Source organism: Notechis scutatus, chromosome 2 (genome assembly GCF_049901735.1).
Source record: "Notechis scutatus isolate UNSWTSFEM ecotype Mainland chromosome 2, rNotScu1.2, whole genome shotgun sequence".
In the NCBI taxonomy this organism is placed as follows: Eukaryota; Metazoa; Chordata; class Lepidosauria; order Squamata; family Elapidae; genus Notechis; species Notechis scutatus.
In genome coordinates, this window is record NC_142010.1 from 44399297 (window position 1) to 44524836 (window position 125540).

General features: G+C 37.4%; 1 protein-coding gene across 2 annotated transcripts; it reads left to right on the forward strand.

Moving 5' to 3' along the window:
- The first annotated feature begins 48029 nt into the window (after positions 1–48029).
- Positions 48030–121134, forward strand: LMCD1 (LIM and cysteine rich domains 1). Of its 2 annotated transcripts, XR_015747491.1 has the most exons (7): positions 48031–48192; positions 80926–81014; positions 91285–91540; positions 106682–107017; positions 114705–114920; positions 117272–117627; positions 117675–121134. XR_015747491.1 is itself a non-coding variant. In XM_026678812.2 (6 exons), the coding sequence occupies exons 1-6, from the start codon at positions 48166–48168 to the stop codon at positions 117428–117430; spliced, it is 1083 nt and encodes a 360-aa protein (XP_026534597.1). In that variant the 5' UTR covers positions 48030–48165; the 3' UTR covers positions 117431–121134. The 2 variants fall into 2 exon arrangements, 1 of the variants encoding a protein (XP_026534597.1); XM_026678812.2 differs by having other exon boundaries at positions 48030–48192; positions 117272–121134.
- The last annotated feature ends 4406 nt before the right edge of the window (positions 121135–125540 follow it).

Genomic DNA, 125540 nt, shown 5'->3' on the forward strand with positions numbered 1-125540 from the left:
TCTATTCTATTCTATTCTATTCTATTCTATTCTATTCTATTCTATTCCATTCCATTCCATTTTGAATGTTAATTGCAGAATTTCAGCAAAGAAACATTCTGCATCCTCTCTTGAGAGATGGTCATTTTTGAGCATGAGAGAGAATTGGAGATGGAGTGTAGAAGAAATGGGCTTTAATGCTTCTGATCTGCCTGCAAGACTTGAGATCCTAAATCCTATTACAAAATGCTCAGTTCACAGCAATATGTTAAAGCCAATTATTAGTCAATAATTGTATTTAAATGTTGGCCAATGAAATAAAAGCCACCTGAGATGCATTTTGTGGTATCCTGAGTATGGTTGGCTCAGGAGTTCTGGGAATTGAAATGCCAGTCATAAAGGGGTCATAGTTGCTCACCTCTGGTCTAAAGCAAAATTTGAACTGATCTGAGCTCTCTTACTGGTATTAAGTCAGTTAAATTTAAATTAAGTAAGAACTTTATTCCAACTTACACCAATTTTTGCATTGAGGATTTTCCAGCTAAAAAATACTAACTTTAAGTGATCACTAATTGTGACTGCATTTAAAAATTGCTTCTTGTGGTTCATGAAGCAATATTGACTGGAAATGGAACAGACATGTGAACATATCACCCAAAAAAGACGTCTTAAGAAATTGGCAGAGAAATGTATGTTTTCTACCCTTTTTATGAAGGAAAATCTGCTTTAAAAATCCTTTCAAATAAGAGGATTTCTGAGGAAATCTCAAGGATGGGAATGAGAGGTTTTTATATTTCTTTAGTTGCAGTTTTCGGTCTCCTTCACATTTCATCATTCCATTCAATCTCAGCAGAAGAGCACTCTTTTGGTGTGGCGTTTTCAATAGAGGTGTCACCATGACCAGCAAGGGGTGGAAATGGGATGATGTCTCCTTTCTCTGGAGTAATATAAAGTTTTGTTCTTCTCACATATTTTGAAATATCATTTGCACCATTTTTTTGAACATGTGGTTTCTTTCAAAAGATCACAAGGCATTGTGGGTCTCCAACCCACCCACCCACTTTTTTTTTTTGCAATCTATAGGACCAGCTCAGACTCCACTGCTAAATTTTAGGGGTGCGAGAACCGAAATCAACAGTGTTGTTGCCTTTCAGAGGGAGAAGAATTTTAAAAAGTCAATTCTCATTCTTCTTTGCTTTGTCTTGCTTCTTCTGTCTGAAGGCATGCTGGTCTCCCCTCTGGTGATTTGAAGAGAGGATAACAAGACATGCACATTTTCTGCCTCACATCCTTACAGTTGGTGAGAATAAAAGGAATATCCCATAATAAAGGAGAGGGCAGGATTTTTGGTCTAGATAGCCCCCACCAGCAACATCAGGGAAAGGGAAAGGGAAAAAAATTCATCACAGTTTCTCTGTTGCCAAATCTTCTGTTGCTGCGAATCTTCAAGCAAGCTAATGTGTGTTTGGGTGTGTAACTTTTTGTGTTTCTATACATATACTGTAAAAGTTCAAGTTTCTATGTGTGACTGTTACTTGAGTGCTGAACTGGTAGAATTAGCTGTATTAACTCAGATGATAGAGAAAAATCTCTATAAAATCAAAAGTTAGCACTATCAGGAGAAATGTTTAGGTAAAGGAAGAAGAGAAAAGATAAATTTTCCCTCCAGTTGGGTTAAATTAAAAAGTTGACTTTAATCAAAAGGGGTAACCTTCAAGTGATCCCCTCAGAGATTAGAATGGCCCCATCCTTTCCAAAGGCTTTTAAAACCTGGTTGTGTTCCCAAGGCCTAAATGTGTTAAGGGTCCCATTTTCTAACTTTGTTAACTGGTCAAGTATTTTGGCTGTTGTATGTATTTATTTTGGATGTTTGAATTAAGTAAATAAATAGCAGCCCTCTACTTGTAGCATTTTTCACTACTGGAGTAAATTCATAGCCAACTTTTCCTCTAGAAATTGAAAATCCTGGACATGGTATTCTTTCCTAATGTTTTGTTTTGTTTTCCCCACACTAATTTTGTGAGGTCATTTATGCTGAGAAAGGGTGACTGACCTAAAGTCACTCAGTCAGGTCTCATGCCTTAGGGCAGATTTGAATCTGGAGCTCTCTTAACTTAGTTGAACATCTTAACCACTACACCATTATTTTAAATGCTGATTGGTCTTTACAGGGAGGAAACCAGACCTTGTAAGATGACAATTACAAAATTGAGAATGCATAAAAAATTGTCATGAATTCCTTTTTAAATAAAATGCTCTTATGATCCATCTGTATGAACTCAGCCATAACACAGAAAAATGGAGTCCCCTAGTGTCTGTCTTTTTTCCCTATAAAGTTGTTAAGAAAAACTTCTGTGCATTCTTGTAAAGTACAAAACAACCTATGTTTTAGAAAACTGCACATAGTGGCATGCGTTCTTATGAGACACGGGGAAAACCAAACAGAATTATTTCCACAGACATGTAATTAGAGACTCTTTATTGGCTAATTGGAATAAAATAAAGAAAAAACACTATCTAAAGATCCCAATTTGGATCTTAACAATGGAGGCGATGATACATCTGAACAATCTGGATCTTAACAAGATGATAAAATACAAAGACCTACTGGATGCACAAGGAACTTTAAAATCATGGCAAGATCTCCAAGAACAAGAGCTACGAATTGACTGGTGGGCTTACCTCCAAATACAAAATAGATATAGAAAGGATAAGAAAGCTTTTGGAATCTACAGTAAGCCACAACAATTAAATAAAATCTTACTAGGTTCAGACAAAAAAAATATAACCAAATTTTACAACTACCTATTAGAGGTAGAGCTAGAGGAGGAAGTAGTTAAAGGCAATATGATAGCTTGGAGTAGAAATATAGGACGTAGCATCACCTTAATAGAATGGGAAAAGGTCTGGATCAGGAATAATAAAATCATAAAATTGGCAACATATAAAGAAAATGCCTATAAAATGTTTTACAGATGGCATCTCTCTCCTTCGAGATTAGTGAAGATGTCTCCTAACATGAATCCGAATTGCTGGAAATGTAAAAAGAAACACAGAACATTCTACCATATATGGTGGTCCTGTACAGAAGCCCAAAGATACTGGCGGAGAATCAAAAAATGGTTGGAGGAAATAACGGCTGAGCAGATTGAATTAAACCCAGAATTCTTCCTATTAGGGATATTCAATAGACAACTCCCCCAAAAAGCCAAATATATAATATTACACATACTTACTGCAGTTAGATTAGCTTTTGCACAATGTTGGAAACAAGCCTATATTCCAACAGAGGAAATGACTATTCAGAAAATAGTAAGCTGTGAAGAAATGGATAAATTGACCCTAGCACTTAAGGATAAAGATTCATCAGAATATTACAAGAGTTGGGAATGTTGGTATGAATGGATAGAACAAAGATAGATAATATAATAATAAACATTATTAAACTATAAAAAAGGTAGTAACTATATACTATATAAGATTTAATTGTAAATATGACACCAATAATGAACCACAAACTGTCTATAATGGAATTGCCTTTTATTCGTTTTTTCCCCTCTGTTTTTCTATGTTGTGTATGTGTTTGTTCGTTTATTTTAATTGTATATTCAATAAAGTTTGCTTTAAAAAAGAAAAAAAGAAAACTGCACATAAAATCAGCAATTCCTTGTAAAATGTGTATAAAAACTAAAGTTGGGGATACTTGTGCAAATAGAGCATGCATTGAGGGAAATATACCGGGGAAAAAAGATTCAGAATGGGGAGCACCATTTTTTTTTTTTAAAAGAAACTAAATGTATATATAAATGTATATACAATCTTTTGAACAACTGCAGATTTAGGGACTTCTTTTAAAAAATAAGCTACATTGAAAACTGAATAACATTGCAGTATGTGCAGCACTTAAAAAAATCTAAATGTACTTTCCTATGGATTCTTGCTTCAAGATGTAGTAAATCCAGTTACACTTGGAGACACTCTATTTTGATGAACAGATCAGAGGTGGTATTCAGCCAGTTCTGACACATTCTGGAGAACCGTAGTGGAAATTTTGAGTAGTTCGGAGAACTGGCAAATACCACCTCTGGTTGACCCCACCCCCATCTATTTGCTGCCTCTCAAGTACCAGTCTTCTTTTGTTGCCCTGCACAGGAGAATGGAACTGGAAAGCAGGTTAGTAGGGTAGGGAGAAAATGGGGATTTTACAGTATATCCTTCCCCTGCCACGCACACCAAGCCACACCACATCCACCAAGCCATGTCCACAGTGTTAGGAATATGAGTCACCTAACAGGTATTTGGGTTAGAAATATATAAACCAGGATAGACATTTTAATACTGTCTCTTTAAGACTTCAACAAACAAAGAAAGATTTAGAATCCTGGAATAAGTTGCAGCTTTCCTTATTGGGCAGGATTGCCTCGATTAAAATGAATATATTACCAAAATTTCTTTATTTATTCCAGACAATCCCAATTAAGTTGCCCAAATTTTTTTTTGAAGAATTAAATAAGATCACACTTAAATTTATTTGGCAGGGAAAAAACCCAGGATCAATGTAAAGGCCTTACAAGATGCGAAAAGTAGAGGGGTCTAGCCCTTCCAAATTGGGAATTATATTATTCGGCAGCTATCTTATTATGGATAAAAGACTGGGTGAACTTACTTAACAAAAGAATTTTAGCATTAGAAGGGCATGACCTCCAGAGAGGGTGGCATGCCTTCTTATGGGAAGTGGGGAAACCCAAGCAGTCTTACTTTCATAGACACCTCATTAGGGACTCATTATTAATTAATTGGAAAAAAATATGCAAAAACACTATCTAAAAATTCCGATCTGGCTATCAACAATGGAGGCAATGGTACATCCCAATAATTTGGACATAACAAAAATGATTAAATATAAAGATTTATTAGATCCGCAAGGAAAATTAAAAACTCGACAAGAACTACAGGAACAGGGATTTAAAATTGATCAGTGGTTATATATACAAATCCATAGCAGATACAAACAAGATATAAAAGACTTTGGAATTTATAACAAACTGCAGTATTTAGATAAAATTTTACTAGGATCAAACAAAAAGAACATATCCAAATTCTATAAATACTTACTGGAAGTAGAATTAGAACAAGAGATAGTCAAAGGGAACATGATAGCCTGGAGCAGGAATGTCGGAAGAAGTATTACATTATCAGAATGGGAAAAGATTTGGAACAGAAAGAAATATTAAGATTACAAAATCGGCAGCATATAAAGAAAATACATACAAAATGTTTTATAGATGGCACTTGCCCCCTTCGAGGTTGGCGAAAATGAACCCAAACACGAGTCCAAAATGCTGGAAATGTAAAAGCATAGAAGGAACCTACTTTCATATGTGGTGGTCTTGCAAAGAAACCCAGAAATATTGGCAAAAAATCAGAAAATGGTTGGAGGAGATAACCAAAGAACAAATCGAATACAAACCAGAGTTCTTCCTACTAGGGATCTCTGATAAACATTTACCCAAAAAGATGAAATATGTAACAATTCATATCCTAACTGCAGCCAGATTAGCATTTGCCCAGTGTTGGAAATCACCCTATGCACCTACAGAACAAATGGTCATCCAGAAAATATGTGATTGTGCAGAAATGGATAAATTAACTATAGCACTTAAAAACAAAGAGGCTTCAACATTTTACGATAATTGGAACTCTTGGTATAATTGGTTAGTCCAGAGATAAACTGCTTAATGGACAATGGGTAATTTAAGCATAGATATCGATAAGATGTGTGTATTCAAATTAAGGTAGGAGAATTGGATCTTGCAGACTGTCAAAAAGGATATTGTCTGTTTTTAAATGCATCTCTTTTTTTCTTTTTTCTCTTTCTCTTCCTTTGTTTCTTTCTTTCTTTTACATCTCCTCTTCTCTTTTCTTTCCAGTTTGTAAGACCGAATGTTCTTTTTTTGTTTTTTTCCCTTTTGTGTATGTAATGTCGATATGTTTTTAATTGTAAATTTAATAAAATTTATTTAAAAAAAAAATACTGTCTCTTTAAGAGCATGCTAAAAACTGCAATTGGGTGTGGTTACTCAAATGGCTATAAGATGGAGCCAGAAACCTGGGTTGTTTTAGTCTTAGTCTCAGAAGAGTCTCAGTGAAGTGAGTGAGTCTCTGTTTTTCCTTCTGTTGGAGAGTATTGCAGTTTTTCCATTTTTCCTAATTGACTGCTATTTCTGGATTTGATGTAAGTCTGATACTGAACTGTTTTTGATACTGGACTTTGTTATTGGATTATCCCTGGACTAAAAACTGACTGATCTTACCTGTGAATGACTTTGGACTGATTGTTTTGAACTTTGCTTAAACCTTTCTGGAAGTAAAAACCTACATTTACAGTACAGTGTATCTGTGTGCTGTGTGTGTGTTATTCAAACACTTCTCTCAATATGTCTCCCTGAATGCGCTCATTCTCCTAACGGGGAATTACCTCAACACTGGTTATGGGCCCAGGCCATACCAGGCTCAGATAACTGATAGTGTGAATGCACAGTACTGTATACAGACAGCTGTTTATTGTTTAATTGTGGTTTACTATCCTGATAAAGATGGCACAAGACACTTCAACAAGTCTATCACTGATAACCCAGTTGGATAGAACAAACTATGTTTCCTGGTCTATGAAATGCAGTCTACTTCTACGTAGAGAAGGTTTATGGAATGTAGTTCAAGATCCACCAGATGTAAATGCTTGGGATCCAGAAAATGAGGATGATACCAAGAAGATTGCTGACTTTAAACAGAACAATGAACAAGCTCTTTGTATAATTGGACTAACACTGAGTGACCAGCAGCTAGCCCATATTCGTGGAGAAGAGTCTGCTGCTAAGTGTTTTGAGAATTTGAAGAGGATTTATGTTCGTGACAGTGTAGGTGCACACATACATCTTACATGTAAACTGTTTAGAGCACGTCTTCTGAAAGGTGGAGATATGTTAGCTCATCTAAACTTCATGAAAAGAACTTTTCAAGAGCTACATGAAAAAGAACTGATATTTTCAGAGCTGCATCAAGTTTACATCATTCTTTCCTCATTGGATGAAAGTTATGATAATTATATATCTTCATTGGAAGTCCTGCCCAGAGATAAACTGACATTGACTGAAATAACTGGAAGATTGTTAGAAGAAGCAAGAAGATGGCTGGATAGAAACCAACTGAGGAAGGAACAATCACAAGAAGAGGATTTATCTTCAACTGCCTATAAAGTTAGGAAACGTTTTTCTTGTGGGGCTAGGGGACATATAGCTAAGTTCTGTAAGAAAGGAAAACAACAGAATACTGGTAATCACCAGAAGGCTAAGAAGAATGCTAGTTTAGCTATGTCTACCAATTCAACTGTAAACCATGATTTGTGGGTTGTTGAAAGTGGAGCATCGCAATGCATTACTAAAGATAAAAACAGGTTTATAAAGATGTCTACAAGTAAACAACATGTATCATTGGCAAATGGATGGAAGATTAACGCATCAGGTGAAGGTACTGCATATTGTTCTTGTATAAACAAACATTTAACTATGTTATATGTACCTAAACTAAAATTTAATTTATTATCAGTAAAGGCTTTAGTTAATATTAGTTATATAGTAACCTTTAGGGGAGATAACTGTATAATAGAGAAAGAGGGTAAAAGTGTTATTGCTACATTAGAGAATGATTTATATGTAATACATGATGACCAGTTGAAGATGGCTAACTCAGTTTATAACAATGTTAAGCCACATGATGAATGTATACATTTACTACATAGACGTTTAGGGCACATTAATTTCAAAATGCTCAAACAAACTGTTGAATTGTCAGAGGGAATAAAATTGAAACCCTGTAGCAAGTATTTAAACAGTAATGCTTGTAGCCAAGATAAAAGTAAGGTTACTCCTGCAAACAGACGTTTAGGAGGTGCCTGTTATATTTTGAGTATTATGGACCATTACTCACGATATGGTTTCTGCTATCTTATGAAAAACAAAACAGAAACATTCCAACATTTCTTTAACTGGCTAAGGTTTGCTGAGAGAAAAATGAAAAGTAAAGTAATTACTTTAGTTACTGATAATGGGACTGAGTTTGTTAACAAAAGATTCCAAACAATGCTGAAATTGGCTGGTGTTGAGCATAAATGTTCTGCACCTTACAGACCACAACATAACTCATTTGTAGAACAAAGAGGGCAAACATGGCTTCCACTATGTTATCTGATTCAGGTTTACCTGAAACACTGTGGGGTGAAGCCATAATGTGTAGTAACCATGTTTTAAACAATGTAGTAAATACAACAACTGGAGAATTGCCATTCACTTGTTGGCATGGCAGAAAACCAAATTTAATTTACCTACACACATTTGGAGCCCCAGCATGGGTGCATATTCCCTCACAAGTAAGATTGAAAGGGCAACATAGAGCTAAGAAGTTATTTTTTGTGGGTTACAAGGCCAACCATAGATCATTTAGATTTTGGGATCAAGGCACAGCTCATGTTTATTGTAGTGCTAGTGCAAAATTTCTTGAGCATGTTGGGTGGGATAAACTGGAACAGGAATCCAGCAATCATATTATTATTGACACCCAAATAGTCCCTAAAAATAAAATCAGTAAACCCCAAATAGCCATTAAAGAGGAAGAACAGGAGGAAGTAGAAGAACAGGCACAGGAGGAGGTAGAAGAACAGGAGCAGGTGGCACAGGAAAGTCCACCAATAAGCCCTGTATTACCAAGACGTTCAACCCGAGTAACATGACCACTTGATAGATATCAGGCTAGTGTTGTATGCCAAGTGAATACAGTTCCAAGTAACTATAGTGAACTAAAACTGTATGGTGCTAAGGATCAGGCTGCTTGGCAGAAAGCAATGGATAAGGAACTAGAATCTTTAAAAAGACTGGAGGTATACAAAAATGTTAAGTTACTACCAGGTAAACATGCCATAGGATGCAAATGGATATATAAACTGAAGACAGGTGTAGATGGGACTGTTACCCCTAAAGCCAGGTTAGTAGCACAAGGGTTCAATCAGACAGCAAATGACTATGATGAGGTGTTTGCACCTAGTCTGAAGGCTACTACATTAAGGGCAGCATTAGTGTGGGCAGCTAAGGAGAAATACATTGTAAATCATTTGGATGTAGAGACAGCATATCTGCATGCACCGTTGCAACACACTATATATTTAAAGAAACCTTTACGTCTCAAAAATGATAATACTGATAAAACAACTGATTGCTGGAAATTGAAAAAGAGTCTTTATGGTTTGAAGCAATCAGGATATGAGTGGAACCAATGTATAGTTAAATAATTAACTAAGATAGGTTTTGTAGCTGGCATGGCTGAACCATGTTTGTTTAAAAGAGAAAGTAATGGTATGATTTCATTATTGTTATTATTTACTGATGACATAGCATTAATCACCAAAACTGAACAAGAAGCTATTGAGATAATTTCACTATTGGAAAAGAAAGATAAAGAAAGATAAAACAGTTAGGAGAAATCAAACAATATCTTGGTTTAAAGATAGATAAAACTAGGGGAGGATACAAGATCTCACAGGAAGATAAAATTAACCAATTACTAAAAAGTTATAAAATGGAACTTTGCAGGCCGGCTAAGACACCAATGAGCCAGGAGTTTAGCCATAGTGATGTACAAAGTCCTGGTTTTGATAAGAACATTTATCAGTCCTTGATTGGTAGTTTATCTTATCTCAGTAATTGGTCAAGGCCAGATATCACATACAGTGTTAATCAATTAGCGAGATTACACTGAGCCAACTGAAAGGCACTGGCAAGCTGCTAAACGTGTGTTAAGATATCTGAAACAGACAATGCATTATGCATTGTATTTGGAGCCTAAAGATGAACTATGTCTAACTGCATATGCTGATGCAAGTTTTGCTACAGACATAAATACATGAAAATCTACATCAGGTACTGTTAATTTATTGGGAAAAGCATTGATTGGATGGAGATCTATTAGACAGAAACATCTAAGTTTGTCAACAATGGAGGCTGAATTCTCATGTTTGTCTTTATTATGTACAGATTTAGTTTTGTATAAGCAATTATTAATTGATATGGGAATTAATATAACACATCCTATTGTTGTTTATGAAGATAACCAACCGGCAATACAGATGGCTTCAAATATTGCTGTTAAAACAAGAACTAAACATGGAGGCTTCCGGTTTGTCGGCTTCGCGAGTGGCAGGGATTTGCGAAGCTGCGCGATCCCTGCCGCGCTAGCCGTTTTTGGGGCTCCGACCCACATGGAGTGCGAGCTAGGCTGCCTGCAGGGGCAGCTGAAGGTAGGGGGATCCGGAGAAGGGACTGGGGTGTTGCAGACCCCCTCCCTGGCCGGCAGAACCCCTTTTCCCAGGACGGTGCAGCGGCGGTCCGTAATGGCCGCCACAAAGAAGCTGGCAGCCGGGTAAGAATGCGCAGGAGGAAGTGGAGAAAGTGATTGAGAGGAGAAAGTTTTTCTTGGCTCCTAGGACTCTAAGACATATTTAATAAAATTCCTGAAAAGTATGACTTTCTGAATAATACCTGCCAGAAGAGGAAAAAAAGCGGCTGTTTGAAGGTGCTGAAAGGATAGCTTTCCCTCTTTTCCTACGGAATAAATAACTGGATATTAAGAAACCTATTTTTTTAGGTGGAAATTGGTTTTAAGCGGTGAGTGGGAAGAGAGAGGATTAAAAAGAAAATATTTGTATGCTAAGATTTTGTTGGAGCAGATGCCTTAAGGATTTGAAGACTAGAATATATTGTAATAAGATTTTAAACAGATTTGGACTTTCTTTCTCTTTGATTGATATTACCCCAGAAGGAGAAAGTGAGAACTCTGCCTTGGTTTGGACTGATTGATAACTTTGGGACTGTTTTATCTTTTTTATTTTCTTTTGAATATTCTGGTTGTTGTAAGAAGAAAGAAGGAGAAAAGAAAAGAAAAGATTTATAATGGCTCTTTCTGTTGAGGAACTAAGAAAGAATATGAACAAGCAAAAAAAAATGGTAAAGATGGTGTGGAAGAAGCTTTCCTTTTCTTAGAAATGGCGCTTACTAATTATCAACAAACATTACAACAGATGAAGACAGCAGAGGAACAAGAAAGAAAGGAAGGAGCCATCTTTAATGAATCTCAGAATTTGATCCAGAAAGAAGGAAGAGAGAAAGAAAAGAAAAGAAGAGAAAAGAAGAAAACTAAAGGGTTTAAGGACTTAAGATCTAAAAAAACATTTAAGAAAGGGAAAAATAAAGTGCAAAACCAATATGATGATAGTAAACAAAGGGGAAAAGGAATACGACAGAGAAGGGAAGCCGGTAAGGCAGAGGCTAGAAGAAGGTGGGGTAGAAAGGTTTGTTGGGAGAAGAAAGAAAGGGAAAAGGTGGAGAAAAGCTACAATGTTTTGAAATTAAATGGAAAAAAAGGAATTTTTTATGGATAATGGATAAAGTATAATTTTTTAAAAAAAAAGATTTTGCAAGGTACATAAGATGAGATGGTAGTATTGCAATGGTTTAAGAGTTGATAAGAGATTAAAATGTTAAAATGTTTAAAAATGATTGGCTTTAAAACTTAATAATAGGAGAGGTTTAGAATATTGTTTTAATTAAAGAGTTTAATAAAATTATGGTATTGATGTTATTATAAAATTTTTATTATAGTATTTTTTTTTAATATTTGGATTTATTGTCTAATTATGCATTTAATTGTGTTGGATGTATTAGTTAGATAGAATGTACCAAGCAAAATCTGATTGGGTGTTAGATATTATTTTAAAGATTAATTTGATTAACTTAGGGGGGGAGATAGAAAGGCATCATACTCTGATTAATGATTTCAGGAGAAACTGATTTTCTTTTTTTTCATAAGGAATGAGACAAAGGGATGATAAAAAATGGACAAAAGATACAAATATAATGATTCAAACTAAGATGATTAATTAAGGTAGAATTAAGAAGTGTGAAATATGTGGAGAAGTTAATATAGAAGGCTTAGAATGGTAAATAAAATAAGTAATGATATGTAAGATGAGCATGAATATAATTGTAGTCCATGAAGAGAGAGACACCTGGGTCCAAGTTACTTTCCAAAAGATTTTTTTTATGTTTTGTGTGTTGTGTGTATATGTCTTTTTTGGGGGGAGAATTAGTAAAAACTTGTAGAAATATAGAATGAGAATAATGGTAACTAAGTAAGAAAGAAACAGATGAAATAATAATAATGATATTGAATAAGAGTAAAGAGAAGTAAAGAGAAATTGAATAAGAGGTTTTGGTATGTTATATGGAAATGGTTTAAAACAGAATCATAATTTATCTGACTTGTTAAATTTACAATGGAAAAAGGTTTAAACATGTAATGAATAATGATAATTTGTGTGTTTTAAAAATTAATAAAACTTGTTTAAAAAAAAAAAAACAAGAACTAAACACACAGATTTAAGATATTTAAATGTGAGACAATGTATGCAAAGTAAGATAATTAAGCTACAATACTGTATGTCAGAAAACAATATAGCAGATCATTTTACAAAGGCCCAAGGCTCTATAAAGCATAAGGCGTGCTGTGAAGTTTATGGACTTAGAATGTAAGGTTGTATATATTGTCTTACCCAAAAGGGGAGAATGTTAGGAATATGAGTCACCTAACAGGTATTTGGGTTAGAAATATATAAACCAGGATAGACATTTTAATACTGTCTCTTTAAGAGCATGCTAAAAACTGCAATTGGGTGTGGTTACTCAAACAGCCATAAGTTGGAGCCAGAAACCTGGGTTGTTTTAGTCTTAGTCTTAATCTCAGAAGAGAGTGTGTCTCAGTCTCTGTTTCCTTCTGTTGGAAAGTATTGCTGTTCCTCCATTTTTCCTAATTGACTGATATTTCTGGATTTAATGTAAGTCTGATACTGAATTGTTTTTGACACTGGACTTTGTTACTGAATTATCCCTGGATTGAAAAACTGACTGATTTACCTGTGAATGACTTTGGACTGCCTATTTTGGACTTTGCTTAAACCTTTCTGGAAGTAAAACCCTACATTTACTGTACAGTGTATCTGTATGCTGTGTGTATTATTCAAACACTATTCTCTATACGTCTCCCTGTATGCGCTCATTCTCCTAATGGGGAATTACCTCAACACATAGAACTGTTAGTAAAAAAAATTGAATACTACGACTAGAACAGATCACAGGATTTTGGTCCCAAGGTCCCATCCTGGTGACATAACTGAGTCTATGGTCTGCAGTCAGCATAAGTCAAGATCTTTATTTGCGTCAGAAACAAATTCCAATTGTAGACATATAACCTTCAATAATCCAGTCATATGGCTTGTGACACACAAGCCATATGACTTCCTATCTGTGTTTCCCTTTTGATTCACAAGGAACTTGAATTAAGAAGCTTTTTATTATCCAAAAAGAAGCAACATCACTTGAGGGGGAAAATGAATTCATATATTACAGGTAGTCCTTGACTTACAACCACAATTGAGCCCAAAATTTCAGTTGCTAAGTGAGACATTTGTTAAGTGAGTTTTTGCCCCAGTTTATGACCTTTCTTGCCATAGTTGTTGAGTGAATCAATGCACTTGTTAAATTAGTAACATGGTTGTTAAGTAAATCTGGATTCCCTCTTACCTTTGCTTGTCAGAAGGTTGCAAAAGGTGATCACATGAGCCCAGGACCTTGCCATCATAAATTTGAGTCAGTTACCAAGCATCTGAATTTTGATCACATAACCATGGAGATGTTGCAACAGTCGTGTGAAAAATGGTCATAAGTCACTTTTTTCAGTGATATTATAGCTTCAAACAGTCAACAAATGAACTGTTGTAAATCGACTACCTGTATATTTCTCTCTCCTTGTCTTATGCCTCCTTTTGCTAAGCACAGTTGTGTAGAAGTATAATTGGTATTGAGCCATCCACAGCCTATCCAGGATTGCCTTGTAGGAGATCTATCTGGTACAATCACAGCATATCAAAGACTTGATTATACTGCCATAGCATCTCCAGCTGCAACAGAAATTCCCCAAACCGGAAATACCATGGTCTGCCTGCAAAGCACATTTAATTAAAATTAATGAAATCTGACAGATTGGAATGACCTTAGTTGTAAAGAGATCCTTTACTTCATTTAGAAATGAAACATTTGGGATAGCATTAATAATGGGTGGTCTTAACAGCAGCAGCAAAATGAAATGGAAGGATAATTGGTGCAATTTGTAAAGCAGTGACAATTTAATTATTTGGAGTTCTAGTTAGGCTATGACAAGCAGAGAAAAGAGGACTGACTGAAGCTTAATACCAAATTGCATAAATCTCTCCAAACACCGAAAAAGTTTGACTTCCCTCTTGATTGTCAGGGAAGGCCTCTGTCTCTTGGAACTTTATTCCTTGAGATTGATTTATTCCCAAATGTAAATTCTGGCTCTGCATTTACAAAAATCCATTAGAATTAATTGGCATGAAGCTTGACAAGATGTTAAATGAGCTTAAAGCCTGTATTAATTAATATACTTGGGAGACTAGAAACAGACGGAGGAAAATGAATTACTTTCATACAATTTATTGTACTTGCTCTAATAATCTATTGCAAGTTTAATCTCTTTAAGCAAAGTAAAATCCATGATGTTACCCTGTTCGTGAGTTCAGAATAGCCCCCTAGTTATTAACTATACTAACATAGTCCATGATAACATAGCCAATTAAATTATACAGATTGTAAAGTTATGCAATTTATTACCAAGTTTCAATTATTTTATATTACTGCTGTGTATTCAATAATCTCCTTTATTTTGCGTACCACCTGGAGTCCAATTGCGGGACAGGTAGTCCTCAACTTATGACCATAATTGAGCCCAAAATGTCCATTGCTAAGCAACATAATTGTTAAGTGAGTTTTGCTCCACTTTATGACCTTTCTTGTGACAGTTGTTAAGTGAATCTGCAGTTGTTAAGTTACTAACATGGTTCTTAAGTGAATCTGGCTTCCCCATTGACTTTGCTTGTTAGAAGGTTGCAAAAGGTGATTACACTGCAACCGTCATCAACCATCATGAATACATGCCAGTTGATAAGCATCCAAATTTTGATCATGTGACCATGAGGATGCTGCAACAGTTGTAAATGTGAAAAACAGCCATAAGTCACTTTTTATAATTTTGAATCTTCACTAAACAAATGATTGTAAGTCAATACACTACCTGTATTTTAATTTTTTAAAAAAATTAAGTAAATATTAGGATCAGGATGTATTGTTATATGAGGTATGGAACAAAATGCAGCCCAGAGTTGTTGTATCAGTGAGATGGGTGGCATAGAAATTAAATCAATACATAAAAATGGCGGACTCTACCATTTCACATATGGAAGCTGACAAAATAAGCAACTGAATCTTACTATGTACTATAGCAAGCTGAACAATGTGCTCCATCACAGCGAGGACAATTGTCTAACAATTAGGGAGTGATGTGACAGAGAGCAGATCTTCTAATACATGTTGCAGTTTTCCTCATCCCACAGTATCTGCTCTCTGAGCAGATATTTTATTGTCTGTCCTCATTATGTTTTATAATTGAAACTATACTGTATTCTAATAGCTATCACCGAAAAGATGAAAGGAATCTAACAATCACTCCTTAGCCATCTTAACCATTCTAACTTTAAGCAGAAAGTTAAATTCTAGGCTAGAGTACTGGCCATTTTAATTATTTGAATAACTTTTGTTTGTTTATATATCATTTTAGACTGTTGTATATTTTAGTTTAGTTTGGTTTATTGTCATTGCACTTCATACAAAGAAATTAAATGTCATTTCAGTGTACATTATAACTATAAAAATAAAACACAAACACATCCTTCGTATTGTATACAATTAAATTGAAAACCTGTGATATTGCATTAATATTGCACAGTAGAATTAAATATAGTTACTGCTCTGGGATAAAAACTATTTTTCAGCTTATTTGTCCTTGTTTTTATTATCCTGTACCATCTGGCAGATGGTAATAGTTCAAAAAAAAAAAAAAAGTGCCCAGGATGAGATGGATCTCTAAGAATGTGTTGAACTTTCTTAAGGCAAAGGGTGCTGAAAAGCTCTTCCAAGGGCAACCAATGATCCTCTGGGAAATGATGTTAACCCTCTGGAGTGCTGTCCTATCTGCCACTGTGTAATTGGCAAACCATACAACTTACTGTACGTAAGTTAAGATACTCTCTATGGTGCAGCAGTAGAAGGTCACCAGCAGTTTTTCATTTAGTTGTTGTTTCCTGAGAAATCTCAGGTAGTATAATCTCTGCTGGGCCCTTTTGACCAGTGCTGCAATGTGAGCTCCCCGGGTCAAGTCCTCTTTTATGATAAAACTCAGAAACTTAAAACTGGCTGCTTGCTCCATTCAGTCTCCATTGATAAGCAAGGGCTGGATGTCTGATCTATTCTTTCTATTATCCACTATAGGCTCCTTGGTCTTATTGGTGTTAAGGACCAAGTTATTGTTCTACACCACAAAAGCAACCGGTCCACCTCGTCTCAATAGGCAGATTCAGACACACACACCTGGAGATGAGTCCCACCATTGTTGTATCATCTGCAAATTTAATCATAGTATTATTTTGAGTTTCTGATGGCTAGAAAGGATGGATATGAACTTTAATTAAACTAATTTTCTTCACTTAATCAGAGAAATTTCTGTAATTTCAGAAACAAGATAATTTGCTACATCTTTGTATTTTTTCATGGTTTTCTTTTGTATCAACTCTAGTTTTGTACATAAGACCAAAAAAAAACAAAAAACCATATACGTTGTTCTTTCTTATTCTTCTTTTTTATCCAGAAAATTAGGGTATACAGTGGATATAGAAAATCTACACACTCCTGGCATGTTAAAATGCCAGGTTTTTAAGATGCAAAAAATTAAGATTTCAGATTTTTTCCACCTTTATAATAATATATAAATTTTACAATTCCACCAAAAAACAAACTGAAACCTGAAAATAATAATTAAAAAATAGAATTATAATAGGTGTATTAAAGGTGATTGTTCACTCCAAGACCCTTTCTGAAAATGCTACTCTTAAGCCATGTACCACCATACTGTATAGGATGACTCCATAGTATGACTGGCTATATGGTGACCTTCGCCAATGGAATTTATTGATGTATCAAAAAGAGATGAGGGTACAACTTAATTACAAATTAAGAAATTATTAAAAATAGAATGGAATTTATTGTCGGAGCGAGTTCAAGGTGCTGATATTACTCTATTAAAAAACTACACTGTTTTTTATTTACTGTGACTTGCAATAGTTTACAAATGTCAGGCTGATTATTATCATTTTACTACAAATGTATATATCTGTAAGATATCAATCCTGTGCTTGGAATGATTATCACTGAGATATTGATGACATTTATTATTATTTCACTTATTATTTCAATCTATATTTTATGCAACTTTTAAAAATTAAAATTAAAGAAAATCTGTATGTTTTGTATACAACATTTTGTATACAATGTTCTCTACCAAAGTGATATATAACATTTTATTATGTCCTCTAATTTGAAACAAAATTGCCCTCTCCTTTTTAGTATGTAAGCTTTCATGTTGCATATTAGACTCTTTCAAATATATTCAGTGTTTACCTCTAGGGGACATGCGCTGAGGGAGGAGATCATGTCCCTTCATTAAACAGATCTGGACTGAATTTTTGTACATCTCTGCACTATGTTGGAAGGAATATTATCATCCATTTGGTTCTTTTCAAATAAGATTGCCACAAAGAAGAAGGAGTTATCCTATTCTCCAAAACACCTGAAGGCAGGACCAGAAGCAATGGATGGAAACAAAGCAAGGAGAAAAGCAACTGTGAGCTAAGGAGAAATTTTCTGCCAGTTAAACATTTAATCAGTGGAATGACTTGCCTTCAGAAATTGTGGGTGTTCCAACATTGGAGGTTTTTAAGAAGTGATTGGACAACCATTTGTCTGAAATGGCACTTGTCTGCCTGAGCAGAGGGTTGGACTAGAAAACCTCCAAGTTCCCTTCCAATTCTGTTATTCTACAGTATTCTGTTATGTTATTCTTACTAATAACATGTATCTATAAATTGAACATAAACACAGTAGTCTACAAAGTCATCTTGATAATAGCACTGGAAAATTTGTGTTCACTGCCTAGCATGCCTCTGGAGACATGGGTGGCCATAATGAATGGATGGATGGATGGATGGATGGACCTCACACTAATCTTTTTGCACACCTTAGCAAGATGACTTTTGTCCACTTATTCCTACTCTCCATTTCCTGTTGCCAGACCAATTAACCAATTGCCAGACTGCCTGGAACAGGACTTGATGTCCATCACTCCACCAGTCCATCAATTTTATTAGATTTATTAGGCATGGATTGGCCTTGTCTGAAATCAATCAGGCACACAACATTGTTTAACTAGATAAGTATCTTTATTGTAAATCAGAATGAAGCATCATTGAATTATTAATTGCTGTCTGTCAGCATTATGGTGACATTCTCTTCTTAGATCCATAACAGTTTAAAATCATTGCTGCTGCTTCCCACTTTGCTCATGTTTCAACAGACTATTTGCTTTGTGCTTAATGGCCTTGATACTGAATTGTTGTTTACTATTGACATAACTCACAGCTCTACCTTAGAGTTAAGATTCTCAGTTATCTCACCAATTGACAATCCATTCTAGTAGTCAAGTTGTTTCCTTCTAAAAAGGCTTATTCTATGAGTTTCATTGTTTTTCTCTTTAATAATCATTCCCTTTTTAAATCTAGATCCACATCATCATTCTTAGGAATAATTGTTGATGTACTGAGAAATTGCACATATTTGATGAGTAGTTTCACATTTCATATTTCAATTTCATATTCAGGTTCTTTAAGAACTCATGATAGATAAATTCTGGACCTTTGATATTATTTAAGTTGTCAATTTAGCTTATAACCCCATCTCTCATGTATGTCTCAGTTTAATCTTCCTCAAACATGGACATGTGTTCTCTATATTCTCACTAGTGAAGACAGAAGCAAAGGATTAATTCGATTGCTCCATTATTTCTCTATCTTCCTCTACCAAAATGTCTATTGCATTTAGAATAGAATAGAATAGAATAGAATAGAATAGAATAGAATAGAATAGAATAGAATAGAATATTTATTATTATATATTATTATTTTGACAAGATTTCTGGGTTTTGAAAAAAAAAAGTTTTTTTTTCTAATTTACAGCATACCTGACTCTTCTTATTAACAACCTGCTGCCATTTTAGAATCTGTGATGCCTTTTCTTATCCTAAGTATATAGAGCTTCACATAGAGATATACTCTACGTGAAGAGAACTGACCTGGTTTATTTTCCCTTTCAATTTTCTTTTCACTATTCTCTTCGTGATTCTCCTCTTCCTCTTCAAATGTGCTTGTGTTGAACTTGTTCAAAAACAGGGCTAAATCTCAATTCTGCCTAAACAACATTTTTCCGTTCCTTGTTCAGTGACAATCACATCCTGCCTTTTAGAGAATGAATGCAGAAGGACCATCTGGAGGAATGGGGTACAATGGAAAAAAGGCTGAAATCATTACCAGAACTTAACAGGAATGGCATAGAAAAGATGTTGTTGAGCACAGCATGTGACCATCTGTATTTCACTGTAACTCCAGTTGCCACATCTGCTCAAGGCAATGGGATTGTTTAACCACATTTCTAGATTTCTATAGTACTAAATTATGATTTAGTACTATATTAAATATAGACATAATTTCCCCTAAAATTCCAGATGGTACTGTACATGCCATAAAGCCAAGCAGGCATGTTTTAATGTTTCCTGAGCATTCAGTGGATATAAAGATACATAGCTTTGAAGTAGAAAAGGCTGGAATGAAACTCTAAAGTTGAAGGCATTATAATAACATCAAAGTTCTGGAACTAGGAACTAACTGGTCATATATCAATGATATCTCCCTGGTGTTCTAGGACATGTAAGGAACAGTCAGATGAAGATCAAAGACATCCAGCCCTACTATGATGCTAGCAATTTCAAAGGTGACTTGTCTCCTTGAAGGCAGATTATACACTATAAATGCAAAGTAGTAGAATCAGAAGATTGTGATTATTTTGGTGATAGTGAAGGTTTCAGTCTAATAAATCAAAGTGTAGCTGTTATGTCTTTTGTCGCTTCAATTTTGTTGTCTTAATCCTGAAGAACTGTATGACATAGAAAACAATTAATCTTGCAACATCATAATGTCTGCACTTTTTTGTTTTACAATCTAATGCAAATTCTTCTCAAATTCTTGCAACTTTCCCATAGCTAATTGTAGGGAAACAATCAGTCACTTAAAAAGTGAAACGAAATGACCCAGTTCAACATTGGTATGGGATAGCTGTTATCAAAAGGAGTTTTGTAGAAACAGGAAGAGAGCATCATTAGCAATTATACTGGGGCCAGCTTTTATAAACAACAAAACTAAATAAATCCTCTATAGAAGCTTATGAATGATTTATGTATCTGAGTGTGTGGGCACATATGTCTGTTTAGAAAATTCTTGCTTACTTCTCTAGATGGCAGCATTCCTTAATATAACTAAAAGTCATAAGAGACAAATGCTACCTTAAGTTAATAATGGAAATTTTTTTGTCCATATTTTTGTCCACACTATTCTACTTTTTTATTATTCTAAACTGAAAGAGCCACTTACTGGTCCTTCATCATTGTGAGAGCAATATTCTTCACCACTATGATTTTGACAATTCACTTTCCAGTGATATAGAAACACATACCTAGTCAAGCCTCCTAATTTTCCACAACATTATTACATGAAAAGGAACAGGGAACGAAATGCACAAATTCCTTATGTGATTTGCCACCTCCCTACACACACACACACACACACACACACACACACACACACACACACACACCACCCAGATCTCTCAAAATTCTAAATAGTGCAGGGTGTTTAGAGATAGGCAGCAGCCTTGTGTTTAGAGATGTTTCCTCCCTAACCCTGTTAAGGATAATGATGTAGGGGCAAAGCTAGTGATCTTATTTCTCCTCCCCAGAGGTGGTATTCAGCTGGTTCTGACCAGTTCTGGAGAACCAGTATTGGAAATTTTGAGTAGTTCGGAGAACCAGCAAATACCACCTCTGACTGGCCCCGTCCCCATATATTCTCTGCCTCCCGAGTCCCAGATGATCGGCTGGGTCTTCTTTTGTTGCCCTGCACAGGAGAACGGAGCTGGAAAGCAAGTTAGTGAGGTGGGGAGGGAATGGGATTTTGCAGTTACCTTCCCCCAGGAGTGGGGAAGGAATGGAGATTTTACAGTATCCTTCCCCTGCCATGCCCACCAAGTCATGCCCACCAAGCCACGCTGTGCCCACCAAGCCACGCCCACGGAACTGCTGGTAAAAATTTTTGAATCCCACCACTGCCCCTCCCTCATGGAATTCTACTCAATTGGAGGGGGGAATTAAAACTCCCAAATGTAAGCATTATGCTTCTGCTTCCCCAGGCTTTGAACACTATCGTCACCAACTGCAGGTAGGGTTAGGGTCCTCGGCTTACAACTTTTCATTTAGGGACTGTTTGACATTACAAGGGCCCTGGGGAAAAAAGTGACTTTTCACATTTATGACTGTGGCAAATTCAAATGCTTGGCAATCGGCATGGTATCCTGAGGTCACGTGACCACCTTCTGATCAGCAAAGTCCCTGGGGAAGCCAGATTCGCTCAACAATGCACTTAACCACTTCGCTGATTCACTTAACAACTGTGGCAAGAAAGGTCGTAAAATGGAGGAAAAACTCACTTAACAGCCATTTAGCTTAGCAACAGAAATGTTGGGCTCAGTTGTGGTTGTAAATCAAGGACTACCTGTACATATCAATGTGATGGTGGGAGGGACTGCATAATATTAAGGAATTTAATAACCATCAGTTATGGTGTACACTTTTATATAATTGAGATATTAGCAACAGTGCCCCTTTCAGATACATATATATTCAATTGCCAAGAGTTGTACAGGTAGTCTTCAACATACCACAGTTCGTTTAGTGACCATTCAACGTTACAACAGTGTTGATAAAAGTGACTTATGACCATTTTTCACACTTATGACTTTTGTAGCATCCCCATGATCCTGTGATCAAAATTCAAATGCTTGGCACCTGCTTCATCCTTATGACCACTGCTGTATCCCAGGATTGTGTGACTAGTTTTTGCCATCTTCTGGCAAGCAAAGTCAAAACAGGGAAGCCTGATTCACTTAACAACCATGTTACTAACTTATCAACTGCAATGATTCACTTAACAACTGTGGCAAGAAAGATCATAAAGTGGGGAAAAACTCACTTAACAAATGTCTCACTTAATGGTTGAAAGTTTGGGCTGGATTGCGGTTGTAAATCGAGGGCTACCTGCACAAGATGTAACTTTTTGCTGGAGGCATCATCTCAGCAACATTGATACAAGGTGGAGTTTAACTAGAGCTGTCATGTGACAAATGCCTGAGCAGGGTTACATACTCATCCCTAAATTCTATCTTAATCCAAAGGGAAATAAATTTAGAGGTGCTTCATTAGATAAATCATACATTTTATAAGACACAAAGTAAGAAAATTGAGTTGAAACTAGGGATAAAAATAAATCTGTGTGAATTAAATCTATGAGCCTCGTATGATTGATTGATTATATGCTATCAAGACATTTTTGATTCCTAGCAATTACACAGAAAGTGAGCCTCATAGGCGCATTCAGTTTCATCAATTATTCAGCAAATCCATTACAAAAAAAATTACACATCTGTAGTTACAGGGATTTGAAGAGATTTTTTCTCTCAGTAAGAGCAGTTCTGTATACCGCTTACTAACAAATTACACATGTTTGTTTTCAACGAATCTATCATGGTGTGCATTTCTTTTGTGAGTACTATAGTAACTGGACTTATCTTTCTCACTTTATCAAAGTGCACCTGTGAAAAGAAATGGAATGTTCCAAAAACAGAGTTTTAACAACTCGCCACTCCACAAAATATCCCGAAGAGAATATTAGCATTTTAAGACTGTGGCACACGGATTCCAAATTGCTAATCTTTCAATATTGCAATTGGATTTTAGCAAAGGTGAATTTCACAAGGAAATTTTAGGAAAGAGTACTGAATAGAAGAAAATCATTTTCAAGTATTCTCCTGTTTCTAAATATGAACACTGTTGTGAGTTGTTTCCACCATCAATATATTTCTCTGAAGCATTTCCCATCAGGTTTTTGGGACCATCTGGTCCAAAATTTCCCATTTCTGCTCCCAAGTCTAATTCAAATGTATACACGGAACAACTAATAGACTTAGACTTAGACTTTATTGGCACTTTGAATGTACACTGATCATACATGAAAGCATCAGCGTACATTAAAATGAAATTTCTTTGCATACAGCTCTCAAAGGGTCTCCACTTTTTAAACATAACTAAATAAATAAATAATAAATAAATATGCATGTACCCACATATTTTATATGACACGGAGAAATAACACAGTGTGATGACCAGGGCATGGCACAAAGGCAACACAGTCAGATAATCAGTAGGAGTCCCTTTATTAGCTCCAACTTTGCCCCCAATGTCCTGGTTACCTTCTGGGCTAGAGAAAAACTCTCTCAGGAACAGCCTTTGGCTGCAGAGATTCAAGCCCAAAATGTTGTCAACAAAAACTGTAACTATAAGTTATAATCAAGGAAAGTTGAGGTAATTAGTCTGGCAAACCAAGAAAAGGAATTCCAGACGTGAAGGAACACCAGTAATTCAACCCAGTTGGGAGGATGCCAGGAACACAGATAACCAAAGTCAACACAAGATAAATTCATGTTTGTTCCAGGCAACCGCCGCTCTCAGCTTCCTCTTTCTTAAACTCTCTTCCCAGGTGTGCCTAATGAAGGGAATCAGGGCCCTTTCTTCCCCCATAAGCAATGCAATCCATGTTGCTCTCTTCTCCGTTCTTCCCTGTGTGCCCTAGGATGAAGAGCAGGTGGGCCTGGGTCTTCTTCTGAATTCCCTCTCCCTTGTTCTACCTCTTCCCTGCTCTGCCCAGCTGGACTTTGCCCTTCCACAGTTTCCTCCACAGCCAACAGAGCCATATTCCCACTCCCTGCCAGCTGTTCTTCCTCCTCCTTGGACTCAGACTCCGATAGAGGCATGACACACAGCCTAGTTCATGTACGTGGCGAGAGAAACAAATCTTGTGAGTTTATCTAGGGATGGCCTAGGGAACAAAGCTGTTACAGAATCTGCTAGTCCTGCTTGAAATACTTCTAAACCTCCTCCCAGAGGGGGAGCAACAGAAATGGACCATACGGTGGATGTTTATAGGGGTCTCGAACAATGCTTTGAGCTCTAAGCACATAGCACTTATGAGCAGTATCCTGAATAATGGTAAGTGAGCTTCCTATACTCTGCTCCACTTACCAATCTCTGAATGGACTTTCTCTCTGAGGCACTAAAGCCACCAAACTAAACAGTGATGCAGTTTGTTAAAACGCTCTCAAATATGTCTCTCTAAAAAGTGGCCAGGATAGAAGGAGAAAGATGTGCTCTCCTCATCCGATGTGGGAAATGAAGATGCTGTTTTGCATGCTTCACTAAAGATGATTTGTGGAGAGACCAGATTGTTAGTTATCTGAACCTCCAGATACTTAATACTGAACAAGGAAACAGAAAGGGAGAGTGGTTTAAGCCATCTTGTAGTTTTAAATCTATAGTACCGATTAAAAGACAAACTGTCTCTCCCAGCATCTAGATAATTAGAGATTGTGTTCTTATTTGTCAAGAGTCTAGTTTGATTAAAGGGCCAATCCAGCTCAAAACAGGGACAGATGTCCCACAGCTGATGAAGCTGTTGCTTCAGTTTTCTTCTGCTAGTTGTCAGCAAACAAGAGCATTACTATTCTAATGATTTATTGGGTGGTGAGATCAGACTCTCACCGGATCACTGAATACATCTGGGCTGGACTAAGAAAAATTATGACAGGTCCACAAATGTTTTAAGCATGATTCACAGATGCAAGGTCTTGTTTATTGACACACTATCTATAATTTCAATAAAATCACCTCAGGAGAGAAGGAAGAGTACAGATTTTTTTTTACAAAAAAAACACCCTCATACATACAAAGATATATATTATTCCAAGTGAATGGCCCCTTCTTATCCCAGGTTAGAAGACTGCCATCAGTAATCTCATTTTACACTTACAAAGTCCTCAATGGTTTGTTTTCAATATTTAAATCAGTGACATTTTTGAATAAAGGAAGAGAGTTCAGCTTTCCTCCCTCTTTCAGCTTATTTCTCTTGGCAGGATACAGCTTTAGTTCCCTCATCCCCATGATGACAAATAGACCTAAGTGAAAATAAAGGGAAACAGGCAAAAGGCAAAATTAATGTGATAAACTTTGGCCTGGTAATGTGAGGGTTAGCCTCATGTCATCATCCAGGATGTTGTGGAAAAATGAAGCATAACATCTTCCATTCACTCCTTTGGTGAGTTTACATGTGCATTCTCACATAGTACGCTTTTATAAAATCAGCATTCAACAATGCATGACTTGGTCAGAACAATAGCTAATTAAAAACATAGTATGTGATGCATTAAAAGAAATCAAGCTGGAAAATGGCCCATCAAAAGCATAGATATTAAAGGAGAAAATGTGAGAATTTGGTTTTACTTATTTTATTTTACTGGACTAAAGTTCAATTGGTCTATGGAGATTCTCAGTCATTCAGGTCATGCTTGTCCTAAAGGTGCTTTTTTCAAGAGGCAACTGGACTTTCTGGTTTTTCTTTGAAGACATTTCACTTCTCATCCAAGAAGTGTCTTCAGCTCTGATTGGATAATGGGGAATGGAAGGATTTATACTCCTTGCAGACAGCTGGTCATTTGCATTCTTTTACAAAGCTGTTAAGGTCACCTGGAGATTTATCTGTGTCATTAGGGTCACCTGAGTGGTGCAAATGTGTGTGTCCTTCTTGGTACATAGGAAAACTAATCCACCAGGACTAGAATCAACAGTCCATCTGCATTTAAAAGACAAAGGCCACTCTTTTGAAGACAGCAAAGTCCACATTTTGGACAGAGAGGACTACTGGTTTGAAAGAGGGGTCAAAGAGGCCACCTATGTCAAAATTGAACAGTCCTCTTTCAACAGAGGGGGAGGAAAGCAACATCATCTATCTCATCTATAACCCAGTCCTTTCAACAGTTCCAAGAAGGCTCCTCACCCATTCACATCAGTCAGGTGACCCTGATGACACAGATAAACCTCCAGGCAACCTTAACAACTTGCGAAAAGAATGCAAATGACCAACTGTCTGCAAGGAGTATAAATCCTTCCATTCCCCACCATCCAGTCAGAGCTGAAGAAGCTTCTTGGATCAGAAGTGAAACATCTTCAAAGAAAAGCCAGAAAGTCCAATTGCCTCTTGAAAAAAGCACCTTTGGGATAATGTTCCACTACAGTCATACCTGATTTTGAGTGGTTTACCTATCTTTTTCTATAAATAAGGCTACAAAAAATACAAATCATATACAAATAATCCTACCTTACTAACAATACCCCAATACTATTTAAATAAATTCTCAAGCTACAACATTCAGAAAGTTAGAGAACAACATTACTTGGGGATACCAGTTTGGCTTCCAACAATGGAAGAACTGGTTCACCCAAATGTTATTAACCTGGAAAATATTGTTAGGTACAAAGATATTTTGAGTGAAAAGGGGGAACTCAAAACTAAACAAGAACTGAGCAATCAAGGGATTGATATGACATGATACTCACAAGTGCAGATACTTGTGATATGAGAAAGATGTTAAACTATATGGTTTTTATAAAGAACTAATAGAAGTAGACAAGATATTAACAGGGACAGAAAAAAAATGATAAAGAAAATGTACATTGCTGTCACATGATGTTTCACAATGTTTTCCCATTTGCGGAGCTAGGGTAGGTGTGGCCTGCATGTGACACATCCAGCCCATGGGCTGCCAGTTTGACACCCCTGTTCTACCTGATAAGATCAGGCATGAATAATTGATTGGAAGAAGAAAACAAGCGCTACTATGTATTGTACCCAAAAGCAAAATAGTAACTGGCAAGTGGTTTAGTAATTCCTTCGATTATTCCCTACCTTAGGACAGGTCTTCTTCATTTCTTCCTTCTTGTTTTCAAAATACTTGTAAAGCATAGTCTGTGTTTCTGCTGAATAGCATGTGATATAATTAATTAATATTGCACAGTTGCAATTTTTTTTTAAAAAAGCAACAAAATGTAAAGAAGCAATCATATGAATATTTTGGAAGGAAATTAAGTTCATCCAATTAACTAGACTTTCATTGTGATAGTTTTGCAAAGACACGTTAAAGACCTGATCCATTAAACAGGAATGTACCCAAAGATCATATTTTATATTAAAATGAATAAATGTAGAGTTACCACAGAACTTATTTTAAAAACTGTTTTTTTCAAAAACATAAAATAGAGATGAGTTCTTAATCAGCTGCTGTGATTACTGTAGTAGTTAGAGAAAAGAGTTTATGTGAACATACAAAACCTTCAGTTTTTCATGAAGCCTAGATTTAAAAAAAAATTGAAAAACAATCATTTTATTTTTGGCTTTTGCTTCAGTATCATACAGAGTTCCAAGAGCAGTAATATCCATTTTATAGTTTTGGACAAGGACAAAAGTTATACTGAACTAAGAAGTCAGTTCCAAGAGGAGAAACAGGGGAAATCTTACAGGGTTTTGGTCTATTTGGAGAAGGCCCAGTCATTTGCAAGTTGGGGAGAAAAATAATTTAAAAATAAGACCAAGGTTTAGTTGTGTATACTTTCCCCCCATTTTTATATTATTTGACTTACTGCTGTGCCAAAATCTGTGCATTTTTTTAGAACTGCAAAAAGAGATTTCCCTACTCATCCATAGTCCTATGGTGACTGAAAAATTATTTCCAATTTCTCTTTAAGGAATGTTTTAGTTTCTTTTAATATTGGAAATGGTGAAGGGTGTTATTGATGCTTTTGTTGTGGGTTTTTTAATGCATATTTTCTTATTTGAAGCTGCCTTGAATATACACAGTCTCTAATCTGACAAAGGCAAAGGGAAGATTATGTCTATGATGTTTCCCTTAAAGCCAAGGAAACTAAGATTATTATACACTGAAAGATCTTATTACCAAATAATACCAGAATATTATGCTTCCCTCATATCTGTGATTCTGCTCTCTAAAAGGAATTTCAGAAACAAATTCTCTTTTGCATGACAGTGGCATAAAAAGTATAGCTATCAACTTCTTCATGGCACTGGGTTTTTCTAACATAGATTTCTTTTTAAATAATGCATTTTAATTTGTTAGGCTATCCCTGTCCCAATTTTATAGTGGCCAGTATAAAGACATATTAAATAAATAGAGTATAGCCTTTACAGGCAGAAGATTTTATGTTTAATTTTTTGCTTTTCTAGTTAAGAAAACAAAGGATCAGGTAGTAAGTCATGATATGAAAGACCTTTTCTTCTGACCTTGACAGTTGACACTCCTGGGCTGGATAGACAAAATAAGGCAGCTCTTTGTGGTCTGAAAATTTTATTTGCCTGGATTATATAGCCTGGGGCATGTGTGGGGGGACTGGTGCAAAGAATGGTTAAATTGGTTTCTTGTCTTTTTTGGCAACTTGCCCTAAATGGTAATAATTTACAAAAACATAATCAGACAGGTGTGCTTTTAAGATCTGTCAATTTTTACCATGAAAACAAATTGCCACTTAGTTGATATTATTCCACAAAGTTATGTCACAGACTCAACCAAAACATAAAATTGTCAGTTAAAACTCCCATCTCCTATTTCAGCTTGTTCTAATATTATTTCCTTTCCTAATATCTTCAGAGACATTGTGAATATATGGATTGTTTTCTTCTACTCCCGTTGTCTCTATTCCCTAGAAAATAGGAGCCCAATGAATGTTGTTTTTTAATTTTAATGATTCAATGAAGATAGAATAGCTTCATAAGTATCCCTGATAATGATAAAGAGGGGAAGAGGGGAAGTGACAGAAAGCACAATAACTTTAAAAACATGAAATAAACTGGCCCTACAGATTAGAATCTGCACCTCATATCCTATGTTTAATAGAAAGCTTATCAAAAGATGTCTGCAAGAAAATGGGAATCTTTGGAAAAAAAACAGTACTAATTGATAATACTGCCTATAAAATATACATTATGTCTTTATAAGTAATGAAAAAGCAGCTTCTATGGGAACTGCTAAGTTTATGGATTGCTCGAAGGAAATAAGCCTATAAAACCACAGGCTACAATCCCTAGTCAGCTCTAACTTAACACACAGCATGTTTTGTTTTCTTCAAACAGTTGCGTATCATTAAAGACAACAAATATTGGCTGCATTCCTACACAGCCTATTTATGTCCCATTGAGTTCAACTGAAGCTGTGGTATTCAGCAGCATTGTGGTTCTGAACTTGTCCCCACAGAGTGGTTGGTAAGCATGATCTAATTTCAACCACAGTTAGGATATTCATTCAGTGAATAAGTTTCAGGCAGTACCGTAAATGGAGCTGAAATGTATCACTTTCTAGTGAATATCCCAGCAAATTTGATACTGGTTAGTCCTTCCTGTTATTTCACTCTCACAAAGCCCATGATGGCTGTCAAGACTGAAGCCATCACTTATGAAATAAAAATAGAAACAGGAGTGGGTTTCCTTCAAGATATCTGCTTCTCATTTCATACCTTTATTTTGCTAAAGTACAGTAGGGTAGGGAAGGGAAAGGTAAAGTAGGGAAGGGAAAAATGTGCCGCCAAAAATGACCAATTTTCTCCCAATTTTTTGCTAGAACAATATTGGCATTCTGGAGAACACAAACTAGTATACACTACATTCCTAGGAATTACCTCACCTTCCTGTTTTTGTCAAAGCAGGGATCTTCCATATTTTTTATCTTTCATGAAAGTGCTAATATATATTGTGATCTCCTGTACCATCTTGAAGACACCTGCAAAAAATCCCAGGGAACTGCTACAGGATTTAAGCACAACTGTTATTTTAAAATAATAACAACAATAGGTTGCCCACTGCACTGGATTACTACATGCTCACTATATCATTAGGCAGTTTCACAGTCTCAAAGCAAAGCACATTCTGACTGTGCCTTTACCCTGAGACTTGCCGTCCTAAGAATATGTCTAAGATGAAGATATTATGGAAGACATTGAGTTCTTTGCTTTGTCTATCCTCAATTCAGCTGGTTCAGTCTTAATGTATTTATTTAAAACCAACATAACAAGTATAGGCAAGTCAGAAGCCTGTGGTTTTCAAATGCTTTCCAACCAGGCACTCCTTTCCAAAAGATGTGTTGTAATAATCCCTCTATCCTGATGTCAGATCAGACAAAGTGCTTTTCTAACTGTTGCTGAACTGAAAGGATATATTTTAAAGTGACAGAATTAAAGAGTTGTGGGGTCTTAAATCAAATTAGCAGATGTTTCCTGAGTGTGAGACTCTGTAATATAAACAGGTTGACTTTAAAAGAAAAAAAAAGTATCCACAAGGTGATGAACAAGTCTGGCATTAACCTAAATGGATGAATAGAGATAAACCCACGAGGTGAAAATTGGGGCTCACTGAAATTTGCAGGGTAGTTGTCACTGATAACAACTGAGTATTTCATATATACCAACCCTCCAGATGGTTCTTTTAAAGCAGATTTCTGGCAAAAATCTTAACATGAAATACAATATGACACAGTTGGGATTAAATTATTATTAACAAAGTCCCAGGCAGCATTAAAAGAAATACAAAAGATTGACTTTCCAGTGACAAAGTTCAAGACTATAAAATTTTGACTATGTTGATTGAAAAGTATGCATTCATATCTGTTCGCTCTTTCTTGCAATGCAGATGTTCAGTTCAGACCAGTGAGCCTAAAATTTATATTTAGGTATGCATTAGCCAGATGTCTGTAAGTAAATAAACTTTAAAACACAGGCTATAAAAATAAAATTTGGATGTTCTGGGATTAAGATGAGTAGGTTTATTAAATATATAGCCATAGGCCATTATGTATAATTTATACACAGGAAGACACAAAGCAAGCAAGCTAATCTTCACCATATTACCCAGGATGGTCACCATATTATGTGAAATAATGCATTTTAGAATCAACTGCCACAGCTCTTAGTAGTTGGCTTGTAACATGTGAACTAATAACAAAATAAACCTTTACACTAAAATGTTTCACATCAGACTATGTTAAGTTAAAGTTGCAAATGGGTATATTTTGTTTTATTTACTACTTAGAACCACAGAATCAAAGTAGTATAACAGTTAAGGTCCTGAGCTGAGAACAGAAAATTCTAGGTTCAAATCCCCATTTGAACCTTGAGGTTGCATGAGTGATTTTGATCAATTAACATCTCTTGTGTCCCCGCTTCCACCTCATACATTTTGCTGTGCTGCCATATTATGGCGAGAGAGCAGCTGTTTCTGGGAGGAATGGACAAAGAATGTGAGAGTGTATGGCAAAAATAGGGTTACCCAAGGTGTGAAGGTCATTCCAGCTGTCCAATTAAAACAAGCAGGCATCTACATTGGGCAGTACAGATATAGGAAACTACCGGAAACAGACAATCACTTTAGTAACAATGGCAATGGCAGAAAGTCATACTGCACAAGAGAAGGCAATGGAAAACCACTTCTGTGTTTTTATCAAGAAAACCACATGGATAGAAAATATAAAATGATTGATGATACAGTGCCGGATGATAGGCCCTTTGGGTCAGATGGCACTCAACATGCTACTGAGGAAAAGCTGAGAATCTTTCAGAGTATTATTGATGTTTATGATGTGGCTAGATTAAAGCCTTCAGGATATCTTGTTGCTGATGTTATAAAGAAAAAGAAAATCTGAAACTGCCAAAACAGAATTACAATGGGAATATGGAACATAAGAAGCATGAGCATGGGAATGTTTAACACAGTGAAAGATGAAATGAAATGACTACATATTGACATTTTAGGCATTAGTGAATCGAGATGGCCTGGAATCAGACATCTCCAGTCAGAAAACCACCCTGTTCACTACTCAGGATATGTAAAATAAAGAAGCAGTGTTGCTTTTATAGTGTGACAAGAACATACTTGGCTATAGTGCAATCAATGACCAAATAAACTTTGTGGACAAACCTTTACTATGACAACTATTCAGGTTTATGCTCCATCCACTGATGCAGAAGAAGATTGATGTGTTTTATGATCAAGTTCCATCTAAAATTAACATACAAGTGTTGTTTGTGGTTGGAGACTGGAATGCTCAAACTTGGAAACCTTAAAGATAAAAACATCATGTGATTTTTCTCTTTTTGCGTGTCTTCAAGTCAATGTTGACTCCAGACAATTGCCTGGACTAATTCCTGTAGTTTTCTTGGCAATCACTTTCAGAAGTGATTGCCATTGTCCTCTTCCTAAGGCTGTGAGAGTGAATGACTGGCCTAAGGTTACCCATCCAGCTTCATATATGAGGACTAGAACTCACAGTTTTCTGGTTCCTAGTCTGCTCCCTTTAACTGCTACACTAAACTGGTTTAGGAATCTAAACAAAAGCAGGAGAATGACTTGTAAATTTCTACTACTGCAATCATTTTTTTATTGCTAACTTTGACTTCCAGCAACCAAAATGATGCCTGTGTATATAGACATCAACAGTTCAAGTACATAGAAATCAAATTGAATATATTATTGCAAAAAGGAGGTGGAGGAACTCAATTATGGCATCAAAGACATAGCCAGATGCTGACTGTGGAACAGATCATAAATTGCTCATGTGTTAAGTTCCAGATGCTGATTAAAATTCCAGATGACTATTAAAAAGGCAGAGAACCATGAGATGTTGTTGTTGATGTACACTGAATAGTTTAGAAAGCCAAACATACAAAAAAGAAACCAATATGTGGTTCATTGATTACTGTAGGAAAAGGCCTTTGCTTTGATCATGTAAAGACTATGGGATGTGCTTAGAAACATCTCATTTCGCCATGTGAAGCATATATTCAGGTCAAGAAACTATAATACAAATATGGTAAAACAGACGGGTTCTAGGTTAACAAATAACCTTTGCTTATTTATTCATTTTATATGCTGAATATACATTGATAAAAGCTAGATTAGAAGAAGATGAGTGTGGTTTTAAAATTAAACCTGTGCTATGCTGATGACACTGCTCTGAAAGCTGAAAATGCAAAGAATCTGCAAATTCTAGTAGCAGAAGTCAAGGAGCACAGTAGAAACATGGGATTAAAATGTTCATTAAAGCAAGTGAAATGTCTACTATGAGCAAGACTGGTTCTCATCTATTTTGGGGAACTAAATAGAGAAAGATAAATGTAACTTGAATTCAGTGGGACAAGATACTGATGAAATATATGAAATATGAAACAAAGAAATAGGATCAAGAATTAATGGGGGCTGAATATATATAGAACTGATCCAAAGTGAATGACCAAGACAAAATAAATGCATTGAGTGGATTTGGACATACAGAGAAAATAAGTAAGTAAATTGTAAAACAAATATATGAAGGAAAAGTGAATGGGGTCAAGAGGAAGAGAAAGTTTTGGTTGGAAACCAGAAAATGGGAAAGGTGAGAGCTTTAAAACAGAAAAGGCAATGTATAAAGTGACATATGGATATGGCGAAAACCAGGATGATTTGCAATTATAGAAAAGTGTGGGATGATATATTGAATGGTGCTGATATAAATTATACCTAGCAATACTTCTTTTGCTTTTGAAATGTTTTAATTTCTTTAGTTTCTTCTTCCTCTCTGCATAATATGACCCTCACAGAAAGAACCCTGTGGGGTATTCTGCATTGAAGTTCTAGTCTCATACTATTAAACCATTTGCCTAGCCCAGTCTATGGTGTTTCCATGGAATATTGTTTTCAGACATTGTAAATAAGGGGGGGAAAGGTAGTAACAAGTGGTGTGAAAGCTTGAATCAGTTTAAATAAGTTTATAACAGTATCATTCCCACTTGACCAGGACTGTCAATGATCTTGCTGTAAACATTGCTTTTCTTGAAATTTGTCGTTTTATTGAATGGTAGCTGGATATAGTTTTAATTCTATCTCCCTACAAAAAATTTTTTTCCTGCTTTTCCCTACAATTTTTTTTCCTGCATTCCAAAATAAGAATACAGACACAGCTTTCTCCAGTCTCAAACATAAACAGAGTATAACGTTTCATGCCCAGTGAGACATATTTTAATCTTAACAAAGATCATTTTGTTAACAAGCTCTGTGAAGGAAGTTACTTTTGTATAAACCTGTAATTGTTTTCCTGATCTAACAATTAAATGAGAAAGATTTACTGCAAAACCTTAGAGTATTTATCTTCTGAAATACTGTAGCATGTAAACTCCATTTATTCTTATGTCTGTGAAGAAGCAAAATGAACTTTAGGTAATACCAGATTTGCTTACATTATCAACAAATTCACTGTTCATAGAAGTTAGTGATTAATATTTATCATTAGCAAATAACAATTTAAGTGTGGCACTTAGAAATTAAATTAATTAAAAGAATACTTACTGTCAGCTAAAGCAAACTCAGATTATGAGTGGTCACGATAATATAAGATGATTTTATTCTATCAATTATGTTAACAGTTCAGCTACAATAAGGGTGTCAAACTCATGGCTTTACGGTGGCGTCATGTGATGTATCGGGACTTTCCCCCCTTCATTAAACTGGGTGTGGGCGTTGCACGTGACATATCCGGCCCACAGGCTGGGAGTTTGACAGCATATTTGCAATACAAACAATTATGAACTGAGTAAGAATTATGGACACATTATTTTCTGGACAGGAAAATGATCAGTTCCTGATATATAGATCGAATTTGTGCAGAAATATTAATATATTGGATTCTTATTGTAATTGGTTAATTAAGCGTGCTTGTGATATTATATCATTCTTGCAGATTCATTATTCTTCTAGAATTTTCAATAAAGCCAGCAACTGAAAAATGCTTACTCCTGATTCAGGTATCTTTGTTCTTTAGGAAAAGTACAAGTGGGGTAACAAGCACAGGATTATTTACCAGGAAATCTGTAATATAAGAAGTGAAATGAGATCAGCAGCTGACTACTATCAAAAGAAAATGGCAAAACCACACCAATATAATTGGAGACTGGCTCTGCTGTATCCAATTTTTTTCCCTATTCAATCGTGTCCAATTCTTGGAAATTGCCTGGATAACTCCCTATTTTCTTGGCAAAGTTTTTCAGAAGTGGTTTGCCATTGCCTCTTCTATAGGGCTGAGAGAAAGTAAGTGGACAAAAGTCATGCAGCTGATTTCATTCCTAATGCAGGACCAGAACTCCCAATTTCCCAGTTTCCAGCCTGGTGCCTTAACTAATTGGCTCTGCATTTCCATAGTATCATTGCATAAATTTCAGCAGCAATTGGGAGATGCCAAACTAAAGCTGCCAGAGTTACAATAAACAACTTGTGCTTGAGAAAAGTTATTGCCATTGGAGCAGTCATATTATATAAAGACTTAGAGTCATCATGCCATTCAAGCAGAGAGCTAGAGTGTTGAAGGATTTACCTATTAACAGAATTAGAGTTGGAATAGACCAGAGGTCTCCAAACTTGGCAACTTTAAGACTTGTGGACTTGAACTCCCAGAGGGAGTTGAAGTCCACAAGTCTTAAAGTTGCCAAATTTGGGGACTCCTGGAATAGACCTTGGAGGTCTTCCAGTCCAACCCCTGCTCAAGCAGGAGATTCTATAGCATTTCAGTCAAGTTGTCCAATCTCTTCTTAAAACCCTCCAGTGATGAAGCATCCACAACTACTGAAACCAAGCAATTCTACTCATTAATTGTTCTGTCAGGATATGTTTCTTGATTGGTCCTCTCCTTGATTAGTTTTCATCCATGATTTCTTGTTCTGCCTTCAGGTGCTTTGGAGTCTGGACAATAGGTTGATCCCCCTCTTCTTTGTGGCAGCCCCTTAGATATTGGAACATTGTTATCATGTGACCCCAGTCCTTGTTTTCATTAAACTTGATGTATGCAATTAGAAACTACAAAGTTTTGTTTGATGGCCAGGAATACACCAACAATTTGAACAGCTTGAAATGAGTTTTAACCTTTCCAAATTTAATTTCAGAGCAGATAACTGAAACACATTGGTCAGCCTTCTCAGGTTGTAATAGTTCTTTATTGGACAAATTACTAGCAAAAGGCTGCATTAGGGAGCACAGGTGAATAAGTAGAAACATCAGAGAAAGAACCGGACTTTTTTCTTATATTGTAGAGATTGCTCCTGATGTGACACCAATGGAAAAGAACATAGGTAAAAGAAAAGTTGCACCAAATGTGACTAGAGGTTCAACTGTAGCAGAAGTAGCATTTACCCCTGAATGTCTATAGAGATTCTCGGTCATCCAGGTTATGGTTGTCCCAAAGGTGTTTTTTTCAACAGGCAATTAGACTTTCTGGTTTTCCTTTGAAGATATTTTGCTTCTCATCCAATAAGCTTTTTCAGCTCTGAGTAAGTGGTGGGTAAATACCAAAGTAACCTTGGGATTTACCCCTGAAGTACATACAGTACAAGCAATGGTTGTTCCACAGTCAGCAATATGATCAAACACACCATGTATTCCTGTTTATAATAACAAATGATATCCTATTCACATAGAAAAAACATGGCTATTATAAATATAATAGAAGCTGTGTCTTGGTGGGCAGAGCTATGTTATATTGATTTAAAGGTTAATTGGTATCAATAAGAAAGTAAGAACAGAAGAAAATCAAGGAAATGCATAAATTCCAAGACCTATAATTATATAGACATATTGGAGATAGGTTCTATAATCAATTCTACTATCCAATGCTTTCAATCTTAGAGATCCCTAATGTTTACTTGCTAATCATTGCACAAGACATAATTAAGAAGAAACAGACACCCACCCATAAATCTTCAATTTTACATTGCGTAATTATTTTTGTTGAATAAGAATTGTGAATAGACGTAACATTCCACTGCTCTTACATTCAAGGTGTGAGGTAACCAAATATGGAAAGATGTTAAAGGAATTATCACAGCCTTTACAGACACTATTTTTGACCAAGATACATTTTCACTCAGTGACTCAGTAGCATCTAGTGACCCTGAGGGGAAAAGAAGTTAGAATGCATCTTCCACACTACCAGTTGCAGTAATACTGCCTTTCTATCAAGGAAATATAACTATAAACAAATAATTGCAACTAAAATTGACATATGAAGAAATCTCTTTACTCGCTTTACTGACAGCCATTACTAGAACTGACATCTGAATTTAATTAAATGCTGTACACATAGATACACCATTTCATTATTTTGTTGTAGCCATTGCTCTCATTCATGTTTTCTAGAGACTACAGAATTAGTTCATCGGTACTGATACTCTCACAACACTTCTTAATATTATTATCCTGACTTGGGTGCCGTCTCTGGAGCACATCTAGATGTTGCCTCCAAAACATAATTTTAAAGAAAGGAAAGTGTTTCATGTGATATGGAAATCCTTTATTGCTACTTTTAATTGAGTGCAGTAAAATGATAATTTAATAATTATCAGGATAGATTAAATTCACCTGTGTTCCTAGCCCAGTCCATGATTTGGGGTGTGATCCTCAGCACCCTATTGCTGAGGATCACATATTATTCAAGCCAAAGAAATATGTTTTCCATTTCAGAACTTGATCAAAGTAAATGTGGATTATTAAAAAAAACCAAAAAAACAGGAACCTGCCTTTTTTCATTTATTCAATAATTTGTCAACCCTAAAGCTGACGTAACTGGGGCCATTTTGGGGCTTCAGGGCTGCCACAACTGGAGCTAGGGATAGGGAGGGAGGAGTAAAGGTGGTTGTGGGGTTTGTAGCCTAAACAAAATATTTTCTCATGGGAACCAAGGATGTTCCAGCAGGTGCTTGAAAGGAGGGGACTGAAGTCACCTAGCAACTGGACTGTATCCTGATTGGACCATGTGATTGATTGTTTTGAGAAAGTGAAAAACTTTTACTTTTAATTAGGTGAAAACCACGGGAATGTTTAGAGTCAGTTTTCACAGAGTCAGTTTTCACCAGCTTGTGTCAATATGGCATATCCAATAAAACTACTCTTTGAGAAATATACCTGCCTCGGAGTTTTGTTTGTTGTGGGTATGTTACTTGGAACCCTGACATTATCATTCTTCTTATCCAAGTTTGAGCCTTCTCAATCATGTGCTGGGATGAATTTCTATAAACTCTACCCAACAATTATCAAATTTGTAAAAGGGGAGAGATCTCAAATGGTAAAGAAGTTTCCTCTAGCCACGTACAACTCCAGTGACTCAAGAGCCATGGAGTTACTAGTGATGATGTGACCAAGTGATGAGTGCCTTTCTACACGCTCATTTTCTATGAAACAGACTCAGATAACTGAATGGCATTGAGCAACGTCCTGCATCTTTTACTTCAGCAATTCATTGCAAAGAACTATAAAAGGACATGAAAGAGACATGAAGTCTAGGATTTTCTTTCCCAAGAATTTTGTCATTGTAAGAAAGGAATTCTGTTTAGTTATGATGACTCTGCTAATTCCAAGTTTCTACTACTGATTTATCAATCTTTCATTGTCATAGCAGACTTAAATATGCTTTACTGATTCATGAATACTCACGAAGAACAGTGGATTGGAGAAATATACAGGAAATGATCTCCCTGATTTTCCAAAAATTAAGATCCTTTCGTCCTTCATCAGACTTCCCCAGGAAGGTTGCAAAATATGTCTGGTGCAGAAATAGATCTGATAGAATAAAATAATGATGTGGATCCTGAAAAATATGTAAGCAGAATCACATAGTATAAATGCATTTGTCAGAGGCCAGCAGGAAAAAACAACAACAACGTTTTGGAATTCTGCCCTGTCTCAGATTGAATATTTGAATTTCTTCTAGGCTAATGACTTCAGAATTTCCAGTTTATGTTATGTATTTTTATGTTAATTTTTGACTCAGTGCTGTCATTGCTTTGTTTTTTGGTGTTCAACTACTGTACAGTTTGATGATATTATGGCTAACAGATCTGGATTGCAAAAATACAGGCCATTCCCAGATGGTAGCAGACAGACACAGAAAGCTGTATTGCTTTGTTCACATAGGCAGATTTTTGCAGCCAAAATATGATAGCTCTAAAAGTATAACTTTGGTCTTCATTTCACTGTTCTTTCCTAGGTCTGATTTTAATCTTATTTCTGAGGGAGGAGTTAAATTTAACAAAAGGCAAAAAAAGAGGACATTATGCTTTTGCAAAGTTGATCATAGGGGTGTGGAAAATAAAAACCATCCTACCATTTTCCTATGTTTGAAATTATGAAGTTACTCATTTTAATAGTCTAAACTTTACTCCCAAAAAATCACAAATACCTAAATGCCACTACAGCCTTTCATAAAGCATACTTATAAAGATCCCAGCTCAGTATTTTATTCATTTTTGGAAACTGTAGAACACAACAATCATGTACAAACACATGTCATAAAAATAAATCATGGAGTTCAAGTTAGTTATGACGACATGCTGAATGAGTACAACTCAAAGGGATTAGCAATATAATCCAAGCAAACTCAAATATTTGAAATATATTGCTTTGAATCATACAAATGACCATATCTGGAAACACAGAGGAGACTACACTGAGTGTAGAAAGCACATGATAACTTGGTTATTTGAAGTGGTCATCACATGATGATTCATGACAGTCTCTTAAATGAAAGAATAAGATTTATTTCACAACACTATAATCCAAGTACAATTTTATTTTCAAAGTATTACTTCCCCATTTTACAAATTTGATAGCCAGTTTGCTTGTAGCTGGGTTACAAATATTTAACTAATTTATTACATGTATTATCATCAAATCAAAGTACTCAAGTCTTCCCAGCAAACACCAATGAATTGTGCTTGAAATGTACAGTGTGTTTGAAATTGAGCAAGCTTTTTGCCCTTTGTGATCATTTTTGTCCTCCCTTTTTAAATTGCATTATGTTTCCTCTAAACTGGTCAGACCCAATCTAGAATGAAATGACCTAGAAATCATTTAAATGAATGAATAAATGGATGGATGAATGAATGAATGAATATTTCTTAGCACTGGACTCTTTCGTGATTACAGAGTATGACTGCATAAGTTATTTAAAAAGTTGCTTCACACTCATAAGTGAAAGATCTTCTCTGGATCTGTCCTTCAAACCAATAAAGAAACCACAACCAGTTGAAGACTGTGCACAGTAGGAAATTGCAGTTTAATTGTTTACTCAAAATGAAAGTCTTCTAATTTTATTGAGACACTTAGCACAATCCATTGCATGTTTCTTGGAAACAGATAACAATGGGTTGTACAAAACGTACTTCACTGTGTGTTTATGATCATAGCTTATTTATTAAAACATTGATTTAGTGCTTTCCCCATTGTTAAATTGCTTACAATAAAACTGTCAACAAATATAATTGCTTTAAAAATATTTTTTTTAAAAAAATAACAATATCAAACTTTTTTTAAAGGCAAGAGCATTTTGGAGGTAGCTGGCTATATAACGGCCAGAGAATCAACAAATGATCAACTCTTTAATTCTTGGTGGCAATGCTCCCACAGTAGGAATTCCTACAGTAATCTCAAACAAAATCATCCCATTGAAAGTGTCCATTTTTGTGTGGACATCAGAAGCTCCTGGCATGAGAAGCAAACTGGTCCTCCTCACAGATCACAAAGAGTCGATAGATCTGTATAGAAAAAAAATTACATTTTCCCAGACAATTTGTCCCATGCTGCTTATAGCTTCATAAACCAACCACAATATCTTGAATGTGGTTCAGTAGCTAATTAGACATTGCAACATAGGTATTATATGTGAATCAGTCATCAATCCAAATGTTTCATCTTTTGATAGCTATAATATCTGGGTTACTCTGTAGAGTAAGTTACCAGCCTTTAGGTTTCTAATACATAGATCACTCTGGAAAGGCAATCCCCATTTAAAATAATTACTGTACCTACCCTAACTTGTTTTGGAAAATAGTTTGAAACTCTTGACTTCAAATATTAGCCCTTCAAATATTGGAACATGATAGCACAAGGGGGTCAAACTATCTTCCAAAGCACCAACAGGCAAGTTAAGAAGCAATGGTTGGAAACCAACCAGGAATAAATGCAACCTAGAACTAAGGAAACATTTCCTATTGGTGAGGATAATTAACTAATGGGATAACTGGCTTTCAGAAGTTGTGGGTGCTTCATCATGGAAGGCTTTCAAAAAGAGACTGGACAACCATTTGTCTGAAAAGATATAGGGTATCCTGCTTGAGCAGGGTGTTGGACTAGAAGATTCCAGGGTCCCTTCCAATTCTTATTCTATTCTAACCTCCAAAGGTCACTTAGGCATCTAATAATGAGTCTTATCAATATCTCCAGGTTGCACACTTATTCACAACACATGTAGAATGCTGTAAAGGTTCCCCTCGCACATACATGCTAGTCGTTTCTGGCTCTAGGGGTGGTGCTCATCTCCATTACAAAGCCGAAGAGCCAGCACTGTCTGAAAATGTCTCCATGGTCATGTGGCCAGTATTACTAAATGCTGAAGGCACATGGAATGCTATTACTTTCCTACCAAAGTGGTTCCTATTTTTCTACTTGCATTTTTACATGCTTTTGAACTGCTAGGTTGGCAGAAGCTAGGACAAGTAACTGGAGCTCACTCCGTTACACAGCGCTAGGGATTCGAACTGCCAAACTGCCGAGCTTTCTGATCGACAAGCTCAGTATCTTAGCCACTGAGTCACCGCATCTCTATAAAGGCTCTACAAACTATTAAAACTCTGCATTGGTTTGCCTCACCCAATGAGAATTTAAGGTGTTTTTTGCTGTCACTATTGTCTTTTCCCCCTCAATCAGGTTATAGTAGGGGTGTCAAACTCACGGCCCATGGGCTGGATGAATCACATGCTGGTCCCACCCCCACATGGTTTAGCGAAGAGGAAAAAAGTTCCAATACAACACGTGACACCACCGTGACACCGTGAGTTTGACACCCCTGGGTTATAGGAACAAGGCTAAGCAAGAAAAAATGCTTCCTATCCTGAGGAATATAAAGACACTTTAGACTCAGTATCTAGTAGTCAGGAGAAGATTAAACCTTCTGAAGCATGGCAATAAACTATAACCTGTATTACTGGATACTCATTCCAGTATCGAATAGCACTGAAGATATTAGGAATAGCATTGTTCCTATTATACTGACCAAGTACAGATCTTTTAGTCCATTCCCAGAATGAGGCAGTCCCAAGAAATTGTTTTATAAATAGCCATATGCACATATCTTTGTTATCAATGAAAAGACCTGTCATTTTGCTGGTTCACAGAACAGAAAAAAAAATAGAAAATATCTAATGAATGTTTGGATATATTGGTCATATGTTTGGAAATATTTAAGTTGCTGTAATCCTTATAGCTTCAGCCATTTCTTCTTAAACTCAGAAAGACTTGTTTGTTCAAAAAGTTTAGATAGAGATTACTTAAGGAGAGTTTCACTCAACTCATAGAGTTTAGGTAGAGATTAACACAACTGAGAGGAAATGTGATAGAAACCTTCAATTATAATTATCTAAAGGGTTGTTACAAAGAAGAGGGAGTGGGATTATTTTCTATTGTCCCAGAGAAGGATTAGAATCATTAGATTGAAACTATAAGCAAAGAAGTTGACTTCAAGAGGAACTTTCTAGTCATATTAGCTGTCAGTCAATGGAAAGCACTTCCACATGAAATAATACATTTCCCTTCACTGAGAACTTCAAACAGAGACCATCTGTCAAAAATGATTTTGTGAATCCTCCATTAAGCAGTAAGTTGGGTTAGATGACTTCTAAAATTCCTTCCAAATGTATCATGGTTTTGTTTTGTTTTTCGATACCAAATGCAGTCATCCCTTGCTCCGAATTAAGATTTGCTATCAGTGATTAAAGCTGATTTTGTGTCAAAACTAAGGCTTAAATGCCAAAGTGAAATGGCCTTAATCGCCTCTGAGATCATTCACAGCTGTGCTGCTGCTACCCTTCCAAACTCCTTGTCAATAGAGAAGAATACTAATACTGATGATGTTAGCTAGCTTGGGTAATGAAATGTCCACAAGAAAACAACCAAACTCAGAGAGCACCAAGACAAATTCCTTGTGTGTCCAATCCCACTTGGCCAATAAAGAATTCTATTCTATTCTATTCTATTCTATTCTATTCTATTCTATTCTATTCTATTCTATTCTATTCTATTCTATTCTATTCTATTCTATTCTATTCTAGGATCTCTCATATGAACAACCAATCTATAATTACTGTAAATTTATGAATGGGGGGAAAGTCTGCTACTGCCACCACAAGCATAATGTTGGGAGCAGCCAACATTACTGCATCCCATTTTCACAACTTTCTGGATTGATCTGGCTAGTCCTTCCCCAGGTCTAACTGAACCCTACCAAAATATCCTGTGCTTTGCTAGATTGCTACAAGATCAGATTAAATAAAAATCATTTCTACAAAACTGGGTAAGACAATTTTGTATATACTTCATTAGAATATATATCTCTTGGACTGTTTCCTAGAAACTTATTTAAAACAGGCTGAGGAACAAAATACCACCTTTTACGAAGCTGTTCAAACAAATGGAAGCAGGGGGAGGGAGCCAGGCCCAAAATTGGTCTCTTATGTTTTTCTCATCAACATGTGAAAGAAATTTGAGAATGACCAAACCATGTATTAAAAAGAGAAAATAGAGGGTTTGAGTTAGGGCCTTTCCTTAAAAACATTAATACATAGGCTAGAGATTAGGAAAATAAATTTGTTATCCTGGATTGTGTCCCACCTTTAAAATTCTTAGAAAATGTGTTTAGACTTCTTTTTTCCACCAGAGATAATTGGGATGGGGAATTATTTATTTAAACAAACAGAACAAGTCAATTTATGGTCTTGGTTACAACATTGTAACATCACTCAATGGAAGTTAAGAAAAAGACTCCTCTGACTTTCTATTTTAAATAACAAGTATAAAAACTAATGATTTCAAAATCAGATCTTTTTCCAATTCTTCCTCTGCTTTGTAATGTTCAAATCAATAATCTGAACAGCTTTACAATTCTGCCAATATAGACTCTAATGCAATAAGGTTGGCAACAATTCTATTAGCCTTCCAGAAGATCCTTAAAACATGGTTCTGTAACTGGCTTGAGGAATCCTTGATGGAGTAGAGCTGGGGTGTCAAACTCAAGGGCTGGGGGCCAGATACGACCAATGGTATGCTTAGATCTGGCCCGAGGTGCTGCCTTGGAAACAGCAAAGGACCGGCCCGTGGTGCCTCTGACAGCAAAAACAGAGCTCAGGAGAGGCAGGCATGGCCCTCCTGAGCTCCGTTTTTGCTATTAGAGTGCTAGCAAAACAAACTACTAGCAAAAGTGGCATTTGATAACACAAATGACATCGAGTTGGGCACGCCCACCCTGGCCCCAAGGTCAAACACAACCCTGATGCGACTCTCAATGAAATAGAGTTTGACACTCCTGGACTAGAACCTACTAGATGGCATTCGGATAGTTAAATGAACACACTCTCTTGTATGTGTTCCTGCCATACAGAATTTTAAATGGTTTATCTTATTTAATAGCAACAGCACTTAGACTTATATACTGATTCATAGTGCTTTACAGCGCTCTCTAGGCAGTTTACAGAGTCAGCATATTGCCCTCAACAATCTGGGTCCTCATTTTAACCGACCTCGGATGGATGGAAGGCTGAGTCAACTGTGAGCCAGTGAGAATCCAACTGCTGGCAGCCAGCAGTCGGAAGAAGTAGCGTACAGTACAGCGTTCTAACCACTGCACCATCATGGCTCTTCTTTAAATTATGTTTTTAACTGTTTATATTTCTGTGAGATATAGACACAAATTCCTTGAACAGCAAAGGCGACCAATAAGTAAGCACTGGAGTGCATTACCCCAGCCATGTCATTGGAAGGACAAAACTGTGTCTCACTTATTTTGGCCATGTCATGCAGGGGAATTCACTGGAGAAAGCAACTTGTGTTGGGAAGAGGTAGCAGTAAAAGAAATCCAGACCACCAAAGAACACAATGGCAGGACATCATCAAAGCTGACATCAGCCAGAGCATAGAGAAACTTGCTAAGACTTAGACTGAATGGATAACATGACTGAATGGATAATGGGTGGGTGGGTGGGTGGGTGGGTGGGTGGGTAGATAGATAGATAGATAGATAGATAGATAGATAGATAGATAGATAGATAGATAGATAGATAGATAGATAGATAGATAGATCATGTGATACTTGTGGGCAAGGACTTGTCTGAAAATATTTTTAAAAGGCTGCTCTGCAAAGAAAAAAGAGGAACTTTTGCACCTGAAGTTGAGACTTTATTCTTGGCAAAAGTTATGAAGTTTGATTTCCAGTGATTTCCCTAACCCTTTTCAAAACCTTAGTTGATCACTTAAATCAGTTACAGCTTTATTGAGTAAACAGGCAGATTGGCTAGCTTCCACTATATTTTCTACCTACCAAATGACTACTGTACTTTATTTCCCCAAGGGTTTGTATGTGGGTTTGAATTCCCAGTCTGGAGATGATTGTGTATTCAGCCTCTTTGGTGCTTTATCACTCCCTCAGGTGATCCCAATTGCAGTCTGAAACTATTAGATCACTCGACAAACCCTAGTTTGAAAGTCTACTGTACTTCCAATTCTACTTTAAGAGTAGATGATCAGAAAGTCTACTTTCAGTATCAGTATCCACCTCATTTCCCATTCTTGGCTCATGGAAAGTTCTAGAAACTTTGAAAGAAAGCTCCTCTTCATCCCCATTACTGAAGTGCACAAAATCTCTGTGGCAAATGATCCTGTAGATTTATTTATTAAACAGTTCTATAAATCCAGTATAATATTATACACATTGTACACCTCTGGTTTGCAAGCTGCATTTACCAATTTGCTTCTGGGTCGAATTCAAGGTGTTGGTATTGATTTTTAAATCCCTTCATGACATGGGATTGTGATGTTTGAAGGACTGCATTTCCCCAAATTCATCTGCTTGTCCCACCAGATTCAGCTATGCAGGCGTGATGCAAGTTCCATCTTAAGCATGCACTGTTTTCCCCCACTCCCTTTTTCTGGCAGCTAAAATGACCAAAAGGGTATCTTTTTAGTTGACACAGGTCCTACTGCAGGTGGCAGGCCTTCTCTGCAGTGGTAGAGTGGTGGAATCTCTTCTCTATTGAGTGGAGGTCTGCTTTATCACTTCCAGCCTTGTGAAAGTCCCTCAAAACCTGGTTCTGTCCATAGACCTGGGCACCCCAGATGATGGGGGAAGTAGCTTTGCTATATTAACATTATCTTTCACCTTCTGTTTAGTTTAGCTCAGTTTTTTTAATACAGGTAGTCCTCAATTTAACAACAGTTCATTTAGTAACCATCCAAAGTTATAATGGCACTGAAGAAAAGTGACTTCTGACCATTTTTCACACTTATGGGCCTTGCAGCATGTCGATTGTTATGTGGTCAATATTTAGATGTTTGGCAACTGGCTCATATTTCTGATGGTTGCAGTGTCCTGGAGTCATGTGAACACCCTTTGTGACTTTCTGACAAGCAAAATCAATGGGAAAGCCAGATTCACTTAACAACTATGTTGCTAATTTAACAATTGCAGTGATTCAACTCTGGCAAGAAAAGTTGTAAAATGAGGCAAAACTCACTTAACAAATGTCTTGCTTAGCAACAGAAATTTTGGGCTCAATTGTGGTCATAAGTAGAGGACTTTTGATGTTTTAATTGTTAAATGATTTTTAAGTATTAATTTGTTCTGAGATGGGCAGCTGTTAAATAAATAAATTGGACCTTTATTCTCAATAGAAATAGTGGTTTATTACTACCAATCTCCCTTGCCGCAGCTGTCCTAAATACAGGAATCATTACATAAAACCTAACTGCAGCACAAGGACATTTTATCTGAATGATAACTTCTATGCCAAATTCACTTGGCTAAAATATTTGAAAATATTTATATTTTAGTCTAAATATTTTATCTGTAACCATGTAGAGATTAACCAAGTGAAAATCACATCATGCACGGGATGAAATAGGATGCATAATCTGCACCTCGTACCGCAGTATCTCTTAATCCTTCAGGGGCCAAAGGGCCTCCTTTCTATTTTTTGCTGCCACAGTCAAAGCATAGCTCCACTTAGGGCATAATTCCCAACCAAGTATTTTAATGATTTCCCCAAATCATAGATCATCCTAACCTAAACAAGCTTTCCCCAGGCTGGTTCCTCCAGTTCCCACTTCTAATGTTTTTTCTTTTCCTTTTGCATTTTGTTTACCCCCCAAAAAATGTTACCATGGCTTAAAAATATTTTTGGATTAGATAAAACGTTTGCTTAATTCAATGACTTCATCAGTTCCGCCGAGATAGGAATTTATTTTTGGATTTAAAGAGCTAATAATATCGCCCGCTCCGCCCCCAGCCTCTTTGCTCTGAATGAATGAACTTGGCTGCTTTCGCACAACGTCTCCCGGCCTCCCTGTGAAAGGCGAAATAGGGATGCGGGGACTTTCGGCCTCGGTGTTCAGACACCACGTGAAACAGATGTGGCAGACGCCGTCCCCAGCTGGAACGCATCACCCACCCCGCCCTTTGCTCAGACAGGGTTTTAAAGCAAGCCTTAAGGACCTGAGGCGAATGATTCGCTTCTCATTGGCTGGAAAAGTTAGAGCCGCTCGCCCGATTGGCTGCGGCGCTGTAAGAGGGAGTTGTGGGCTCCAATTATAAAAGGGACTTCGCTCAGGCGGCGAGGAGATTAGCGCTCCGGATCAGAAAGTGGAGTTTGTGGTACTTGCTGAATCCGGATTCCCTCCTGACACCGCGCTATAGAGAAGCCATTTGTTAATCGCTGCAGCGAGGCGCTTTTGCAAGCGGAACCATGGATCTGAGTTCAGGGATTCAAAAAGTAGGTACCTTGCCCCGTTTTTTCTCCGGGGAGCCTTAGTTTCTCTTTCGTTCTCCCTCAAAGTTTTTAAAGCGGGTCTCGACCAGGGAAAACTGCTTTTTAAAAAATATATGCATACCTGTTCATTTACCGGAAAAGCTCATTGCGCTCAATGGGCATTCGTTTTTTTAGCCGGCATCTGTAACACTACGCAGCTGGACCTTTCTTGGGGGAAACTGACGCTGCTATCTGACAAGCCCGATGTCTTAAGAATCCTTAATGTTGTGGCGGTTTGGATAAACTTGTAGGTAGCCCATAATGCACTGCCTTAGATTTTATCCGGGAGCTTCAGCAAAGGTAACCGTAGCAGCTGGTAATGTACGCTGCTGGTCTTCGAGTTACGTTTTTAAAGCAACCACCTGAGTTTGTTAATGTTACAAAACAGTAACCTATGAGAAGATGGAAGATTGCTAGTCTCTGTTTAGTTCTAGAGTTTTGACCTGGTTCCTGGACTCCAGGAGTGCATGTAGAATGTGGTCAAGGTTACAAACTGTATCATGCAAACAAGGAGTTTGGATTATTTCAACACCTTAATCTGTTTTCCTTTACTAATATTGGGAATTGGAAGCCTTGAATTAAACGTGGCACAATTATATGCAGCTATATATTCACTTTACTTTCCCCTTTATGCAATAATCATATGTAGGGAAATTCTGCAGGAATGGGCTGCAATCCAGTACACCTTTTAAGCAAATCTCAAACTTTTGGTCTTGCTATGCTTATTAGGGCTTCATTTCCAGGATATGCGAAGAGAGGGTTTAAGTTTTACACAGGATTGTTTTGAAATATATGAAAGGATGTACAGCTTGGTTGCTCTATTTCCTTTTCCTGAGAAACTCTTCATTTAACACAGTTGATAAGTGGAGGACCTTGACCCCACAGTTCACTTTTTGTAACCACACCCAATATGAAGCTGTATAAGAGGGATAGAAAGTGTGGGGATGGAGGGAGGGAAGAAATGAAGTGGTGGGTGATGAAAGAAAGTTAAGGTAGAATTGGAATAGTTGTGTGACAGGTGTGAGGTCAAATTCAGTAGTTGAATAAGGTTATGTGGTGAGGGAAATATCAACTAGGTGGTGAGAAATGGTAATGTAATGATCAAACAGTGGGAGTTTTAGCCAACAGCCCAAGTCTGTTCCCCAAATAGACAATAGGCTAAGGTGATTGTGCATACTGAACAGGGGTCCTCAAACTTGGCAACTTTGACAAGTCTTAAAGTTGACAAGTTTGGAGACCTCTGATACAGAAGCTGGCACTATTAGAACAAAGTGAGAATGAACGGTGACTTGTTTTTCTCAAGCAGATTATAAAAGCCAATTCAGCTGAACACTTTTTTTTCCTAAGAGTTAAAAAGTAAAAGGGGCATTTACTTCCAAGTAAGTGTGTTTTGTAAAAACTTAGTCCCGAAGTAGAGAGGTTGGGGAGAAGCCTAACTTTTATTATGGCTCCAATGGAGAAAATAAAATTAAGTAGAGTGAATTTAGTACTTAGAGGAGCTCCAATTTTGAAAGCCATTGCAAATAAGTTTACTTGGATCTCAGTCCAAAAGTCTAGGGCTTGCACTCAGGATAGTAATAGAAATCCAGGGAAATAAAATTGTGAAAGTAAAAGTAAATAAAAATGTAGAGTTAGGTTTAGGATTATAGTGATATATGTGAATAAAGATAGAACTAGACAACAGAAACAAGTTTCCTTGCTAAACCCAAGACTCCTTTTTACATAATAAAACACTCTGCAGTGGAGCAAAATGCAATAAAGTCTCTGTGGTTTGTGCCAACTCAACAGAGTTCTTGCAAATGGTGTTAGTATTAGGAATAGGAATGTGTGCATGAAAAAAGCTCAGTCTCCTGGAGAAGAAGCATTTCCTTACTTTAGTTGGGGAAAAATACAGAATAAGGTTACCTAAAATAGTGAAATATATGATGTACAGGGATTATTTACAATATTATTAATGAAGATTATAATTACCACAAAAACTGAAATTACCCCAAACTGAAAAATGAGAAAAAGGAGGAATAAAAGGTGTAGAACAAAAAAAGGGAAATGGAGAAATAAAAAAGATGCACTTGTCAAACTCTTTAGACAAATATAAAGTATAAATTTTAGTAACTTATCACATTTTAAAAAAATTATGTCGTCTTCCCATTTGTCTTATCAACAAATCCATAAACATCATTTCAACATCAATGATATCAGCAGATTCTTGTAAGAGTTACATGAAAAACCTATCTATTTTGATCCTTGATCAGATAAACCAATGTTATATTCCTTTTACTGTCAATCTTAATTTTTAGTCACTTCAAATAACACATAACTTGAGCTCTTTCCATTTTTTCTTTGACTTAATATAATTCTTTAAAACTTTAATAAGCTGCATTTGTAAATGCCATATAGGAAAATTATCCAGGCCACTCTCTTGGTTTATTTTTAATTTTCCCCTTTAATTGTTAAAACATCAGCCAGGGTTTTTTTTCTGTCCAATGTAGCATCTTTTTTCTTATCATTCATGAGACAAAACACTTGGTCCCAGTCTTGTGAGAAAGAATTTGTTTTGTTTTTTTAGGGGTGTCAAATTCACGTCGTGTGACATATCACAACTCCCCCCCCCCCCTTTGTTAAACTGGGTGTGGGCTGAGAGTTTCACAGCTCTGTTTTAAACACAGGGTATCTATTAATTTTTAAAATTAATTTCAGGATCTGTTGATCAAAAATATCCTTTAATATGTCCAATGTTAAAAATTTTTACTTCATTCTGTAATTGTAAGTTGAATGCAACTGTTCTTTTTAATTGTAATCTTTAGTTCCTTCTAGTGACCTAATTGTTAAAATCTTGTTTTTTTTAAAAGTGTTTTCCCACAGGAATGATAAGTAATTTCAAAATCTTATTTCAAATTTATTTGGACTCTTAGTCGATTTGTAACTTTCTAAAATCAAAAGTTTTAATCACCATTTTATAAGTTCTAAGATAACCCATTAAAGATCATTAATTTGCAGTCTCCTCACAAGCAGCTGTATGGAGCATTTGTGGGCAATCTCAAGCTCTCTCCTTGTCCTGAGAAGAGTTAACAGAGAGCTGGTCTACTTGTCTGTTCTTTATTCTGCAATCATTGGCTCTTCTCTTCACAGAACTGTCTTCATTCTGCTATTTCTTTCCAGAAGTCCACAAACTTAGACACATAATAATCAAAAAGATGGTTTCATCCTGTGACTGGATAAAATATACATGCATGGCCAGGGTAACTCCCTGTTTGATCACCAGAAGGATAAGAATATGCATCAGTCTCTTTCCATTTGTTATCCATAGTTGTAAGGGGTGGAGGAAATAAAAGAATACCATTATGGAAGAATAAAATATTAAATCCACAGCCATTTCAAGATTGTGCCTACAACTCTTGGGAAGGAAATTGAATGGGTTTAACTCTCAGACCTAAGGAAAAAATGGCTGAAGCCAGGTGAAGGCACCCAGGAGAAAGTTGTACAAGAATAATTTATGCAAATATTGCCAGGTGCAATATATTTTTGTATGCAAAAACGTCACCAGGAAACAGAATCAAAAATAGTTTCCAGTAATTTCCTTACAGTAGCTGAGGATAATTTACTGCTGGGGAAGCTAAGCAGGGACAAATGGAGGGGCCAAAAAAATATAGTGAAACCAAAAGAGGTATTGTAGAAATCTTAGACAAAGAAGAGCTGCGGGTGAAAGATGCAGAAGATCCCTATCAGGGACTGCATCATCTAGATTTGTCACCACCTGGTGAAATCTACAACTCCCAAGGTCACTTTTCACTGGTTCTCCTGAAACCATCAGTGTGGAAGAGAGTATAGTGTAATATGTGACGATTAATGGGGAAGAGATGACTTTTGGACCAAGGGACCATAGAGTTGTTCTTTTGTCTTCAGGCAGAGAAAGAAGCACTCTTCTACGGAAGGAGCTCTTAACCAATAAAGGCCACAGCAGAGGTAATGGCTCAAGGCAGAGAATCATATGAACAGAGCTATCCAAACTCCCTGGAAATTTACTTTAGCCATGATGGCGAACCACACGTGCAGGAAGTGGCACACAGAGCCATTTCTGCTGGCACCCGAGAGGTCACCTGGAAGAGCCCCACTGCACATGCGTGCGCCACCTGACAGCTGATTGTTATCTAGCATGCATGTGTGGGGGACGTGGGAGACACATGTGCATAGGTGCGTGGTGCGTGGGGGTCTTGTGTACATGCACAGAGGCATGCGGGGGGGTCTCATGCGCATTAAACGATGGAATAAAAAATTAAAAAAATATAATTGTCTTGAACCAGGACATTAGCAAATCATAAACCTTATAGCTGCGTACATATTTTCTTAAGTTTAGGCTTGTTGTAGAAAGCAAAAATGAACTATTTGGACTGTTTTCCCTACAAAATCTGATCACTTTTTCTCCCATAGAATGTTGATAGGAAATTTATTTACAAAAAAAAGGGGTGGGGATGGCTATTTAATGTATACATGTATATTTACCATTTGTTTCAAGGTGCATAAATTGTATATTCTTTAGTATAATAATGGCTAGGATTGTACCTGATAATATGGAATGGAATGGAATTCTTTATTGGCCAAGTGTGATTGGACACACAAGGAATTTGTCTTAGTGCAAATACTCTGTCATGCCCCTGTTGGAGACTGACTCCAAGGGAGAGGAGGAACAGCCAACAGGGAGTGGAAGTGTGGCTCCAGAGGTTGTGAAGGAGGTTGGGGAAGGGCACAGGCTGGCTGGGCAGTCAGAGGAGGACCCAGGCCCATCCCCACTCCATCCTAGGTCATGCAGGGAGGAGAGGTTAAGGGAGAAAAATGGCGTGGTCTATGGGGAGGAAAGGGTCTGGATCCCCTTCATGGGCTGCAGCTGTGAGAACTATTTAAAACGACAGACTGCACATGAGCCGTGCAGGAAACAAAGCATGAAAATATTTCTAATCTGTCCATTCTTACCTGAGTTTGGTGTCCTTCCCAGTATGTATTCCTATACCTGTGGACGTCTTCAAGCCCTTATCTTGCCTGGCTCCCTTAATTGCTTCAGTGTGGTTTGTGTTGTTTTTTTCTAGTTATAATTTATAGGTATTTTTAGTTTAATCAGCATTTCCTCCTTTTTGCAACTGTTTGTGGGGGAGCTTTTTGTCTCCAGTCAAGGATATTTGGAGCTTTGAAACTGAGTTGAAGGAATTAAAGGGACTTCACCTGTTTTTGTGCCTGTGTTGTTTTTGTATCCCACCCTGGGTTATCACATACTCTCAGTATACATAAAAGAAAAGATACATTCGTCAAGAATCATAAGGTACAACACTTAATGATAGTCATAAGGTACAATAAGCAATCAAATCATACTAGGAAACAGTCAATATAAATCGTAAGGATATTTACATATTTACTGAACTGTGTATTGCAAGGTCTTTGACTCTATCTGTACCAAAGAATCTTTTTTATTTTGGCGCAACTTTTTAAGCATGGGTACACTTATGGCATAATTCTGGCCAAGTATTTTAATGATTTCTCCAAATCATAGATCATTATTAGCCAAACTAGGTTTATTCATTCTAGTTCCTCTAGTTCCTACCTCTTGTTCTTTTCTTCTCTTCTGGAGGAAACCACACAAATGTTACCATGGCTTCATTTTTTTAAGTACATAAAACATTTAATTAAAGCAATGACTTCATCTGTTCCACCCAGATAATAATTTATTTTTGGAATTAAAGATCTAATGTTTCGGCTCCCTATCCACCCCCTTCCCCTTGGTCTTAATGAATGAACTTGGCTGTTTCAGCATGTTTATCAGCCATGCTATGAAAGGTAAAATAAGGATGTGGGAGTTTCGGCCTCCATGTTCAAACACCATGTGAAACAGATTTTATTTATTAAATAAATGTATATGCTACCCATCTCACTGATAAAATAACTCTAGACTGCAGTTGTGGTAAATGCATCTGGAACATGGCATGACCTCACTACCTACTCAGAAGGTTAAAGCAAGCCTAAGGACCTGAGGGAATGATTTGCTTATCATTGGCTGAAAAAGTTACACCCACTCATCTCATTGGCTGTGGAGTTGTGGAAGGGAGTTCTGACCTCGAATTAAAAGGGGTTCACTCAGGCAGTGAAAAGGTCATTGGTCTGGATAAGAAAATGAACTTTGTAATACTTTCCTCCCAGCACCCTCAACAAAGAAGTTGCTTCACATGTTGGAAGTGGCTGAACAAGAAAGGGAAACATGGGTCTAAATTCAGGGATTCAAAATGTAGGTACCCTGTTCCATTTCTTCTTCTCCCCTCCCAAGTTTCTCTTTCATTCTCCTTCAAAACCTTCAAAACTGGTTTTGTCCTTGGAACCTGCCCTTTTTTATACAGGAAGACCTCTACTTATGATTGCAACAGAACCTGGAATTTTGGTCATAAGTCCTTGTGGTTGTACACCAAATCACCATATGCCTGGACTCTATTCTACAGCCATTGTTACAATGGTTTTTTAGTGAATCAGATCATCATAAGTCCAAATCCAGCTTATCCAATGGGTATTCTTGCCAGCAAACAGCAAAATAGTCACAACACATGATCTTGAGACACTGCATAGTCATATATATAATTCAGTTGTCAAGTGTCCAAAAAGCAATCACATGATCTTGAGGGTGGTGTGGTAGTTGTAACTTTTGAGGACAGGCTGTAACATTTTTTCCAGTCCATAACTTCAGATGATCATTATTCAACTGGTTTTAAGTCAAGCATTGATGATTGGACATTATATAACTTAAATAGCATTTACACGAAGACCATAAAAAGTATTGATATTTGTAGATGTGTAACTTAGAATGCATATTTATATAGAGACTGTACAAGAAGAGTTTAAGTCCTTGGTTTTAATAACATAATTTCATATTATTTCCATTAATAGAGCTTTTTTACATTTGTGTAGTAGTGTTTTGGAGAGTGAGCATCTTATACAACTGATATTTAGAGGGGGACAATACAAGGTCATCCATGTGGAAAATAGAACTAATGTAACCAAAGTGAAAGCTAAGTTGGAATTTTGCTTCCAAAGAGAGAGTGATGATGCCATATAATACTGCCTAGAATGTAAATGTAATAGGAGTGTACAACCTACCTTATCCAAATAAAATGAAAGGCATCCTAAACATCAAATGGCTAGAAAACAGTAATGGGAATACTATTAGTGTTGGGTTAAAATAAACTGGACTCTACCATAATGGAATGAGAAGCATGGTGAGAGTTGGCTCGATAAACTTTCATAGTGAGTTCTTAAAGCCGCTATCCTAATAGTCAGACTTGGAATGATTATGCCGTAAGATCAGTTCCACAGCTGGCCTTGTGCATCTTTGACTTATAAATTCAGGCTGTGGCTGGGTTTATATAACACAGTATGCTAAAACAGCCAGTTTGTGACTCAATATGTTGCACAGATCCCTTCAATTAGGGCAATTCAGTGAACCAAGAGTAGATAACCCCAATTAGTCTATTGTGCAAACAGAATTTTGAACTCAGTTTATGAGCTTTAATTTGCAAACTGTAATACTTTCAAGGATAATGTGATGTGGTCTCTATGCAGCAAGCTTTTGGAATAGGCTAATTATGTGGCTGTTCCTCAGGTCAGCATAACTTCATGGGTACATTCAGTGCTGGAAAGAATGGGTACATTCAGGGGTACATTCAGTGCTGGCTTATTCCAGCAAAGGAACATTTATAGGTATGTCCTAGGGAAGAGAAATTGGTTGCTCATCTTCCCTCCTAATCCTTTCATTTTATTCTAATGCAATTATTACACCTCTATCAATTTGCTCCCCTAGGAATAGTCATCTAGTCCAAACCCCTGCCCAAGCAGGAGACCCTACACAATTTCTGATAAATGGAAGTCCAATCTCTTCTTGAAAGTCTCAAGTGATGACGGTCCCACAACTTCCGCAGAATTGGTGTGAATCAATAGAGATTGATTCTACCTGTCTGAAATGCTGTAGGCCGGTCTCCTGCTTGAGCAGGGGGTTGTACCTCCAAGATCCCTTCCAATTCTGTTATTCTGTTGTTCTGTTATTCAGGAACAAAAGATTGGGGCTTTTTAAATTATTATTGCAGGAATAGCTGCAGAAGAATGCTATCAATGGCAGCTTCCAGTGATATAGTCTGTTAAAAAAGGTACTGAGAGACATGCCAAATGTAATGGTGACATTTTCTTTATGAAGCAAATGTAATAATAGTGGGTTTTCTGCAAATGCCATGGAATGAAAGTCTATGGATGGTTAGTTTCATTGTCAAAATTGGGTGTTTCATCTCATAATATGTATGTGATTATTAGCTGAGGAAATTTCAACGCTGTTGGTTACACCGGAAAGTCAAATACACATTCTGGATGAAGACAGTGCAAACCACTTCATTAATACTTCTAAGAATATTTCATGATTTTTTGACTCCTAACTTGCAGGAATCAAGCTTAACTTGAGAGTGTTTTTATCTTTTTTTAGAGATCTGAAAAACATTAAGCACTGTAATTAATTTTTATATGACAGGAGGTAGAGTGAAATAATATGGACTCCACCACAGTGAATGAGACACATAGATAGCATATAAAGTTGTTATGGAGTGTTCAATATGTCATTTCAGTAGAGAGGGTTAAGAAAAATGTCAAAACTAAGAGCTGGATTATGAGAAGGAAGAAAAATAACAGATCTCTTCAGTCTTCAAGAGAAATTTAAATTCTTCTCTGCTTCCTCCACTTCTACCAGTACCATCCAATTCTAGTTTTAGTGCTGGAACTTTTTTTTTTCCTTACTAATCTTTGGAGGGAAGGTTCTTAAACTGAGAAAGGTGATATTCCTTTCAGGTAAATGTTCATCAAACATAATAGTTGTCTCATAGTTATATTGAGTACTGGCAGTTATGGTCATAGCTACCTCCAGGAATAAAGTTGGGGTTAGGTGTCATCTGAATAAACTTGATGCTCAATTCCAGATTGGTTGATGAAACTGTATTATTACAAAGACATTTGGGGTTTCCTTTGTCCCCATGAGGTACTCATTACCATTTCCCCCCCTTGTGGGCTGTTTTCTCCATGCAGGAGAAATAAGCACAATTTGAAGTTCACCCCCTTTATCAAGTTACGTAGCAATGTTTAAACTTAGCTAATCCGGCAAGAGAAGACTGAAATACCAATGGAGGCAAAAATATTTGACCTTACGTGCCTTAAACCTACAGTGGGGCAAGTGGGGTTTGGGTAGATGTTAGAGATGTGCAGAGCCCAAGAAGATGTGTTTTATTTCAATGCTTGTATAGACTGAGCAGTTTTCAAGTTTAGTACATTTCTAAGGATTTTGTTTTAAGTTTGGAAAAATATTTCTTAGTGTAGGTGAAATTTATTCTTGTGTAATGCTCAAGTCAGCTGTGCTAAATAACTCCAAGATATTTTGCAGCATTTTGATCTCCTGTTCCCTCAGTTTTTAGAAGGCTGGAATTGCAGTTATAAGAAGCATTTGTTGCTTTGATTTCCTTAGTGCTTGTGGGATTGCTGTCTGGCTATTTCAAAAAAAACCACCTCAATGAGAAAATTTTAAATTACCTGGTATCTCTAATTTGAGCAATCAGTGAAGTAGAGCAATTCCCAACCTTTGTATTATATTTGGGGAAGGGAAAATCCCTTTACTAGTTGACTTCTGCTTAAGGCAACTGTTTGTTTTGTTTAGTTTTAATTATGAAAATCTAATCCCTGATAAAAATCTGAGTGATTCTTTCAGTACCTACTACTTAAAAAGAAGTCAGTTTTGAATTTTGACACCACTTCTCCTCTCCAAAAGAACAAGATCAAACAAGATCATAAACACAAAATTCCCTTATGCTGCCAATTTCCCTGCTTTCTCATCTAGCGGTTGTCTACTGCCACTAAAATGTATGCAAGATAGAATCATGTGCATTTATGCATATTTATGTTATAGATAAATGTACAGAGCAGGGGCCATATTAAAAAAAAACCCACAAGAGCAAAGAAATAAGGAACTCTACATCTGTCTCTCCCATAGGAATGCATTGAGATTTTTTTTTTTTTTTTTGCATCTACAGACTCTAGGCACATCTGGCCCATTTTTCAAGTCAATGTTTCTTCCCTCCTGTAATAAATTTTGTTCTGTTCAGTTTTCAAAGAATTATATCCAGACTAATGGACAAGGTCTACATTATTTCTTTCCAATCTTCTGCTGGCTTGGAAGGAATAAAATAATTAATAGTTGTAACCACTGATTAAAATAAACTGCCTTGAAATTAAGACATTCTTTTATAAAAGCATTTGATCTCTCCATATGGGTATATAGATACAACTGTTCTGTTTTACATAAAAAATATTCTTTTACATAGGCAAAGATATATGTATAGTTAGAGGTTGTAGGAATCTGTATTCAGCAAGTGTATATTTATACTTATTCTAGAATATACTTATTCTATAGCAGCCTAATGCAATCCATGCTTCCTACTGGTAAGGCCTAATGTAGTCCATGCTTCATATCCCAGGTAGGTATGATTAATTTGGCTAGGAGATGGCTGCTTCCTCAAATGTAAATTGGCTGGAAACCAGGAAAGAAATCTTTGGGGAACCAAGCTGTTTCTTCTTTCCCTCTTCATGATCCCTGAGACTCTCCATGATCAGAGATTCTGATTTTCCATTCCAATGTAGAATTTCCATTGACCAGGGACTAGCCATGCAAATAATAATCTGCTTCAAATGAAAGGCAACATAAAAGGAAGGCTAGAAGGTTTAAACCACTCTTTTATCCATCTTGGCCGTCTGCTTTCTGTTTGCTTTCATTATTTGCAATCCCTGCCGGTTTGCTTCCTTTCAACTCCCTCTTCCTGTTAACTCTAGTCTCAACAAATGAAAGACAACCTGCTTCTTGTTCAAATGTGCAGATAATGATTTGAGAGAAAACTTAATCATCCTTCCTACTTAAAGTCAAAGATTATGTAGAGAATATACAGGGTGATTTGCTGACCATCTTCTCATATTGGTTTGTTTTGAAACCAAAATTTGGGGGAAGGAAAGAATACTGATGTATGAAGCAAAGAGGGGGATAGTGGTATCATAATGTAATATTCTTAGCTATTATTTCTGGGCAAAAATAAAGACGATGTTTATGTGCATGCCTGTGCATTCCAGAATAATAGAACAATTAATATGATCTGTTTTTTTCTCTAACTATATTATGCAAGAAAATATTAAGATACAAGATTTGATCTTCCTTAATGGTGAAAAGGGAACAGCATTGCCTTCTCTATTTGTACCTTCTTGCATCAATAGACTTGAGAATATTGTGAGGCTGCAAAGCTTTCCTAGTCTACCAGCTTTAGGTGGATTTCTTATTTCTTCTTTTGTCTGTTTGTTTTCTTGTTTTTGTTTTGTCCACTTTTGTTTCCGAAATACATTGGGTTTCCCAGAGACTGTAGGAACCTAAAGTTCATATGTGTGTGTGTGTGTGTGTGTGTGTGTGTGTTATTCAGCTTTGTTCGGGTATTTTCCCACGTCATTATAGTTGTGCTTTTAAAGTTGTAGCAACGTTTCGGCAGAATCTCATCTGCCATCATAAGAAAACAAATATGTATGTATGTATGTATGTATGTATGTATGTATGTATGTATCTTTGGTTATTCGGGTTTTCTCCCACGTAAAATTGGAAGTATCATGGCGTTCGACAAAGTCTCATTCGTCATCTTCAGGCTTGTGTCTTCGGCTTTGTGCTTCTCGGAGTAATGTGAACTTGCAGCTGCTTCTTCCTTTTAACTGCTAGTGGGGGTGTGACTTGATTGGGTGGGGGCTTGGCGAGTACCTAACATGAAGAATGACACCAGACCCACACCCATGAGGGCCACACAAGATGCTACCACCACACTTCCACGTAGAAAGCAGACTCACACCCACACAGATGATGAGACACGACCACGGACCAGAAGCCGTACTGCAGCTGCATCACTACCCACTTCAAACCCCTCCAACCCATACATGAAGCGAACCGACGCCCACCATGAAGATGTGGCACGACCACGAACGCGAAGCCAAACAACAGGATCACAGCTCACCAGCTCAAATCCCCAGGCAACTAAGAATAACCTGAGCACAACCAAGCCCCCATCTGAACAGAACACACCCCCAGCCAATCAGAACACAGCCAACCCCCAACCAATCAAAACACAGCCAACCCCCCTCCCAATCAAGTCACACCCCCACTAGCAGTTAAAAGGAAGAAGCAACTGCAAGCTTACATTACTCCGAGAAGCACAAAGCCGAAGACACAAGCCTGAAGATGACGAATGAGACTTTGTCGAAACGGCGCCATGATATTTCCAATTTTACGCGGGAGAAAACCTGAATAACCAAAGATCCACATACAAATACCTGTGAAAACCTCAGAAAACACACACACACACACACACACACACACACACACACACACACACACACACATATATATATATATATATATATATATATATATATATATATATATATATATATATATATATATATAATGTTTTCTTAAGTTTTCGCGGGTACTTACATGTATGGTGTTCGGCTTGGTTCGGGTATTTTCCCACGTCATTGTAGTTCTTTTAAAGTTGTAGCAACGTTTCAGCAGAATCTCATCTGCCATCATCAGGCTTCTGTATTGTGTCCGTCTGTGGGTCAGACTTTTACAGTGGTTTCAGATTTAAATTTGGGGCAGCCTATTGCTGTGCCAGAATGGTTTTTTCTTCATCCTGATTGGTTGGGAGTCTTGGTCTGTGTTTATTGGTCTCGGAGTTTGCTGTGTTCTGCTTGATGGGTGTTTCTGATATCTTCTGTCTGTTTTTTGGCTCTTTTTGTATCTTGATTGGCTGGCAGCATTGTGTTACTTTAATGGAGGTCTTTAGTGCAGCTTGGCTTCGGGTAAATGGACGGCTATCATTAGTTAGGAAGCTGGGTTTCATCTGGGTGCCTGGTTGGGGTGTGTTTGAGCTGGAGGTATCAGGGGGATCTGTTTGTGCCCAGGTGTTTGCCTGGCTTGTGGTGTGGAGATTTTTTGTTTGTGAGTGCAGGCTTCCAAATGATTGACAGCCTGGTGGAATCATCTCTTCTGTTCATGCTTTCTGGTCTTTTTCAATCTCTATGGCTTCTCTGATGACTCTGTGGCTAGGGTTTTCCATAGTGGCCAGGGTTTTGGTGCATATATATATATATATATATATATATATATATATATATATATATATATATATATATATATATATATATATATATATATTGTGTGTGTGTGTGTGTGTGTGTGTGTGTGTGTGTTTTCTTAAGTTTTCGTGGGTACTTACATGTATGGCATTCAGCTTTGTTCGGGTATTATCCCACGTCATAGTAGTGGTGCTTTTAAAGTTGTAGCAACGTTTCAGCAGAATCTCATCTACCATCATCAGGCTTTTGTATAGTGTTCGTCTGTGAGTCAGACTTTTACAGTGGTTTCAGATTAAAATTTGGGGCAGCCTATTGCTGTGCCAGAATGGTTTTTTCTTCATCCTGATTGGTTGGGAGTCTTGGTCTGTGTTTATTGGTATTGGAGTTTGCTGTGTTCTGCTTGATTGGTGTTTCTAATATCTTCTGTCTGTTTTTTGGCTCTTTTTGTATCTTGATTGGCTGGCAGCATTGTGTTACTTTATTGGAGGCCTTTAATGCAGCTTGGCTTCGGGTAAATGGACGGCTATCATTAGTTAGGAAGCTGGGTTTCATCTGGTTGCCTGGTTGGGGTGTGTTTGAGCTGGAGGTATCAGGGGGGATTTGTTTGTGCCCAGGTGTTTGCCTGGCTTGTGGTGTGGATATTTTTTTGTTTGTGAGTGCAGGCTTCCAAATGATTGACAGCCTGGTGGAATCATCTCTTCTGTTCATACTTTCTGGTCTTTTTTCAATTTCTATGGCTTCTCTGATGATTCTGTGGCTAGGGTTTTCTATAGTGGCTAGGGTTTTGGTGCCATTGAAGTTGATGCTATGACCTGTGGCTTCCATGTGTTGGACTAGTGAGGAAGTGTGTTCCAGCTTTTTGACTCCATTTTTGTGTTCATCCAGGCAGGTACTTATTCTTCTATTGGTCTGTCCAATGTATGTGGCTGGGCATGATGCACAGGGGACTTCGTATATGCCTTGGTTTTCCAGGTCAATTTTATCTTTGGGGTTTCTGAGGATGGCTGCTATTTTTCTGTCTGTTTTGAAGGCAGTCTTGATGTGGTGTCTGTGTAGTATCTTACTAATTTTGTCTGTAGTACCTCTTATGTAGGGCAGGACAGCTGTTCCATAGGTCTGTTCATCTTCTGGGTCTCTATTATGTCTCAGTGTGTTTTTGTGGATCAAGCCGGTGATTTTGCTTTTGTGGAAGCCGTTGGCTGTCAGTACTTTGGTCAGGGTGCATAGTTCAGTCTTAATGTGTGTCTTGTCTGCCAGGCATTTGGTTCTAGTAATTAGCGTTTTAGCCACGGAGTTTATCTGTGCTGGGTGGTGGTGGGATTGGGTGTTGAGGTAGCGGTTGGTGTGTGTTTTCTTCTGGTATATGGTGTGTCCTGCACTCACAAACAAAAAAATCTCCACACCACAAGTCAGGCAAACACCTGGGCACAAACAGATCCCCCCTGATACCTTCAGCTCAAACACACCCCAACCAGGCACCCAGATGAAACCTAGCTTCCTAACTAATGATAGCCGTCCATTTACCCGGAGCCAAGCTGCACTAAAGGCCTCCAATAAAGTAACACAATGTTGCCAGCCAATCAAGATACAAAAATAGCCAAAAAAACAGACAGAAGATATTAGAAACACCAATCAAGCAGAACACAGCAAACTCCAAGACCAATAAACACAGACCAAGACTCTCAACCAATCAGGATGAAGAAAAACCATTCTGGCACAGCAATAGGCTGCCCCAAATTCAAATCTGAAACCACTGTAAAAGCCTGACTCACAGATGAACACTATACAGAAGCCTGATGATGGCAGATGAGATTCTGCCAAACGCCGCTACTAAACTTTAAAAGCACAACTACTATGACGTGGGAAAATACCCAAACAAAGCTGAATGCCATAAATGTAGTACCCGAAACTGAAGAATATGAATATATATATATATATATATATATATATATATATATATATATATATATATATATATATATATATATATATATATATATATATTTTCTTAAGTTTTCGTGGTACTTACATGTATGGTGTTCGACTTGGTTCGGTATTTTCCCACGTCATTGTAGTTCTTTTAAAGTTGTAGCCTGATGATGGCAGATGAGATTCTGCTGAAACGTTGCTACAACTTTAAAAGAACTACAATGACGTGGGGAAAATACCCAACCAAGCCAACACCATATATATATATATATATATATATATATATATATATATATATATATATATATATATATATATATATATATATATATTATTTTATTTTTATTTTTATTTTTATTTTTATTTTTATTTTTATTTTTATTTTTTTATTTTTATTTTATATATATATATATATATATATATATATATATATATATATATATATATATATATATATATATATATATATATATTCGTAGATTTTCACAGGTACAGGTATGTAGGTCTAGGTGCGTTCGGGTCTTTTCCCATGTAAGATTAAGAGTATCTTGGCGACGTTTCAGCAAGGTCCCACTCGCCGTCCTCAGGCTGGTGCTTTCGACTTCGTGCCGGTGCAAGCAGTGTGTGATCGGAGCTGCCGGGTTTTTCTGGGTTTTGGTCTGGCTTCAAGTTTGGGGTCTGGGTCTGTGTTCTTGGCGTGTGTCAGCTTGTTTGGTTTTGGGGTAAGGGGGTGTGACAGCTGGCGAAGCAGCCGTGGTTTGGTTTCTGAATGGTGGTTGTCCTTTGTTTATAGGATAGGTTTGGGCCTGGGTCTGATGAGGGGGATTGGCAGTGGTGTCCCATGTTGTTTTGGGTCTGGTGTTGGTTTTCGTGGCTGGGACTTGTTTGTTGGTGAGGGCTAGTTTCCAGATGTCTGGTAGGCTGTCGCACCCCCAACCCCAAAACCAAACAAGCTGACACACACCAAGAACACAGACTTAGACCCCAAACTTGAAGCCAGACCAAAACCCATAATGCCACATCACAGCCACCCGCTCAGGATATCACATCAGAAAACTCAGGAAATTACACCACAAGAACTCAAGAAGTTGCAACACAGTAAACGACCCAGGAAATCACAGCACAAGACCAAGGATACCACAGCAATAAAACTCACAAGGTCACCACACAACCCATTACCCAAGCCGTTACAACACAGGAGGCTAATGGAAAAGAGATCAAAACACAAACGACCCAGGAGATTTCAACGCAGGACCCATACCACAACAAAAGAACACACAAGGCCATCACACAACCCATTACCCAAGCCGTTAAAACACGGGAGGCTAATGAAAAAAGATCACTACAAAACAAATGACCCAGGAGATTACAGCACACGATCCAGGATATCTCCACAACAAAACTCACAAGGCCGTGGACTTTCTATGGACTTTCACAAACCTTGGACAAATTGGTTTCTTGCCAGTAAAATATACTTCCTTCCTTCCAGTTGCCAGATGAAAGCTAAGCAGAGAAATTGGCATTTGTAACAACAAATGTTGCTGGAAAATGCATAATTAGAGCTTTTCTTTCCGCCTTTTCAAAAAAGTGGGTTGGGCTAAGTTTTTAACCCTAAGTTAAAAGGCCAGCCATTAAATGTTTGGACTTGCTTGTCACTTGAGATGATAATACTAGCTATGCTTTTATTGAGGGATGGATAATCACCCCAAATACTAGTTTCTATGGAATAGAAAACTGAGGTTTCAGATAGGGTGTATAGGCTCCTTTATGGACCATTATACTAAAAATGGCTTGATGCTTTCCAGCTGTTCTGAAATTCAACTCTTAGATTCCCAGGCAACACGCTCACTTGACGTTCTGGAAGTTACAGATTTAATACATCTGGAAACGATGTCGGCAAATGCTATATTGAACTAATAGTTAACAATAAAACAAAACTTATTAAAAGATCTGTTCAATAGCTGAATTTGTCATTATATGCAGGTGGGTTATTCAAAATTTAAGGCAAAAAAAATTGTTGAAGACTGAACTGCAAATAATATCCTGGTAAATGTCTGATACATAAGTTACACTTGGGGGGAAAAGCCTTCACAGCCAGACTTTTAAAAACAATCATTTTATCGCATTTATTAGTTATACATTACCCTTAGTAAGTTAGGCATTGTTAAATAATCATTACAGACAGAACTTAGTCCAATATACCTTCAAGGTGAAAAAAGTCAGAGATAAAATCACTTTGGGAAAGTAGAAGAGGTGCTGTGAGCAATCTGACTCTTTTACTATCTTGTATCACAAGTCAGAACATGTTTTCAAAATTCCAAATGTGTCCCCTGGCCTGAAATACTACATACAGCAACAAAAGAAGTTATTAGTGTAGAATTTCCTAATACTAACTAATGCAATTACAGCTATCAACCAAGAAAAAGAAAGAATTCACTCTGTCCAATTAGAATTCCTAAAAGCAACAATACCTGCATCACTAAAGTCTATTAAGAAAAGCAAAACCGAATGCAGCATGCATAGAAGTGTTCACAGAAAAACTGGTGAGTTTTTCAAAAAACACATATAACTTGAGAAATGAATTGCTACCAGCAAGTTGAAACCTATCCTGTATTACTGTTTTCTGTTTAGTGCCCAGGATCCTTTTTCAAAATATCCATATAAATCCAGTTACTGGAAAATTCTTCCAGCTCTATTTTTAAAAGCTGCTTTTCCCCCTTATCATGAATTCACACATTGTAGTTGGAAAAGGCATCCTGCCAAGTATTTGCATTTAGAAGAGTACAGTATTTGCAGAGACTCGTGAGCTGTTTTGACTTTGTCACACTGGAGATCTTATGGCAGCTATCTGAGCTTTGGTTTTCTTGTGGTAGCAGTGAGTATGAGTGGCCAGAATTACTACGGTGACCAAACTGTAGCTTGCTTTGCTTCCTAGTGCTGTTAGCCAATCAAATGCTCCTAAACAATATTTATGGAAGTACAAGTAGTCCTTGACTTACAACAATTCATTTAGTGAATTACAACGGCACTGAAAAAAGTGACTTATGACAATTTTTCACATTTATGACCCATGGCCATGTGATTTACATTCAAATGCTTGACATGTGGTTCACATGTATGACGGTTGCAGTGTCCTGGGGTCATGTGATCCCCTTTTGCTACCTTCTGAAAAGAAAAGTCATTGGGGAAGCCAGATTCACTTAACAACATAAATTTTGGGCTCAATTGTGATCATAAGTTGAGGACTACCCCTAAACCATATTTTGTGTTTCTATACAAAATTGTTCCAGTTGGATATTGTTGGAATATCTGTTTTTGTATCCTGTAATGTTAGCTGCAATATAGCTATCATATCGGCACATTACATTTATTTGTCATTATGAAATCAGTTGTGAATTTCATTTACAGTTGTTCTCAATGAGGAAGATTGGTATAGTCAACGCATAAACATTTATTTGGAGATTCTTTAACAGGCTGAAAATTAATTTGGACTAAAAGTGATTCTAAGCATTCATATATTCTCCACAAAATTTTAGGAACTAATACTGAAAATATATGGTCCTCATGTAAATGTTTAAAATTTACTGGAGTTTATCCATTGGGCTCTCAGTTTTAAACTGCTTTTGTCTGTAGTACGCAGTTCTAAAAACAGCAAAAATAGGCTGTGGAAAAATTTGCTATGATTGTGAACTTGTGCGGGTATACACAGAAAAAAAGAAAGTGCTATATATTTTAACTCTTGGGAATGAACTGCCTTATTGGCAATACATAAAAAACTATTGAGGATTGTACAGAGTAAATATTGCTATAGCATACCAATTATAACATGCCAGAAGTTGGTTCATTTCACTTGTGTTGGCCTGTTTTATATCACATATCGTAGAGTTAAAATGTGATTTCATAATTTTTATTAAATTTTCTTTTAACATCCAGAGGTCAGAAGATTTGAATTTGCTTAAATATATTTAACAGATTTCAATTTACCAAATATGTTGGATTTTATGAGATATTTGATTAGTGCTAGTAGCAATGGTGGGATTCAAATTTTTTTACTACCAGTTCAGTGGGCATGGCTTGGTGGGTATGGCAGGGGAAGGATACTGTAAAATCTCGAGTCAGAGGTGGTATTTGCCGATTCTCTGAACTACCCAAAATTTCCACTACCGGTTCTCCAGAACTGGTCAGAACCTGCTGAATACCACCTCTGGCTGGTAGCAAGAATTTGACTATATCAAAAATAAAATGCTTCTGGTATCAACATTAAAATGTTTCTAGTAATGGGACTTTTAACTGTTACTAACAGAATGGAGAGTATTAAACAAAACAAAAATATTTAGTTTAAAATAAGTAATTGAATCAAATCAGTTTTCTCGTTGGGTAGGGTTAGGCAAAGATTTGAGGGAGCTTGAAATAACAAATAGTAGATTTTTAATAGCTTGAGATAATAAATTGTAGATTTTCAAAGGACTGCAAGAAGAACCATGATTATCAAAATTTATTCAGCTGGTTGTTGGGGCTCTAGGAATTAAATGTAATTTAATTTTTAAAAGTTAATTAAGTTAAGTTAATTTTAATAATTTAAAAATTGCTCACTCCTAGCATTGACAATATTTATGGAATACAGATTATTGTGGACAAAAGTTAGGGTTAGGTTTTCATACTTGAACTGTTCATACTTGAACTGTTCTCTTAATTCTCTCCTACCATGGAGAGGAAAAGATCTTAATATATCATACCTGTAAACTTTATGCTGAGCAAACTAGGTATTTGATATTCAGAATAAGACTACTATTTAGTAAATATGTGCAGAATTAGTATGCATAAATCATTTTATGAAATAACTTGGAAAAAGTGTCAAATAATCATTCAGTACAATGAGATTGATAAATGTAGTATTTCAAAACATAGTGAGATATCAGGGGAGAACTTTCAGTGATTAAAATTCCTCAGTGTGTCTCAAACATTGGAGAATCAGTATGTCTATAAAATGATACTTTTATAGATTACCGGCTCATTTTTGCTCTGCTATGTCTATGGAGATTCTCAATCATCCAGGTCATGGTTGTCCCAAAGGTGCTTTTTCAGGAGGCAACTGGACTTTCTTGTTTTTCTTTGAAGTTTCACTTCTCATCCATGAAGCTTCTTCAGCTCTAACTGGATGGTGGATTGAATCCTTCCATTTCCCACCTTCCAATCAGAGCTGAAGACACTTCTTGGATGAGAAACAAAAATTTTTTTTAAAAAAAAATCCAGTTGCCTCCTGAAAAAGCACCTTTGGGACTATCTTTTAGCATAAACTTTAGCATTCCCCATTAGGAGAATGAGCGCATACAGGGAGATGTATTGAGAGAAGTGTTTGAATAATACACACACAGCACACAGATACACTGTACAGTAAATGTAGGTTTTTACTTCCAGAAAGGTTTAAGCAAAGTTCAAAACAATCAGTCCAAAGTCATTCACAGGTAAGGTCAGTCAGTTTTTAGTCCAGGGATAATCCAGTAACAAAGTCCAGTATCAAAAACAGTTCAGTATCAGACTTACATCAAATCCAGAAATAGCAGTCAATTAGGAAAAATGGAGGAACTGCAATACTCTCCAACAGAAGGAAAAACAGAGACTCACTCACTTCACTGAGACTCTTCTAAGACTAAAACAACCCAGGTTTCTGGCTCCATCTTGTGGCCATTTGAGAAACCACACCCAATTACAATTTTTTGCATTTTCTTAAAGATACAGTTTTAAAATGTCTATCTTGGTTTATATATTTCCAACCCAAATAGCTGTTAGGTGACTTACATTCCTAACATCCCATTTGTCTGAGAATTGTCTTCCTCCCTTACTCTCTGTCATCAGTACCATCTCCTGTGTATCCCTATCAATGGGATGGGAAATTTTAGAATGGCATTTTAAAAGTCTGCTTGCAAATCTTTCTTCTGTGAAAACTCTACATGTTTTTCTCCTGGGTTGAAAAGAGAGAGGAGAGGATACTAAGTTTTTTTTCCTCTCCAGTATTCCCATGGCATTTTCAGTCCTATTCACAATACTCTCTACAGTCTTTGCCAGAATGAAGCTCTAGGAGTGAATGAAATTATTGTATGTTGAAACTGTTTGCACCTCCAATATTTGCTCTGGTTTTGTTTTGAAGCTTTGAGCAAGCTGGCTTTTTATCCAGACTTGGTCTGCCATATTTTTCACCTTGGAATCAAAGTAAACTTTAAAACACTGTGTCCTGTATTCATTAATACAGGGACAAGTTCAAGAAAGGATAGACTGTAGACAAAGATCTCCTGTTTCTAGTATAGGACAACAGGCATAGCTGTTTCAGGAATGTTCTAACTTGTGTTGGAGTCATTGAAAGTCTAGTAACTTTTTTTTTTTTTGCTTAAGGGATTTGATTTCATGAGCTTCCTAATCCTGCCAGTTCATCACTGATATTTTTTATTGGTATAACTAATCTACTGAAATAGGCTGGATAACAGAGTTTAGTCTATAAAAAAGCCAGCTGTAATCTATTGGAGCTAATCAAGAAGCCTCTTTATTTACATGTAGCAAGTTGCTATAAAGAGCACAACAAACAATAAGGCGATAAACTATTTGTTTTTATTTAATTGTATTTATTTACTAGTTTCCCCCCATCTTTATTGCTTTATAAGTAACTTAAAGCAGTAGATATACCAGAGGCTTCCTCATTTCCCCCACAAGAACTCTGTGAGGTGAGTTGGGCCAATAGTCACTCAGCCAACTTTCAAGCCTAAGGCGGGACTAGAACACACAGTCTCCTGGTTTCCAGGACAGCACCTTCACCACTTCACCAAACTATGTATTAATCCTTGCATTAACACCAAAATGTCCATAGCTACATTATGACCAGAAGCGCTTATGTTGGATGGAAGATCTGCCTTTAAAGGTAGAGTCTATGGATATTCTCAGTCATCTAGGTCATGGTTGTCCCAAAGGTACTTTTTGTGTTTTTCTTGAAGATGTTTTGCTTCTCATCTAAGAAGCTTCTTCAGTTCTGAATGAATGGTGGAGGATGGAAGGATGGACGCAAAATGTCTTCAAGGAAAAACAAGTCCAGTTGCCTTTTGAAAAAGCACCTTTAAAGGTAAAAGTTTCCCTGTCCAGTCATGTCTCACTCTAGGGCATTTTGCTCATCTCCGTTTCTTGGCCGAGGGAATCACATTGCCTGAAGACAGTTCCATGGTCATGGGGCTAGCATAGCTGTACACCAAAGGCACACAGAATGCTGCTACCTTCCCACTCAATGCAAGAAGCCTTGTGAATAAAATACCTGAATTTCTCCTCTTACTAAATATGGCTAAATTCGATATCATATTTGTCTGTGAAACATGGCTCAATGCATCTCTCCCTGACTCCATTACCACAGTAAGAGACTATCATGTTTACCGATCTGATCGTGAAAATCATAGAGGAGGTGGTGTTGCTATCTTCTATAAAAAGTCCTTACATCTAAAAAAACATCCAAGTTACCCAGGAGCTTGCTCTTCCTGAGACCATCATCTGTGAACTATCCTTAAATATCACATTTCGATTCTTACTATGTTACAGAGCACCTGATTATGACATCCAACATGTAAACAAGCTAAATACACTACTAACATGGGCAGCATCCTGCCCACACACTTTTATCTTTCTTGGTGACTTCAATCTACCTCATATTGACTGGACCCTAAATGAATGTACAACTGAACCCATATACGCAACCTTCTACAATGCTGTTACAAATCTGGGACTGGAACAACTAGTAACCAACAACACTAGACTAAACAACTGCCTTCTGCATCTTCTGCAATAGTTTGAATTTAATTTACGGAATACAAACTAAAGAACCCTTTTCCAGCAGTGACCACAATATGATTGACTTTTGTCTCAACATACGCCCACACAAAAATCATCACAATGACATAATCCCCAATTATAACTTCAAAAAAGGCAACTATGACCATATAGACAACGATCTCTCATCCCTTGATTGGCAATCTCTATTCACTGGATGCAATACTGTTGAAGACCATTACAACATATTTTTACTTGAAGTCAAAAGAGTCATCAAACTATACGTACCAACAACAACTCCCAAAACAAAACAAAAAACAGATTACCCATAACAATAAGGAAACTTCAATCCAAAAAGAGATCACTCTGGTGGAAAAACAAATCTGGTCACGTTGCCAATTTCAAAAGCCGATACAAAAATTTATGCCACCGATAAAGACTGAATGCACCAATTATCACATTAAACAAGAGGAAAACCTTCTTTGCACCAATTCCACTCACGCTTTTTACAATTTTGTAAACAACAAACTAAAAGACTCAAGGTCCATCCCACTCCTGATAGGACCTAATGGTAAAGACTGCAACGATGACACCATTAAAGCCAACCTCTTTAACACATTCTTTGGTTCAGTATTTGTAAACAGCAATGGATCATGCCCAGTATTTCCTAGCCGAACCGCAGACAACTACAATGATCTAATACATATCGATTTTACAGAAGACAATGTTGAAAAAGCACTACGCAATCTAAAACCATCTCTATCTATTGGACCGGATGGAATATGTGCCTACTTCTTAAAAAAGCTATCCACTGCCATAGCAGAACCTCTAAGCATAATCTTTGAAAAATCTTTCAGGACCAGCTCCTTGCCTAACCTATGGTCACAAGCCACGGTCATCCCCATCTTCAAAAAGGGAGACCCCAAGCTAGTTGAAAATTACAGACCAATCTCCTTATGCTGCATCATCTGTAAAGTCATGGAATCAATTATTAACCAATCCATTATCCTCCACTTAGAGACAAACAACCTACTCTCCAAGAAACAATTTGGTTTCAGGAAAAAACTATCCTGTAATCTGCAACTCTTACACTGCAAAAACATATGGACTACACAACTCGATCAGGGCAAAGCAATAGACACAATCTACATAGACTTCTGTAAAGCCTTTGATTCAGTGGTACACGACAAACTACTCCTAAAACTAAAATCTTATGGTATCTCTGGACAACTGCATAACTGGATAGAAGCATTCCTGTCAAACAGACAACAAATGGTCAAAATTGGGAGTGTCCTATCAAATTCTGTATCTGTCAATAGTGGTGTCCCCCAAGGCAGTGTTCTAGGACCAACTCTCTTCATACTCTACATAAATGACCTCTGTGATCATATTAAGAGCAACTGTGTTCTTTTCGCTGATGATGTAAAACTGTTCAATACCACAGACAATACTGCTACCCTTCAAAAAGTTCTTGACTATGTATCAGAATGGTCAAACAAATGGCAACTTCAAATCTCAACAAATAAATGCTCTGTCTTACATATTGGCAAAAAAAAAAAATCAGAAAATAAAATACAAGCTGAATAGTCAAGATCTTGTTGATGATCCAAGCTCTGTAAAGGTCCTTGGAATACTCATCTCTAATGATCTAAGTGCTAGAGCCCACTGTAACTACATAGCCAAAAAGGCATTAAGAGTTGTTAACCTAATCCTACATAGCTTTTTCTCTGGTAATATCACACTACTAACTAGAGCATACAAAACATTTGCTAGACCAATACTCAAATACAGCTCATCAGTCTGGAACCCACATTACGTATCTGATATTAGCACAGTTGAGAAAGTCCAGAAATATTTCACAAGAGTTCTCCACTCCACTACTCGTTGTAGAATACCTTATGCCACCAGACTTGAAATTCTAGACCTAGAAAACCTTGAATTACGCCGTCTTCGGTCTGATCTAAGTATGGTATATAAAATCATACATTGCAATCTGCTACCTGTCAATGAATACTTCAGCTTCAACCATAACAACACAAGACCACACAATAGATACAAATTCAAGGTTAACCGCACCAAACTTGATTGCAGGAAATACGACTTCAGCAAAACAGTGGTCAATGCCTGGAATACTCTACCTGACTCTGTAGTTTCTTCCCTCACCCAAAAAACTTTAACCTTAGACTGTCTACTATTGACCTCACCCCTTTCCTAAGAGGTCTGTAGGGGGCGTGCATAAGCACACCAACGTACCTACCGTCCCTGTCCTATTGTTTCTTTTATTTTTCTTATATGTACCCATGTATTCATAACTATGTATATACTTATACCTATTATCTTGTAAGCAATTGACAAATCAAATAAATAAATAAATAAATAAGTGGTACCTATTAATCTACTTTTATTTGCATACCTTCGAACTGCTATGTGGTCAGGAGCTGGGGCAAGGAACAGGAGCTCATCCTGTTGCATGGGTCTCGAACCTAGGCTATCAAGCTCAGCGTCTATAACCCCTGTGCCATCGCTCCCCCAATTCTTAATTTATCTTTCTTTAATTTAATCCATTTAAGGTTCAATAGAGAGCACCCAAAATGTGGAATCAACAGCACCTTGATTGGGCATTGCATCTATTATTACTTTTGGTGTAGCTAGAAAAAGAGATGTAGGTATATTCAAGTTTCAAATAGTGCTACACATAAAAATAAAATGGAATTTTATTTAGTATTCTCTTGAAACAAATGTCCATGGTCCAGTTGCCAAAGGGGGGAAAAAAACATGTTTCCGAGGCTTTCCTTGTGCTGTGAAAAGCTACAGCACAAACATTTGTATGAATGATTGCCCTTTCCTTTTATTGCCCTTGTATTTTATGCCTGAGTTGCCTTATTCTGTCAGCAGGATTTTGATGGATTTGGTCTGCGTAATGGTGAACATTGGAACAAATTCATCTGCCTCAGATACGTACCTTGGGAATCCTTTCAGTCGAGAGGATTAGCGTTTGAATATGGCAAGCCGTTCATCAAAAGAAACTCCCAACTGGGTTTAGAGATTCTAGAAAATCATGATTATAATAACAACACATTCTGAATCTGTTTCACGTCAATTGTTTCATGTTAGGAAGAGTGTTTTGATTCATTCAAACTACCACAGGGGTGGAGTAACTTTGTCTGTGGGGGGTCTTTGTTGGTTTCTGCTAATGTGTTCAGCAGTTGGGAGATGATAGAGTTCAGGCCTCTCTGTAACTCTTTAAAAAAATTCCTGGAAAAAACCCTTTATTCTGCAAAACCCTCTACTATTACATTGCTTTTGACATTAATGAGTCCAATTTGTTATGGTAGCAATTAAGTTCTAAGGAATGGAAGTCCTAACAGCTGCATGTCAATTTAGCCGCACAAACCAATATATTTGTTCGTAGTCTAGAATCAAAATACTTACAAAAAAACCCCACATACACAAGAAATTTGATCTTATTCATTCTACGATTGTTTTGAAAGCAATATTTAAATCAGCTTTTCTTCCCTTCTCTTGTATTTTTTTTATTTGCAAATGAACTATTTAAATTGACAGTCTTATCTGTCTGATGTTATCCAAATATATTGAAATGACAGTTCCAAGAATTCCTGGCCAGAATGGCATAAAATTCTGGAAGTTGCAATCCTCAAACAATTGGAAAGTAAATTGAGGATGTTTCTTCTATATTGAACTTCTGATGTACAATTAAATAAATTAAAAATAAGAAACAAATGCCAGTGGCCAATGAGATACATTTACAATGAACTGTGTTTATGTACATAAGTACTACATGAAGGCCATAGTTGTTTTTTGCTTGTATTCCATCCCAGAAATATACAGCCATCTTGGCTAATAGCCACTGATAGCCTCATCCTTCATTAATTTCCCTCCTCCAGGACTTTGTCTGGTACATTTTTAAAAGCCAGCCAAGTTGGAACCACTAACAGCACATTCCACATGTGTTGTGCAAAAATGCCTTCCCTTTTTGTTCTGATTCTCTCACCATTCAGTTTCATTGGGTGACTCTGGGTTCAAATATAATGAAGAAGGATTTTTTTTTCCTTTTCCATTTGCTTTGCATCATGCCTAATTTGACATTTTTATAATGTCCCAACTTACTCATCATCTTATTCCCCACCAAAATCTTTTTGTTTGTTTGTTTTGTACTTCTGAGCTACAGATAAATGAACACTTATGTCAAAAGCATTTTGTCTGGGTGCCGATTGTACTTTTAATTTCTAGACAGATTAGAAAGCCAGCAAAACTGGTATGATTAGAAACAACAGTGACTGAAAGGAGTATCTATTTGCTAAGGGGAAGCTGCATTCTAGCAGTACAGCTTCCTATAGTGGTGGCCTCTCTACACCAGTGGTGTGCTGGTAAATGTTTAATAATAATTTATCAACGTACCACCAAAACCAAACCTCATATTCCAATGCCTCCACATCTCACTATCACTGCTGACTCCATTTCTCCTACCATGCTATGCTGCTAGCATGGTTAGCTGAACAATTGATTGGCATCCCAGTAATGTGGCTCAGGTTTGCTCTTAACCAGCAAAATTCCAGAATATTTAACTGTTCACTCTTATGAGACAGTACCAGCTGTCTCTGCCACACCAATGTCCCTCTAGCTAAGTATTGTCATTGATTTCAGCTCTAGGAATCCAAATTCTGACCAAGATTCTTAACCTATATCTGAATGTTCAGATTTCACGTTCTTTGCATACCATTGAGGTGTACCACTGAGCTACGGCTAGTTCCTTTAAGTTCTTTTCTAGGTTATAATGTGAACACTCAACATAGCCTGTAGTTTTAGCTAGGGCTGGCCTGTATTTGTGTATCTGGTCACTACTGTAGTGTCAGAAATAGCATATGAAATATTGATTTGTAAAATAAGGAAAATACATGTTCCAATTTGTTTGCCTTCTTCTCATTCTCCAGATACCAGATATCTAAATTTATCTAAGGGATGATATATTTCTGCAGGATTTTTCGTTTTTAGTTTGTATGTAAAACTGAACTTGATATTTCATTCAGTTAGACTTCAATGAGTACTTTTATGTTGGCAGAACTGGCAAAACTCAAAGGATAAGAATCTCCATTTCTTCTTTGTCTTTTGAATTGTGTTTTCCCTGGGTCAAATTTATCTTTTCAGTTACTCTCTCATTTCCTTAAAGTTTGCCAACAATTATGAGACTTCGGAACACAATTTAGAGATCTGTATTTCTGCACAGCAGGTTTTTATAAAACACTCTAAATGTAGACAAAGCCTTGTTTGCAAAGAGAATATTTGGCAGATAGTATTGACAGCAGGGGTTGGTTTAAATCCAGATTTTGCAATCTTTGCCAACTTTAAACCATCCTCTCTGCTTTATATGGTGTGCAAGCATTCAATTAAGATAATATTTATCATCTGTGAAAAAATATTTTCTGAAATTCATATTCAAGATACTAAGGAAGAACATGTTTTTGTCTATTATTGTGAGTCTTGTATTATGTGAAAAGTAAAATTTTGTTGTTGTTCAGTTGTCAAGACATGTCTGATTCTTCACAACCCCATGGACCACAGCCAGGCCCTGTCTTCCACTATCTCCCAGAGCCTGCTCAAACCTACTGTGTTGATGACACTATCAAACCACCTCATCCATCCCCTTTTCTTTTGCCTTCAATCATTGCAAATATCAGGGTCTTTTATAATGAGTCCTTTCTTCTCATTTGATGACCAAAGTATTTTAGCTTCAGCTTCAATATCTGTCCTTCCAAAGATCAGTCAGGGTTGACTTTCTTTAGGATTGACTAATTGGATCTCCTTTCAATCCAAGGGACTCTTTAAGAATCTTCTCCAAAACCATAATTCTAAAGCATGAATTCTTTGGTGCTCAGTCTTCCTTATGGTCCAACTTTCCCAGCTATACATTACTACTGAGAAAACCATAGCTTTGACTATATATAGACCTTTGTTGGCAGGATGATGTCTCTGCTGTTAAAAGATACAGCAAAGGAATATTTTCTGAAAAGTAGTAGTGTCTACTTTACTTACATTGTACAATTGTTTCAGAACATCCATGTATAAAAGAATATATCAGTAGAATGAACTATAATGAAGAAAGAATAGTAATCTGAAAGCAAAATAGGTTTGATCTTTATCAATTATTACAAATGTTTAGGATTCTTCATTGTAAGCAGAAGAACATAGAATCATAATGTTGGAAGGGACCTTAGAAGTCTTCTAGTCCAACTCCCTGTCCAGGTCAGGAATTCTCATCCTATACCAGACAAATAGTTGTCCTCACTTTGTGTGAAAACCTCCAATGATGGTGCACCCATGACTCCAGGAGGCTCCTCCACAACTTAATAAGCTCTTGTGGTCAGGAAATGTCTAGTTTGAAATGAGGAATTTACTGACCAAATGCCTAGAAGGAAACAGGATGATTACTAGATTGACACACTGAACTTTGTGTATATTAATATTCCTGTGACACTTCATTTTTGTGTAATGATGGGAAATTAAAAATAACAGAGCATTCAGCTAAAGTTCATACAGTAATGAGAATTCCACCCAGTTCTGTTCTTCTGCCCAAATGTCATCAAACTAGATTTTTATAATTACATCCTGTGCTAAGAACATTGGGCTACAAGCATATCCACAGTTCTCAATCTGCAGCTACAGCTACAGCCTGCATCCTTCCATTTAACATTAATGTTTTTAGGTTTTCCTGAAATGTTTGGCACCAGGTTTTCTTTGGCCTTCCTCTTTTTTTATGACCATTCGGTGGTATCAAATTTATGCTGGACATTGCTCACTCATGAGGAGCATATGTCCAGCAAAGCACACTCTTTGTTCTGTCACTATCTCAGACAGTCTTCGGGAATTACGTCTTAGTAGAATTTTCTCATTTGTGACATAGTCATGATATGAGACCCAAAGGCAACGTTGTTGGAAAACATTAATCTTATGAATAATTATTGTTGTCTCACTGGCATAGATGTCGGTCAGTATGACAATGGCATTAAATAATCTGATCTTGGTTGTTATGTTTATGGTGGTCCATACTGAGCGCATTTGTTGGAAGATAGGAATTGCTTTGGCTGTTCAGCAATTCACATCTGCTTCTGTTCCCCCCATCTGTATCCATGATGCTCCTTCCAAGATAGTTGAATTGTTCTGCAGATTGTGAGGCATTGTCTTGAATAATGTCAATTTGCATCTGCAACTAGATGGTTGCATTTGCTCTTTTTTTGCTACATCAAAAGCACATAAATTGTATTATGCTCAGCCACAATGGATGAACCAGGCTATCTGTGACTTATTTGACAAACTGTTAAGCCTTGTCTTAGCTCTACATGCAAAACCATTTAATTGTAAAGCCTGGGCTGCATCTTCTGAGCACCAAGTGAAAGGTTTGAAGAGTATGCTGTTATGACAAGCTATTTAGAACCATACATGATTAAGATTCAAAAGCCATGTAGAAAACAATCTCCCTTGGGACCGTGGGCATTTCTTGAGTCTCCACCACAATGAGCTAGTAATACCCAAATGGGAGTTGAGTATTTGGTGTGTATGCTGACTGGTATGTATACTGGCAATCTCTACAGAAACATAAATACATATTACTTACTTTGCTGGTTTTCTTTAAAAAAATAGATACAGCAAAAAATAAAGGAAAGAAAGAAAAAACACCAAACTGGCACCTTTCTGGTTAAGATCTTGAACAAACAGAGTTACTTGCCAGATCTGAAGATTCAATCTTTAGATTTTTGGTCTCTGCAAAAGTTCCTTGGGCTAGGGAATAAGGTGATGACAAGGCTGATGATTATGAGATCATTCCATGCTATCCTTTTCTCTACAATGTTTCCTTTTGGTACAGCTTAACTTTTGGCTCTTCCAGTACATTTTTTCCTTTCTTTGACTCCACTGTCACATTTAATCTGCAGAAAATGATCAAAGGCAAGAATGCCTTCCAATTTAGAGACAATGGTCAAAACACTTGCTTCAAATAAACTCAAACAGCCTCTGTTCTTCAACATGTTAAAATTAACTTCAACTCAAATTGCTTTTATAGGCTGCTTTATAGGACAAATCACCTATTGTTCCATCAAAAAAAACCAGAACAGTATTAGAAAACTAACTTTTAGGACATCTTAAATGATTGGGAATCAGGGTATGGATGTGAATACTTGACATTTATCAAGTTTCTAACATTACACTTGTTACATTGTGGATCTGTTATGTGTGGTTTCGAAGGCTAGACATTGCTACTTTTATAACTCTAACTAATATAAATCATGGTGTGGTTTTTGGATTTTCATTCATGTGTTTCAAACATTAAAAATGAAAACATTCCATAACCATTGATAGGACATTTAACATTTAAGTTTTTGAGCTGTCTGCTTTTTTCCAGATGCAATTTTATAAAATGTATGGGATACTACTGTAAGCTAGAGCATATCCCATGTTTTTGCTATTTCCATATACAACTTATGGGAATAATCAAGGGAAGGTAGATTTAGGTTCTTGGTTAGATCACTGGGTATTTTCCATGAATTTCAAGAAATTCTGATCAGTAGTTTAAAAAACAACAGCTACAAAAATTGTTCAATTCAAATTATATATATATATATATATATATATATATATATATATATATATATATATATATATATATATATATATATATATATATATATATATATATATATATATATATATATATATAATATATATAATATAATATAATATAATATAATATAATATAATATAATCTTTTGGGCATATACACAAGTAAATGATAGGGAGGGAATTCATTCAGTTACTAGTACAACAACATCTCTAAGCCTGAATTTTTTTCAAAGCCATTCCGTACTTTAACTATAAAGATATAGGATGACTCTTGCACCTGGAACTTGTTGGTTTTGGGTTTCAGATACAAGATAATATAAACCCAGCAACCCTAAAATATTTCTACTCTTTACCCAAAGCAACTGTTTAGTTTTTGCTGCATTTTAATAAATCCTTCTATGTGTTTTTGTTGCATTTTAATAAATCCTTCTGTGTGTATATATATGGCCTATTAAGAAAGGCACTTTCTTCCTGAAGAATTGGAAAGTTTCCTTGAACGAGCTTACTGAATATCTTACAGTGAAAGTTCTATTTGGAAAAGGTGATGGAAATTATTAAGAGTAAACCTATATGAACTTGTCTCTCTTTAATCACATTTGGTGATTTTACGGATAAGCAGAGTATGCAAATCCACAACAATCTCCATTTCTAGCTAACAGTAAATGGAATTTTAAATAAATCATACTGCCAGATCATAGTTCATATTCACCAACAATGATATCCCCTTGGGTTCTCACATTATGCTTAAGTATAGACATGCTATCTACCATGGTTAAGGAATCGAAAACTGCAAAGATAAAATGGTGCTCAAGTTGACATTAAGCAGCAAAATGTGTTGTCCAGTTGACCTAGAAAATTTCATGGAAGGAGAATATAGTCTTTACAAGAGACTTGAATTCATCATTTACAGAGAATTTTGAAATAAGATTAAAGGATGTGTATGGCCAAATAGCAACACTTTGTATACCTCTGATTAATTATATTTAGTTAAACTTGCTTTTCGCTGGACAAATTACAGCTGCTTTTTCTCATGTTTTTAATATTGTGCACACTAGTCATAATGTATACTAATTAAGCCTAGTATAAGTGAATAAAAATAGATTTAAAAAATATTCTTCTCTTTAGGTGTCAATTACCCATCAACCATCAGGAAGAGGAGTGCCTTGTTTGAAATGCAGAGAAAAGTGTGCTGGTTTTGAACCACATTCTTGGAGGTAAACATTTTACTGTTCCTTTTGCTCTTATTTTCTGCTCTCATTTACTTTGTATTCAGGGCAATTGTAAAGAGCTATGGTGGCACAGAAGTTAGAATGCAGTATTGCAGGCTAACTCTGCTCAATGCCAGAAATTTGATTTTGACTAGCTCAAGGTTGACTCAGATTCTATCCTTCTGAGGTCAGTAAAATGAGGACCCAGATTGTTGGGGGCAATATGCTGACTCTGTAAACTACTTAGAGAGGGCTGTAAAAGCACTATGAATCAGTATATAAGTCTAAGTGCTATTGCTAAATGAACAAATATCAATTGTTCTTTAGGGTAGAATTTGTCAGGTTTGTGTTAGTCTGTTGTGTTAGAAATCTTTCCCCACTACACATTTTATTAAAAGGTTGTGTATCTGATAAAGTGAGCTGCATGTTTTATGAAAATATTTAAAAGTTGGAAAAGGTGACGCCTGATTATAGGTGAGAAGGAATACTAGTGAAATCCATTACTATCAGAGAAAGGGAGTGTTGTTGATTTGCCTTTGCCTTTTCTATCAAATTTGCTTTAGTAATTCCCATCTGTAGAAGTAGTTACAATGTAAAAATAATGGTGTCAAAGTTTGGCTGGTTGATTCATTATTTTTCTAAAATTTTAACATCCTGTTAACAAACACCAAGTATGACATGTTATAATATTGACATTAAGAACATATTAATACATGTCTACAATTCAGATCATACATGCCCACATTCAAATCTAGTGGATTTCATTTCCATTAAGTCAAAACTAGAGAAATATACTGGATGCATATTAACAATAAGTGCTTAGTGGAATCTCTAGCTTTTAAAAAATCCTGTTAGAAGCAGTGCAGACAGTGTGTGTATAAACTTCCTTGTATAACTGGCAATAATCCACCATTTGTCTTTATTATCAGTCATTGAAATAGAATAAAGCAGCCCTATTCAAGATGCAAATTTTTATTGAAATCTTCTTTCACTTTCACCATTCAGATAATGGAAAGAATCTTATTAACTTTAATACACTGTAGAACAGACTGGAAGTAGTACAGTTCTTTTTTTCCTTCAGAAAATGGAACTCTAGATCAATGTAGCAAGGGTACAAAACTGCATTGTGCCCTTGTCAATTTTCCAGATCAGTAGCATTATGCTGCTGATTTTTTATTCACTGCATTTGAATTGTTATGTTCTTTGTTAAAAGGTCAGCTTATATACAGTAATTGTGTATCTCTGACTTCTGGCATTTCCAATAGTGGGTAGCAGCTCAGATAGTTCTGTCAAAGGATGCCAGGATTTCAGCAGTGATGTCATCTTTAAAAATGTCACATTCCCTGAAACCTTCACTCCCACAGGAATAATTTAGAAATATGCTAGTGACTTGGTTGAGTACAAATATTTGAACCCTTTGGTTATATTGATTCATTTACTTTATGTGAATGCTGTTGGGCATGTTGTGATTTCAATTTGCTTTGGTTTCAATGGAAAAACATTTTCAGAAGAGTGATCCAAAATGCACATAAAGGTACAGTCCCATTCCTACCTGTATTTAATCTTACACAATTGGCAATGGGATTTCTTCCTCAATAATATCTTTGTAGCTTTCTAAGAACTACTCGAATAATCCTTCCTCTCAGAGGTGGTATTCAGCAGGTTCTGACCAGTTCTAGAGAACCGGTAGCGGAAATTTTGAGTAGTTCGGAGAACTGGCAAATACCCCTTCTGACTGGAGATTTACAGTATCCTTCCCCTTCCACACCCACCAAGCCACACTCACAGAACCAGTAGTAAAAAAATTTGAATCCCATCACTGCTTCCTCTGCAATTTATCATCATGATCTTTATTAACATATTGTTCTTGCTAAATGCAAGCTTCAGAAATGATATTCAGCTGGTTCAGACCAGTTTGGGTGTACCAGTAGCAGAAATTTTGAGTAGTTTGGAGAACCAGCAAATACTACCTCTGCCTGGCCCCACCCACCTGCCACCGCCCTTGCCCTTTCCCGCCCTAAATAAGGCTAAATTCCCTTGTTTTTTTAGCTTAGCTTATTCACATGGCAGAGTGGATTGCCATGCCTCAGCTGAGCTAAAAAACAGCTCACCTCACCAGCGCTGACACCAAGGCCAGTCTTTCAGTGCTGTGCTGTGCTGCGCCTATGTGAAGCGTGCTCTCATAGAACTAATTGCACCAACGGCTGGCGCCGCCCAACCTGCATCATCCCGCCCACTTCACCCCGCCCTATATATCTTGCCTTTGCCACTTGGCCCAGCTAATTTCCTCGACTTCGCACCTCGCCACCTCTACTCACCAAAGGTAAGCAATGCATGCCACTGCCCACTCGCTGTTTCCTCAGCCAGGTCGGGAAACACACCATTCCCTGGTTCCAGCCTTGCCTCCGCCCACTCGCTGTTCTCCTTGGCCGGGTCAGGGAACACACTCTTCCCCGTCTCCAGCCTTGTCCCGAGCCTCCGCCTGCATGCTGCTGCCCCCACTCTGGCCTCAAACTACAACCTCATGGGCCAAAGCAATTTATTTGGCCTGTGGCCTGCTGCACTAGGCCGAAGGGCTGGTGGGGGGTACAGGAGGGCTGAAGCGGTTTAGGAATGGACTGGATGGTTCTTCTTACCTTTAAAAAGATCCATCCAGAAAGCACTGCAGCAGAGATCTTGCATCTGCTTCTTCCATTCCTTGCCTCTGAGGCTTCACTCGTGGAGATGCTCCATGTGTTCTCCAGGTTGGCAGCTGCTTCTCTCCACCGCTGCTCTTACTGGGAGAGCAGACTGCAATTTAGCAGCTGTCAGCCGCCGCTTTGGGTCCTCTAAGTCCCATCCGGAAAGCGCTGCAGCACAGAGAAGCAGCAGCCATATTGCATCAGCCACAGCGCTTTCCGGATGGGACTTAGAGGACCCAAAGCAGCGGCTGACAGCTGCTAAATTGCAGTCTGCTCTTCCAGCAAGAGCAGAAGCAGAGAGAAGCAGCCACTGCCCGCCCTGGAGAGCAGAGATGGAGGGGAGCAGGCCCCGAAACGCTGCTCCATTAAGCCTCACCATGTGAAAGCCACGGAAGCTGTGTGTGTGCACATGTGCATGTACTCACATTTTTGGCAAACCGGTGATGGGTTTACTTGAACCCCACCACCGGCCAGCTTCCTCCTACTTTCCATCTATTAACTGATTCTTATGTTCTGAGCACATGTTTCTGCCTCAAACTAAAAGAAAACGTAAGACTCTTCCCACTCCCCATTGGGATACTTCCTCAAGGTTTCATGCCTCATTTTTATGACTTATCAGTTATTTTTTACCCTCTATATGTGAGTGGTGTGATAATTCTTGTATTTCAACTTCCAGGTTTATTTCAAACATTTAAAAAATGAATTTAGAGATAATTTGAAGAAAGAAGAAGAAATATTACAAAATCAGTTTATTTGATCAAGGTTAAAATAATAAGTTAGTCGTTGCAGTGATGTTTTTTTAAAAAAATTGAGACTGGACTTTATTTGAAAAGAAGAAATGAAGGAGGGTCTCTTTAAACAGAAATGGAGATAAAAATATTAAATATTAAAAGAAGGATTCAAATTGGGTGTGAATCTTGTTTTTTGTAGTTTTTCTGTATTATGTAATTTTATTACTTTTATCTGTCTAATGTAGTCTTCAGTAAAATTATTGGGGGCAAAACCTTTTCATCCAATTTGAATCATGATTGTTTATCAGTGAGAGTTATTTGGATACAGATTCTTCCAGATTTCAGTTGTAACCAACAAGAAATCATGAAAAAATAGCACCCTAAAATTTGGATTTCTTCCATGTGAGCCCATCATTGAAAAAATATGAGCTTCATTTCATATACAATTATTCCCATTCTGTGGATGAGACTGAAATATGGTTTCAGTAAAGCTTCTAAGGAAACTAAAATCTAGATTAGAATCATTGGATATGTTGATTCCATTTGCGGCTAGCTTATACTTCCAATATATTATTCTTCCAATATATTATTCTTCCCACACAAGTTCAGCAGCGCCAATGTTATGGTTATAATGAACCCAAAATAATTTTTAATGATATTACCATCTGTTAATCAAATGAACTTCCAGGTATAAAACTTGGAAAGTTATGCTCTTTTCTTTATGATTTTGCAAAAACATATAAAACATAGGCTGTGTGGATCTCAGTTTTCTGTAAATTTGCTTCTGCTTAAAATATGTTTTCCCCTCAAACATTTCAAACATTGAAATACCGTATTTGCCGGCGTATAAGACGACTGGGCGTATAAGACGAGCCCCCAACATTTCCACTCAAAATATAGTTTTTGTTATATACTCGCAGTATAAGACGACCCCCCCACTTGGAGGCATGCTTTTCAAGGCAAAAAGTCGTCTCATACGCCGGCAAATACGGTAAGTTGTAACACTTGGGGTATTCTGGATATAATTCTTGATTGACACCCCCAACCCCTTTCCCCCAAACTTACAAAGCCACCAAAATGCTTTAGAGAGGCAGCTTCGCCTTTCTCAGGCTGGCACTCAATTCCTCTTCCTTTCTTTGTGACAGCCCCGCGTGCGTGCCATCGGGACTCCAAGGGTGGGGGATGGACAGCTGCCAACTCTCTCTCTCTCTCTCTCTCTGTGTGTGTGTGTGTGTGTGTGTGGTGTGGAGGGTAATTCCGGCTATCTCTGGCCTCCGCTCGGTTTTAAAGTCGCTTGGCCGGTTCCCAAGTCGCAAGCGCGCGCTGGCCGGGAGACGCGGCGCCGGGTGGAAGCTCGGTGCAGGGGAGGCAGATCTTTCTCTCTTAAGCGGGGAGGGGAGGAGGGGACAAGAGGAGGGACGGGACGGGACAGGGGGCGGGAGGAGGGCGCTCGCCTTCTTCCACCGCCCACCGGACCCTTTTCTTCCCAAGGGGACCCTGGAAAGCAGCTCGGGAGCCGGGTGGCCCTGCCCAGCGGGGTCCCATCAGGAACTTCCTGAGGACACCCCCCCCCGCCCCAAGCACAGCCCTCCCGGTCTTTCAAAGAGGGAGGGAGAAGCGGGAGGAGCAAATTGCCGCCCCCCCCGCTGCCCAGAAGGAGGGGCGCCACAGTCCACCCCCACCACCTTCTCCCCCCACTCCCGGGCCATTACGCGGCTCGGGGCTGGCTGGGCGGCGGCCCCGCCAGAGACCCTCCCGCTCCACCCCCACCCCACCTCCAGATTGGCCTCGCAAGCGCCCGAGCCGGGCGGAGGGTGGGTGGGTGGGTGGGAGGAGGAGGAAGAGAGACTTCGGCTGGGCTTGAAGGGGCTTCGCAAGTTGCGGAGCTCCGCCCCCGTCGCTCTTGCACCGAGTGACAATGTATTTACCGGCGTATAAGACGACCCCCCCACTTGGAGGCATGTTTTTTAGGGCAAAAAAGTCATCTTATACGCCGGCAAATACGGTAATCATAGCTCAGAGTAGAACATAATGTTCAGCACCCAGAATCAATCCTTCTTTCTAAAAGGATTTTGTCTGTCTGTGTGTCTATCTGTCTAATTTATTGGCCACCCATCTTGCTACAAGGTAACTGGATGTTCAATGATCTTTATGATATATATACTAATTAGAGTTGCAAACAACTCTGCTAAAGACTTCAGATACAATATCTCTTTAAAGTAATAGCTTAACTATTTGGGGGGGGGGATGGTGTAGTTCTGTGGTCTACAACTAACTTTCCTGGAGAGCCATAGAAGAGAAAACAAGAACTAAAATCCAACAAATAAAAATACACCAGCAGTTAAGGAAATACAGCAATCACTAACACAACCAGGAAACTGTTATCACTTATATTTTGGGGGTTAATACATTCTGCTAAGTTATGAATTTTTTTAATTATAATTTATCAAGTATGCTGTAATTGTCCTAAGTTCCTGTGAAACAGTGGTGGGGTTCACACAGCAGGCTAAACAAAATAAGTTTCTATTTCTTCTGGACCTCAAAAATTAGAGGGGAAAACCAGATTATTTCAGTCTAGCCTAATTCCAGGGATATCTTTTGCACATAAAATCAACTCATGTCCTCTCTGGAATGTACTTCAAATACATATTTTATTCAAGTTTAGTGGAATAGTGCCCACAGGTGATGATTTTCTATGGTGGCCATCACCTATGAAGAAGTTTCTCTCCTAAAATTAGTTCATCACCATCATTGGTGATTTTCAGAAGACTAAAGTCTTCTGTTAGGTCTTTGAGAAACATTGTTGCTGTTATGCTAAGTGTTTCTTCCTCCCTTATTTTTATTTCTGCTGTAGGGTTATTGATAGCATCCGTAGTTGTTCACAATTGTAAACATCTGGGAGCACAAGCTGATTTAGCAGTATATAAGTCAAATTAGCAAATTAAATATTCTCTGGATAAGTATTTCTCAATTTCAGCAACTTTTGTGTAGATCTATGAGATGTGTAAATTTCAGTTCCCAGAATTATCTCAGTCAATCTATTTAGCTTCCAAATTCAGATAGAAATCATTTATTTATTTATTTATTTATTTTTATTTGATTTGTCAATTGTTTACAAGATAATAAGTACAAGTGTATACATAGTTGTGAATATATGAAATGGGTACATATAAGAAAAATAAAAGAATAAGAGAAACAATAGGACAGGGACGGTAGGCACGTTGGTGCGCTTATGCACGCCCCCTACAGACCTCTTAGGAAGGGGGTGAGGTCAATAGTAGACAGTCTAAGGTTAAAGTTTTTGGGGTTTGGGGAAGAGACTACAGAGTCGGGTAGAGTATTCCAGACATTGACCACTCTATTGCTGAAGTCGTATTTCCTGCAATCAAGTTTGGTGCGGTTTACTTTGAGTTTGTATCTCCTTGTGTGCTCTTGTGTTGTTATGGTTAAAGCTGAAGTATTCATTGACAGGTAGGACATTGCAATGTATGATTTTATATACCATGCTTAAGTCGGACCGAAGACGGCGTAATTCGAGGTTTTCTAGTTTTAGAATTTCGAGTCTGGTGGCGTAAGGTATTCTATAACGGGTAGAAGAGTGGAGAACTCTTCTTGTGAAATACTTCTGGACTTTCTCAATTGTGTTAATATCACATACGTGATAAGGATTCCAGACTGATGAACTGTATTCGAGTATTGGTCTAGCAAATGTTTTGTATGCTCTGGTTAGTAGTGAGATATTACCAGAGAAAAAGCAACGTAGGATTAGGTTAACAACTCTTAATGCCTTTTTGGCTATGTAGTTGCAGTGAGCTCTAGCACTTAGATCATTAGAGGTGAGTATTCCCAGGTCCTTTACAGAGCTTGGGTCATCAACAAGATCTTGACTATTCAGCTTGTATTTTATTTTCTGATTTTTTTACCAATATGTAAGACAGAGCATTTATTTGTTGAGATTTGGAGTTGCCATATGTTAGACCATTCAGATACATAGTCTAGATCTTTTTGAAGGGTAGTAGTATTGTCTGTGGTATTGAACAGCTTTACATCATCAGCGAAGAGAACGCAATTGCTCTTGATATGATCACAAAGGTCGTTTATGTAGATTATGAAGAGAGTTGGTCCTAGAACACTGCCTTGGGGAACACCACTATTGACAGGTACTGGATTTGATAGGGCGTTCCCAATTTTGACCATTTGTTGTCTGTTTGACAGGAATGCTTCTATCCAGTTATTCAGTTGTCCAGAGATACCATAAGATTTTATTTTTAGGAGTAGTTTGTCGTGTACCACTGAATCAAAGGCTTTGCAGAAGTCTATGTAGATTGCGTCTATTGCTTTGCCCTGGTCGAGTTGAGTAGTCCATATGTTTTTGCAGTGTAAGAGTTGCAGATTACAGGATAGTTTTTTTCTGAAACCAAATTGTTTATTGGAGAGTAGGTTGTTTGTCTCTAAATGGAGGATGATGGATTGGTTAATAATTGATTCCATGACTTTACAGGTGACGCAGCATAAGGAGATTGGTCTGTAATTTTCAACTAGGCTTGGGTCTCCCTTTTTGAAGATGGGAATGACTGTGGCTTGTAACCATAGGTTGGGCAAGGAGCTGGTTCTGAAAGATCTTTCAAAGATTATGCTTAGAGGTTTGGCTATGGCAGCGGATAGTTTTCTTAAGAAGTAGGCACATATTCCATCCGGTCCAATAGATAGAGATGGTTTTAGGTTGCGTAGTGCTTTTTCAACGTCAGATGCTGTCCCTTGCTATAAAATATTTAATATGGAGGTTCTCAAATTAGCCTTGTCTGTATTGTTATATAAATAGATAAAAGATCTATTTACAGCTGAGGTGTCATTCCCCTATTTACAGAAAGAATTAATAAAATATTTGATGATAATAATTGCTCATGTAATCTGAAATTGAAATAAAGTATTAATGAACTCTTGATTCTTTTAGAATCAAAGACATCACATTGCTTCTTTATGAAGCATTAGCCATCTCTGACACTAAAAATTCAGGTTGAAAGCAGTAGATTTAATTATTCAGGGAGTAAAAAAACATGAAGAATTCAAGAGTTGGGGCTTGGCCTAAATAAGTTAAATTAGGCTTATGTTTTAATTAATACTTCTTGCTTTTCTCATTCCTAGGTAGGCATCCCATTTGTTGCATCACAAACTATTTTCCACATTGTACAATATTCTGTATTGTTTGGCTGTATATCTGTTTCTTACCAGGACTAGTTTGGTCAAGATTTGTTCGACATTTTCTTTGAAGTTTGAGCTTTGATACAGGCAATCTTTTGCAGCTGCTGACTATATTAAAATAAAAATAACTGATTTCTGAGAACTGCAGAGGGTATGGCTGTGAAATGTAAAGATGAAATTTAATTTGGGGGTGGGTAGTTAATGAAATAACTTGTGATGAACCTAGCAGAGGCTCAGTATACATATTATATTTCTCTCAATGAAAAAAATCAATGCTGAATTACTGTGTTTTGCCTCCAAATTTTTAGCTATGGCCCAGAGTGACCTTCCCTATTTTAGAATATAAATCAGCATCAAGCCCTTTTCTTTGGCTTTATTTAGAGTTTGACATTAACCTGTTGCTCATATAGTTGAAAAATATAAACTCTGACAACTTGAGTGAATACATTTTTGCCAGGTATTTTTCAAAGCCAAAACATCCTGAAATAGCCTTATCCTACTACTTGGGCAATCCTTTGCAGCCAATTTTAGGGACTATGAATAGTGCCTTACTGTGGCAGCTGCAGAAAACAATAATACATATCCTGTTGCTTTATGATGAATATAATTCTATCCCTTTGTTATTTCTCACATTTTGTCAACTAAAAAGATACTCTAGGTAGAGACTTTTGCTTTGAATTGAGGGGGATTTGTTGTAGCCCTGACACATTTCCATTTAGGATGAGGAACTGATTTGTACAATGGAATTCATGAAATGACACTGAAATGATTTCTTCGTGCTCAACAGTGTTTTCCCAAAAATCACTGTATACTATTTTTACCTCATAAGTGAAATGTAATCACCTCGACTCAATGTACTTTGGAAATGCACAAAACAGAAATAAATAAATCAAGAAGTCCTTGCACTTCTTTTGTAATACTAGCACTCATTCAGGATTGAAGTTTGGCAAATCTAGTTGGAACAAATATTCGTTTATATATATATATATATATTCCTAAGAGCCTATAGTTTCATTTCAGCATTTTAATACTGGAATATTCACTATGTGGACACTCCATTTAAGCCCCATTTGTCTTTATCAATGTTAGCTGGAAGCATGGGCTTCTGTGTAGGCCAACGTTTATCAACTTTAGCAATTTTAAGATGTGTGAACTTCAACTCCCAGAATTCCCCAGCTGGTGCAAAGGTGTAGGCATTAAGACTACAAAAAGGGCCCATTTATACCAATCTGTTTTTATAATTGGAATCAGAACAAGAAACTCCCCCATTTTGTTTAATTAGACTGCTACAAAATTCTGCATTTCCATATTGCCTGTGTGCCACTGAGTGATTAATACAGATATTGAAGTTTAATCATTTGAACGTTTTTCGTTGTGAAAATCTCAGAGCTTCAGTCATTGAAGGCTTTTTTCCCAGGGTTTTGACAGTGTGGCTTTTTATAGTCTTATGTTCTACACCATTGCAAATTCTGTTAATCCTCGTTACAGATTTTTCTCTCTGGATAGCATTTAACCAAAAAGATCTTTTGTTCTATGTCATAATCCATTTTGATTTATAACCTTGGCTGTTTATTCTAAGGTTCACCCTTGAGCCACCAAAAGAGCACATACCTCTGAGGGCCCAAACTTATATCAAAATATGACCTCATTTGTCTCTCACAGGAAAATATGCAAGTCATGCAAATGCAGCCAGGAAGATCACAGCCTGAGCTCTGATGCAGAAGATGATCGGAAAATTGGCCGCTTGCTTGCTGATTCAAAATATTCTTCGCTCACTGCTCGGGTAAAAGGAGGCGATGGAATCCGCATCTATAAACGGAACCGCATGATTATCACTAATCCTATAGTATCTCGGAAAGATCCAACTTTTGACACTGTTACATATGAATGGGCTCCACCTGGATTGACTCAGAAACTGGTAAGAAAGTGTGCCCAAGGAGTGGGAAGAAAATGTGGGCAGAGAACAAGGTTGCATAGCCATCAAGCAGTGCATACATTTCAAAGAGATGATGCCAGAAGGCAGATAGGGAGTCACTGGTCTCTGGAGCTTCAGAAAGCCCCTGGCCCATCCCTTCATTGCCATTGAAGGCCTCCTTGTATTTTTCTCCATTTCTCTGCCATATTTGGGAAGACCACAAAAAAGAAAAGCTAACATTGGCTCTGCCTTTCTCAAGAAGCTAAATCAGTATGGTTGGTAAAGTTTCATTCACATGACATCCTTAACCAGCTAAACCAAAAGTTAATTGAATGCCTAGCAGCTGTATTTGTGCTATATGCTTAAACCTTAGTTCTTTTTTTTCTTTTTCCTTGGTTCCTTTTGCTTGGAATGTTAAGTGAATCCAGCTTGATTCATTAAGATCCAGTACATTATACAAGCCTAGGAATTGGGTTAATTCAATAACCAAGCTAAACTTGTTATGCAAACATAGCCATTTTGGAAGAAATGTGATATTTAGTATCATATAATTAGGACTTTTCAAAGACCCAAGTATGTTTGCATTGAAATTAAATAGTTTTTCCAAAGGAATGCATTATTTAATATCACTAAAACCAAGTAAAGCCAAACATATTTGAGTGTGGTAAATATCCCTATTCTTTGGGAAAGCTTCTTTACACAATATAAACTTACAGTAAAATAAACCTGTTACTGAAGAATAATGCTAAAAATAAAAAGTAAAAATAGTTGGCAACATAGTTTTGTAAAGAAAAATGATTAATGCAAATTGTTCACCTGTTTGAAAACACCGATTAATCTGTATTCTCTGTTTAGTAACAGAGATTATATTTATGTGAAAACTGGAGTCCTTGGTTCTTTGCTTCACTCTGTTTATTTTCTTCACTCATCCAAATACAAACACTAAAAGGTATAAAAAACTTTTTCCTCCACTTTCACACAAATAAATTTAACCATAGATTTTAAGATCTGATTCTTGTGTTGATGCAAATTAAATCTGAACTTGATCTTACATCTTTCTAAAGTCTTCTTAAGGAACGAAAGTCTTCTTAAGGAACTAAGAGAGATTATATTACACATCATATTGTGCTGACTAGATTAAATCTTTAAAATGTCAGTACTTGGCTTCTATTATTACAACGCCCATTGTGCTCACAGTAAGCAGCAATAGACTGGAACAAACCTACTGCAGTGATATCAAGTAACCAGTGCCTTGTACTCTGTAAAACAAAGAAAATGCTTAGTGTTATGTTTATAGTCTGTAAATTAAGCAGAACAGTGCAAGCCTGATCACCTTTATGCTCTCTTCAACAGGGAGTTAAACCCACAAAATGGAAATTTTGCTAAGGCTGATAAGGTTTTCTTCCAATTATAATTATTAGGGTGCAATACCAGCCATTTTAGCTATAGAGCTATGTTTACTAAATCCCAAAGCCTCTTTCCATAATTCTCTAAAAAGTTATGCTACATCTTTACATTAAATTGACCACTATAAGAAGAGACTCATGACTGATTCTTGTTTCCTACAAGGGGAAGCTGGTACACTCAGGTGAATACCATTTCAAAGCAGGTCTATTGGACCATTCAGGACTCTTAATCCTAGTTACCCAACGTAATGATGATGTTGACCTTAAACCAATAAACTGAGTTTATTATTTCAGCAGCGTGTAACAATAGAGCAACTGCTGACTATATTCGCTTAGAAATCATGAAATCATGAATGTGTGAACCATGGTATATATATGCAACCTGAATTTAAATGAGAATTATATCAAACAGCTGCTTTAAAAAAAATAAAAGAATAAAAAAATGAAGTCTAAAATTCAAATCTACATGAATTTGCCAGTTTTAAATGTATTTTGGATTTCAAAATGTCCTATCTTAAAGGATAAGGAGAAATGGACTCTTAGGTTCCTTGGGTTCTTAAGACAGCTTTGGTTTTTATGATTTTCACTTGAATGAACAATGTGATTTAGAACTAAAGTTTGATACTATTTACCTATTTGGTAACAGTGACTTCTACCTTTTGTAAATTAATCTACTGCAAACCTCTATTCTCTTATATCCCCTCCTCCAAAGCTTTCTCATTCCTTGATATACTCCTTCAATGGGAGAGGCCAAAAAAAAAAATGGCCCATGAGCTGACAGATCATCAATCCTTCCTTCCCATTGGGATGAATGAAAGTAAAATGTGTCTTATAAAAAAGGAAAAGAAACCTCCAATTTCCCATTAAGAATAGCAGGGAATAAGACGTGATTGCTCATTTATCATAGTTTCTGTGTCTATTAGATTGTTCTGCCATTTATTAAAATCATTACCTTCTTTTTTGACTTTTTTCATTAATCATTAAAATGACTTTAAGAACAGTTCCATCTGATTATTAAAGTTATCATTTTATGTTGAAATCACACAATGGTTAAAAATCATACGTCTTCTTTTTCATTGCTTTTAAAATTTGGAAGTTAATCTAGGGTGGAGTTTTATAAACTTCTTTAGACCTAGGTTTTTAATCACTGCTCTTCTCTCATGTAATTTATTCATACACCAATTTGAGGTCAGGGGACACAATTTTTATCGATGACCAGTTTTCTTTGGTGGGTAATGTCAAGGGGCCATAGTATCAATGTACAGAGATGGTGATCAATGAACAACACCTTATATAAGAAAGATTATCCTAGAGTTGCTTTGGATGACCTTATAAAATTACAGTTCATCTCAACCCTGCATGTTCATTGTCACTTAAAAGGAATGAAACTGGGATTCTTGAGATACCTGTTAGCCTCTGGTACATGTCCTCATTTCCACTACACTTGTGGGGAGGGAGAATGGTATTGCATTGTGAAATTAGTCCAAGATTTAAGTAATATAATTCAGGGGCTCTGTTCTACCTGAAATAGTTGAAATATATGAATATTAAGCCATTCAACCATAGAACATTCATAATTGCCCTACTATCTAGTTAATTCTATTGATCTTGTCTTATTCACACTACAGGTCATGAAACTAAAGTATACGTACAAGGTTGATACAAAGCAACAGAAAACAGTTCTTTGTGCCTGGGAGTAATGTTCTTAAATGCCCCTATACTTATTTGTGGGCATCCGATTTAAATAGGAGTATACAATTGGAGATAAGTAGGAAATTGAGTGTAAGACTTCAGCTTTTGTTATCTACTTGAAATATTGACTGGTATAATTCTGGTATGCATCTTCAGATTTGATTATATCGGTTTCCTAAAAAGTGTAAGAGCTTGTGTCTGATTCAGAATAAAATTAAAAAGCAAAAAGTTGATGTCCAGCACAAAAGCTACCGTATTTGCCGGCGTATAAGACGACTTTTTTGCCCTGAAAAACATGCCTCCAATTGGGGGGGTCGTCTTATATGCCGGGTCGTCTTATACGCTGGCAAATAGTAATTGGGAAGCACTGCGGCTGCCCGCGGCTGAGGCACTTTTGCGCACCGTGGAAGCGAATCCCGTGAAGCCGAAAGGAGCAGCCAGCCTTCTCCCAGCTCCCAAGGAAGCGAGGCTCGCACCGCCCGAGCTCCGCTGAGGTATCCGGCTGGGGCTGTCAGGAGTTGTTACCGCTGGCGCGGCTCGCGCGCTCCAGTCCGCGTTGCCTCGGGAAGGGAAAGGCAAAACCAGGAGCCGCTGCTGCCATTGCAAAGCGCCGCCGCGGCTCTTCCTTTTTGCCTTTCCCTTCCCGAGGCAACGCGGACTGGAGCCGCGCCAGCGGTAACAACTCCTGACAGCCCCAGCCGGATACCTCAGCGGAGCCCGGGCGGTGCGAGCCTCGTTCCTTGGGAGCTGGGAGAAGGCTGGCTGCTCCTTTCGGCTTCACGGGATTCGTTTCCACGGTGCACAAAAGTGCCTCAAAAAAAAAAAGTGCAAAAGTGGAAGGCGTGCGGAAGAGGGGGCGAGTATATAACAAACTATATTTTGAGTGGAAATGTTGGGGGGTCGTCTTATACGCCGGGTCGTCTTATACGCCGGCATATACGGTATCTGTTTACATTAATGAGGACCATATCATTTAGCAACAAGGCTCCCTTTTGGAATTGAAATAAGAGAATTTAGAACTGATCTATATCTACTGTTGGAACCATCACTTTTCAAAATGCTACACTGGCCACTACAGATGGCAAAGCAGCATTACATATCTGTTATACAATTACTGTTTTGCTCCCTTCCTTCTTTCTGATAGCAAACAAATATTGTTGTTTTCCAAATCCTATAGGTTGCTACCTTTATATTTCTTGGTGTTCTCCTATCCATTTACTAACAAAACCTGAACTCCTTAGTTTTCATTCTTCACTACCAAGCCTAAATTCAAACTCCCAGATTTCTGGCCACTTGGAACAGAGTATTCCCAGTAGCTATTTATGAAGTTTCTATATCTCTAAGAATGCATTTCCCTGCATCAGCATTTTGTGAGAATTTTAATTGTCTCATATTTATTATAAATGTTTTTCTTATATCTTTCAGCACTTATAATAGTAGGATAATTGTTGAATAGAGTGATTGGGGGGGTTGGTTTTTATATTGTGAATCTCATGTGAGTGAACTTCAACAATCAAGTAACACTGCAATTATATTCATTGATGAAACTTTTTATTCTCAAGACTTCATTGAATTACATTAGCAATCAGTAATATTTCGTAAGTAGCATACAGTAGTCTTGGTTCTTAACAGAGCAAGAAATAACATTTTTATTTCATGGCAATGAAAAATGGAGGTGGGAGGAGGATACTTTTTTCCCCAGTATTCTCAACCTGGTGTCTTTCAGTTGTTTTGGACTTTAGTTCATGGCTTGGGACCTTGGGAATTGACATCTGACTTGTTTGAAGAGCATCAGGCTTGGGAAGTGCTCTGTCTTTCATACCATCAAACAGCTTAATAGGACAAGTATTCCTTTCCATGTCATAAGTCAATTTACTGGAAATCCCTTTTTAATGACTAAGAAACTATCTTCTGCTGAGTATTTTCCAGATGCGTTGGACCATGACATAAGTTCTGTCTCATAAATATTCTGGCTAGGAAATATGGGAATGTAGTCCAACATCTGGAAGGCACCAGGATGGGAAAGACTGTCCTAGATAATAATATATGTCTAAGGAAGACAGTATTGAGAATGTAAACATAAAATAAACAGGCATAAATTAGGAAACAAAGATTGTATTTATAAAATTACTGTCTAAATCGGGTCCACAACCTGTGGGCCATAGCCCACTACCAGGATATGGCCTAATTGTCACCAGCTATGTGAGTGGCTGGCTGGTGCGTGTACGTCTGCACTGCCTCACTTGTGTGAGCATAGTCGCAAGCATCGCCAGCAGTTGTGGCCATTTGCAGTCCCATTCGTGCAAGCTTCAGAGCTTGTGGCTTCATTCGCGTGTTGCTGTGAGCATTGTGGGCTGTCATTGATCCACTTGCACAATCATCATTGCAGGTACTTGCGATCCCAGTGATGCAAGCCTTGTGGGCAGTTGTGATCCCACTCTGTGAGAGCATTGTTATGAGCAGTCATGGTCCCACTCGCATGAGTCTCATTGCAGGTGCTTGTGACACCACTCATGCACATGAACCTGCCCCTCCCACAAAAGCATGCCTCTTTCCCCCTGCTCCAGGCCGCCAAACTGGAAAGGTTGGGGAACTCTGGTCTAAATGACATTAAAACAAACAAACCAAAAAGTGACCAAAATAGTTTACTTTTCAGGTATCATTTTGCCTTTTTCTCATTCTTGCATACAATCTTTTAGTGAAAGGTATTTGTAATGGGTGTCCCTTTATTTGAATTAGTATTGCATAGAAATTTGTTTTTGCCATAGAATGATTTTATGACCTGTAAAGTAGCTCTTGGTTTGAGTATCTAACAAAGCAGTGCAACATGAGTGTATTCAAAAAGTAAGACCTATATTTTATGGACCACAAAGCCAACTAAATCTGTGTAGGAATTCAGCCTAGAGCACATAGATTTAAAGGTAATAAATCAGTTTTAGAATACATTTGCAAATATATTTGCAAGTATAATACTTGGAAATAAAAATCTGTGCAAGATCTGTAATATATTGTACAGCCAAAGTGAAAGCGACAAGAGTAGATAAACTATAAAGTTTCTGTATGAACTGTGTTACAATTCAAGTAATTGATATTCCAAGAGTAGTTGAAGAAAAATATGTTCAATAAAATAGAGAACTGTTTGTTCATGCATGAGGAAGCCAACATTTAAGAAGAAAAATATGTTTTATGTTCCATATTTTCAGTAGGATTCAAGTGTGATGCAACTTAGTATAAAAATCAAAAGACATCACATCCATCTTCCAAGTTGTAGCTACTGTACTTGGATCAAATAATTGGTCTTAGGAGTTATAATAATATGTTGTTTTTGTCATATAGCCCAGGGTTTTTCAAATTGCTTCATGGAATTCTGAGTACTGCAAGAACTTGATGGGATTCTATGAGAAATTTAGGGCAAACGTGTAAAAAGTTTGCTCAAATCTTTCCAATTTTCAATTGCTAAAACTTTGTCTCTTGATGTGAGGTGATTCAGGATTTTCTCTCTTTTCACTAAAAGATTCCATGGCTTGAAAAAAGTGTGAAAAATTCTGGTCTAGCCTATTTAACAGTTGGTTACATAGAAACCTTACATAAAAAACCTTCTTAAACAGCATTTCAGTGAAGCATGTTTTATAACAGCGGTCACCAACCGGTGGGCCACGGCCCACTGGTGGGCCATGGAAAATTTTTGGTGGGCCGCAGAAGAAATGGCCCCAAAAGCAATTAATCTGGGCTGCGCAGTTCTCTCGCCTTCCGGCTTTTCAAGGAACCCCGGAGTCAAGTTCCTGAGATGCACATGCTAACCAGCTCCAACACACGGCAGTGGCAACAACAGTCCCCACCCCCAGCGCCCACTGTTAGCTCTCCCCATTAGTTCTCTAGCTTTGAATTGCTCCCGCCTCTCTTTCCTCCCCCCCGTGCCCATGTGCAGGCAGGCAAGGAAAGGGAGATGGAGCCGTACAGAGCTCTCTGCTCTTCCAGCCCTCACTGCCTCTCCCAACATCAAAGCCTCAGAGACGCAGGCAAAGCCGCTGCAGCAGTAGCACCCTGAGTTGCCTTAGCATGCTTGGTTAAGTTAAGAATCACCCTACCCAGAGAAGGAGGTGCTGGAGGAGGAGGAGGAGGAAGAGGCAGTAGTGGAGAAGCAAGCAACTCAGGGCGCTACCTGCGTTTCCGAGGCTTCGATGTTGGGAGAGGCAGCGAGGGCTGGAAAAGCAGAGAGCTGCGCACGGCTCCATCTCCCTTTCCTTTCCTGCCTGCACGGGAGGGGGGAGGAAAGAGAGAGAGCTGGGAGTAATTCAAAGCTAGAGAACTAATGGGGAGAGCTGACAGCGGGTGCTGGGGGAGGGGACTGTTGCCACCACCGCTGTGTGTGGGAGCGTGCATCTCAGGGACCAGAGCCGGGAGGCACGGGAACTGCAAGTGGGAGCGTTTGGTGGTTTTTAAGATCTCCTGGAATGCGGTAGATTGGTGTTTTTTAGATCTTGGTGAAAGAGTGAGTTTTGTTTCACCTCCTTTCCTCTCCTGGTAATGCGAGAGATGCTTTCTCTTTCTCTTTCCCCCCCTCCCCCAAATAATCACTGGCTGTGGCTGGGTTTGGCAGCAAAGTGCCCCCAGGGACACCTTTCCTTGCCTGTCTCCAGGTGAGGCTGGAAGAGCCACCTCCCCCCTCCAGCTTTTCCTCGGCTGCAGATCTGAGCTCTCTCAATCCTCCACCTGGCATCTGAAAGGCTCTTCTGTCCCTTTGGAAGGTGCAGGTGGAGGGAGGCTTCCAGCCCGGAATGCATTTACGTTTTTCTTATAATTAAATAAGTGTGTGTGTGTGTGTGTAATTTTTATATTAATACACACACACACACACACACACACACACACAATATTTGATATAAAAAATTATATTAAATATATTAGCTTTTTTAAAAAAGTTGTATGAGTGGTCCTTGGGATTTAAAAGTATGAATTTGGTGGGCCCTGGGATCCAAAAGGTTGGTGACCCCTGTTTTATAAGACTGAAGTATTCCAATTAAAATGTGTTTATAAAATTTTCCAATTGTCAGAAAACAGACATTCACTATCCAAATATGGATTCTAATATTAAGTTTGACTAAATATTAAAAGAAAGACTAAATATTTTGCTTAGTATGTTGATTCCTTCCTCTGATGAAGGAAATAGATTAAGTATTTATTATCCCAGTAAGTGTTTATTCCTCATTTCTCATTGCTAAAAGTACCAAACAGCATGATGAACCTGCTAAAAATGATTTGTATTAGTCAGTGTTAGAGTTTGATGGGAAGGTAGATCTTCAATGGAAAGGGTGTATGGGTGTTCATGTGTTTTTGTTTGCATGCTGGTGAAAGACCCACTATTTCACACAACTAAAATGGCTAGATTATAATTTGTTGTAGTGAGTTTCATTCAGGAATGGTATGTTCGGTGTGCCAATATCTGTTTAAAACTTTCCTACCGATGCAATTAACAGTTAAAACAAATCAGTTATTTGTGGTCTTCCTAGTTTAGGAAAAACTTTATCCAGATTGGGGGAGATCTTGACTTGACAACTTTCATAACTTCTAATTATTGCAGAATATTCTGGGAGATTGTCCCACTTGTATCATCACAGTTCCTATGAAGCTGTCAACACCTTGAACTTTACCACATCTCCTAAAACTGTAGGACAGGGGTGAAAATATCCAGATGTTGCAAAGCTACAGCACCCAACATCTTCATGTGCTATGCTAACCATGCTAGCTAACAGGCAGTTGGCTTTCTACCTTGCTGTAGTGTACACTATAAAGCCACAGAGCTAGTACTGGTCAAATAGTCATTAAAATACATTTCATTACTATAATCTTCTGATTAAACAAGAACTGAAAAGTTTTTGCATATAGTCATAATAAGCCCTGGTATGTAACTGGACAGATGTTTACCAAGTACCATGGCTGGTCTTGCACACTATGCTAAGTTGAAAACACTCAAGTCATCATGGTTTATATTTTCTGTGAACCCAGTCTAAATATAAATGCTGTTTCTCAGAAATTTCAAAATTCTTAAACTAAATCTAACCATAGTAGTATTTTTTTATACTACAGCTTTCATTTATAGGAGAATTATAGTGGAGTCAGGCATATCTTTTTCTTAGTAAACTTCGAAAGCTTTGTTTCATACAATTCCAGGCAGAACCAAGAAAAAATTATAGTTGAAACTGCTAGAAGAACCGCTCAGTGTTTATGCATAGGTAGTACTGAGTTGCCTAGGAACACTTTTTAAACGTTGCATTAAAAGTGCTAACAATTGTGGTGTTTGTATTATGTTTTAAAGCTGAATAGTATGCTTCATCTAAGAGGTATCGATGTGTATCATGCAGGCAGTGGATGGCATGCTGGTACTATTTTGGATATAACCCTTGCTGTACGTCTGAAAAAGTGTGTCTTCTAAGCTTGTGATAGATGCTGTGCCAAACGGACATGTCCATCAATTTTATTGTCAGCATCAAGGTCAGACACCACAATTGGTGGGGGTGGGGAGGGAATCTTCCAAATTTGGCTTTCTTTCATCTCCACGCTGACTGTGGCCCCGAAAGTGCTCCCTGTACTCCTACTCTGAACAAATATTTCTTACAAAAGGCCCAGTCATGCTTTAAGCTATTCTCTCTCTGTGTGTGGCCCCTTCCATTCAATGTTGATTCCCGATGACTGCCTGGACCAGTTCCTGCAATTTCCTCAGCAATATTGTTTTGGAAGTGGCTTCCCATTGCTTCCATCCTATGGGGCCGGCGAGAGTGATTGTCTCAAAGTCACCCAGTTGGTTTTATACCTAAGGACTTAGAACTCACAGTCTTGTCCCAAAGGTGCTTTTATAAGAGGCAACTGGATTTTTCGGTTTTTCTTTGAAGACATTTTGCTTCTCATCCAAGAAACTTCTGCAGCTCTGACTAGATTGTGGGGAATGGAAGGATTTATATTCCTTGCACACAGCTGGTATACATATAAATCCTTCTATTCCCCACCATCCAGTCAGAGCTGAAGAAGTTTCTTGGATGAGAAGCGAAATGTCTTCAAAGAAAAACCCAAAAGTCCAGTTGCCTCTTGTAAAAGCACCTTTGTGACAATCATGACCTTGGATGACTGAGAATCTCCATAGATACTCACAGTCTTCTTGTTTCCAGCCTGGTGCCTTAACTTCTCTCTAAGCAAGACCTGGTCATATGTGACCCTTTGGTCCTCTGTGTTTGGCTCACGTGAGCCAAATTAGAAATCAAATACAAATAATTCCAGACCAGGGACAGGAGCAGAAGATGAATTAGGTCCACCTTTACACAGTTGCTTGTATACTACTTCAGTCACCAGCAGCCGCAGGAAGGCAATGAGAAAAGGTGTTTTTCTGCACCTGTGCAGTGCTCACCCCTCTCCTGGAGCAGCTTGAGAAGTTGAGGTCACAGAGTTTGAGGTCATCAAATCAGGTTACATTGGTTCAGCCTTCCGCAAGAATTCCAGTTTTTCATGTGGCCCCCTAAGAAAAGTAATTACTCACCCCTGCTCTAAGCTGGGTAGATTCAAGTTTTCTACACTGAAATCCATCACACTTTCCTGTTAACTCTTGCCAGGCATAGTGAACAAAAATTGCTTCCTTATCCACATCAAACTCTTCCACAATTATTTTTGTTGATGTAGTTATATACTTTGCCTATTGTACTGATATATGGGCAGCAGATCTTTGGTTTAAAGGCTTGAACTTCACATAGAGTGAAACCTCAGGCAAGTATATATTAAAAATATTTCTACAGTTCATTGACAATTTGCTGACCAAGATGGAAATAAATTGAATTAATACAGCTGGAAGCCTTTCTTCTAAAAACACTGGTTGGCCAACTGGCTGCCTCTGAAGAATTTTCACAGCAGAAACACAAATGTCCCTGTTTTTTCAATCCTGATCCATCAGCTGTGCCAACAATAGCTTCTCCTTAAATGTTAATTTAGAATTAATCACCCTGTTATCTCTGCGAATTAATCTGCAGAGTCATTCAGTTGTTGCTACTGAATGCCAGGTCACACTATAATGCTTCTCTCTGTAATTTCATCATGGATGAAGGCTGACTTGGCATGTATTACTGGGTTCAGAAGAGGATGTTCTCCTCTTATAAATGTATCCAGCTGGGTTTCAAGTGTGGCATCAATCAAGATTCCAGATTTGCAGTAGGGTTAACCATCTGGGAATCTCTAATGGTTCTCAAGACAGATTGTCCCACAGGTCACCAGATGTGAGACACAGTTTATTAAGCTGGATTCTAGGGAATCAGTTGAAATTGGTGCTAGTAGCCTCCCTGCTGCATATAGTGACTTCTCTGACTGAGCTCCTTGACTCATCTTCTGGATTGCTCATAGAGTTTCTCGGGCTTATGGTTCTAGCAGACTTCAGTCTGACTAAGACTACTCAGGAGTTCATGACCACTATGGACCTGTCCTAGATCATCTAGGGCCTGACTCATGACAATGGTCACACACCTAATCTGGTTCAAGTGATAGTAAGATAATTGGGGCAGCTTTCTGTGCTTTGCTGACATGGTCAGACTACTGTCTGGTAACCATGAGATTGTCTTTCACTGCATCACATTACAGAGAGGTGGGACCTTTTCAATTGCTCCACCCTGATCAACTGATGGACACAGCTGGGTTCCAAGGGAAGTGGAGATTGTTCCTGAGGGTCTGCTATATGATACAGTCAAGGTTAGTTGATACCCACTCTGGAATGGGAAGGGAGATGGGGCTTTGGATTAGTTCATGCCAGTGCAGCTTTTCCTTTCCCGTGGATCTCACAATTCCCAGAAAATGAGGAAAATGAAAAGAGTTATAAGACACTTAGAACAATGCTGGCAGTCAACAAGGAGTGAACTTGACTAAACAAGGTTAGAAGTGCTATTAAGGTCTACTTTGTGATGGTAAGGATGGCAAAATGTCAATATCTCTTCATTATTTCAGTTGGATAGAGAGAACTCTGAGATTCATCTATAGGTTCACACAGAAGAAAATGCAGGCCATTTGTTGGATGAAATCACTTGGATTCACTCTCAGTTGGACACCAGCCTTGATGCAGGTCCTATAGAAATTCATGGAGCATTGCCTTGTTCGTTCTCTGGGAGGATTGTTGGGCCTGCTAAAATGGACCGGTCTTCATGACTGTGTGCTTAGCCATCTGTTTATGGTGTTTAGATCCATGTCCCTCCTGGTTGTTAAAGGCCTCCCAGGAGATGACATTTGGTTGGATTCTGGCAATATCAAATTCTTCGAGGAGAAGGGGTTGTTCCTCTTCCTCTCAAGGAAGCAGTGGTTCACATACCCCTCCAGAAGCCTTCACTGACTCCAGCTGTACTTGATAACTTTGATCCAATATCCAACCTTCCCTTTTGAGGGAAGGTTGTTGAGAAGGTGGTCATGCAACAGCTTCAAAGGATCATGGATGAAGCAAATTATTTGAACCCCTTTCAATCAGGTTTCAGACCTGCACCCATATACTGCCCATACACATGAGATTACATTAATCTAAATGTTGCTGGCCCTCAGGAAGTCTCTTAAGACTTGGAGATCCAGTGATGGCGTCAAGCCTGCGGTCGGTTGCACTGTTCGCAATTTATTGTTTTAATTAACTGCTTTAATTGGTTTAAATGGGATTTACCTTGCTTTATTCCTAATTGTTTTAATTATGTAAGCCACCCAAAGCCACTTAGGTAAGATGGGAGGTGGTATAAATAACCAACTAAATAAATCAGGTTTACTGATAAACTGTTCTTGCTATGATAGAAAAAGAGTGTCCAAATAAAATATTATTGTTATCCTTTTCTCTTGTAGCATTTGTCTGAATGCTTGATTTTTTTTTCAAATTATCCTTTATAGTTGGTAACCATCCTCCACTTCAGGTTTTTCCATTAATTTGCATTAAAAAAGGAAGTTATGCTGGAGAAGCGAAGTAGCCTTTTCTAACTTAGCCCTCTTTAGATGTGCTGAGATTTCATTTCCCAGAATTATTAGGCTTCAAGGGAGGCCAAGTTGGTATATATTGGCTCTTTTTCTATCCTGCCCTTAATAGAAGGCAGAACAAGAAGCATTTTAGACACTTTACAAGCCTGATATTGTTTCTGCTTTTCCTTAAGTATTAAGTGAGAACCATTAATATCTCACCAGTATTATTTGCGCACCACAGGGAATTTATAAGGCATAGCAGCTGGTGATTAACTATTACAGCAAGCTTGCTTTTCAATGGCTTTTAGCCAGTTAAATGTTGGCAACCACTTGAAAGTAATCTATCATAAATAGGAAGCATGTCCCCAGGCTCATAATTAATATTTGCAAGACACTAGAGATTCCAAAAAAGTAAAAGAGACTGAGATTTTTACTGATTTTCCCCCAATTTTGTAGTGCTGGGGCTTTCAGAAATGTGTTGTGTTTCTAGAATGTCACGCAAATTGGGACTGAACAAGGCAGAGCCAAGCTATTTGCATTTTCAACAACTGGCAGGAAAATGGTACAGTATGTTACCCACAAATGGAGAATAGCAAGAGAAGTAGCCTTAAATGACTGTGGTCCATGTTTCTATTCTGTTCCAGAAAAACATCACACATGCAGACCATATCACACATGCAGGTTTTGGGTGCTTTTGGTAAACAGCCACTAAAAAGCTTGTTAACATTTTAAATGTTTGAGTTTAATTATAAATATAAAATTCATTCTCATGGAAGCCTTTAGGTTAAGCTTTCTGGTAGCCAACGCTTGGTTTCCCAGATTCAGTGGTCCTTGCATCTGAACTTAACTCATTCCATGATTCTATCCCTGCTTTAGTTGAAAAGAGGAAAGGTCTATTCAACATTCCCCTAACATCAGGGGTGTTAATTCGAAGCCTGTGGGCCAGATTCAACCCATGGGGTACTTAGATCTGGACCGCGGAGCCACCCTGGACATAGCAAAGGACCGGCCCGCAATGCCTCTGCCAGCGAAAACAGAGCTTGGGAGGGCCATATGCAGCCCCCCCTAAGTGCCATTTTTAGTGGCAGAAGGTTGCAGGAGGCCGTCACAGCCAAAAATGGAGCTTAGGAGTCCATTTTTGCTGGCAGAGTGCTCGGGCCATCACAGGGGCTCCCAACACAAGTGACGTGCCCACTCTGGGCATGCCCACCCCAGTCCTCCAAGGTCAAACACAACCCTGATGCAGCCCTCAATGAAATCGAGGTTGACATCCCTACCTAACATGATCCTGTATCAAAGTATTTGGCTTCTTGTGGCAAGGTAACAAAGGATATGCCAAGCCTTCCTTTGTCTTCATTTACCCAAATACCAAGACTCAATATTCATTATGCAGGTACTCCCTCTTGTAACCATTTATTTAGTTACATCACTGGGGGCGGGGGAAGGGACTTATGACTTTTTCACACTTAGATTATTGCAGCATCCCCATAGTCTTGTGATCAAAATTTGGATGCTTGGCAACTAGCATGTATTTATGACAGTTGCAGTGTCCCAGGGTCACCTTTTTGTGACCTTCTGGCAGGCAAAGTAAATGGAGAAGCCAGATTCACTTAATAACTGTGATACTAACTTGACAACTGTAGTGACCTGTCTAGCAACTGTGGCAAGAGTTGTGAAATGGAGCAAAATTTACTTATTAACCTAGTTAGCAATGGAAATTTCAGGCTCAACTGTGATCCTAAGTCAAGGACTACCTATACTGTACTGTTGTTGCATGTTTTATTATGTACAGATATTAGAATATTTATGCTGAAAGAATCAACTGCATAATTAACATGGTTGTCTTCATAAAAAACAATCCTGCTATTGTTTCTGTTCTGAATCAGCATGAACAGAGTACTTACTGTTAGGGTAATGTCCTGTGGTTGGACAGCAGGGAAGAAACCCCAGGTATTTGGGCTGCTGAACAAAAAATGACTGCTCAAACCACAGCTTTTGCACTCAACTTGAGAGGACGAAGACTTGCTGTGCTTTTTCAAGGCTGTGATTGTGTGTGCCTCTTTATGCTGAATTTGTGTTTCTCCAATTTCTTCAGGCGACCCAGTATATGAGTTTGATTTCAAAGGAAATGCAACCCGTAGCTGGCACAGAAGGTGCTTATTACCGTCGTAGAAGGTTGATGAGGCAACTTCCTCTTTATGATCAGGACCCTTCCCAATGTCGGGGCCTTTCGGAGAATGAAATCAAGCTGATGGAGGAGTTTATAAAACAATATAAAGACAATGCTCTTGGAGTCGGAGAAGTTGCACTGCTGGGTCAAGGGGGAGCTACCAAAGAGGAAGGAAAGCAATCTGATAAAAACACTCCAGCAAGTAAGGAAGCCGCTTCAACCAATGGCACGTTGGGCCATCCATCAAAAGGGCAGGACTTGGTAAGTCCTCGGCACAGTGTTGCAGAGTGGAAAATGCATTAATAATAATAATAATAATAATAATAATAATAATAATAATAATAATAATAATAATAATAATAATAATAATAATAATAATAATAATAATAATAATAATAAATATAGGATGTAACATAGATATTCAAATATGAAATGCATAAAATACTATCACATCTTGTTTGATTGAAAGATGGTGAATGGGGATAGATGAAAAAACTGCAAGTAGCTTTAGGGAGTATAGAACGTATGTGGAGTTACAAAATTAATCATGTAATTGCACCCAAAGTTTAAGCCTAATAATTAGTTCACAAACATAATAGCCATGAACAATGACGACAATAATGCTGCCAATACAAATGGTAAAAATCCAGCAGCAGAAGTATTAGACGTGAAGTAACTGTCAGAAGAGGTGCTGAAATAAACAAAGCAAAAATATGACAGTGTTCTGCCTTGGAAAGACATTCTATGAAATCCCTTCCTGGCATGGAGCTGAGTTATTTGGAAGACTGCCTCTTCCACTCAGGCTTGGCAGAAGAGGTATGTTGTGGGTCCTTTTCTACCTGAACCCACCCTATGGAACATCAAACCCCCCCTCCTCCTGGGTGAGATTGGCCTCATTCCTGTTAAACTTCCTGAACTCCCTCAAAACTTCCTGAACTCCCTCAAAACTTTGCTGTGTTAATATGCCAGGGAATCTTAAGGAATGGTGAGATGATGAGATGGCTCCATTGTTTGTAATATCTAATGCTTTCTCCTAGCCTTCTAATCCTAATATTAATATTTTTAATCATAGACATTTTATATTGCTATTTTATTGATATTGTACCCACTTAGAATCACACTTTGGGCAGCTGTGTAAATTAGAATGATGTTTGATGGATAAATAGATTAGATCGATGGAAAATAGATAGATAGATAGATAGATAGATAGATAGATAGATAGATAGATAGATAGATAGACAGACATCCCTGAAGCATTTTAATAGATGAAAATCAGACAGAGATCATCTGAACTGCTTTGATCAAAGTGTTGGTGTTAAAATTATAATCGGCAACCTGTATAGGTATTACTTTCAAAATAGCCAGTTTCAAAAACAGAAGTGTAGAAGAGGATTCTTTTTTCCCTTGTAATTTAAATCAGTGCTTCAACCTCAGCAGCTTTAAGATATTTGGACTTCATCTCCCAGAATTCTCCCAACGCGATTTAAAAGCCATGAGCAGAGACAGTAAATAGGAAAGTCGTGATTGCAATCTGCTGCATAGGTTTTGGCAATGCTTCCCCAGAGCACAAAGAGATGTTTTTGCTTGTTTGTTGGTTGGTTTAGAGAAACATATTTTTCTTAGTCTACATTATAAGTTGTTATAGAAGCAGTTCAGTCTAAGAAAGGCTGTGTCACCCCAGGAAATAAAAATGTACTTGTGACAGAGGCTTTTATTAAAGGTATTTATGAATACCATCATGGCATGATGAAATAATTTTGACTACAAGATCATCCCTCAAGTAAATATGTGTTTGTGGTGTTTATTTTCTGGGAGATTTAAAACTTTACCTACTATTCTACAAGCATCAGTGGAAAGCCTAACTTCATTTAAAAAATAATTGTACAGCTAAATCTTTCCACTGAAGTGTTTTTTGCATTCTAAGAAAACAACATTAAGCATTTTGAGACTTGTTTCATGCATTCATTTAGACTTTTAAGGCTGTAGTTATTTTTATTGACATTCATTTCATCTTTCTTACTATACCAAAGTATACTCTGATTCATAATTTCCAGCACATTTCTACAAGGATCTGTATATTTTTGTAATTATTTAAATATTTTGAGATTCTTAGTAGAAAACATCACAGTATTAAATTTTCCATTATTTTCTTAATCTTTACACTTCTCATTCCGATACTCTTTATCTATCAGAACAATGTTGGAATTTTGTGAAAGGTGCCAAAATTTTATAACACAAAGTTCTGTTATTGCTGAACAGTCACTGTCTAAAACTACAGACAACATAGTTCTTGGTTTTGATGAAATGGGCTTTACATTCCAAAACATCCTTAATGAAGCCCTTGCTATCTTCTGGATTTTAACCCCAGTGCAGGACATCGCATAAATTCTGCAGAGTGTCTCATTTTTCTGATAGATGAGGAATTTCATCTTTCTTACTATATCAAAGTATAATCTGAATCATAATTTCCAGCACATTTCTACAAGGATCCATATAGTTTTGCTTGAAATAAGAGCTGAATGTTCTAATTCATTTGTTTAAAACATTTGTATAGCCACTTATTTTATAATCAACTCTGGGCAGTTCCTAGTCAAAAATCTATGGGTTATGTACTGTATGAAAATAACAAGTAATTATTGTTGCTGAAGGAGCAAAACAGACTGGGTTCCCAAAGAGAGGGATGGTATCCTACTAATGATTCAATTTTAAGCAACCCCAAATTCTTAGCTTTCTCATTTGGCCAAAGCAACTCTTTTTCTGCCCTGCTCCAATACAATAATGTGGAAGATAAAAGTAAAGCCTCCTTCAATTTGAGCTCAACTCTTGATGACTTTATTAGTGTAACTTTCTTGGCAACAGTGCAAAAGCGTTTAGCTATTCTTGTTCCAAGATGTTTTTTCAACTCCCCAGTCTAGCCTGCAAGTCTGGACTTGATAATTGTTTGCCAATCTCCTCTACATTTCCAATAATTGTTAGAGCATAAGTTGAGGTAAAAGCTTGCTTCTAAGCTGTTTATTTATTTGTTCATACGTACATACATTCCAGGCATACTTAAAAAGATTTAGATTCTGTCTATCAAATGCTTTAAGGATTACTCAGTGCAGCTTTCCAGTATTTAAAATAATAACCCAAATTGAAATGTATAAAAGACAAAGCAAAATTAATAAAAAATACACTTACACAGAAATTGCTTATGCGAATTATAAAACAGTCAGAAGCAGCATATTATATTTTCTAACAGTTATGCTGCCTGTGGAGGAAAGTCACTCATTAGCAGAAAAGCCATTGGTGTAAACGTGGCGGCCTACGTCAGGGAGGTTCAACTTTGAATGCCAATGCTGAGAAGCCTGTTCCAAGTAGGGACACTAAAATGCTCTTTTCTTGTATTAAACACATGATAAGCCCAAGAGAAGGACTTTCCATCAATTTTTAGGGAGTATAGAAGTTGATATAAGAGGAGACAGTTCCTGAAGCTTCCTGTACATAACCTGAACTACTTGGGATGATTTCATTATCTATCTATCTATCTATCTATCTATCTATCTATCTATCTATCTATCTATCTATCTATCGTATATAGCCATCCTAGTAAAAGTGACTCCAGGCAATTTACAAGAATAAAAGCAATACAATCCTCCAATATATTCCCATCCCTCTGAAAACAACAATCAAACCAACCACTCAGCCCCATATCACCCTGGGATCCTCAGGCCCATTAGCAAAACTATAATATGTTTTCAGAGTTTCAAAAGAGCTTAAAGTGGGGGCCAATCAGGTATGATGTTCCACGGGGAGGGAGCCATCATGGAGAAGGCCCTTCTTGGTCCTACCAGATGGACCTCCTTAAGAGAGGGAATCAATAATATAACCTGCCTCCCCACTCTGAGGGGTCAGGTAGATAAGATGCTTCTTCAAATAACCTGGCCCCAAGCCATTTCGCTTTAAGGTGACAAACAGCTTCCATGTAGAGTGCATTGTGGGGTATGCCGAGAACCTTAAATCAGTGTACAATCAGTTGAATATTAAACTATCTTGATTCAGTTGTTTGGCAAAAACATGAAGTTTAATCGTTATTGTCCTGAAAAAAATAGTATATTCAGTACTAAACAACTAACTGGTGTTGCTTTCTACTCCAGTGCATTTTTGAAGCCAGAAGCCATCCAGTAAAAAGTAACTGTAAAAATGTCAGCACTCGCTTAACCACAATGTCTTAAATTTTCCTGGCATAACAAGTAAATCCTAATTCCAGATCTTGAAATCATAGGTTGTACTTCTCTATGTGTCTCTTAAAAAACAAAACAAAACATAGTCTTCCATAGTCTTTAATATTGAAGCTTTGAAGTATTTCTTAGTCAATCAGGTTAAGCCTATTTGATAACATTACAGGACAATATTCAAGTATTTCCTGTCTAATGTGACAAAAAGCTAATTGAAGGTGCTCCAGCAATTGCCTATTTTTGGGAAATTATGACCTGAATTATGACGTTCCATATTTATATTGCTTTGTAAATGTAATATTGTCTGTCTGTCTGTCTCTGTCTGTCTCTGTCTCTGTCTCTGTCTCTCTCTGTCTCTCTCTCTCTCTCTCTTATCATTCTGTTATTGTACTTTCCCCTTTTCTTGTATTCAAAAGAAGAATTTACTGGAAAATATTAGTGGGACTCTGGGGATAAAGCTCAGAGGTGAGCACATGGAGTCTGGGACTATAAACTATGTGCCTCTACATGATTCCATTAATCTTCTTGGAATGTGGATCTTGATTTAACACTGCAAGGAGATAAAATGCCCAAATAACTTTTATATCTCTTGTCACCATCTGCTCACTGACTGGATAAATCTTTCTAATTTATTTTAAAGTTTTAGTAGTAATGATACAAATCATTACTAGAAGACTTGCTCTGGATTGCAGGCTTCTAATGGATTAAAGGAAAGACGTGTGTTGGCCACCCTGGTATTTTCCTGGAGAAATTTACTCTGGCTTTTAACAACAAAAAGAACAACAAATTGACTGAGACATTCCATCATGGACCAAGTTTAACTTCCTATGAAAAAGGGATGTTGTGGGTAGAAGGTTTTTCTGAGGAAAATATTTTCATTTCTCCTGAAACAAAATGAAAGTCTTGTCAATATTGACTAAGGAGTTGGCATGTGGAGAAAACAGTACAACCTTCCTGTATAATTTTGATCCAAGCTTAGACTTGATGTTTGGCTAGGAAGGAAGTATTTGTTCTTCACAATATCTGATCTAGTCTCTTCTTTAACAATCATGCTTTTTCATTCTCAGTTCCAAAGCAAAATTGTTTAATTGTATGAAAAGATTTAAAATATGTGATCTTTCTTGAGGCCTTATGGGAAGTTTAGCTTGGGCCTAGGTAAAAAAATGTGAGTGAAATGTAGATCAAGGAGTGGATAATTTGTGGCCCTTAATCTAATTTCATGCAGCTGTTTCCAAAAGCTGATTCAGCCAGTCCATTCAGACATTGGAGAACAGCAGGGGCAGGCATGAGAAGCAGTGGTGGGATTCGATTTTTTTTATTACCGGTTCTGTGGGCGTGGCTTGGTGGGCGTGGCAGGGGAAGGATACTGTACAATCTCCAGACAGAGGTGGTATTGGCTGGTTCTCAAAATTTTCCACTACCAGTTCTCCAGAACTGGTCAGAACCTGCTGAATACCATCTCTGATGAGACGCCAATGTCAGGATGGAGGATGAGGGAGAAAAGTAGTAGAGAGAAAATGGAAGAGCTATGAAGTCCTGCCGCTAAATTTGCCTGCCATAACTATTGTAAACTATAACAGATAATCAGAGTTGGAAGGGACCTTATAGGTCATCTAGTCCAACCCCCCCCCCCCAAGGGGGAGACCCTACACCATTTCTGACAAATGGCAGTCCAATCTCTTCTTGAAGGTCTCAAGTGATGGTGCTCCCACAACTTCCAAGGGCAAGCTATTCCATTGGTTGATTGTTCTCACTGTCAGAAAGTTTCTCCTTATTTCCAGGTTAAATCTCTCCTTGTTCAGTTTCCATCCATTATTCCTTGTCTGGCCTACAGGCACTTTAGAAAATAGTTTGACCCCTTCCTCTCTGTGGTAGCCCCTCAAATATTGGAAGACTGCTATCATGGCTCCCCTGGTCCTTCTCTTCACTAGACTAGCCAAGCCCAGTTCCTGTAACTGTTCTTCATATGCCTTAGTCCCCTAACCATCCTGGTTGCTCTTCTCTGTACTTTTTCTAGAGTCTCAACATCTTTTTTATAATGTGGTGAACAAAACTGGATGCAGTACTCTAGGTGTATGATTGTTTTGCTCCCAAAGGTATATTTATCTGTGCTGAAAGATGACCTTGGTAAGCAAATCACTCTGTAGCTCAATGTTTCTCAAACATATTAACGTTAAGACTTGTGGACTTCAACTCCCAGAATTCCCCCCACCAGCATGACTGGCTAGGGAATTCTGGGAGTTGAAGTCCAAACATCTTAAAGTTGATAAAGTTAAGAAACTTCAGGGAAATTGGGGTACTGAACTTCAAATGCATCTCTAGGCTGTCATAGAACAGTTGTCTACAACAGTCTACGGTTTTAGATTACCAAGACAAAGTGCCTGAAAAATGCACCTATGAAGTAAAAACTATGGTGCATTGTATAAGCCCCATCCAAAAGGAAATATCACATATTTCATTTCTCTATGACTTAATACAGATAAATAATTCTGAATCATTTAATAGGAAGAAAGGTGGAAATCCTAGTAATAAATAGGAGATTTTTTAAAAGAAATTTGACAGTGTCATGAATCGTATTTTGATAGAACAGCAGATTGTTTACAATCTGTACAAGGAAATATGCATGTATATGTGTGTATAGATCTATGTATTTATTTATGTAAGAAATTGGCATGTGGCTCACTTCAGTTAGTATCTGGCATGTATGGTTTACAAAAATCCTAAATCAACGTTTAGGAAGCCAATAGAATAAAATTATTGTTACTTCTGGTATTGGAAGAAATGTGAACCTCTTGCTAACTGCCAGGTTTTTCTCAGGCTTTTTCTATAGTTACTATATGTTTTAATACCATTCATTATGCTGCTCTAAAGTAGCGATCCATTTAGATTTCTTTATTGCTAAATCTAATATTAACAGAGACAATTTCACGACTATTTTGTTTTTACTTAGGAGATTCATTTCTGAACATCAGAAGCATATGTTTTTGCAATGCATCACAGAATGTTTCCACAAAAATGACTAAAGGGAGAAGTCCATCTCACTGGATGGATACTTATTTTGTTTCACTTGGGTGTAAAAGGCAAAAAAATATATGACACCATTGACTTCTTAGCATGGGGCAGGCCAACATGCTGTCATCTACTGTGGGAATCTCTCAAAATATACTGTGTATAACAGGAAAAATCTCTGGCCCTTCACATGCTGCTGAATTATCACTCCAAGCAGCCTCTGCCATTAGCTATGCCTGTTGAGGGTGCTGGGAATTATATCAATATTGAAAATTTTCAAGTACAATGTCTGCACTGCTGCTGATCACCTTTTAATACCACTGAGTGCCTAGCAACCGATGACAGGTTTACATATTAAACTGACATATTCAGCACATTCTTATATTGAGGCTTGCTTGTGGATGTTCCACTTTGGATGCCTTAAATGTATTCAACTCTAAAAGTTAACTAGAACATTTCCTGAATGTATTAATTCAGCAGAGGCCTAATTCAGCAGAGTTCTTCTTGTTTTAAATTATTCTGTTTGCTTCACCATTTTCTATATCAGGCTACTTTTTTTAATGATATATGGTAGCTTTTTTTTTTTTAGTTGGGCAACGTTATAATATGCTGCACATACATATATCAATGCGAAATCCCTGGAGAAGAGCAAAAGGTCATATTTTTGGCTGTAAGCTGATTGAGAGAAATTCATTATTATGTGACTTTGATTTCCTTCCTAGTGTTGCGACTTCTGTAAGCAGGTGTTACCTGCTGAGCTTCCGGTAGTGTATGCAGATCGAGCCGGCTACAATCACCAGTGGCATCCAGCATGCTTTATGTGTTCTAAGTGCTCTGAACCACTTGTTGACTTGATCTACTTCTGGAACAATGGAGCCATCTGGTGTGGACGGCATTACTGTGACAGCATAAGGCCACGCTGCGCAGCTTGTGATGAGGTATGATTACTCTGAAAATGGGTATTCTTTTCTAGTCTGTGTTGGATGCAATTGTGAGATGGTCTAAACAGATGCAAGGAGTTAGACATTTATTCAACATCTTTCCTCTCTTTTTCCCTTTTAAGCAGGACCTATGTTGACTTGCCAAAAAGGTATTAAAAGTGTGCAGAGTGCTTTTATATATAGTAATCAGTGGGATTATCTTTTATTCATTTATTCTGGATTTTTTTAAATTACAAGTGAATTTTCCAGAGAACACTGCATATTTATTTTATACCATGATGTGAAATACATATATTTTGCTTGAATTTATGCTTAAAAAGTCTAAAACAGACTTCATTTTTACAAGAAAGGAAGGTGGAGAAACTCTATAATCTGTTGCCATTCAGAAATAAGCTACCGCAGGAGCTTATTTCTGCCATTCCATGCCATTTGACTTCTATTCCCTGTCTTATCCTATTTCTAAAAGAACTGCTCTAAGCTTGTGATAGAATTAGCTTACTTTCTCTTTCCCTGTCTCCTTAATATGTGCACATAGGCTATTTAGTTTGTATTGATCTTACTAAAACCATTCCCGGGATAAATATTTTATTCCTTCCAAATTGGTCCCTTGAGCCTGATATTAAGTAGATATACAGTTAAATGTTTTACAGCAATATATTTCCAATAAGCATTCTTGTACCTCTCAGATCTGTCATCATAAATGTTATTCAGCATATAAACACATCCTTCAGAAAACCGCCCCAGCTGAGTTTATAGTTCTTCCATCTCTGTGTTTCTTTTTTAAACAATTTATCAAAATCTAGGCTTGCAAATAGGGCTCGGTTTCTCATTCTATGGAAATCTCTGAGGATTCTTGCTTTTCTATAAAGGAATAGCCATCCGGAATCCAAGCTTAATTTTTGCCACAGCTCACAATCATGGTGCATATTTTCAAAGCCAGAATTATATGAAGTAAAGTGGGATATGGGAAATAAGCAAAAATAAACAAATCTTTCATATTACTCAATAAATGCTAAATTCCACAGGCTAGATTGTAGAGAATATTTAAAAAAAAACTAGTTACAAAAAGGTAAATACAATTAATTCAAATTTTAAAAATATCCTTTCTGCATCCCATTTCCTCTCTCTCTCATTATAGAGTTGAAAGGATCTTGGAAATCAAATAAATATCTGCTTAGTATAATAAGTAGTCCTTGCCTATGTTTGTTCATTGTTGTTTTTTCTCACAGCAGCTGATAAGATGGTTCTTTTTTGTTTGGACATAATATCCTTTCTTGACACCTATGTAGCATATATGCATGAGACTAGCCAATTTTTGTACATGTTAACCATTGCACTGTGATAGTTAGGATTGGATAACGTTTAGTGTTAACCATGATCAGAGAGATTTGGCTGTGTTCTTACCAAAGCTCACTAACAGCTTCAGCTCCTTCCTAGGTTTCTATAGGAAGAACAATATACAGCATTCTGAGCTTCCTGAATTATGATACAGTAGCTGCTATTTCAAAAAGGGAACTGTGTAGTGTGCATGGACTATTGTTAAGAGAAGGAAATAGAATTTAGAGAAGGCATAAAATACATAGAGGCTAGTGTTCTGTCTTTAACTTGCTAGCTGAATATAAAGACAGTTAGATAAACTCTACAAAGGCTTCCATACAAAGTTTCTTTATTGGATTGTAATAGGCATCCTCAAGGTATAACTCACAGTTATGTTGAGATTCATCTAATGTCCAATCTTTGCATAGTCATCTTCATAGTGTGAAAATATAGTTATCTTCATCCCATAACGATGGAGCAAAGGGAAAGACACCAGCACAATGCTGGGGTCCAATCAAGAATAAAGGAAACTCCCCAAACCCAACCAAGGGTCAATTCAGTGACCAATCAGGATTACAGATGTGACCACATGACATGAACTACATTTCCCATGAGGCATTCCCTTAAGGGGACAGCTCCCAATTCCCAATTATCTATATACTGTCTGAACAGCACAGCACAACATAACATAAATTACTTAAGGAATTCCTGCTTCAGGTACATATTGTATAAAGAACACAATATATTTCAGTGAATTCAAAAAGTCTCCTAAGCAAAGGTATTTTTGAAGGATTTGTTTTAAGCAATGCTTAGAACTAAATCTAAACTTGTTCTGCAGCTTGGTTGGACCAGAACGCTGTTCTTTATAGGAATGTGTAAATATTTATTTTCTGTGCAAAGCTAAGTAGCATGGATGCACTCTTTATACTGTTGGCTTGTCAACAGCATTGTGTTTGTGTTTCTCTCTGTGATGTTTTCATAATAAAGACATTCAGGAAAGGAATGATAAATGGACTTGTTTACTTTCACAGATAATATTTTCTGATGACTACCTGCAAACTGAAGGCCTTACCTGGCACAAACAGCATTTCACCTGCCTGGAATGTGAGAGCTCGCTGGCTGGCAAACCCTTTATCCTGGAGACAGCCAGCCTGTGGTGTACCTCTTGCAGTAAAAACAAGCTCCCTTAAACTGGGTGTCATTTCAGTGCTGATGTTTTTGTGTATTCTGACTTGGAATGGACTCATTGGTGGGGAGGTTTTAAGCCAAAGAAGTTGCATCCTTAGGATTTAGAACACTAAAGGTTATTTTCAATCAAGTAATTACAGGAAATGAGATGGGAAATGATAACACAGTATGAACAGAATAGAGGAATGGAATGTTCTAGGTCTTTCAGGAAAGACTTTAAATGTAACCAAATGTACTGAAAACTAGGCCCCATTATGTTAAATTATTTCAACTTTGGCATATTACAAAAACAACTACTCCATGAGGTTGAGAAATATATACATACAATTATCATTGTGTTGCTGGGTTTTGCTGCTTTTTGGGTGGGGGGGGGGAGTAACCAAAGGAATATATTTCTAAACTAAATATCACAATACCATTGCCCACAAATGAGTAGTTTTAGAAATATATGTATAATGATATAGTGCGAAAACAAAACCACCAATATCTGCAAAAGAAGGGTTTTCCTTCCCCTATGTGTTATACACACATTCCCTCCAATGGTTATGGTTTGAAAAATAGATGATATAAGAAATAGTTCGACAGCTTAAAGAACCTGAAAACAGAGTCACTTGTGAAGGATCCCTGGAAAAAATAAAGGTTATAATGGATGGTTTTTCTTTTAAAATGCTATCTAGAAGTAGAATTAAAGCAAAATATATATATTTAATGAACTTTCTGGATTATACATGTACTCAATGTTTTGATTATTTCATTCTGTCCCATCTTTTTTCTCATGGGGGGGGCAACAAACAGATGAAAATATTTCACTTTAGTGCATTTAGAAATATATGTGGAGTGGTCTTTTTGCCAACAACCACATGGAGGGAGTAAAGGCTAATAAATCTCAGCACATTAGTACTTGATCTCTGGAGGCACTGCTTACACAACATTGCCTTCATAGACTAGGAAGAAGAAATGACATAAAATCAGCTTAAATATTCTTGATAACTTCTCCCTACCCCAGTGTTGAACAGTTGTGGCAATATGATTGATTCACATAGATGACCTTTAAACATATGAATAACAGCGTGGCTTTGTGTAGCCCCTAAAGAAGACTGCTTGATAGTGCTTAAAGCCTTCTTTATCAGATTGGATTTTGTTATTGCCACCCCAGCTAGCTAATGGTCAACAATAAGAGGAGTTGTGTTTGTATTACATCTGTATGGAGAAGAGAATTTAACATGTATATAGAGATTATTAATATTAAATTCTCAATTGCTGCATCCCATCATAGATTTTGAAATGGGCAGTAAAACTTATTCTTCCTAATATTTGTGATAGGGCTTTTTTGGCTTTAACTGTAAGAAAGTTTTTTTTAAAAAATAATAATAATGGGCTATGTGCATAGCAAGTGAGTGCATGCAAAGCGATATTGGTTTTCTTGGTAAGAATACATTGAAATTCTAAAAGCTAGCCAATTAATTCTGCTAGGATTAGCAACAAAGTTTATATTGGCTAGATTTGCTGTTTCAACTAATACCACTACTATAAATATTGGATACTTTGTTAGCAAACAAAAACATTTGTTGTTAAATAACATTAGATGTGATCAATTAGTAATGACAATTTATAGAAATCTTAACGCAATAAAAGGAATTAAGACAGACAACTGGAAAATATCTGTTTGGTTTTAGACACAACATGTATTAAACATTTTTGTGTGTTTGAAAACAAATTAGAACTTAACCTTTTATGGGAATTAGAAATTTGTCCCATTTGTCCTATACTGTTCACCTGCATCTCCAAAAATTCAGTGCTGAAGACACCTTGCAGATACAAAGCTGTTGTACCTTTCAATGTACACAGTATATACAACAGAACTCCATGGGTATTTATGAAGTGTGTCTTTAAGAAAGTGTTCCGTTCAGTAATGTAGGCATCTCATACATGTTAACAGAACTGCATCTCAATGTCTCTTAAATCTGTATTTGACACTCAGAGCAGTAACTAACATGAGTGTTAATGTGGCAGGATCATCTACAAAAAGCTAACTTAAGTATATTCCTGTAAATTGGAAGAGGGAGCCTATGAGTAGTGTGTATCTGAAAGAACTTCCTGCAGAAGTCAATCCTTAGGTAGAAAAATCTGAATGCTAAATCAGTTAACTAGAAGTAACTTAAGCCAGGTGTGTCAAAGTCGTGGCATCACGGCGGCATCACGTGATGTATTGGGACTTTTTCCCCCTTTGCTAAACCAGGCAGGGGCACGACCAGCATCCGGCCCATGGGCTGCAAGTTTGACACCCCTGGCTTAGGCCAGTTTGACCTTCATTTCCTACAAAAGAGGCAGTCATTCAGGTACATATCATATTTTTTGAGGTGCTGTTTATCCTAGAGCATTATTAATAGTTATTGACTACCATTAATGACTGGTAAAATAATTCTCAAAATACAGGAGAATCTGATTATGATTCTCCTTTATTTCTTTTGTGTTTACTTTAGGTAACTTTATGTATATGTAGTTGATATGCAGCTATTCTACTTCTGATCATTGGTCATGCTGGTGATTTGTGAGAGTGGAGACCACAACAGCTTGCCTTCCTACATACTGTAAGGATCAGCCAGACTATCACTTCCCCTAGTTACAGTGTTTGTAATTTAGCTATTTTCAATTTAATGTCTCTGGAAGTACTAAAATCATAGTTCTCATCCCCAACCAACAAGGTCAGTGTGGATAACATGAATTAATAATCCAATGTAGTTGGAAAATGTCACTATTGAAAAGATTTCTATTAAACTTTATGGAATTTTTTTTATCTAATTGTCAATGGGATGCTATAAGCAGCATAATTAAATAGATGGATTTCATTTTATTTTGGTGGAATACTAAATGCATTCTGGACTGTGCTTAATAGCTTTTGTATGTTGATGAGACTTAAGTTCTATAATAAATTTTCAGAAGTTTAAGTATTTGTGGCAGGGAAACTTTGCAGCTGTGTATGTTTGGAGGAGTGAGCTTTTCTTCAATCACAGGTCAAAAACTACATTCGTGTTTAATTTCCAAAGGGAATCATTGGATTTCTACCTTCCACCCAGTTGTTGGTTTCCACTGTCTGGCATTCCTCCTTATGTCTATGAAATATTCTTCCAGTCATGGTTCTCGTGGATATGGAAGGTCTACCAATCCAAATACAAAGAATTTGAAGCCATTGTTTAGGTCTGAATGAGAACAAGGAAGCCCACAGGACATACTCACCTGTGTTATGGCCAGCAGGTTGCAACATTCATGCCAAGGAAACTTCATTAAGGTCATCTGCTAGTCTTTTTGCATCCATGTAGGTTTTAAAGATAAATAAATGGTTTTTCTAATGTGGATCGAGACAGATCACAAAGGTTGCTCTGGCATCATGTTCTAGGAATTGCACTCCATGATATTGTGTCTATATGCAAGAGATGTTAAAGTCCATGATTCCAGAAGCAACCTGATTTGATATCATTTCAGTTTTGATTACCTGGGAATTTTGATAGTCATGGAACTTTTATCAGCAATGGAACACAGTGTGCTTAGCCTTGTTTCCCTACAACAACTTTTCCATTTTGTTTTGTTTTTCTTTCATTGGGAATTGTAGAGCTTCATGTATCTAATATTTTTTCCCAAGAGGTTAACTGACAAGCCATGGAAATGTATCTAAATGCTTCAATAAATAAAATATTAAAATGAAAGTTGTTTGAAATGTTGCCATTGAATTAATCAACAAACTTTAAGTTAGTCCAAAGAAAGCTCCAATGGATAGAACAGAAGTGAATAGAGGAAAACTATAATTAAGTAACTTCTTAATGAGTGAGGTACTTTAAATCAGCGGTCACCAACTGATGGTCTGTGGACCACTGGTGGTCCGCAAGAAAATTTTGGTAGTCCACAGAAAAATTATTTACATTTTTTATATTGCACTAAATCAGGGGTCCTCAAACTACAGTCCCTGGGCTGGATATGTGCAATGAATATTTGTGTAGTTGCAGAGAGTCTCCCCCTTCGGGGTCTTTTTGTGTTGGTCAGAGGAGGGCAGAAATACCAACTTGGGGTCTGCTTCAGCCTCCTGGTACAGGGCTTTGGACAAAGGCTGGAGGCAAGTGTCACTGGTAGTGAAGAGGCGGAGGGCCTTGTTCCAGTTCCCTGCACCATGGCCTGGAACTGGCTGACCATCTCAGCCTACTGAGCCTCTAGGCGCCGGTACCTGGCCTTGCACTCCCGCAGGTCTTCCCTCTGCTTGAAAAGCCTATGCTCGTAGTTCTCAGTGAGGTGCTTCTGCTGAGCCACCTCCATGGTTAGATCCAATTTGAACTGAGCCAGCTGTTTTGCCAACTCTTTCTTGTGTGGCTGCTTAGCTCCAAGAACTGCTTCCTGTTGGGGCCCTAAGGAGCCCAGGCAGGCAGGCAAGAAGTGGCTGGGAGGGAAGAGTAGAGGCCAGCAAGGCACTCCACTACGTGATAGACATGAAGTTGGCTCCGCCCATCCAGTCATATGACCACGCCCACCCAGCTGATCATTAGGCAGATCATATTAGTGGTCTGCGGGATTTAAAATTATGAATTTAGTGGCCCCTGAGGTCTGAAAGGTTGGTGACCTCTTGCTTTAAATTCCCCTTTACACTCTGACTTTGCTGTTAGATAACATTGCAACATGCTTTGTTTATATGAGTCACTCACTTTTGTTTTCAACCAAAATTCATTCTTCCCCTATTCATTCTTGAACCTTGCTATTCATGTTTTACTCCACATACTTAAAACATCATTCCCATTTCATTCAATTTAGCTTTAGGTTTCCCCAGATCTATCCATCACTTTCAAGTAACAAACTAATGTACAGGAAGTCCTCAACTTACAGTCAGAGTTGGGACCAGAATTTCAATCTGTAAGTGATGTAGTCATTAAGCGAGTCAGCATAACTGGAGCTGATTTTTATGACCATTTTATATGATCATTAAGTGAATCACATTATTGTTGAGTAAATCTGGCTTCCCTGATTGACTTTGCTTGTTGGAAGCTGGCTGGGAAGGTCACAAATTAGAATGATGTGATCACAAGATCCTGCAGCTATTGAAAATGCAAGTTTGTGGCCAAGCATCCAAATTATGAACACATGACTGTTGGGGTTGTACTGTAGTTGTAAATTTGAGGATGAGTTGTAAGTCATTTTTTCTGAGACAATCATAAGTTTGAACCATCATTAAACGAATGGTTGTAAGTTGAAGACTACCTAGAAAAAGCATGCACTTATATGCATTTTCTCCTTTTTTAAACAAAGATTCATTCCTCTCACATGCTACTGTTCTACCAATATTTGCACAATTTAAATTTCTCCATCTATTTTTTCATATTTAATAAAATATCAAGGTGAACAAATAATGTTCTACTTTTTCCAGCACTTATATATAACTTGCAATTATTCATTCCCATGTCATAATCACTTTGATCTGGTAGATTGTTATGATCCATACTCTTCACTGAATCATATGGCCTGGCACTTCCTGCAAATCGTTCATGATCTTAGCCATCACCCATCATCTGTAAAAAAAGGTGCTTGTACATCCAAGTCCCCAACCATCATAAATCCAACAACATAAGCATTCCTTACATATCTATTCAAAAATGTATTCATAAACAGAGAGGCACACACATAATCAGTTCCATAATCTGTTGAATTATATAAATCTGAGTACATATAATGAATAAGATAACATGTACTTACCTTGTTACTTTACATGTCCTCTTAAAGTGTGCTTGGTACCTGAACAGGGTGAATTCTCTCCCTTTTCCAAGAGCTGCTGGAGAGTTAAAATATCTAAAACTGAAAAAGTGGCAAAATTTAATTTCACCAACATATTCTCACTCTGTTTGCAGCACATTAAAAGCATCTTACTTGTTGATTTGGATTGCACTTTGTGGTAAATCAAATTTTCTTAATTGTGATTTGAATAAGCTACAGTTGGCTCAGCTGACACAATTCAATACTGCTAAGCCGTAACAGAAGATGGATTCAATAACATACTAAAAGGTAGCTTAACTATATTAAGACCAAGTACAATGTATGCTTGCACTCATATTTGAAATGAAACAAAGCTACAATTGTTGAAGTTCTACACTGTCAACCTTTCCTCATATAAACCTGATAGGCTGTATGTTTGATGATAGAAAATGGGATGAGAGTATGTGAAGAAATGCTATCTTGTTGCTACCTCATCAAACAATTGTTAGATTTTTTTCCCCATTCTACATTAAAGCCTTGTTTGGTTTGGAAGACATCTATATCTAACCCAGTGTCAGAACACATCTTTTACTTAACAAAAAGTTCTAAATTCAGTTCCAAAGCTGGAAGAATCAGCCCCAAACTCTGATTTGCCCTTGCCAGTCCATATTGACCTCAGTAAACCAAGATGCCTTAATAGAAAGCAATTTCCTATTTTGTTAAATCCATGACTTTTAAAGATAGGCAGAGTCTTAAAAGCCTGCCATCTGCTTGTAATTCAGGACACACGAGGTCAGCACAGCCCACTTATCATACTCTTGGGTTGTTTTAGCTGACGTTTGATAGTGCTCTTAGCCTTCTGAAATTTAATTCTTCACAGGATGGAAGGAAAACTCTAAGTAAACAGTCTAATTCAATGACAGATTTATTCCATAGAACTGCAGCCTGCAGGGCAAATTGTACTTCGGCCAAATTAACTAATTGGCATAGCAGAATTCAATCAATAGCAAAGATATAAATACTACATCTGTTTCGTATTGACTGCTGCAGACTGAAGTTTCATCCCAAATTGCCTTTTGGAATTTATAATAAGAACTGGTCCTGATGATGAAATGCCCATTCTCTCTTTGGACATGAGCATCTTAGATGAAGTAGCCTCCTTGCAAAACTTGGTAGTCCTCAAAGTCAGTGGCACTACTATCTAGATAAATCTAATCTTATTAAAGATAAGAATAGGAGAAACTTTGAGTAAGCCAGAACCTCTAGCCCCATGTTGGCCCTTGGACACACAACTCCCTCTGACTCATAATTAAAGTTATTGTGACAGCACAAACATAAGGGATGACACAAGTAGCTCTCTTTGATTTTTTATGCCACCCTTTGTCATTTTTTCATTTGGAGTAGCTTTTATGCCTAAATGTATTTGAGTGATTCTGAACCAGAATGAGATGATTTGATCCCCCCCCCCCACCCCTCATTTTGTGTACTAGGTTCACGTCCCATAAGTTTCCAATATATTTTACATATACTGTACATTGTATGTCTCGGGATTTTGCATAGCAAAGATAGAAGATCAGTTTCTTAAAATAATATTTGGAGCAATGATATTACATTAAAATATGTGAACTGTCCTCTTGTGTCTGATAGATGAATATGCAAATATATCTTAATTCTCACTTGTTTCATTCTTAGAATTTATGGTAAGTATTTCCAGATTTTCTGGCTACATTAAAGCTCTAGTAGTAATCTATCAGCCAGGAATGTCAATTTGCTCTGCAGATCAATTAGAGCAGGAGCTACATGTGCTGTGTGTTTTCATGTATGGTATGCAAGCATCATTTCAAAAATACCAATTCTTTAATTGTTCCAATCAGGATATTTTATTAGAAAAGGGAAAGTTTATGTTGCAACAAAGAATATTTCCAAAAATATACAAAGATAAAATAAAACTTAAAAACTTCCTTGTATTCTCATAACAGACAGGCAAGGCAGTTTATGGATTAGACTGAAATTATTCTGTTATCTGTTATTGTCCAGTAGCTCTTGAACACCCTAAATATGATTTTATAAGCCCACTTTATGAGTAGTATCTTAATACAAAGTTTTCTAGCATCGTTTTTCTAAATCCCATCACCTGGAATCATGACTGTAGAGCAGATTCCAAAGCAAATATTCTGGAAAACAAATATTAATTTTAAAAAGAAGAATGTTTTAACGATTTTTTTAAAAAATCTGTTAATTAGGCATATTCACAGTTGTGACCTATTTAATTCAGCAGCTAGTAAAAAAGATGGCTGCAACATTATTTCTGGAAATGTAAGAATTTTCACATGTATTAGCCAAACATATTTCTCCTGGGCCATGCTCATGAGCTACTGCTAAAAT

Bases quoted from the DNA above. Each gene is read 5' to 3' on its own strand.
- LMCD1 (XM_026678812.2), top strand. From the start codon at position 48,166: ATGGATCTGAGTTCAGGGATTCAAAAA. The intron at 81,015-91,284 runs GTAAACATTTTA...TGTCTCTCACAG, and splicing joins TTTGAACCACATTCTTGGAG to GAAAATATGCAAGTCATGCA. The intron at 91,541-106,681 runs GTAAGAAAGTGT...CAATTTCTTCAG, and splicing joins CTGGATTGACTCAGAAACTG to GCGACCCAGTATATGAGTTT.